Source organism: Phacochoerus africanus, chromosome 6 (genome assembly GCF_016906955.1).
Source record: "Phacochoerus africanus isolate WHEZ1 chromosome 6, ROS_Pafr_v1, whole genome shotgun sequence".
Classification (NCBI taxonomy): Eukaryota; Metazoa; Chordata; class Mammalia; order Artiodactyla; family Suidae; genus Phacochoerus; species Phacochoerus africanus.
The window spans coordinates 8399626-8539669 of NC_062549.1; the positions used below are offsets into that span (position 1 = coordinate 8399626).

Genomic DNA, 140044 nt, shown 5'->3' on the forward strand with positions numbered 1-140044 from the left:
TAAAAGAATCGAAACAAAAAACTTTATACACGGGCTAAACAATAAAATGGAAGGAACAGAGGAAAAAATCCACTAACTCAAAGATGGAACAACAAAAATAACCCAACCTGAACAGCTGGACAAAAAATCATGAAGGACAGAGAAGAACCCAGCAACACCATCACCCAGAGGATCAAATCAACATTCATAGAACTCTCCACCCAGTAAGAGCAGAATATACATTCTGCTCAACACCCATGGCATGTAGAGACTAATAGAGACCATTTCCTGGGCCATAAAACTAATCCTGACAGATTTAAAAGATTTGAAATCCTACTCTGACGACAATGGAAATGAACTAGAAATTAATACCAGAAAGACAAAAAAGGAAAATTTCCAAACAACTAAACAGACTTGTAAATAGTCCATGGGTTAAAGCAGAGGACTCAAGGTAAATTTAAAAATACATTGAAGTGAATTAAAATGTAAACATTTTGCCAAGAGGGAGGGGAAGGGAGTGGGAGGGACTGAGAGTTCGAGCTTAATATTGCATTTGGAATGGATAAGCAGTGAGATTCTGCTGTCTAGCCCAGGGAACTATATCTGACCACTTGTGATAGAACATGATGGAAGATAATGTGAATAAAAGAATATATATTATGTATAACTGGGTCACTTTGCTGTACAGCAGAAATTGACAGAACATTTCAAGAATAGTAAATCAACTATTAAAACATTAAAAAAAATAAAATACAAGCAAATTTACAAATATGCTAATAGACTTCAAAAAAAGTAAAATGTAAATATATCGAAATTTGTAGGACACAGATAAAGCTGTACTGAGAGGGAAAGTTATAGCACAATGTTTATGTTAGAAAAGAAGAAAAGTTACCTGCCAGTCAGGTAACTATCAACATCCATCGAATGGAAGGGATGGAACAAGAGGCCAAGAGCATTTAGGGAAAATCCCTTCTCATGGACTGAAAACCAGGAAGGAGGCAGGGCGTTTCCCTTCAAACAGTTCTCTGCCATACTCCTCCACCCATAAAGCCAATGGCCTTGACCATGAAAAGCAGAATGGCTAAGTTTCTGGAGGGGCGAAGATCTTCCATCAAAGTAGTCCTATCCTACCTTAATGGGATCCTTCTAGGGGTACCAAAGATGTGGCCTCAGACAAGCTACTTAATCTCTCCGTGACTCAATTTTCTCATCTGTAAAGCTGTAATGTTAGGAGTGCCCAAGCTCACAGGATGAATCGATGACTTAAATAGATAAAGATATATAGTACAGCACCTGGCTTACAGTGAGCACTCACTGTTATTTGTCCTGTGAAAATAAAACATTTCCAATGGTGGCAGGTCCAGGCATCAGTCTCCTTTAAAGACTTTCTATTCCTTCAACATATTTAAAGCCCTCTTAATTAGTACTTCCTCTTTGAGCTATATGTGCCACACCAAAGGTGGGTATATCTGGCAGTTTCCTTGTCCACTGGCTGGGGTGGACAGCCACTCACAGTCCTGTGCCACAGCGACTGCTTTCCTGACTCAGTCTGCCACCTCCTTAAACCTTAGCCTTTGAAATGTTTTCCTCGTCACCATTTTTTTTTTCCAGCTGAAGAATCACCCTCACTCGCTCATGGCCGTTCCCCTTTTCCTTCCTGGAAGGCTCAGCCAATTTTCTAATACTTTTAGTAGTTTCTTAGGTCACTCACCTTTTCCCTCTGATTCACTTTGGACTGGTATTGTTTGCTAGATTTCTCTCTCTCCCCCAGCTTTTCCTTATGGAAAATACATATACTAAGCACATAGGTTTCTATGTTTTTTTCCTTTGGGATCACTCAGACTGGAAGAGATAAAACCACAAATCTCTGGAATTGCCAGAGCATCAGTTGTTCAGACCAATCTTGTCAGCTGCTCTTTCCTCTACGGTCGCAGTCAAGGCGTTCTGCCATCCAGTCAAGAAACCAGACTTGAATGTTGCCATGTTCTGCCTGGCTTCCCTTCAATGGGTTTCTTATCTATGTGCCTTACTTTAGAGTTATCATTTGATAAATTTCTCAGGCATGGTCCTCAGGGCATAAGTAATATCTGTACCTCCTCTTCTGCATGAAGCTGACTGCCTCATCTTGAAACTTAGTGAAATTACTCGGAGTATATGCTGTGCGGATCTTCCTGGTCCACTCTTCTCCTATGTGTCTAGATTCTCTGTGAGCATCCCCTAGAGTGGCCCATTTAAGGTGTCGGAGAGCAGAAATGTTCCTCTACTTTCTAGGTTCTTCTGGCTAATCTAAGAAGTAAGCAGACATGAGACAAATCACCAGGGGAAAATCAAACAGAAGTTTAATAACGTGTATATGGGAGAGACTCGGGAGAGCTGAGTAACGGGTCAACTTTAAAAGCCATCTTCAGCTAAAGACAAAAACAGATACTGGGAGTAGTGATCTGAGATGTCGAAGGGGAGGAGAGCAGCTGGCATGAGGGTGGAAAGGCAATGCTTGGCAAATGCCCGCTTGTTGGGCCCTGCAGAGACAGTGGGACCCAGAGTGGGCTGTGGTCTCTCTGCCCCCACCACACCTCAGCCAGATTCTTTGCAGACATCACCAGCGATCGCTGTATTCTGGAACAAGCCCTGCATCTAAATTCTTTTAGACAGTTTTGGGGAAGTTCAGTGTTTCTTCCTAAGTCTTTCATGCCTTGATTTTTTTTCCAGCTTAAATAACCCACATTTCCTAAGAGACATTGGGCGATGGTGAGTTTTGTTCCCTTATGGAGCAACGGTTCCCCTCACTCTTACTACACGCCCTCCATTTGTGGCTTTAAGAGGGCGCATCTCAATAGTCCCCTGAGCCTAGGCAAAAATTCAACAAAAGAGAGCCAGGACCTGAGAGGGCAGCCTGGGCCAGCCCTCTCAGGTCTGTCGGATTTGCTAACAATTAACAAATGTCTGCTTTCTCTAGTGGCTCTTTTCAAAACAACTGCTACTCCACCACCCGCTCCTGTCAGCCCGCCGCCGTGGCTTTCCAAGTCCCATTTTCTACTTGAAACCTGGTCAGTCTGCCTTTAAGACCTCACAGTCTTTCTCCCAAACAACATTCTCTTATTCTCCTGTCTTTTTAAAGTTTGCCTTCAATCTTCTGATGCTCCCCTGCTGACTGTAAGAAGGCAGAAAACTTTTCTAATAGATGCATTTCCTATCTGATTTTCTGGGCAAGACTGACTTCTAGAGACAGTGTTTCAAGGTTGGAGCTTTAAATTGTCTGCAGGTTTGTAAGAATTTTACAGAATTCTTTTCTTTCTCAAATTAAAAATATAATATATTGGAGTTCCCATCCTGGCTCGGTGGAAACGAATCTGACTAGCAAGATTGATCCCTGGCTTTGCTCAGTGGGTTAAGGATCCGGCGTTGCCATGAGCTGTGGTGTAGATCGCAGATGCGACTCGGATTTGGCGTTGCTGTGGCTGTCGTGTAGGCCAGTGGCTACAGCTCTGATTCAACCCTTAACTTAGCCTGGGAACCTCCATATGCCACGGGTGAGCCCTAAAAAGACAAAATTATATATATGTATATATACATACACATATATCTATTTCACATTCCTTTTTAACTTTTTTAATTAACATACTTTACAGTTTTAGAATGACAGAAAAATTCAGCACACAGTACAGAAGTTTCCCTTATACCCTCCTTCTGCACAGAGTTCCTGCTATCACTAACATCTTGTATTAATGTGGCAGATGTGTTACAATTAACGAACCAGTATTTATACATTATTTTTAACTACAATCAATAGTTCACATCGTTTCACTGTTTCTTCTTTTACTTTTTGCAGTAATTTTTCAACTTATCCCGAAGTTGAAGTAGCCGTACAGAGTTCCCATGTATTCTTTAATCAATTTCACCCAATGTTAACATTTCAGATAACCATCGTGCAATGATAAAAACTAAGAAACTATCAATACAATACTTTTAACTATAAATGTTAATAGACCTTTACCAGTTTTTCCACCAATGTCTTTTTTTTTTTTTTCCCCTGTTCCAGGATCCAATTCAGGATCTTACATTTCATTTACCTATAAGGTTTCCTTAGTTTCCTCCCTAGAAAATATTTGGAAAAAATGCAAAAATTCTAGGATTAATAAGTGAGCTTAACAATGGCATAGGATACAAGATATTAAAATATCAATTTTATTTATATTCTAGTAATTCAACATCTGCAAACAAAATTGAGAAAGTTCCATTTACAATATTATCAAGAAGAATCAAACACTTAAAAAATAAAGTTAACAAAATAAGTGCAAAATCTGAAAATGGAAAACTACAAAACATTGCTGGGGAAAAAAAAAACCAAACAAACAAATTTAAACAAACGTGAAACACACCATGCTCTTGAATCAAGACCCAAGAGTGTTGAGATGGTAATTGATCTATAGATTCAGTGCAATTCCAGTCAAAACCCCAGCAGGTGTTTTAAAAGATGCTAACAATTTAAAACTTTTATAGAAATGAAAAATAGCTAGAATGGGCAGAAACAGGTAGAAAGGAGAACATAATTAAAGGACTGATTTTAAACCTTACTCTTAGCCTATAGTGATCAAGACAGCAAGTATTTGCATAAGGATAGAGATAGATCAATAAGCAGAGACATATATAATGACGGCCAATTGATTTTCAACAAAGGGACCTAGGTCACTGAAAGGGAAAATGGCATTTTCAACAAATGGCTCTGTGGCATCTAGGTATCTCCATGCAAACTAAAATGAGATATCACTGTGCATCTATTAAAATAGCTAAAATCCGGAGGTCCCATCATGGCTCAGTGGAAACGAATCTGATCAGCATCCATGAGGACATAGGTTCTATCCCTGGCCTCGCTCAGTGGGTTAAGGATCCAGCGTTGCCATGAGCTGTGGCTGTGGTGTAGGCCGGCAGCTATAGCTCTGACTCGTCCTCTAGCCTGGGAACTTCCATATGCCACGGGTATGGCCCTAAAAAAACAAAAAAGAAAAGAATAAAAAAATGGCCCAAAGCCAAAACACTGGCAAACACCAAACGCTGGCAGGACCTCTCCTTCATTCAACTGACCCCAAGTGTTACATCTATTTCTAGATTCCCCACTTTGTACTGTCAGCCTTCCTCTCTGTCCTTATGCTACTTCCACACTGTCTTGGCTGCTACAGCTTTTGTATCAGAATCGGAGATGTTACGTCCCTCAACCTTCGCTGTTTCTCAGACTCGCTCTGGGTATTCTGAGGTCCTTCGCGTTTCCATTTAAAATTCCGAGTCAGTTTGCTAATTTGTCTCCAAACATCCGCTGGGATTTTACTTGGGATTGCCTTGTATCAGTCGGTTTTGGGAGAAGTGATGTTTTTAACAGTGTTGTGTTTTACAAACTGTCCTCTATCTTTTGATTCATTTATCTCCTCTGCATTCTGAGCATTGTTTTGTAGTCTTCCGTGTACAGGTTCTGCGTATGTCTTCAGATGTACCATTAAGTAGTCTCTTTTTGATGCTATCGAAAATGGCATTTTAAAATTTCTAATTTCCAATAGCTCCCTGCTGATGTATGGAAATATTGGTTCTAGTAGCATTTTGGTAGCTCCCTCAGGCTTTTCCAGGCACACATGCCACACATGGCACACAGTTTTTTCCTTCCAAGTGCTCTGCCTTTTATCATCGTACTCTCTTTATTACCCTGCGCCCTATTGCACAAGCTGGGCCTCCAGATTCACGTTGGACAATAATGGTGATAGTGGATATTCTGGATTTGTTCCTTATTTTAGGGAGAAAAAAAGTATTCATTTACCATTATGAGGTTTAAGTTTCTTGATAGATGCCTTTTATACTTAGGCAAATTCCTGTCTACCTCTTTTCTGGTAGCTTTTAATCATGAATGGATGCTAAAATATCTAGAAAGCTTTATTTTATTAACAATTTCATCATTTTATTGATATTAAACCAATTTTGTATTCTTGTGGAATACATAACTTGGTCTTGACATTATCCTGATGATATTATCATTGGATTTGCATTGGTAATATTTTGTTGAGGAATGTGTCTGTGTTCAAGAAGGGTATGTATTGGTCTGTAATTTTATCTCCTTGTGGCATTTCTTTTTTTTTTTCTGTTTCTGGTGTGAGGTTAAAGTTGGTCTCAAAAAATGTGTTCCTTTTTCTACTGTCAGTGTTTCTGTAAAATCAAGATGATTTCCTTAAATGTTGGATAGAATTCACACTTAGGCCTGGTGTTTTGAGGGAATGTTTTTGTTTTTGCTTTTTAGGGCCACACTTGTGGCCTATGGAGGTTCCCAGGCTAGGGGTTGAATCGGAGCTGTAGCCGCAGGTCTACGCCGCAGTCACAGCAATGCCAGATCCGAGCTGCGTCTGTGACCTACACCACGGCAATGCCGGATCCTTAATCCACTGAGCGAGGCCAGGGATCGAACCCACAACCTCATGGTTCCTAGTTGGATTTGTTTCTGCTGCGTCACAACAGGAACTCCTTGAGGGAATATTTTTAATTACAAATTCAATTTACTAAACCTCTTGAGTCAGTTTTGCTAACTTATCTTTTGAGCAATTTTTCTGTTTCATGTAAGCTGTTAAATTTACCGGCATATGGTTTTTCGTTATATCCTTTTAAAATGCTTGTGTTGTATATGTTGTAATGTTCCCTTCCATTCTCATTTTTGATCTGTCTACTTAGGAGTTAACCAATTTTATCGTTCCGTTCAAAGAATCCGCTTTTTCCTTCCTATCGATGTTTCCTTCATCATTTAGGTACTTTGTTTGCCTCATCTACCTCTCAAAACCAGGTTCTAAGCTAGTTAGTATTCCCATCTTATAGATAAGAACACCAAAGCTCAGAGAGATCACTGCTAGTAAATTGCCAGAGTGAAAAAATCAGAGTAGAGAATTGCAAAGCTCACGCCTGTTCCACCGTAGAAGATACCGTATTCACTGGTGTGGTTCCGCCATAGCTTGGTGCAATGCAGGATGCTCTAAAAGGCCTTCCATAATGTGCTGCTTCTTTTAGGAAGAGAAATGGAAGCGTGAAGGATTGTCTGGGTTTGTGGAAACACAACCAACAAAAGAGAATTTTCCAGAAGAGGAAAATGACACAAAGGCAAGAGATGGAAACAAACACTGTCTATCTGAACAGTCCGGCTGTGTTTAAATGAACTTGAGAACTGATCAGGTAAAGGATAAAAGATACAGATTACAAAGACTTGACTTGGTTTGAAATGGGGAGTCACTAATGATTTCAGAAAACAGAAATGACAAGAGCAGGTGAAACAGCTCTGCTAGGAAAAGGACACGAACTTGAATAGCATAGGGTTTGCATCTCGAACCTGCCACTTGATCCATGAGCAGTTTCTAAATGTCTCTAAACCTCAGCTTCCTCATCCTGAAAATGCTCCTGTTTTCTCTCTCCACAAAAGAACTGGTAAAATGTACAATATCTGGCACAGAGAATGCAGTGTTAGCCCCTAGCTTGACAGTGACCACTTCGATGACTCAGAATGAAGACAAAATTAAAATTTCAGAAGTCCATAGCAATACTTCCATGACGTCATTTTATTTTAAAACAACAAAAAATGCTGTACTACTAATGGGAAACCATCCATTTTAAGGAGCCAGCACATCTAGTGATGAAATGGAGAAGGGGGACAACTGCGTATTTCAAGCTGGGGCTCTTGGGAAGCTATTAGGACAGAGGGAGGGAAGCTGGCAGGAGACCCAGCTGACCGGAAGGGAAATGGGCCCTTCATTTTTTTTTTTTGGTCTTTTTTCCATTTCTTGGGCCACTCTCACGGCATATGGAGGTTCCCAGGCTAGGGGTCGAATCGGAGCTGTAGCCGCCAGCCTATGCCAGAGCCACAGCAACTCGGGATCTGAGCCACGTCTGCAGCCTACACCACAGCTCACGGCAACGCCGGATCCTTAACCCACTGAGCAAGGGCAGGGACCGAACCCGCAACCTCATGGTTCCCAGTCGGATTCGTTAACCACTGCGCCATGACGGGATCTCCGGGGCCCTTCATTTTGATCACGAGGACCTAAGTCAGCGGGAATCAGATGAGTGCTGGGAAAAAGGATTTGACTCGAAATTATGAGAATCATCAATTTCCTCGAAGGAAAGCGTATATTACTTTTGAGTTTGAAAATAACAAGACGGTAGAACCACACACGAGCATGACGAAGTGCGAAAACACTTAGCGGGGGCACCGAGGAAGGACTCCTGCTCGCCTGGCTCATTCCATTCCACCTGGGGAGCGATGCATCATCTTCCCAAGAAACACCCTCTCTACTTGACTGCTCACATTTACACGCATATGCTCGTATTTTTAAAGTAAGACTACGTGGAAAGAAAATCAACTCATCTGAAACCTCTCACAATGGACTTGCTTCTCAAAAACGAATTCACTCTCCTGAATAAGGAATGACTCAGCCTCCTAGTTCCTAAAAGGCTTCAACCAACTGTTGACACACCATATTAAATGGGTGTGTGCACACAAGCAATTTGATACAGATTTACTTTAAAATATATATAAATCATAACATTCAGGCTTCCAATTCATATACTTCATAAAAGCAGAGCAAAAATTCAATATTCTAATTATTAATGGAACTTTTGGCTTGCTGGCTGCTAACAAACAAAGTGACCTAATTTTAAGATACTGCAAGAACAAATGCACACGGATTTAACTGTGGTCATCAGAGATTGAGAATATGAGTGTTACCGGGTACAAAAGGCCCTCTGTGTGTGTGACAAGAATCTAGGCAACAACTGCTCTTCAGAGCCTGTTAAGGATGCTAGCTGCTCCACTCTAGGAAAAAAGAGACAATTGCAATGTCCAGAATGTAACCATAATAGAGAAAAGATTAGAGCCATTATATGAAACACAAATGAAAGATAAAGTATCAATCCTGAAATACAGACATTAGTAAGTTGACTCCACGAATGAAATATAGGCACTATTTTTTTACTTTAATATGCAAATTTAATGACTACCTCATATCACCTCTATTAAAGCTTTTCATTTCCCAGTATGATCTTTGACAAAGTTCATATATCATCGGTAAATACACAGGGCTGTATTTTATGTCTGTGATCTTTGGCACATTTGTCAGGAGAATCTCAAAAGGCAATAAAAATTTCTAATAACTGTTTCGCACATTCTTTTAATCATCTTTACATCAAAATATAAGGCCGCAAAAAGGCAAGCTGAAATTTTAGGATATGTGGAATAGTTTTAATAAAGAGTTTTACATACAGTACCTTACATATAGAACAGTGTGTTTGCAAATTTAAATAATATCTGAATGTACAGTGGCATGTATTCTTATCAAAGATAAATTCAAGTTTACTGTCTATCAGTTCTAAAATGCATTTATACAGATTGCTAGAACTGATAAACAGAATGAGGCATAAAATATTCAAGTGTTATATGACATCAAAGAGCCTCCTCTTAACAGTCTTTTTTTCCCCCTTTTAAAAAAGTTTCAAAACCTGTACATACATTTTTAATTTTTAAAAACTGTCTGTAAAAGGTAACATTTCATGTTAACCACCAATTCTTAGAGTCTATAGTAATAAAACTAGATATGTGTAGATATAAATATGTGTAGGTTATGTACATATGTACGGTGCGTGTCTGTTTCAAACAAGCATACACACTCTCGCATACCTGCGCGTGGAGCACTGGGGCGGCGCACAACCACAAGAGCACTGGCGGCCGGGGGGACCTGGGCTTGAGATCCAGCAAGAGCTAACACAGCAACTTAGTTGCCTTTGGTTTCAGAAATCTGTCCATTTGTGATCAAAGCTACAAGGTTTGAGTGCATATGTATTTTTTAAAAATAAAATTCATCTTCAGAAATGAAGCTTTTCCAGTATTCCACTACCAGCAGTTAAAAAAAATCCACAGCCACAAATTATTTTAATATTTTTGTCACTCCTCATCCCAGCTGAGGTTATTTACATTTTCTTTTTTTTTCTTTTCTGAAGGCAAATACCAAGCATATCCAGGATCGAACTGTATGTTGGAACCTGAATATGGAAATTCGACCCTATATATCCTATATCTAGTGTATGTGACATAAATGCATTTCTGATGCACGGATGGGCTTGTGTAAGACTCCGGTGAGAGAATTCCCACGGCGCTTAAAATTCTCTTTCCAGCAGTATCATCAGCATTTGGCACAGTGACCCTTCTGAGAGCCATTCTGTTTTTACAATGACCTTATAATGTCAGCAATAAATTCCAATCCATTCGTTGTTTGTTTTTAAAGATATTCATAATGAAGCAAGAATTCCACAACTGTTTTCCTCAGAAACGAGACGTCTGCTGTCAGTTTTCTGATAAGGACATTTATCACCTAAGAAACAGCTCATGATCCTATAAAAGTTTTAATACTCTAAACCTCAGTGCAGCTGGATCAACTGCAGAGAAGCCAGTTCTCACAGAAATCTCAGAGAACTCTCCAGAATTTAAGTTTCCCCTACAATTTTGTTTTTGGCCAAATGCTGGTTTATAAACATAGATCTTTTTACTAAAAACTATATAAATACACCATATTTCTTTCTACAGGTATCTCGAGTTTTATGCGAGCAACTACTCAAAAATCCTGCCAATTTGACTCCCTTAGTATAGATTATATTCTACCTCCACTGATCCTTGGCATGTGACATATTAGCATCTGGATCCTGCTCATAAATTTCCTATCAACTTCCTTGATAAAGATGTTCATTTTCCGTTCCAAGGTGCCATCCTATTGATGCCACAAGTCAGGAAATGACCAAAGACCACTAAGCTTCTTATCTATCCACTTAGCAGCCATGTGGGAATAAAGATCAGCTGACTGAACAGAGCCACGCTCTCTGTGTCAGGTGTTCGCTGCTGTCATACAGAGCAGAGAGGTGCTATCTGTTGTACTTTGCCCATGTCAATTAGGAGCTGTTTGATGTGGCGTTTCAGTTGGGGCAGCCTTGCGAGAGGATCCGGTGGCTCCAGCTCCCCTGTGAAATCAAGCCAGCTTTCCAGAACTGAAAGAGAGAAGAGAACAAACATTCACATGGCAACGGCACAAATGGTCAGAAAACGGTATAATCAGAAGGCTGAAAAAGTGATGGAGAAAGAATCCACTTCCCTTTCTCTAGGAAGCCACTGTGCGCAAGTCACTTCTGAGCGGCTGAGCATCCTCCACACCTCACCCCACGGGAGTTCCGGCCCCTCTCGGCAACCTCTATCTGTCACTCCGTCCGTCGGTATTTTAGGTAACTGTCCCCTTTACAGGCATCAACTTCGTTTTGAGTCTCCTTTTACTCTCTTCTCGAAAGGAAACAACGGCTCCCTGTGCCTGCTCGAGCTTACTATTAATCTAAGCGTAATTTGTCTCCATTTTAAATGAAACTGAGGTACTCAAACCATTTTTTTAAAGATCCATTAGTTCTTTTTAACAAAGGAGGTTGCAATTTCCTAGTGTCCTTTCAGCCCCACTTTTATCATTACTTTTAAAAAAAGGAAGGTGTAAGCACAAGTCCAGGCATAAAGCAATTAATTATATTCTACACTTTCTATTAATAATAATAGGGGACAGCATCAAGTTGCTTTTGTTTCTTTTTCAAAAATCTACTTAAAACTAACTAAACTAACTACACAGCTAGCTTATACCCAGATGGATGATGCTTCAGAAATGGGTTTCCATTTCCACTTTTCACAGGGAAAAATACTCGAACTTGGTGCTGGGTGAACGTAGCACATGCTACATTCAATTAAAAAAAGGAGGGGGAGATAATCTATGAGGTTAAAAAGATGTAGTCAAAAAGCATAAAAAACCCACTAGGAATTGTTTCATCTAAATTACTCTATTTTCCTCAGTTATAAAATGGGGATATTTTCCCTGGTCACTTACTCAGGGTCCTGTGTGACAAAATTAAAAATATAAAAAGAAAAACATCTGAAATTGTGTATGCAAACTTAAGGTTTACCTACTTAACTTTGTAGAAGTTTTTTGTCATTGTTGTTAATTTCACTTACCAAATACTGACCAAAGTGAAAACAAAATGTTTTCCCCCATATCTTGAATATGCTTAAAGTCCTTATGCTGATTTCCAAAGAAACACAGTTCAATGCAACTAATGAATACTTCTCATGTGGTGCATCCTGAGCCTGGCAGATGGGCAGTATTTAATAATATCCATCTTAAACAAACAAACAAACCCTAAATAATACCTACTCGTAGGGCTTCAAGAGCAGAAGACCCTAAATGCCAGATGTGTTAGATACAAAGTAAAGGGAGCAGCGGAGCTGCAGTGGCATGAATAGCATCTGTACTTTTCATCCCCCAAAAGCTTTAAATAACCCCTTGGTGAGCGCAAGAAACACACTTTACAGATGATAGAGACTGTACTTCAGTTCTCTCTTAAATTACCATCAACTTCTTTCTCTATCAGGTCCATTCTGCTGGTGACTTCATTCTGCACATTCTCTATGTGTGTAAGGAGGTTGAGCTGCCACTGAAGATGTGAGTCTCCTGGGTCTTCAGAACCCTTTTTATCATTATAAACAAATACCGCACTCCTTTCAGCTGGATTCTTCTCCCAAGAAGCAATGGAGAAAAACAAAAACAAAACCAAAGACTTGGATGAAATGTAACATCATAAAGGGAAAGATACATTAAAATTTTCATCATTTACAACGATTGGTAAAATCCACTCTGACCCCTAGAATATTTTTAAAGGAAGTGCTAGCACATAATTAAATTCCATCTGATGGTTCTTAAAACCAGACCTGACCGTTGTGTCTCTTGACAATGCCTGGCATAGTGCTACACATGGTAGAAGGCCTTCAGTAAAACCAGCTGAAGAAGTGAAGTGGCTGGAATTCCCTCCAAGGTGCAGTGGTTAAGACCTCAACTGCAGCAGCTCGGGTCACTGCGGCGGTGGTGTGGGTCTGATCCCTGGCCCAGCTCAGTGGGTTAAAGGATTTGGCATTGCCACGCCTGTGACTCAACCCTTGTCCCGGGAACTTCCAAGTGCTGCACGTATGGCCTTATTAAAAAAGAAATGAAGTAGCTGATTAATTCTGTAACTAGAAAGTCTAATTTAAACTGACACTTTCCTCAATTAATCTAAACTGTGTCACAAGAGCATAAAATTTCATGTCATATAAGCTTTTCCAGCTCAGTTAATTACTTATTTATAGAACTTAGTTGATAAAAGATGCCAGAAAAATAATTAATTTTAAAGCAGTATTGCTAACTGAAAAATCAATACAAAAAATAAAATAAAATAAAGGGCATGACATCTCTAAGTCAATCCTGGTGAACAGGAAATAAGTCTGTAGATGTTTAACGTAAACAGAGCTGTAAGAATTCAGCTTACTGCATAATGGGATTGAAATGTATATACAAATATGCTAAAATGTTAAAAACAACTGGAGTGCCACTTTTTATCCAAAACACATACGAAAGGAACACAAATTATATTAATATAGACACAGGCCTTTGCACTTTCATGTTTTTACACAGGTATTTTCATTTGCCTTTTTTTTTTCTTTTTTTTTTGCCATTTCTTGGGCTGCTCCCGCAGCATATGGAGGTTCCCAGGCTAGGGGTCAAATCGGAGCTGTAGCCACCCGCCTACACGAGAGCCACAGCAACACAGGATCCGAGCCACATCTGCCACCCACACCACAGCTCATGACAACACCGGATCTTTAACCCACTGAGCAAGGCCAGGGATTGAATCCACAACCTCATGGTTCCTAGTCAGATTCGTTAACCACTGCGCCACAATGGGAACTCCACACATAGGTATCTTCATTTGGAAAAAAAAATGTAGGTCATGGTTTTTAGAGGTATTTAAGAATATATATATTTTTTTAATTTTTTTCTTCTTTTTATGGCCACACCTGTGGCATATGGAAGTTTCTGGGCTAGGGGTCGAATGAGAGCTATAGCTGCTGGCCTCCACCTCAGCAAAGCCAGATCCAAGCCACATCTGCAACATACACAAAGCCTGCGGCAACGCCAGATCCTTAACCCGCTGAGCAAGGCCAGGGATCCAACCTGCAACCTCACAGATATCATGTCGGGTTCTGAACCCACTGAGCCACGATAGGAACTCCTAAGAGTACTTTTTAAATTGAAACTTTTGTTAGGGCAACAAATTACTGTACTTCTGAGTTAGGGGATGATTAAACATTCACATGGCCAGCGTTTTCTTGTAGAGCGAGCGAAAGTGTCTTTACCCTAACAAGTTATAGGTGAACTTGGAAATCTAAGTAAAATCTAGAAATTCAGTATGTTTTATTTCATGCTATTTCCTTTGTTCTCTGAGATTTCGACGCAAAGACAAATAAACTAGTTATACCTTTCCGGGGATCCCGTCTTCTTTTACTGAGCAGTGCAAACGGGTTTTCTCTCTCACGGGGAAGTCTTGTTCTTCTTCAAAACTACTGACATCATCCTCGTCTGAGCTCCCAGGGTCTGCGACAGATCTGCAGTCTTGACCAAAACTCTGCGGCTTCTGGTAGCTGTGCTCGCTCGTTATGTACGCCCCTTCCGTCTTTAGGGGCACGCGAGGGGGTTCTCTGTGGTTCTGCACATGACCCTTCCTGTCTTCCACATCAACGGTGTCTTGCACCATGATTTTTTTTTCTAACCCAGCAATTACGTGATCGTGCTCTTTCCGCTTCCCAGAACAAGCCCAGAGGTGAAGGTCAGGATGATGTTTATTCCTTAAAATAAAGTTGGAGAAATGGCAGTTTGGGGGGAAAAAAAAAAAATCCCATGCTAAGTTTAATGCCTTACTAAGTTTCAGAGTGTACGGTCCTGCAGTTGAGCCTCGGGTGTCCTGCCTTTTGAACGTGAGTGATCCCGCCGAAGGCCGAGCGCGCCGCCCAGGGAGCTGGGGTAGGAGGAGGTCAGAGGGTGCGGGCCCTCTCGAAGCGCACCTGCCCCAGAACTGCATCCTGAATTCAAGCTCTGTCTTACGGAAATGAAACTCAGGTAGGAAAGCAATAATGAATGTAATTCTGTGACAGTTCACATCTCCATCTGATATGTGCACTCCTCCGATTTTTCACTGAATGTTTATAAACTGTACAACATGGGGAGTTCCCATTGTGGCTCGGTGGTAACGAATCTGACCAGTATCCAGAGGGCTCAACCTCTGGCCTCGCTCAGTGGGGTAAGGATCCGGCGTTGCTGTGAGCTGTGGTGTAGGTTGCAGATGTGGCTCGAATCCTAGTTGTTGTGGCTGTGGTGTAGGCAGACAGCTGTAGCTGCAATTTGTCCCCTAGCCTGGGAACCTCCATATGCCACGGGTGTGGCCCAAAGAAACTACAACATGCAAAACTTTTATGTGAGCACACTTTAAAATCGTGAGTCAATCAAAAAGTGATACCAGATCATGACAATAGACTTGGACTATAAACGTATACAAAGTAGAGCCCTCCCTGCCCATACAACCGTACATAACGCAAGTATAATTTCCCACACTGTCTTTACGGATACAATTGTTTTTTAAATGGGTAAGTACACATGTTGTCTTTTCACACAAACAGAGCCTCACACACCTTCCTGTCTTCCTGTGTCACACACATGGGCACCCGGCCTTGTCATTCCATCCCCCTTCCTTCCCCGTCACTCTCGTGGCTGAACAGCACTGGTGTGCCACCATCCAGGCTTGCCAGCCAGTTCCCCACTGACAGACGTGTGTGTGCGTGGGGGGGGGTACCTCTGCACACAAGTGGGAATGTATCAGATACATGTCTAGATATGAAATTGCTAGATAATGTGCGCCTATTTTAATTCTGACAGGAACAGCCCGAGTGGCCTCCAAAGAGCGGCCTCATGACAGGCTCACTGACAACCTAGGATCATAGCCCTTTACGGCCCCCGCCCCGCCCCTACCTCACTAAACCTGTGAGCATGACATGGCAGTAAATGCTGCAGTAAGTAAAATTCTGCACTAAGTAAAAGATGAATCCATTCATCAGAACTGATGTAAAAGGAGGATATTCTGGAGGCATACACCTTTCAGAAGGCTCAGTAATGTTTGTGAATTGATCATTTCCAAGTTAGCAGGAGTCACACTGGTTTTCTTTTCATCATACCCACGCTTTGTTTTTCAAACTATAAATTTTAACTTCTGGATGCCTAATAACTTAATATGCAGAAAATACTACAATTCCTCAACGGTAAAAGGCATAGCAGAAGGAAAGCTGGCTTTGAAGTTTCACCGTCCAGTGGGCTGAATCCCGTTGTGCCGTGGAGGAGGGGCTTGGACAAGTTATAAAAGCTCTGTCTGTGACCACCCATCTGTCAAACAAAGTCAGATCCCTCTTGTAGGGATTAAATGAAATAACACATGATAGCACCAATTTCAGGCATGCAGTAGACTTTCAAGAGCTAATGATAATAATTACTATTATTAGAAATATTGACATAAAGAGAGCCTACAGGCACGAGGCAAAATTTGTCCGGTTGAAATCCTTAGCGAAACGATGAATGTGGAGAAAGAGAGATCGATACCAAGGACAACTAGGCTGAAAAAGCGCTTAGCCTAATCAACTGGTTCCTCCTTCGAGTTCTAGCCTTTGCACGACTTTTTTATGAAGAAATCCACATTCGGGTTTGTTTATGACGTACAACAGAAGCACATTTTATGCAACAGATAGTTACTAGGTACTTAGCCTACACTAAGCTCTAGGAATAAAACGATGACTAAGACACAAGCCCCATCCTCAAGGAACCCACGGCTTAGAAGGGGAGACGGACATCAACCAGGTGCCCCACAGGGCCCGATGCGGGTACGTGCCAAGGATGAGCTCAGCTCTAGCTGGACAGGTTATCATGGAAAGGCACCTGCTAGAAAGACCAGTGGGAGAAGGTTATCCTGGCTGTGAGTAAAGGCCTGGAGCAAGGGGCAGGCAGGCTTCCTGCAGTGATTAGGGTGTGGTACAGCTAGAGCGTTTCAGGGAAGAGATGAGACGGGGAGACAAGGTAACAGAGAGAGAGAGAGTGTGCACATCGTGGAAGGTGCTCGAGGGCCTGGACTTTGTTTGCTGGGCACCAGGAAGACATGACGGTGTGTGAAGCTGAGAAGAGACAAGCTCATCGTTACATTTTACCAGATCACATGGGCAACAGCACGAAGGCACAAGACTGGAGCCACCGGGAAACAGCACGATGTGGCGACGGCTCACATGAAAGGAACAGCGTGAGACGGTCTCGGTGAGGAGCTCGAGGGCAGGGTGAGGGACCACAGGGACAGGACGACAGGGCGCAAGGACCCTGGGCTCAGGCTGTGGTGGGAGGGCAGCGGAGGGGGGGGGGGGGGTTGGGGAAGGGGGGATGGGACACACTTCGGGCCCAGGCAAGTGAGTCAAAATGAAGACAGTCTTGTGAAGAACCAGCGAATCCCCCTGCTCCCCGTTTTAAATAAAATACATACTTTTTAAAAAAGGAACGCTGGGCAGGTTATTAGGAAAAACTAAAAGCAAGGAATTAAGAACATTCTGACATGTTACTTAGGGAGGCACCACTGGGGGGAAACTGGGATGACTACAGCACATCTGGAGCACAGCTGGCAGGTGGATTGCAAGACCCGTCAACTCCCTTCAAAGCCAATTTCAAAATAACCTCTGACTCTACCTTATCTTGCCAGCATTCCTGGAGGAGGACCCTCCCCATGGGGTTCGGCAACTGTACTTCTGGGCCCGGGTGAGCACACGGAGCTGTGGGACAGGGACTGACATTTGCTGAAATAGGAGCCGCCGTATCTACCTTCGCCCACGCTTAGCCATCCTGGGACAATAAGCATGAAGCTACTACTCATCCAAAAAGCCACCAGCCCTTCCCTTTTTAAGTTAAAATGTATTCCGCTGTCTATTCAGTGCGCCGCACTGCTCATCTGAGGCTGCAGAAAGCCACGCGAGCTCGTCTGAGTTGAAACGGACACTGACGCGCGCGCCCTCCCAGCCCCTCTCACTCACTTCAGGATTCCGATCTTCAGCTGAAGCCCGTGCAGAACTTCCGTCACACCGTAGACATCGGCAAGCAGGTGGTGCGTGGAAACTATCTTTTTGGCATTGAGATGAGAGTAGTTCTCTTTCAAAAACGACAGCCCGCACATTCTCCCGTTATTCAACCAGTCCTTATCGTAGCGGTATTTGGCACTCCATCTCTGACCTGCACATGAAGTTGACATGAAAGTGACAAAGATGTCCCGTCACCTGCCACCCGATTAACATCACTCAGTCAGCAAGGCGAGCCCAGGACGGAGAAGGAATTCCAATGACAAGCAAGACAGTGTTTTGAGGGGCTGGCCCTGCAAGAGTGCCCCCCACCTTCAGACTCCCGGCCCAGTGAGGATGACACACTCCACGAAGGATGCGGTCAGTGGCAGGTCGCGCCTGCGGAGGAACCCTGAGTGCACTGCTTTCCATTCCGTGTGAATCTGTCATCTGTTCTCTAAAAAGGCCAAAAGGGCTAGACAGAAACCAGATGGGGTACCTGTCTCTCTCCCTAACATCTTAGTTTGAACTGGATGAAAAAAGGGTTCGAGTTAAGTGACTAGGGCCAAGTCCAAGAGCTCGCAGAACTCTGCATCCCACTACAATCGGCTGCTCCTCTGTCTGTGTCCCCAGCGCGCTGCGAGAGAGTGGAGGGTGGCTAGAAACAGGCGTCTTCCCTCCACCAGGCTGGCAGACGGAAGGCGTTCTGTAAAACCTGCTGGGGGAACGACTGAACGAATGCTCCATTCATGTCGGTCTGACCAATTCTCCTGCTTCTTAATGTTAGTATTCTTATTTTTCAATAAACACGAGAACAAGGCGGTAGCCTTTTATTTGAGAATGTCTAGCTGAGTTCCCGCTCAGAGCTGGACGTGCGACGATACCAGAGCGGTGCTGCTCTGAGGGCCTCCAGCGTGGATGATGGCACCAAGGGGACGGGGAGCCCAAAGGCACAGGGTTTCCTCTCAGTGCTGCCCGCCCAGTACCGTCCTGGTGCACGAGACATGCAAGGCTCTGGGCCCCAGCTGCCTCATCAGTAAAATAAAGGGGCGGGACGTGACCATTCAGCATTAGGTGGCTACGCAGCACGGCCAGACATCTGCCCGAAACGCGCCTCAGGAGGAGCCCACGTTCAGACTACAATTCAGTGCAAACAGCCACACAGAAACCTATTTTAGCAATCAATGCACAGGAGTACATCAGGGATCTAGTTCCTCTCCAGGAAAAAAGCCACAGCCCTGTCGTTCCAGTAAGAAAATAAATATGCTGGTGGATTTATGCCAATGCTTTTCCCTAAGTAATTAATACAGAAAATAAAACTGTTAACTGTGAAAAACGCTTTGAAATTTTAACACAGACGCAGTCTGAGAGACGCAGGAGTCACGGCGGTTCAGGCAGCTCCGCACCCTGCAGGAGACACTCAGACAGCAGGCGACAAGGGGGACCCAGGCTTACCGGGAGGGTCTCGGCAGACGTAGCAGATGTACTGCTCGGGGATGCTCTCCTCCAGCAGCCCCATGCACACGCCGTGCTGCCAGCACAGGCACTCTTCACACTGCCAGGGAACAACCACTGCGTTACTGCTAGGCACACACAGAGGCCTTCTCCGCAACCAGACAGCTCAGTCCTGCGGCTGCCACCAGTTCAACTGGTAATCCACATAATGCAAGCAAGCGATGACTTAAAATGAACTTTATTTTTGAAGGAGTCAATGATTTCAAGAACTTCCTCTTGTTGCACCCATTAAAATGTGCTTTCTTAAACAGGTTTAATCATAAAAAAGTTTGCTATTTCCCATATCTTTAAAACTCTTAAAAATAGGTTATTAAAGTGCGATTTTTTTTTTTTAAAAGGCAAGTTTGAAGGAGTGCCTGTGGCCACAACCTCTTAAGAGGACCACCTGCGTGGTGAACCTATAAATTTGTTGTTCCATTGTTTGAGGAAACCCTGAACAAGGGGGGAAAGATTACTCTCCTTTTTCTTTCTATAAGTAACGCCTCCGAATCTTCCGCATGTCCCTATAGGATGTGGGTTGTGCCTTCCTTTTCCCTGAAAGATCCTTTTTCTACAGGAGATGTTCTCTGTAATGGCAAGCCTTAAAACAAAGTTTTCCTTTAAGCTTTGATACTGCGGACATTTTTCTGTTTCAGCATCTGCCCTCTGAAGGAAGACTGTATGACATACAGGATCAAGGAACCGGACACAGACTCGCAGGTGAAGGGTGGCTAGGAACGACCCTCCCATGTGGACGCGGAGCCACCTCAATGGCTCCTGAAAAGAACGTCAGCGCCAAGGCCTCAAGATAAACACCCTGGAGAGTGAGCCTCCGATGAGAAAGCCGCCACTGCAGCTGAAGGAGAGAACTGCCGACAGCTACGACTGGGGTCTCAACACCACCGGCTAGAGCCTCCATCTTCAAAAGGACCGTTAGGAAAAAGAGAACCGACGCCCCCACAAACGTGCTGGGCACCTGGAACCACGCATTCAGGCTGAAGGCAGGCAGGTCACCTGAATCATGAAGCCGTTCTCCTCGTCCATCTCACAGACGCAGCGCACAATTTCATTAAGAGCATCCTCTTCATCCTGAGACTCCTCGAAATTGGTTGAGTCAAAGTCCTGATTGTACTCATCCCCACTGAGGAGCAAACTCTCCGTCGAAGAATCGTCTAGGAACTCCATATCTGACAAGTCTACAACATACGTAAAAGCACACTCAGCATTTTATTTTCATTTTTACGTCATTTTCTAGAAAGAAAGGAGCTATGGGAAGTGATTATAAGCTCTTACATATTCAGACTGGGAGAGCAGACAAATGGGAATAGAGTATCTGTCTCTGGACAAAGAAACAAATGATGTTTGGAGCTCGGGCAGCTATTACTGTCTAACATCTAATGTCAGCACCACGACACGTGTCCCCTAGTCTAACAGAGGTTCGAGCTAAGGCGGGAAGGAATAATGTAAATTTGCAGTTTTCCACTGCTTTCACCAACACTGTCCCTTTGGATCCTCACGAGAACCCTGGGTTGTAAGGAGAACAGGTTTTCATCATTTGCACCACACAGATACACAGCACTTCAGGGGCGAAGGCGCTTGCCTAACAGCAATACTGCGATTCTTAACAGTATCATCACTGCCCACTGCACTTAACATACCCCCGGTGCCGTACTAAGCACTTCAAACATGAGATCTGTAACTTGCTCGTGATGCAGCCAGTTTGTGGTAAAACCAACTGCACACCAGGACTGCCCGACTCTAAAACCTACGCTCGTGATAATTTCACCGGTATTTCTTAAACTGGGATTATGAGTTCCCGAAGGAATTTTAAATGTTTTAAATTTCATTTTGATAAAAAAAATCTTTTAAAAACAAATAAGTACATTCTAGAAGTTAAATTATATAGATGACCCTACATACAACTCTATTTGAATGCCAGGTTTTAAGGGTGTACTTATAACGACATTTTGTCAAAGACTATCAGTTAGCTCAGGCTACTGAGAAAAAAAAAAAAAATCAAGGCAAAAATAGGGAAATGTTACGACAAAGGGAAAGAAATCACGACCGGACACTAATGGTTTGCTGGGGTGTGCGTGGAGAAACACTGGGAAAATGGAGTCAACAGATGACACGAGACCTGAACGCTGCTCAGAGGCTCCTAAGACGGAGACTGAGCCAGGGAGCACTCCCCGCACGGAGCAGAGGGGCCCCTCCCTCCCTCTCCAGCCTAACCCCTGGGCACATTCTCAGTTACTCCTTCACCTGCTGATTATTCATCTCCCTTTTCTAGAATGTCATGGGTCCATGAGAGCAAGGGCATTTGCATTCTGAATGCTCCACAGCCAGGGCCTAGAAGGAAGCCTGGTATGTATGACAGTCACTTCAGAATGTTTCCGGAAAAGGGGCGGAAGGAGTCAATAGAGAGAGAAAATTTTCTTTTCCAGATATCATCAGACCAGTTGGAAGTCGCCTAAATTCAAACTAAATAATTCATGCTATTTATATTTTAAATACTTCACATGAATTAGGGTTTCCCATCAGCTTACTTTTCCCCTGACTCAATGTGCTTGAATGTTTTGTTTCTGATTTGTAAGAAGTTAATGTTTTACAGAAAAAGAACTATTTTCTTCTCTTTAGACTCTTAGGACATCTTAGAGGGAATAAGCTGAGCAGAATGAGACAATGGTAGAGAGATGCAAGAAAACATTCAAGGAGCAAGAAGTAAATCACTGAAACACTAGAAACTCTTCCTAATATTAACAATATGAGAAGTTTTGAGAACCTGGAGAAATTTTACTTCCTCATAGTCTTGCTAACTTATATCCAAAATCTGTATTTTCTTTGGGGCTCTCCTGAATACAACTTCATGTTTCAAAATGGCAGATCAGAACACAGATGAACAGTTTTACATATGCTGCGGCAGCATAAACATGTGGCAATAAATGGGCTGGCAACCGTAACAGAGTTGGCAATGAGTTTAGTGTAAAAACTATTAGCACTGAAAAGAATTAGTGTATATCTCACATAGGTTTGTACGGCCAAAATAACCGGGTGTTACGGCATTAGAATGCAAGTTTAACAGACTGGCCTGAAAATCCAGTTTGACTAACTCGCAAGCATCAAAGCAGTGCTCGGCTGAATTCTGAGGGCTAAGTAAATGGGTCACTGGGTTGAAAGCTAAATACGAAAAGCAAGCACAGGTTCCCTCTCACTCGGAGACAGCCACCTGGACAACAGCTCCCACCGAGTGGCCACAGAACACTGTTCTCTTCCAACTGCCGCCCCTGAACCACCCACTTGGATGGTACTCGCAAAGTGGGGCTCCAGATCAGCATCCCTGGGAACTTGTGAGAAATCAGATGCTAGGGGCAAGGCCCGGAAATGTGTCGTAAGCAGCTCTCCAGGCAGTTGCGATGAATGCTCACATCTGAGAACCTCTCCATTTTCCCACATGCGTGACAATGCAGGGAAGGACAGCGGAACTGAGGGCGCCCACCCAGGACACTCTTGCCAGCCCCTTGCAGGGGTTCTGCTTCCAGCAACACTGCTCGGCCAGAGGCGACCGCCCACTGTCCATCCCTCTGTATAAACAGACCCTTTGCAGACCTTGCTGGCGCACGGGATGGGTGTTCCTACATGAGTTTCAACCCTGGCTCCCTGGGCTGTCCTGCCAGGATCCGCCCTCCCAGAAACCTCAGCCTGGTGCTCTGCTATCGTACATTTCAGCATCACAGCAGTGAGCGTGATGCAGGCCTGGGTCAAGATCCACCGGCCCAAAAGGAAAAAGGGGACCTGTGCGTGTTAGAAAAGGGGGAACTTTGTCCTGATCCTCCCTCCCAACTTTTGTTTTATATTTGGGATTGAAAAATCTCAAAAGTGCTATGTGCTCATTTTAGGGTAAAGGGAAGAACATAAGTTCCTCTGTAGTGAGCTGGGAAAGAGTCAGGCCTGGAGGAGAGCAGGCGGTAACAGTGACAAAGCAAACACACTCCGGCACCTACGGTGGGGGGCAGTGAGAGAGGAGGAAAGACGGGAGGGGAGTGCCCCCTAAACACCCTTGGGATTTTAGAGGACAGGCCCACCCCTGTCCCTCCCGCCTCATCTCTGGTTCCCGCAGGGCTGGAGCACTGATCCCGAGAGTCTTGCCTCCTGCTGCTTAGAGCTCGGGAAGGAAAGAGGGCTCAGCACCTTCCCCGGTTACGGTCAGGGCCAGACTTGCAGGAAAACCAACTTCAATTCCAAGGCTCGTGTCACTACCTGACGGGGCTGTCTAGCTACGTGCCTGATGCCTGAAGGTGGTCAAATCATTGATCTGACCGAATGTCTAGACTTTTGGTTACAGATATATCTCTGATCAGAAATTCAAAGTACATTTTTAAGACCAGGATCCATATCTGGTAGAAAAAAGCATTACCTGAGGAGCTGAGACAGACCTTGGTTTGAGTTTTAATTCTGACGCTAATTAGCTGCCAGAGTTATTTAACTTGGAAGCCTCTGCCTGGGACCTACATCGTGTGGATGACAATATCCAGGGAAGAACATGAAAATCCACATAAACACACCTGCACGAGACCAGGACACAGCAGACACTAATCGTTTCCCTGCCACCTGTCCTATAATTAAGCGTAAAACCAATCTTTATACAAATTAAAAAGTAGCTCCGATGCCTAGTGCTGCGATCTGCATATTAGTTCATGGAATAACTTTTTCAATCGTGTGCCCTGCTCAGATAAGCCTCAGTAAAGTGTGCTTTATTCTCAGTTCCACACTTAAGAATCTTAAGACTTGTTTGAAGCATTACATGATTACACATACTTTCACCACTAAGATCAACTGACAAAATTGCCCTTGGATACTGATATGTTGTATTTTTCTCCGTAAACATGCTTCGCAGAGCCAGAGAACTCCCAGAAGATCGAGTTAGTGGAGAAGAGCACCTTTCCAAAAATTCTAGGGAACTGTCTTCATAGTCTGAATAGTCTGCAACATAAGACACATAAAGAAGTATTAATGAAATGCCGAGGAATCAAGAAGAGTCACCATAAAAACAACAAGAAAGTCATGTTTTATGACACATAAAATAATCACGCCACCACTTTGACTTCTCATCCATGAACAGCTAGATCATCACGCATCTGAGGAATTGGGTTTGGCAAGAATACCTGGGACATACTCCCCAGGCAGTCTTTGCAAGGCAGGGAGCACCACCTTCCAAATGGGACCCATAAACTCTTGTTAAGTAGCCTGGAAGGGAAGAGGGAAGGACTGCTACATTTTCTCTTCATCAGAAATGTCCACAGTAAGATGTGCAAGATAGAAATTGACTTTTTTTTTTTTTGCAATTTGTAAAGAGGTTCTCATGAGGTTTAGCATGTCAATTACTTTATTATAGTGATAAAATGTGATCGATAAATTCTTCAGCAGAAAACCTCTGAGCTAAACTAAATGGTTCTGAAAGAAATTAGTCCAAGTTCTGTCTTCCTCAGCTTGGAATGAGTCAGGCAGAGGAAGGAGCAGGAGAAGCCACGTGCAGCTCACCGGAGGGTGGGCGGTGGTCGAGGACGCCCAAGGGCGAGAGTGAGTCTGGGCCTGTGGGAAGGCTATGGAGAGGATACCTGGCACATGTGACAACTACAAGGCTGTGGCTGGAGGACGTGAGGGAGGGGGATAAGAAATGAGACTAGAGTGACAGAAGCCAGATCAGGTTGCAGGTTTTTTAAGTTTAAGTTTTATCCTAAAGGCGCAAAAAGCCGAATTCTGTATGGGGGAGCGGAATGTGACTCACGCCTGGTTCCACCGTTCAAAGACCTCTCCAGCGTGCGAGGGAGGAAGGAGTGAGAGGAGCATGAGTGGAGGCGGGGACACAGTTCAGAGGCTGAGGCAGGGTCCAGGCGAGAAATGCTGGTGGCCAGGGACTGGGGGAGGCAGCTGAGGGGGAGCCTGAGAGGCAGGTGCAGTGGTCTGCGGACTGGAGGGGGTGGCGGGCTGAGATGAGAGGGCATCACCAAGGGTGGTTTCTAGGTTTCTGCTTGAACAAGAAGGTGCTGAAATCGGCATTCAGAGATGGAGCATAAGTGGGAGGTAGAGAAATCAGAAAAGAAATGTGGGTTCAGAGGAGGGCTTTTCAAAGACACATTGTCCATATAAATCTAAAAATGCGGGGGGCAGTGAGAAACGCCAGGATTCTAAGAACTGAAAGATGAACATGCCCCCGTGCGAGTGGAGGCAGACAAGACTGATCTGCCAGTGAGTGTGTGGATGTGGTGGGTAAGAGACGAGCAAGCGCCCGTCTGATGGCTCCCCGTTCCTCAACTGAGTGTGAAGCAAAGGATGCAAACTGAGGCAGATGAGGGAACCGAGAAGAGGCAGAGAAGGGTACAGAGTGGAAAAGCAAGGTTAGAAGAGCAGAGCGGCCCGTGCTGGTGTGTAGTGAGCAGCCACTTGATGGTGGCTGTGGGAGGCAGAATGACGGCCACATCCAAATCCCCAGAACCTGTGAAAATGCCAGGTTACATGGCAAAGGGGAAGTAGGGCTGCTGGTGGAATGAGGCTGGTGATCAGCTGACCTTATCCCAAATTATCTGGATTGGCCCAGTGTAAGCACGAGGGTCCCTAAACGTACCAGGGGGAGGGGGAGGAGTCAGGGTCAGAGTGGTGGCAGGTAAGAAAGACCCAGGCACATGCTGGCTTTGAGGATGGGAGGGGCCTCGAGCCAGGCCAGGGTGCACGCAGCCTCTGGAAAGTGGGAAAGGCAGGAAAATGGACTCTCCCAGAGGCTCCAGAGAGGAGTGCGGTCCTGACACCTTGACTTCAGCCCACTGAGACCCATTTTGGACTTCTGACCTCCAGAACCTTAAGATAACAAATTTGTGTGATTTTAAGTCACCGTTAGAAAGGAGTTTGTGACAACAGTGATGGGAAACTAAGACAGTGGTCGCCACAAATACCACGGCGTGGCCCACATTGACTGAGGGCTTTCTAGGTGCCGAACGTGATTCTCAGTGCTTTACGTAGATAATCAACACGTTTAATTCGCACAGCCACCCTATGAGGGAGCTCCAAGTGCTGGTGCTGTTTCATTTGTAAAAGGAAAAAATGGAGGCAGCAGAGGTTAAATTGCCCAAGAATACACAGCTATCAATGGCAAAGCCAACATTCAAACCCAGACAGCCTGACTCCAGAAGCCTTACTCTTAACAAAAAGCATTACCGTGCATGGACGTTCACACACTGGAAAGCTTGTTAAAACTGCTTCCTGGGCCTCCCCGTCCCACCCCACTGAGTCATTCAGCCGTGGGGACACTGGCACATGAGGCTGCGGCCACCAGACTACAGGGCAATCACCCCAGTCCTCCGGTGACTGCAGGGCTGCCCAACACCATGTGTTCAAGCCCAAGCACGGGCGCGTGAAGGGCGCTTGTTAGATGCTGGCCAGGCACCGTGTTAATGAGTACTTGACGACGACCACCACCGGCATCCTAACAGTAAATAAATCTACATAGTAGGAACCATCATAACCATTCTACAAGTGAGGAGGCTGCAGCTTACAGAACTGAAATAATTTGCCAAAGGTCACCCAGGCGCTAAGGGTTGCAATCAGGATTTGAACTCACACGCTCTGCTCTTAAGCGGCCCTTTTATTGACTACAGTTAGAATGCCCTCTCAGCAGAAGTGACAGGAGACGGACTGGCTAAGAGTAAAAATAATGGCAGACATGGCAATTTGGTGTAACAGTGGAACGTGGCTGACACTGAACCCCTCCACGTTTTATGAGCAACCGAGCAGGATCTGTCAGCCCTCCACACCCCACCTGCTTGCCCGCTCCAGGGCCCTCTGGCTGGTATGAGGAGAAGTCTCCTGCTACCTTTAGGGTTTGAGCAAACGTAATCCTCTCTGTAAAGAAGGAGACCAATCACCCCAGCTTCTCTGAACAGAATTAATTTTGTTTCGCTTTTACCACGCACATAACAAGACCCTTCCGGGGAGACCGCCTGCAGGCGTCTTATTAGCACTCTTGCCACACACTCGTGTGTTCTCTTGCAAGGGCCCAGAGGGGAATCTCTGTTTCCACTACACAACACTTCGGATTCTCTCTGCATTTCTCCTTCTAGTTCTTTTCCGTCCCTGTTCATGCTTGGTTTTCTCATATTTGCAGACACATGAAAGTAGGAGATGAAGCAACTTGCTCAAAATAACAAAGCTAGAGATGGGCAGAGATGTCACTCAAAATCTCAACAAGGCAACTTCTCTCACCCACAGACTGAACACAATGTTAGTTTCACACCGTGTAAACTAATTCCGGTGATCAAAACAGATGTCTACCCACCACGGCATAATTACAAAGAACCACTGAACTAAATTACTACTTTTCATAACTTGGCTTAAACTCACAGATAACTAAGGACTTACTATGCCAACGAAGACAAGGAGGGCAGAATACACAGTCTAGTAAACGATCTTTAAGGTATAGGAAGGGAAGATGAACAACAAAGCATAATGGTTCAAATGAAGATGCTGAAGCTAGACAGCCTGGGTTTCAATCAGCTTTTCTCCACTTATTAGCTGTGTAAGCTTAGACTCCTCTCTTTACCTCTTTGTTTTAATTAACTTTGTAAAATGGGGGTAAGAGGCCCAGTTGTAAAAGCTTAATGTGGGATTTATATGTAAAATGCTTAGTGTTCAGTACATACTAAGCACAGCAGGATATGTGAAATAACAAGATGGGGAAAAAAAAGAATTTTTTTGAATTCGGATAGAAATTTAGTAACTTACGCAGACTAAAATACATATTCTATTGGGAACCTCATGTAGAAATAATGTGTATTCTTTAAAATTAAGATGTCTTTTAAAATTTCAAAGTTATTTAAAACCGTCCATTTCCATTTTATAGAACACTCTTTCAATTTAACCATGCGGGGGAAAGTGTCACTTCCAAGATGAATGTAAATAGCTCAGAATAAATTCTCCTCAAATGTAATAATTACAAAGATGTTGGTGATTACTCGATCCAACACCTGCTGTGTACAGACAGCAATGTTTTTGTGCATCTTGACTGTTTCCTAGAACTTCATTTTCAAAGTTAAGATTGACACTGACAGGTCTGATTTTAAAATGTAAACAAAGAGATAAGGTTCTTTTCTTTTTCATTAAAACATAAAAATATATAACATTTCTAAAGGTTTATCTTTTTAACAGCTCTTCATACATAGGGTTACCATAGGTAATGGTGGATTACAACTTTGAGGTGCAAATTTTCTCCATTTTTTCTCTAAAATTTATTCATTATAATCACTCTCCTTTCTTTCAAGTTATCACTTCCTTCATTCTCCTAACTATCCCTCACTTTGCTACCCCATACGGCCCACTTCTTATTTTGTTCTTTATCAGCTCCCCTCCCCACCGGCCCATTACTTTTTCTCCACTTTCATGGGTGTTTTAGTTTATGAGATTCTGCATCCGCTACTAAGTATTGGCAGAGACCTATTTGCCAGTGGGGTGTAAGATGACTTAAGAAGCTTGGCCCTTCCTGCCCTGCCACTCGGGGTCTGCACTGCAAAGTCCAAGGCAGCCAAATCCCCTGAGCGTCAGGCCAGCAGGGAGCGGAGCTGGCAGTCGCCGCTGCATTCCAATACATAATGACGTGTGTGTGGGGGGGTCACGACACAAAGGACTCCAAGGTTCATGGTTTCTGTCTACAGAACTCTGAAGTTTCCTAACTTTGGGTTCTCTCTAGTTTGGATTCCTGTGAAGGGCTGTCTGTGAAGGGCTGGGGCAGAAAGAAGAGCTGAGGAGCAGTGCAGACACAGGAGTGTCTGGGAGGTGGTTTCAGGCTTTTCAATCTCATTTTGATCATAATGACTTTAGCAGCTTTAGAGTTAAAAGAATGTAGCGATTTCATATCCTGTGGAAAGATGAGATGTTATTTTGGCCTACAGAGAGTTAAAATCTGAAGAATTTGCCAATAAAGATTACCAACTGTGAAATTACCTACTTGATTTATAGTTAATTTTTTTTTAATTATTTGATGAATATGAGGGAAAAAAATGGGTAGGACATAAAGCACATCAGTACCACAAAACCCCGAGGTCCCCGTCAGGCACTTTAAGGGAGTACCCCTGTCACCTCTGAAGGGTCCTTTGCGTCACTTCTCAATTTGAACAGACACATTTCCTTCCCCACCTCAGAGGGAACCACTATCCTGAATTTCTATTCATCATTCTCTTGCTTTTCCTTATGCTTTCGCTACACATATTTAAATCTCTAAAAATATATGTCTTAGTTTTACGACTTTTTGATCTTTACGTAAATGAAACCATAAAACTATACGTGTTTTCTTCAATGACTTGCTTTTTAGCTTATCCACTTTGTTCATGAGAGTCCAGAGGGTCAATTCACTTATTTACACAGGGATATGGATTCCACTGAATGGACACGTGGACACCTGGGCCCATGCCAGTGCTGCTGTGAATGTTCTCGTAGATGCCTCCTGATGCATCGTGAGAATTTAGTTACGGATGTGAGGTCACGTGGTATCCACAACGTCACCTCCACTCTCTGATGCCCTCCGGCTTTCCACAGCAGCTGTACAGTTATTTCCACTTCCTCAGCAACAGCTGATATCATCCGCCTTGTCATTTTTGTCCATAAAGATAGGAAATAGATTTCCCTAGGTTTCAAAAACCACATTATGCAGCTTCTCCTAAGATGGAGCTCTGTATTATATATTCATTTATCATTTTCAGGTTTCCACTTCTGTGAAACGCCTGTTAAGAAGCATTTCATGCTGGGTTTTTCTGATTTGTAAGGGTTTGAAATAGATTCTGGATACTAATGCTCTGTCAGGTACATGCGCTGCAAGCATCTTCTTATGGTTTGTGTTATCTTTTCACTCCCATTGCAACGTCTTTGATGAACCAAAGTTCATGTCACTGTAATCTCATTTTGAACCTTTTCCTTTAGGGTTGGCATTTTTTGTTTAGGAATCCCTGCCCAAAGATCATAAGGATGTTTCCCCATACTGTCCTTCGAAGTTCTGTAGTTTCATTTTCCACTAAGTCTTTAATCAACCTGGAACTGATTTTTGTGTGTGGTGTGAGGTAGGAGTCCAGGTGCATTTTTCTTCACCACATGGATTATAAACTGTCCTAACACTATTTACCATTTACCAGCATGAAATAAACCAAGTTTTGAAATATGTTTGCATCTGCTTTGAATTATCCTATTCTTTCAAAATACCTCACTGCTTTAGTAACTATAAATGAATGGTAATTCTTCTCCTTACTCTTCTTCAAGAGTGGCTATTATTTTTGACTCTTTGCTCTTTCACATTAGAATGAGCAATGAATTTACAGATTTATCTGAGGTGCCATCTTTTCAATACTGAATCTACTAACCCATGAAGATGAATTATCTCCCATTTATTTAGTCCTTCTTTATGTTTCATAAAGTTTTATAATCTGCTATGCATAGTTTTTTTTTTTAAGATGAGTACACATGGAATGGGTGTATTAAATGGTTCTGCATTTATAAAAACTGTAGCCTCACTGCGCCCAACTTTATTGCTTTTCTAATGTTAAACCAACTTTGCGTACTAATCCTATGTCATCATACTTTTAAATATCCTGCTCTATTTAATCCCCAACATTTATTTATGCGTGGGCATCTCTGTCAATAAGTTAGAACAGCCTGTGACTGTTCTTCCCCATATTGTTCTCTTCTGATTTTGACAGCAAAGTTATTTACATCGTCTCAGGTGAATTTGGAGTTGTATTATTTTCCTAGCACATTACCATAAATTGGGTGGATTTTGGACGTTGGCCCTCAGTCCTGGGGCCAATGTCCAAAATCAGGTGTCGGCAGGGCCATCTCCCTCTGAAGGTTCCAGGGGCAAATCCTTCTTTGCCTCTTCAGCTTCCGTTTGCTCGGGTTCGTTGGCTTGGGGTCGCAGCCCTCCAGTCACCTCCTGTGTCTTCACACAGCCACCTCCCTCGTGTGTCTCGAGGGAGGTGCCCTCTCCCCTCTTATAAGACAGCAGCCACCAACTTTAAGGTCCCCCCCAAATCCCAGGTGCTCCCCTTTTCAATCGCATCAGCAGAGGTCCTGTTACCAAATGCAGTCACATTCACAGGCATGAGGTCAGGAGCTGGCCACCTATTCCGGGGGGACACTAGTCACCCCACTGGGGCAGTGCTCCTCTTTTCATAAATTCTAAAATGATTTCTATCAATCTGGAATAATCTGCTCCTTTAACATTTGGCAGAACTTAAGAGCAAAACTTTTGGGGCCAGGACTTTTTCTCTGAGGAAGATTTAAAAATACTGATTAAATTTCTTTTAAGGTTTGAAGACTATTTAGGTTTTTTCCTTTTTGAGTGAGTTTGGTTTCTGGCAACTGTCCATACCTTCAAATAACCTCCCAAGTACACTGGCATAAAGTTGTTCCCACCATCTTACGTTTATGTCTGGAGCACGTGTAGTTACATTCTCCTTATTCTTGATACTGTTTATTGGCACATTTTTTTTTTTAAATCTTCCCAGAGGTTTGTTTATTTTATTCATTTTTTACCGAAAACTTAGTTTTGGCATTTTTCATTTCTTCCTAGCATTTTTTTTAGGTCATTAATTTCTGCTCATATGTAACTTTTCTTGGACTTGCTCTTTTCCAACTTCTTAATTTGGAGGCTTGGCTGACTCTCCTTTCTAACATGAGCATGCACAGCGATTCTAAGTCCATTTTAACTACAGCCTCAAGTTTTGTTATGAAAATAATATCTTCATCACCTGTCAGGTTCTTAACATCTTATTACTTTCCATTTCATACTGTTCTTTTACCCGTAAGTTAGTTTAAAATAGTTTGCTTGATTTCTAAACAGATGGGGCTTTTTACCTTTTCAATACCGATTTTAGTTGACCACAATATCTTTAAAATGTGCTGAGGTTTTTAAAGCTGCATCCAGTGGTCAATTTTAATAAACACTTATGTCTATCTGAAACAAATGTCTACTCTGCAGCTGCTGAGTTCAGTGTCCTGGATAGCCGTTAGACCAACAGTGCAGCTGCCATCTCTCTCATTATCCTTACAGATACTTGTGAGTTTTATTAATTTATTAATTACTAAGAAATATGATGATATTATTCAGTGATAAAATTTAGAAACTGTATCCCTAGGAAGATATAAAGTGAACTGTTACCTCCCATCTCTAGGAATGATTTTTGCCTTAATGATTACTTATAAAGGATATCCTTTAGAGACAGGCTATTGATAGAAAAACCATGTGGTTTTGTTCAAGTTTTTGTAAAAATACTTCCCCTCATTTTTGACAGCTTATTGAAGGAACTATAAAATTCTAGGCTGAGAATAATCCCTTCTGTACCCCAAAGAGTGCTTGGTCAAGGTCTAGTCCACCATCTCACTGGGAATGAAACTCTCGTCAGGTGCAATGAATTCACAGACCACTTAACTTACAGACTTAGTGAGACAGAGTTCCATATTTTCAAAATTAACAAGGCAAAGAAAAGCTACTACAGGAACTTCTCAGCTCTCAAGAACATGGGGATCTTGTCCTAACTCCGTTTTGGTAAAAAAGGAAAGTTGAAAGCATCTTAGAATTTTACAACATGGGAACCACCATTTTAGCCTACAGTCAAGCCCCCTGCATTCACAGGTTCTGCCACTGCGGATTTAACCAAGGGCAGATCAGTTTTCAATGTCCACAGATATGGCACCCGGGGAATGCAGGGCTGACAGCACACAGACGCGCTCTGCCACCTGGGAGAGGAAACCCAGGCACCCGCGGCCTCTGCTGTCTGCAGAGACACCGAGGGAGGATGTCCTTACCATGCTGCTTAGATTTCTTTTTCTTCTTCTTCTTCTTCTTCTGCTTTGGTTTGTAGTGATCTTTGTCTCGCTTTTCTTTTCTTTCTTTATCCTTTTCTTTTCTCTTACCTAAAGGGCAAAAGCGAGCAAGTCAGTAATGGTGCCTGATCTCGCGTTGTTCCTCGGTGGCTAATCTAAAAGCAGCATGTATGTTTGAACCAGCTCTTCCAGTCACCTGCCCAGAGTGATGGATTCAGTTATACTGTTCCTGACATGAGTCTGGAACCCCTGCTTGGTCACTGGACTGCCAGAGGGGATCTTCATCAGCAGTGCTGAGAAACCCCAACTCCCGACACCTTCACGTTAACACAGGCAGTTGTTCAAATCTTTAAATGAGTAACAGAACTCAGCTTCCTGAAGCGGCAAGAAATACACTCTGTAACTTAAGAAAGACCTGACCGAGGAGACATAGCATTTCCATACAAAATTTAACAAAGAAATATATTAGAAGATTAAAAAAAAAAAAAAAACTTGAACTTTTTTCCTTAGAAAAATAAGAAAACTAAATCAACTTCATGAATAATTCCTTCTGTCTTTCAATACTTTCCCAGTGTGTACAAGAATGAAGACGAAAAACACAGGGAAAAAGACTTATTTTATCAAATTAAATTTTGTTCCAAAATTTAAAATTTTCTTTTTCCCAATCATAGGTACTTTAAGGAAAAGGAACAGATGTTAAAGCAGTATCCTATTTAAAATTAACTCATCCCATATATTGAACCATTGCTCTAACTCAAGACGGTTTAGCCCTTAACGTTTCAACCATACTGAACCAACTTTCAGTAGCCCAAGCTCCAGTTTGTTTATCTGTGGAATGTTGAAGACTATTACCCAGTATTTCCAAACTTTTAGTCATTACAGCACAGAAGACAGAAAAGATAGCAGAAAACTTCGTAAATTTTTACAAAGTGAAAGAAAAAAGTCTGGAAAAAAGCTAATTTAATTTACCATCCATTCTCTAAACTGCAACAGTGTTAAATGGCAGCTTATTTTTTTTTAATTTTTTCATGTTTTAAAAGTTTTATTGAAGCAGAGCTGATTTATCGTGTGGTGACCACTTCTGCTGTACAATAAAGTGAGTCCGTTACACACAAACACACATCCGCTCTTTTTCAGATTCTTTTCCCGTACGGGATGATCACGGAATAGCAGCTAGAGTTCCCTGTAGCTTATTCTTAAATAGCCAGAACTGTAAAGATTTTCAAAAACGTGACGTTCTCAGCGAAAGTCTTAGGCTCATTTGACAAGAAGCACACACACTACCACACGACATCTAATTAAGAAAGGACATGTTTGGAGCTGCAAGATACTAATAAGCACTAGAACAGATGAGCACTTACACCTAAAGGAGCACTAACAGGTAAAAGTAAGGGACAGACTACGTCCTCCCACTGCCAAGCCATCTACAGTCTTTTGCTTAAAGATTACTTTCTGTTCATACCAAATGCTGTTGAGCTTTTTTCTTCCAATTTCACTTTTTTTTCTGTTTTCGACATTCCTGTAGGTTTAGGGGAAAAATATGTAAGTTTAGTCAGAAAGAGTTAAAAGGATGGGACAATGTTTTAAATTACAATTGCTCACAAAACTTTCCCTAGGACCTTCTTCCCCTAAAGGTCCACATTATTTTACTGCCTGAAGGAGTAACAAAGAGGTGGGATTTCTTCCTTTAAAAAAAAAAACAAAAGCTAAATTAAGGACGATTTTTGTTCCTCCAGACTACACGATTAGATGCCCAGTTCCACCATTTATTAGCGTCCCAGCCTAGTGTAATCTCCCTGTCTTTCAGTTTCCTTATCTGCCAAATAGGGATAAGAGTATCCACTCCCTGTTCTTATAAGTATTATATGAGTCAATGCTTAGAACAGTGTCTGATAAATAATAAGTGCTTCTTTTCACTTTCTCCTTTAGGGTGGGATAATAATTTGTTCTATATCATTTCTAGAAATAGCAGAATGGGGCTAAACATAAAAAGTATTAGGATAAATGCACTAGGCAATCAGAAGATTGGCTCTGGCATCACAGCCTTTGGCAAATCCAGAAGACACTGCCATGCACTCGAGCGGTAGGTCCAGGAACACTTCTGCTTCTATGACAGTTAGGACAAAATGCCATTCCAGTCATCCAAACAAAATAGTAAAGTTCCTATCAAATTATACTAGTTTTCAACAATCTGCATAAAATTTCAAAATTTTTAGAAGTTTTTAAATATTAAAATATTTAACCTCTGTTGCCTACAGCAAACTTGTACCTTTGAACTTCGTCATGGATGTGGTATTAGGTAATGCTATAAGCCAAAATAGGATTATTCTATAAATCATTTCTGGTCTTTATACAAAATATATGCAAAATATACAAAATATAAAGGCTTATTAACATATGGAAATACTCAACCTTAATAGCATTTAGCTAATATTATCTAATAGTACAAAAATACATTTTTAAACAAGCAGTGAACTTCGATAACTGTGTGGCTGACACAGACACACTTAACCAAGCTTCTCAACTCATTTTCAGCCATTTCCAATGCTATTATCTTACATATGTCTAGGATTAATCTAGAAAAATACTGTAGAGCATTTATTATACATTTACGAGGTCTCTGATTTTTAAGTCACTCTAATACAGTATCCAAAAGCTAACATTTTATTCATCTTACTACAAATAATTTACGTAACTTAAATATAACACAATAAAAATAAAAAATAGCACTCATCTTGAATCAAATATTAATAAGGCTCTAATAACTAAGTTTCGGGAACTAATATTAATAAGGCTCTAATAACTAAGTTTCGGGAGTTCCCATTGTGTCTCAGCAGTTAACGAATCTAACATCCATGAGGTTATGGGTTCGATCCCTGGCTTTGCTCAGTGGGTTAAGGATCCAGCATTGCCATGAGCTGTGGTGTAGGTCACAGACTCGGCTCGGATCCTGTGTTGCTGAAGCTGTGGTGCAGGCTGGCAGCCTCAGCTCCAATTCAACCCCTAGCCTGGGAACCTCCATATACCGTGGATGCGGCCCTAAAAAGCAAGAAAAAAAAATTAAGTTTCAATTAAGTAAAAATACTGATAATCTCCAAGAAAAAAATCTCTTATGACAAAAATATGAAAGGGACATCAGAACAAAGAGAATACAATTAAATTTCCTTATTATCAAGATTATTGAACAAATGCCTCACTTCCTTTCAGTAATTACAGTTTACTAATAGTTACTGCACCATGAAAATGCCACAAATTTGATGCAATTTTCTTAAAAATGACAGGGCACTTACAATGGGAACAAAGAGAGACGCCTTCTAAACCCTCAGTGATAGTGCAGATCCAGGAGGAGTGACTGGATCAGGGTTTCTGCCTTGTGGTTCCCTAATCCCCAGAAGCATGAATCTCCAGAGTAAAACAGAGCCCTGGCTGCTGGAATACCCTGGGGCAACGGAAGGGAAGGAACAGCCTTTCTGGGCTGCCTTGACCAACAGGAATGTGTGGGATCCCTCGGGTACTTGGAAGACAAAGAAAAGGGTCCTGCACGGCTGCCGGGCAATGCGGGTCAGTGTAGCAGCCCAGACAGAGTCATTACCAGTGTGCTTTCAGGAGGACCAGTTCTGGATTGTTTTCACATGTTCTGGTGGGCCCCAAACCTGTATGTCTTAATTGATGAAACTTCAGAAGCAAAATCGGGGAACTGAAAAAGGGCTGTCAACATTTTGCACAAGTAAGGATATTACAATAGATATTCGTATGTGCAATAATGGCAGAGCTTTTAAAAACACTCATGCCCAAATAGAAAAAACAGCTCTATTCAAGAATTCAACAAAAGAATAAATTTCACTTCATAAGACCATGCACTAGGATTTGGGAACCAAGGTTTCCAAAGAGGAGATCAGTTTACAGAATAGAGATTTTTAAACTATCAAGAAAACATGTGCATCAAAAAAAAAAAAAAAAAACATAGCCAGTACATAATACAACCCCCCCCCATGAAAAACACGATTTAAAAAATGGAGCTATTTAGATTAAAGCAAGAGAGGCAGATCTCTGAGCCATGCCTGCTTTCACATCACGTAAAGCCCAGGAATTCGTAGCAAACCCCTACCGGTATGCTAAAAACCCGATTCTTCTGGCTAAAATAGAGGCTATCCCTGAGACTCTCCATAGCAACCCCAGGCTCTGTAGAAGCCATGAACATTTGGTGTGGGGGTGAAGGTAGATTAGAGTCTCTGGTTGTAGTTTTGCTTTGTTTTGTACAATTCTAGAGAAAAAAAAAATGAGAAACACTTTAAAACAAAAAGGCGTTTAAAAAGTAAATGTACAGTTGGTGTAAGAAGCTGGACTAACGATCATCTGTTCACAGTGCCAGCACGACGTCCGGCACAGACAGCTCAGCCACCAGAGTGCCACCATGCACTGGGAAACTAGTTACACTTCCGGTTACTAACAGAATAGTAACAGAACCAAAACTCTATCCTTCCCTGAAACTGGTTGGCTCTGTCAGATAAGGCATTCTGATAATTAAACGAAAACAAAGGCATCAGTTTTTACAAGGGCCCCCCTGACTGGTTTTGGAGACGACAGCATCGACCGCATCCCTCACCCTGCTTAGTCACACTGTGTAACGCTTCCCGGAGGAAGAATGGAGAAGGATGAGGGCAAGTTCATTATCTCTACGGGAAAAAGAATTCAAACCAAGTTTTAAGCGATTAAGAAGAGGCATATATATATAATAATTGGATAATTCACATCTCAGCAATTCTTTATCAGGACTGTAAAACTCAGCAGTGTCACATGGAAAAGTAAAACTCTAAGCCTGTTTAACTCTTTCACAGTTAATGACTTGCATCCTCATCATTCTAAATACCCTAAGAGTTTCCATTAAAAAAAAAAAGCCCAGAAAATGTCTTTGATACAAGTTCTGGTAAATAATGCTTTCTACATCAGTTTTTAAAATTCAAAAGCAACAAAATTTACTTTTATAAGTTAGATGGAAACGAACCAAGCAGATTAAGGAAGGAAGGGAGGAAGGAAGGAAGGAAAAAAACTAAACAAAACACCTGGCACTTTGACTCCAGACGGAAGATAACTTGGGGAGCAGAAAGAAGTCCAAAAATGCCACAAGACAGTGTCAGGAGGGTGCCTAGCAAAACTGTTAGGAGAGAAAAGCACATGGGCACTGAGGATTTCGACACAAGTCAGACGGGTTCACAACGTTTTAATCAAAAGGTGTACAATTAAAATGTGACCTGAATTGTCACTTCCCTCAAAAACAAAAAACAAAAAAAGTAAAGGGGTAATGAATAGAAACAAATTAGAATCCCTCCAACCCCGCATTCAAATGCTGTGACCGTGTTTAACACTCTAAGAAGCGGACTTTCAGTAGTTAGTGTTTAAAACCATGCGCTTCCTTGATTTAAGCAATTAAAGTTGCTGCCATCACCATACTTAGGGTGCTCTTCACTCTTCAACTTACAAATTCATCACATTACAAATCCAAACTGCGCTCACCTTTCATTTCCCCAGAAAACCACATACTGCTTTGGCTTTCTCAAATAACTATTTCTAATACTTAAGAAGGAAAAAAAATATTGTGCCTTTCCCTCTACCCCAGTACATTTTAACCAGCATGAGAAACAAGAACCACACCCCAAAGAGAATTCGCTGTATCTCCACAAGTATGATAGAAATTCTGGAGGAAAAAAAAAAAAACCCTAGGCTAATACTCTGATTAGATGCAAAATCACTGGAATCAAGGATTTCCATGCACAATCACTAGTCAGATACAACATCTGGCTAACATAACTTAGTTATCGCGTAGTTATTTACACTGGACTATCCTTCAATCTTTTTACTATTGTTAAAAAAAAATGCACATGTAAAAATAATTTCTCTAATGAATATATATTACTATAACTTAAACAAAATTTTCATACATTCAACAAATTCCAGACTGCTAAAGAACTTCAAAAGACCTTCACCAGGGAAAGTATGTCAAAGGTAATTCAGAAATATTATGAAAACAAGAGAAAGAAAAATTAATTATCCCACAGCTAGAAGGGGCTTAGAAAATGTCCAAAGACAATGGATCGGATTTGAGAAATGACAAGAAATGTTTCAAAGCCTACAAATCTTTTTTTTTTTTCCTGTCTTTTTGCTTTTTAGGGCCGCACCTGCAGCATATAGAGGTTCCCAGGCGAGGGGTCAAATCAGGAGCTGTAGCCACTGGCCTGTGCCACAGCCATAGCAACGCCAGATCCGAGCCTCATCTGCAACCTACATGACAGCTCACCTCAATGCCAGATCCTTAACCCACTGAGCAAGACCAGGGATCAAACTCACAACATCATGGTTCCTAGTCGGATTCCTTTCCGCTGTGTCATGATGGGAACTCCCTCGAAGCCTACAAATCTTGAAATTTGCACACTGATACTTTTGAAACGAGATATGGAAATACTATCATGTACAAAATAACGCTTATCTTTATTATTATTATTATCATTATTATTCTGTTTAGGGCTGCACCTGCGGCATATGGAAGTTCCTGGACTAGGGCTCGAATCAGAGATGTAGCTGCCAGCCTACGCCCCAGCAATACCAGATTTGAGCTGCACCTGCAACCTAAACCGCAGCTTGTGGCAATGCAGGATCGGATTCTCTGAGGGGGGCTAGGGGTCAAACCCACATCCTTATGCATATTAGTCGGGTTTGTAACCTACTAAACAACAACAGGAACTTCAACGTCCATTTTTATTGATCGCTATCTTAGAACATTATATTTTTAATACCAGTTACATATTCAATTTGAAAGAAGAAACAAGAAGGTAAAGACAGTAATCTAAAAAGTATGTTTAAGTTACTTCAGTAAGTTTATTTTAATATGTACCGCCACCAGAAAAGAGCGAGCCCTAGTTTATACGTCATCCAAGTATCTGATGAGTGATTTGAGGAAGGATGCTAATGAAAACAATTTTCCCCAATGCTCTTTGGCTGCAAATCCAAAAACCGTTTATGTTTTTCCCCATTTCAGAACTGACTCAAGTCAGACCTCCTTCGTCCATCCAATCCCAAATTAGTAATTTACTGCAAAAGCATTTGAAATTAGTATTTGCCTTTTTAAAAAAAAATCATCATTATATATACTCTTTAGTTGAGGTTAAAATTCTACAAAACTTCCAAATAAGACAATGTAACCAATCAAAGGAAATCCGAATTAATATCCTGTTAGATTAAAAATATCTACTTGATTAAATACCCCCAAAAGGTTTTAGATTACAATAAATATCATTAAATCATCAAAAAATGACTTATTGAGTATGACTGACTTTACACATTAGACTCCCAAAATAACATAACAACAAATTACATTTAAATTTGGGAGATTCTTATATTTAAGATACAGGTGTACGGTTAATTTTAGCTAAGTGTTTCTTACATGTCAGATTCTATTAAAACCCTTAAATGTAAATATTGAGCCCAGTAAGTATTTTCTGACTTCAAAACTCAGAACTTCTGTAATTATATTGAGCTCTAATAATTCCTATTTAGTGGAAACAAGATATAAGAAAGAAGTAGGAAATAAAGTGACAAAAGTAAGATGTCCAGGGAATGTGAACAGTAAATGGTAGCACGAAAGGACTTTCAACAGAATGAGAAACCCTGTCTTCCAAAGATGTTACATTAAAGTATTGGTGAAGAGGAACTACATCTCAAAATAATGTAATTATACATCATACTGTTTTTACCCTGTAAGTGCAAACCCAGCCATCCTGTAAAATGAGTTTTACCTGATGCTGCTGGAGCTCCTCTTCCATCAGTTACTGCTTTGGAAGAAAGATGTGTAAGCATCTGAGTATCTTCCTTTTCTGCCCGGGGACATTCATTACGGTAACAGGGATCTGGGGCTAGCGGTGCTGTGACTTCCGAACCATGACTTAGGTCGAGAGGGAGATAGGGTCCCAGCTTCTCGAGGGACAAATGTGCAACATCAGGCACTACACAGAATAAAAAAACGTAGTATGTTAACACAGATACACTGTCTCGGTTAATATCGACGTGGATTAAAACGTTCTTTGTTAAACAGTGCCTGGCGATAAAGAAGGCACTAAGTGAATTCTTGTAGAATCAAATGAAGTGTTTTAAGTCCAAAAGATCTTAAGAAGGAAAACGCAGAAATTTCTTAATACTTTAGTAATCTTTATCTCTTAGTGTTTTCTTTGTCTTCTTTTATATGTGGTTCTATAGGAAATCAATATACATTACCCTCTGGTACTGAAGACTCTTGCTGATTTTGAGAACTGAGGGAGAATACTTTCCCATCAGCGGCTGGAGAGGGAGGAGAAGGCTTTTCTACAGAATCATCAGGCATGGGCAAGGTGGCTAAACGCTGAGACCGTCTTCTCCGCTCACTATGCTTGAAAGGTCTAGGGGGGTTCACAGGCTGTGGAGGACCTAGAAAAAGATCTTCAATGTTCACGAAGCATATGCATGCCGGGAGCATCTTATAATATTTAAGGAGAAAAATGGGAAAAATGATTCAATTCCTGCCCTCTGATGTTGTAAAGTATCCACAAGGAACGGCACGTTCCAAAAGTAATCAAGAGGCAAGAACTGCCCTCATTCACAAGGGTTAAGCAAAACTTTTAAAATCTAAAGCCTACTAGAACCAAAAGAAAATAACATGGAACACTAATTTCAGGTAGCTTCCCAAGTGACAGACTACAGTTAATTCTCTAACCGCAGATTGATGTTAGCTGGCATTTTTCCTTTGGAAAAATAATCTCTGTATAGCCAAAGATTTTTTTAAATACATATATTCCTTTTGCTACATTACAAATCTAGAAACTTCAAGGGAAAAAAAAAAAAAAAGCCAGGGGCATAGGTGGCAAAAATCTGACATGCATTGTAGAGTTAGTGCTTTACTTTACTTGACAAAGTAAAACTAATGTAAATAATTTTCTCTCACCCTCATTCCCCCAAATGGATTTTTATAAACATATGTTTGGGCCTGATTCATTAAAAAAAAAATGAACACAAACAACTTTAAGTACTTATTATAGGTAAAAGGAGAAAAGAGAGGCTTTTTAAAGACTATGACACTGTTCTTGCACTCATGGGTTTTGTTTTGAATAACCAACTTGGTGACTCATTTAAGCATCTCTCAGCAATATGTGACACAAAAGTTTGGAAGTTTCTTTTTTCATTTAAGCTTTCATTTTCTTCTACATGGTATGTAAACATGTTTAATTATGTTTAAAAGGTAGGACTACATAAGCCAAAATACTCATGTTAATTTAGAAGGAGGAAGTAAGAGTGGTCAAAAAAGATCAATGCTTTGGGTATCTAAAAGTAATTTTACAAAACTCAACATGAAAAAGACATGGTGATAACTGAAAAAGAAAAAATTCAACTGCTGTAACATCGTGGTTATAATACCAAAACACAAAACAACTTCAAAATAAAATATATATCAATGTCATGTGACATTGTGATATTATTTCATGATAAATGCCATAACAAAAACACAGCTTATGGAGAAACACTGAGTTCTTCCATTCCCATCCTTTACACCCATTCATTAAAAAGAACGGAAACAAAACCAAAAAAGCACCCAAACCTAATCAAAAAAATGAAAAATACGGTTCGGGGGGAAAAAAAAAGTAGTAACTAAATGGAAGAGGAGGTCAATATATTTGATCAATAGATGTCTTCTCAATGCCACCATTTTTAATTGTTGTACAAGATATGATATAGAGAGGTTTTTAAGGAAATGTGTCATATTCATTTAATAATCAGGTTACCAATTCATTCACAGTATAAAGAGCAAAAGTATGTTTTTACCCAGTGACTTTTCAGGTAATTATTTCTCATGCCTAACTCAGAATACTAAAATATGAGAAACACAGAGGCACCACGAATCTTGTCTTACATATCCAAACCCACGCTGAAAAGCTATTTTAAAAAAGACTGACATAACTCTTGAAAGATCAGTGGTATTGAAACAGCAAAATCTTTAAAAATTAAGATCAAGAATGCAGTCTTCTTCTTTCATTAGTAAGATTTCACTGAAGTCTGCACTTGAAATCCTACAATAAGAATTGAATAAAATATATTTCCATGGGGGTACAGACAACTGTGGACAATAGCTGAGTCTATCTATAAGGACAGTCAGGAGTTCAGGAAAACATCCACTATGAGTCTTTTTGTAACTCGTTAGAGCTTTTTTGTCTTTTTTGTCTTTTTTTTGTAATGAATCAGGCCTCTCATTGTGTTTGGATTCTTAGTTGAGGAAGTCAAACTATAGTGGAATTTGCATTCTTAAATGGTAAGGTTTCTCAACCAGCAGTACAGTCACTGTACCTCTGTACAAGAAATCAGTTAGAAATGTATATGTATTTTACCCCTGAAATAATTTCAAGCCTTCCCTATCACATCCACTTAAATTTGAATTTTTAAAAAGCAACTTCATAAAAATACAATATAACTACAACCAAACTGTTTTTAATGTATCTTATAGGATAAGTAACTATTTTTTAAAAATCTGTGCTCACTAGTTTTATTAATCACTGAAGAAGAAAGCTGAGATACAAGCGTCAAATCCTCGACTTGTATTAATTCTGGGGAAAGTGGTGATTTAGGGGGTTTTATACACCCAGAAGAATCTCCAGATTCATGTTTGCATTTCTTGCTGCGAGCCTTCCCTGAAGACAAAGTTGAGGATAACAGTGCAGGTTTCTGAGTGTTGGCAGAACTGCTAATGTCAGCTTCATTTTTTTTCTGACTTTGAGGTTTAGGTGAAATCGCCTGAATAAATAATAAAAAATTGATATTTTTATTTTGGTTTCTTCATTTTTGTTCTTGTATTCTATTTTGATTGTTAAGCAACTTTAGTATCCAAAAACATTGTTAAGCAACATATAACATTTCTATTACAAATGAAAAACCAAAAAGAACCCCACAAATTATTAACTAAAAGTTGAATAGGCTGTCTTTAAAGGGATGCTGTCAACTTGAAGTCTAAATTTAGTTTTTAAAAAATGTTATTTAAAAAGTGTTATTTATAATATTTCAGACTGTAAGTGTTATCTTACTGGAAAAATATTTTTGGTATTCAATTGAAATACACCTCTTTTAAAACCCTAATTAGCAACGGCATTAATAAGAAGAAGAAAAACAGCATTTTCATGTTTTAGACACATGTTTAAAGCATTAGAGGAATACACTTGAGCTTCTTTCAGATGTTTTCTTATAAAATAATTTCCTTTATCAAGTTCAATGCAGAGGTGTAAGTAGACAATTTCCCTTTAAAGAAAGATCTCAACAAGAAAACAATGACCAAATTAACGAAACATTATCTTTAACTCATTTTAGTGCTGAAAGCTAGAGTTTCATAAGCATAATGCATCATGAAATCAAAGCCACCAGCAATACAGAGTTAAAAGACTAAAAAACAATACAAAACAAGCAACAACAACAAAAAAAAAAACCAAGGAGTAAAACCAAGTGTAAGTTAAAAACATTGGATTTAAAAACAAAATACGTCGCATTCTTAGATGAGAGTTTTTACCTTCTTCCTGCCAACTGATACTTTCAAAAAAAAATTAGAACTTTGTCAGTTCTTTCATAAAATTCCTTCATAAAGAATATCTTTATTCATTTGGCAGTAAAATGTCCTACATACACGAAACTATATGTGCATGTGTCCGAAGACAACAAAGAACAGCCACACTGGATGGATTTGTAGTTTACGGTGTTGGGATGCCTACACTGACTCTCTGTTTGATATCCTATCTGAGCGTACGGTATGAGATATACTTTAAAAAGAAAACTATACTAAGATAGGCCTCTATAAAGAATCAAATTGTTAGCTCTATGAACAACATGCTTGTCCCCCAGAAACCTTTTTACTTCTGTATCTTTTGTGAGGAATGACCATCAGGTCTGCAGCCTGCAGTTCCCTCGAATATGAAAGATCACTGTCTGGGGACCAAAGGGCTTTCTGTCCCCACTACAATACAAGCACTCCGATTTGGGCAGACAAAAGTGAGCGTCTGCTATTAAGTACGGCGCTACTGATGGCATGTTGGACACACTACATAAAAGGGCTGGTGTCAAGCGTCTCATTCATTCAGCTGTCATCATTTTTATTCTTGAATTTACTCATGACACACGTGTATAAGTGCAGATTACTCATTTGAAAAAGGACTCCATAAACGGAAAGGATTCCTAAGCTTATCATAAAAGGTGTTGCCAGAAAAGTAATTAGAGCCATTACTTGTAAATAAACAATTTTATTGTTCATCTTCACATATGTGAGAGACATTACTACAGCATCCATTACTCTTGAGTTACAAAGTTATAAAACAAGGTTTTAAAACTTAAATTAATATCTTGATAAGGTGCTTAACTTCTAAACAAGGACAAATTAACATTTTTAAAAAACTTACTGAATTATGCATCTAAGGTAGGTTTTATCCAAAAGTAAATATAACATGACAATTCCCTAATACAATTAAATAATCTATAATTAATCATCTGAGAACTGGGGTTCAAGACTACAGAGTTTGAATTTCGTTAATGTAAATAAATAAATCCCTTAGCACAGTAAGTTTTGGCCTCAGGCCTGTTATAAATCTATGCCATGAGTGGCATTACTTTACTCACTAGGGCGACAGAGGTTAGTGACAGTCAATACCTCTCCTTCACGTCTACTGCTGATACCAACTGAGATGTAATTAAGGATTTTATAACTCGGCTTTTTAACTCTGAAGCAGGGCAAACACTTAACATAAAAATTAAGGGTTTGGTTACAAAACATTCCACATTGAAATCAATCTAAATGACCAAAAAAAAAAAAAAAAAAGAGGGACCAGCATTATGTTCCTTAAAAATCTAAAATAACTCACAAAGTTTTCGTTAAGGATTATTGGTCTCTTTGTTACAAAACTGGCAAGAACTCTCAAAATTTCCTTTAAATTATGTCCATGAAAACAGCCGAGTTACTCAATTTTTCTTTGTTTTAAAGCTGTTTCAAAATGTTATTTCCTGTACTTCTCTCTGAAATGGGCACTGCCCTCTACACTAACTTTCACATGTAATAAATAATTTTCACAATCATATTCATCTCAGCAGGATTGTGCATAATGAAAGATTGACATTGTAATGAATTTTCCAGAAACACTTTATTACCCAAGTCCCTGATTTATTGCATTCTGAGAATACCATAAACAGTGGTGAAAATACAAAATACTGTCATATCTGGGTCGTTGAAATATAGTAATAATACACAGTAAAAAAGTCACTTAAAATTTGGTTGATATACTAACAATAATGGCAAAGACTTAACCATTTGATGACCACAGAAAATTAGAAAGTATGATTCGCTGACAGGTTAATTAATTTAAAAGACCATTGATTTAATACAACATTAATGGAGGTACCAAAACAACGAACTGTTATCAAATCAGGCCTAAAATAACCCTGAAAAACTCAATACAATATCAATTAAATTTGGACTATTTTTTAAAACGCATATAGAGAAGAGCAAAAGATACCCATTTTAAAGTCTTCTTTATTAGGCTACTAATAAAGAAAATTAAAATAATACAAAAAGGATATATTAAAACTACATTAAGGCTCAGATTTTAAAACAGGAGAACCAAGGAAATCCAGTTATGGCTATTACTGTGTTCTTACAGTCTTACAGTGCCCAAGAAGTTAAGCCCTTAAGAGAACGGAAGAGCATGCACGGTCCATATGTACAGACAGTGTGGGAATCTGAAGGTAGCCAAGGCGAAATCTGGCAACTGCAACCTTCACTTTTAAATTCCTCTATTAGGTGGTTTAAAGACAGACCCTTAATAGTTTTTTTAAAATTCTTTTTTTGTAGTTATTAAAATATACATCCTAGCAAAAATGTATGGCTCATTGATCAATTCATAAAACACATAGTCAGTCTAACAACACCAATTGTTACAATATAAAAGAAACTTCTTACAAAAGAAGCTTTATTAGATGTCAAAAACCCTGTTTTAACTCACAAATGAAAAGTATTTGTGTAAGGGTCTTTTTGTAAGCTAGTTAAAGGTGATCCAGCTGAAAGCCTATATACCCTGGGATGCCTGTCTCCAGGCTTTCAAACGTTGGAGACAAAGGCTTTAATTCCAGTCTATTGAAAACAAACACTAATGAAGTCTGTAGTTTATCTGTATACCTGGGAGAAGGCAGAGTTAAAAATATATCATCAATTCATTAGCTTCCTATTCCCATATCTGAGCAAAAGGGCAATTTCAATTATGTGGATACTATTAGCTCCGTGATCATTCCAGTTGGGAACCTTGAAAAATATCAAATGCTACCATTTCATACCTGCTCCAGCATTGGAGCCGTTTCATTGTAGTCTTCCTTTTTTTCAGCACCATCCACCCCAACAGCTTTGGATGCCAACAAACCTTGGGAAAAATTGTACAGAAATAGCTTATTAGAAAATATATTGATTTTCACACTAATTTAATTTTCAAAAATCTTAGCAGTTGAAATCCCCTATACTTTTCTATACAAAGTAAATACTTGAAGAAGTTTACTAGTCAAAAATACAATCACCCTTAATAATGGCTCAAGGGGATGAATCAGAATTTGAGAGTTGCTGATACAATTAGTTTTTAAAGCTAAAAAAATGAGCTAAAACAATCATTTTAAGAAATCACACACACACATCTATTCTGTACAAATTTAAATTTCTATGGCTTAATGTCCAAAAACCTAAGATTGCTTAGACTGTAAACACTTATAATACAGGCTTTGTCCATAGAACTGAAATAAAATATAGAATATTAAGATACAAAAAATCCTTCCAGACATCTAGAATATAAAAAAACATCTAGAACATAACATTTTTGTTGTTGTTTTTGTATTGGCTAAAAAGTACTCCCAATTTTTTATTTCTCTTGGATCTTTTAATCTAAAGATTCACAGGCTCATCTCTGTACCCAGTTGTAGCTTCTTATAAAAGTGGTGAAAACACAGATGAATCCATTTCATGTGAATGGGGAAGTGTCTAGCTCCTTCCTACAACATTTGAATATAATATTATAGACTCATTCTGCAACTGAAATAAACTGGGATTTCCAGTTTTCTCCAATGTATACCATTAATTCTCAATTTTAGAAGATAATATTTTCTCTGGAATACATACAGTTAACTTCACAAGACATTAAAACTCTGCTTTAATTTAGAAATTGAAGGCATTTACTTGGTCAAGATTCTCTGCTAAGCACCGCAAGGGTACCCTCAATGGAGCCAAATTTACAACCTTGTACACAGTTGATGCTGTCTATGGCCACAGCACACATAAACGGTCACCAAAAATCATTTCTGTGTCATTTCAAAATGGGCCGCACAAAACCCTGGCTTCAAAGCAAGCACATTTAACAATCAACAACGTAAGAGTAAACTTACTTCAGCAATTATACCACCTATATTACAGAAGCTGTCTATAGCATATTTAATAGGAGGAAAAAGTTACCCCCAAATGCCACGTAACTGTGGAGTGACTCTGTGGCAACATTTCTTGACTTTTTCAGGTAATAGTCTCATAGGCATTAAGCAATCTAAGCAGAAATTCAAATACTAAAACTGCATTCCTATAAAGTAGGAGTAGACAGCCAAGTGTTATATCACACAAAAAGTACCTCTCCTTTATTAGATAATAAAGTGGAATATCTACCACTCAAAATTGTAATTTAAAAAAGAAAAGGCTGAGTACAAAACAATGGCTTTGAGACACCAATGACTGGTTTAAAAACTGTCTGGGGCAGTAGGAAACAGCCCATATTGTTCAAGTCCCCCGCAGTATTAAGTGTAGGCTTAAATGGGAGGAAAAAGACCCAATGTAGAAGTGATTTTAGAAAAAGTCTATAAATCATAAATTCAACTCGAACTATTATTAATGTAATTTTCAACACCTTTTTAGCTGACTAAAAAAGATATAGCATGGAATATTTAACATTTAAAACTGCATGTACTAGTTTTTCTTCTCTAGCTAATATTTTTGAGAATCAACACTACTGAAAAGAAAAAGAATTAGGAAACTGGGTTCCTTTGCAAAGAGCTAATTAAAGGATCTACTTCTAAGGGGTATTCAAACAGGACAAATATTTGCTACTCAATCTACTAAATATACACTTTCTTGGTTCCCTTTCATATAAGTGGTGGAAATATGTTTAGAACAGATCACAAACTATAAAATTAAAAATAAGGTACTAAGAGTTTTAAAAGAAACAAAAATACTTAGCCATACTATGTGATTTTAAATTAGGATACTATGGACCAAATTAATTAAAAGCAATTCCCACTTAATGGTTTGTAAAAGAAAAATAAAGCTTTGTGATCTCCTTATAAAAGTAATGGGGCATTTTAATAACTACTTAAAATTTGATTAGAAAATACAATACTTGGTAGCTAGTGAATTCAAAACCCTCAAATATGATCAATACAAAGCTTTTCATACTTCATATGCATCCCATCTTACAGAAAAATTACTACATATAAACAAAAAAGGGAGAAAAAAATTTTAAATGCCTTTGAGGAGAGGACTCTGACTACTGCTGCCTTAACAAACAGTCCAAAATCTGCTGACCAGCTAACATCTGGAAAAATGCAGTATCCTTTGAAAAGGAGAAGAATTAACTGGAAAGAAATACAAATTTATTTACATATATGTATTAATTATCAATATATTGCTAAAAAGTCCTCCTCCAAAGAATATATCTATAAAGTAAAAATCTTAACAGAATGCATTACAGAGTTTCAAGAAATTATTTAACTATCAGGTAGAAGCAGAATATGAGTCTTCATGAGTCCCATCCACAAAGCGATAATTTCTCACTATTCTACTTCAGCTATAAAATATACAGTTGGTCTCTTGCTGTCAATAGGAATAAACAGAGTAGAAGCAGGAGCATCTTGGATGGAGTGGCAATGGGGAGCAAATTAGTTAAATTCATGGTCTACATTTCATCCAGGGGTTCCAAAATATAGTAATCTCACTGCAATTAAGAACCAAATATTCTTGATATTATTACCAATAACATATTACTGGGCAATTCATGTAACTGGTGAATTTTTTAAATTATTTTTAAAATTCCTTAAGCTGGGAGTTCCTACTGTGGTACAGTGGGTTCAGGATCTGAATGCGGTGGCTCAGATCACTGAGGAGGCATGGGTTCGATCCCTGGCCTGGTGCAGTGGGTTAAGGGTCTGGCATTGCCCCTGCTGTGGAGTAAGTCACAGCTGCGACTCAGGTTCAATCCCTGGCCTTGGAATTTCCACATGCCACAGATGCATCAAAAAAAAAAAAAAAAAAATCCTTAAGCGGTACAAACATATCTGAACTGGCTCAACTTCTAGGAACTCCTAGAATTATTACGAACAGACAGTGCACCAACTGCTGATGTTTCTTCTTTTACACTCTGACAACCTGAATTTTAAAATCTACTCAAATTTGCCTGCAGTTTGCTTGCAACTTTGTCCCAAAGGGTGAACTCCTGATTCTCTTTGTAAAATTGTTCTAAATCAATATGAATAAAGTATACAACTATCAGTAACGTACATGACATAATAAAAAATAAGATTCTGGAAGTATATATATATATATATATATATATATATATATATATATATACACACACACACACACACACATATATACACACACACAATATATACATATATATATACTATACAGCAATAATTTATTTTTTGAAAAAAGCCATCCTATACTATTTGTTATGTAGAAATCCGATCTAGAATCTCTGTAGGGTATGTACATAGGGAAAGAACCAGAAAAGAGTAAATACATGAATTAAATTTCCCTAGCATCTGGTCCACTTATTTCCTCTTAGAACTATTTAAAAAATAAATGAAATGGTATGGAGAGGAATACATCAGAGCAGGCTGAGATGCTGCCATGTTACTGGTCTATTTCCCTCAGTAGTAAAAGGGACAAAAAGACACATATAAGTGAGACATATAAACTGATAAATTTAAAATATAATTCTAGGAGTTCCTGTCATGGCGCAGTGGTTAACGAATCCGACTGGGAACCATGAGGTTGCGGGTTCGATCCCTGCCCTTGCTCAGAGGGTTAAGGATCCGGCACTGACTTGAGCTGTGGTGTAGGTCGCAGGCGCTGCTCCGATCCCATGTTGCTGTGGCTCTGGCGTAGGCCAGCGGCTATGGCTCTGATTCGACCCCTAGCCTGGGAACCTCCATATGCCATGGGAGCAGCCCAAGAAATGGCAAAAAGACCAAAAAAAAAAAAAAAAAATATATATATATATATATATATATATATAAAATTCTATATAACAAAGCTGCTATTTTATATTAGTTCCTATCTCTTTTTATGGTCTACAAATGAAATTTACTGCACAGAGGCAAGCCTGAGTTTCAACCATCAAGGACAATCTTGAAATATCTACTTTTGCCTGATATAGTTATAACATGAAATCAGAGGTAGATGCAGAGAAGAACGACTGAAAAATTAACATACACTGAAATCGTCTGACCAAATAAAGGCAAAAGATTACAGTGGTTTCACATTCACAAAATCTTATGCTTTTCTACTGCGGCCAAAACTATTCCTTGTTGATCTGAGATTCCTGAAGGAAGTGAAGACGAAGTCCCTCTACAGAAAGCACAGGGCGTTACTAAGGCAACTTCCTTGAGGCACCTGGTAAAATACTTTTCCCCCACTACTGTCTTTCCAAGGCCATGCAGAGGTATTGCATCCCTGTGGACTGAGTTGTTTTCTTATTTTACGTCTTTAAATGGTGAGCTTGAACTTCTCAGTAAGACACGTGTAAGCATATACTGATTGAAATCAGATTATCCCGACTGTAGGAAAAAGCATGATGCTGGTAAGCTGGCAGGTGTAGCTTCAGTGTCACTTCCGTCTTCCTTGCTCTCGGCTCCCCCAGGAAGGCTGTTCAGTCCTGGTACCACAGGTGTTAGAAGTACTATTCCACAGTATGGAGCACTGAATTCTATTATTCTAAGGCAAAACTGAAGTCTCAAGGTGCCATCCTAATAATCAGTAGGATAACATTTTGGCTTTCTCCAAAGCTAAGAGTTTCTAAAGAAAAGGTGGAATGGGAATGGGTTAGGTTGATTAGATACATTTCCTATTCTGGGGCCAAATACATCCTTTATCAGAGAAAGACACAAAATAATATTAACAAAGGGAAAGACTAAATATCCTCACCTGTTGAGTCCAATTATCACTTAGATGAATACTATAATAAGACAGTAGTTCTAAAGAACGATCAGCTTCAGTCACCTTTCAGTGGGCTTACACTCTTTAGAAAATGGTCAAAATATTTAATTTACATTTATTCTTGGATCTGACAATGAAACCAGGCCTTCTCAAATTATTTAAAAGAATGTCAGCAAAGGTTTACATAGCTTTATTAGGCCAAATGCACTAAAAATCATTTGTCCTTAAAATAAGAGCATACAAATGAATATTAAAGTCTTTTAGCTCCCCTTTTAACACATACTCAGAAAAATTAAATATGTTCACAATTTCTTTTAACGACAAGAATCATCTGGCTGAACAGGCAATGGAAGTGACGGGGTCTAGCATAACTAGACCCTTCTTCTCTAAACATTAACCAGGCCAGAATTCCCAGTGTTGTTCATCATTCTAGAACTCTACTTCCTAAATTACAACAAGGCACAGAGAAACAAGCCCAGATTCTAGAGACCAACCTGAAGATAAGGTTAGAAATTTTTAAAACTTAAAGAAGTACTTTTACATTGGGAATTAAGATTCAGGAGCTGAAGTTAACTCAGTATTCATCTTCCCAACCATATACGGTACATGCTTAGTGAGACCAGTCAAGAATAAGCATGTTTGGGAGTTCCCATCGTGGCTCAGTGGTTAACAAATCTGACTAGAAACCATGAGGTTGCGGGTCTGATTCCTGGCCTCGCTCAGTGGGTTAAGGATCCAGCATTGCCGTGAGCTGTGGTGTAGGCTACAGACTCAGCTCTGATCCTGCGTTGCTGTGGCTGTGGTATAGGCCGGCAGCTACAGCTCCGATTAGACCTCTGGCCTGGGAACCTCCATATGCTGCAGGAGCGGCCCTAGAAAAGACAAAATAAATAAATAAATAAATAAATAAGCATGCTTCTGTAATATTTAGAACCTCAGACACTATGTCACCACGAGCTGACAACAGCAGATAATTCAATTCTTAGAGAAACTACTCTAAGAATTAGAGAAACTACTCCACGGTGATTTTTTAAAACTACAGAAATGTGTAACATTTGATCCTATGGATCCTCACAACACCCCTGTGAGGTAGGTAGAAGATGTGTGATACTTTTCACACTTCACAACAGAAAAAGCTGATGGTACTGAAAGATGACGACCTTGATGAGACATAAAACAACTCTCTTTCTTATTAACCAGTTAGCTACACTAAACCAAAAGACATTTTCCTTTATTAAAAACTACTCTAAAATCAAACCCTCCACACCCGCCCCCCAAAAAGAATCATTGTAGTTTTACCAGTAATCTTGTTAAGTCGAGCTCTCTTTGCCTGAAATGAGTTGCCTTGATTATTTTTCCTCTTGTTTGATAATGTGCTCTCTGGCTGTGGAAAGACCATCTTTGGAACGTTCTCTACATGAAGTCCTACTTTTAACAGAATATACACATATGAGAGTTTATCTAGAATTCAAAGTTAAAGCACATGAAATTTTTTTAAATAGCCAAATAAATAAAAATGCTTTGCACTGAACTTTTTAAATCAAGTGCTTGACATAGAACTTTAAAAAACAGAATCTCTCCAGACCAATATATGAATTAAAAAATTACTCAGCAATTATGCTTTAGGAAAGGAATGACATTGCTTTTTCCCTAATACACACTGAAATACATGCAGAAACATTTAAAAGTTTAAACAAAACAAAACCACACACATAAAAATTCTCAAAACCTACTGCCATGGAGTTACAAATCAAAAATCTCAACTCATTTCTATTCAAAAACATTAAGGGCATCCGTTATCAAGTACCCATATTAGACCACTAATCTTCAGATCTGTAAGATGCTAGGGGAAAAAAGCCTAGCAAGTTAACTGTATGTTCGAATTACAGGTAGCCAAAGGATCTGACTTACTCACTATGTGAGTTTACCACTGCTATAAGGAATGAACATAAGAACATATTTTGTACCAAAAGTTTCGCTAGATGTGGGCAGATCTTCCTTCTTCTCAACTTCTGGTGTGGCTATAGAAGTTGAAGTTTCTTCCTTTTTTGAAGGTACTTTAAACCATTTTCTCTCATCTTTCTCTTTATCTTTATTGCTGTTAGCGCTGGTTCGAGGTTTGTTCCCTGTTTTATTCTTGGCTGCAGCTGCAGCAGCTGCTTTGACTAACGCTATCCAATCCTCCAAAGGAAAAACACAAAACATGTGAAGCATTAAAAATTAATTAAAATTTAATTACACTAATGAATAAAAACATGTATCACATTTTCAAAGCTACATTCACTCTCACGCACAAAGACATAAAAATCAAATTAACTACATTTACAAGGCAGATCATCAACATGGTAGATTCATCAAATGTAATAATCTAATCAGTTGGACGACCTTCTATAAAATAGGAAAATATTCCATGTTCCTTTGACGGGATAAAATCTAAAATATGAGAAAACCTATGATAAATGTGGATTATTATATGACATTCTACCTTAGTACTTAGGGTTTAAATGCTGGATTATGTTTCTTTTCTGCAATATAATGGATCATAAAAATAATTAGAAAAAAAAGTTTATGTTGCAATTCTGCAAAAATTAAAAAAAAGGTACAGTCAGCCCTCCCTACCCTCAGGTTCTGCATCCACGGATGCAACCAACTATGGGTGAAAAATATTTGGGGGAAAAAAAAAATTCCAGAAAGTTCCAAAAAGCAAAACTCAAATTTGCCATGCTCTGGCAACTATTTACATAGCATTTACACTGTATTTACAACTATTTCCATAGCATTTACATTGTATTAGGTACTGCAAGTAATCCAGAGATAATCTGGGAGGATGTGCATAGGTTACATGCAATACTGCGCCATTTTGTATAAGTGGACTCGAACATCTACAGACCTGGGTGTCCATGAGGGTCCTGGGACCAACTGCCTGCAGATAATAAGGGACAACTGTATTCCCAATAAGCGAATTACTATAATTTATTAGTAAAGCCAATTTCATAGAAATCAAGATATGATTTTGTTATTTTTTAAAGTTTGGACACCAATTTATCACAACTTAATATTACTAGTAAATGAAAAAAAATCAGGGGTTCCCGTCGTGGCGCAGTGGTTAACGAATCCGACTAGGAACCATAAGGTTGCGGGTTCGGTCCCTGCTCTTGCTCAGTGGGTTAACGATCCGGGGTTGCTGTGAGCTGTGGTTTAGGTTGCAGACGCGGCTCGGATCCTGTGTTGCTGTGGCTCTGGCGTAGGCTGGCGGCTACAGCTCCGATTCGACCCTTAGCCTGGGAATCTCCATATGCCTCGGGAGCGGCCCATAGAAATAGCAAAAAGACAAAAAAAAAAAAAAAAAAAACTATCTGCGAAAAAAAAAAAATCAATTTGACCAAGGTAAAGTATCCAGTGTCAGGCTCCAGTTTAATTTCCCTTCATCTCCAACTTCCTGGGTCTATTAGTTACTATTCTTCTGAGATGCAAATATTAGTATTTCCTGTGTTAATTTTTTCAGTTTGTGGCTAAATAATTTTTACTTTTTTTTAAGTAAAAATGCTTCTTGTAAAAATCATGGAAAGATGTAAAGAAGTAGTACTTAAATTTAAATTTTCACAATCAAAAAAGATTGTTTTAAAGCAAATATGTACAAATATCTTTATTGAGACAATCTTCCACTGAGGCCTGTAGGATGTCAAATAGAAGAGCGATTTAAATTCCAACCAAAGTGCATAATACGTTAAATTCTTAGTCCAAGCAACTAAAAACAATTTTGGAACATAAAATAATACATTTAATTCATGGACTACATTAACAAACGTTAAGTCATTAAGCAATACAAGTCGATGGCTGCTCCACATGGTAAAGACAAGAAACCCTTAAAAGCAAGCAAATAATACTGATGTCTCTCTCCCCCACAAGTGTAATCAACTGAAAACGTCATGTGATTGCACCGAACACACTCATTCGCCAATTTTCTATTGCGTGCCCCATGACATATGCCAGGATACATGCTAAGCTGAAAAAAGATGCTAGCTTGTGAATAAGACATGTACTGGGGACATAATTTAAGCTACTGGGAAATGTAGATGCTGGGAGTCTTTCAGGCAAAAGTTGTGAAGCTTTACGTCTAGTCTGTAAAAATAAACAAAAAGAGAACACTAGATACACCAGTACTGCCCATCCCAAGTCTTACTTAGAGACATCCCTTTTTTCAGTCCCGCCCATAAGGAATCGACAGGCAAATAAAATTAAGTGTAAGACAACGTGACAGGAGAGACAGTAGAGAATAAACAATATATTGTGGGAGAACAACACAATTTTGACTGAAGAGAAAGACGAGTGGAAGGCTTCAGGGAAAATGACAGATGAATTGAACCCTGAAACAGGAATTTGCTAGGGAAAAGGGCAAAGGAAAAGAGACAGGAACTCCAAGCAAAAGGAAAACCACTGCACAAGGGCATGGCAGGTAAAGCCTACACCAGTGGCAAAGAGGGGTTTATGGTCGAGGAGTAATGTGGATGGCTTAAGAATTATTCCGCCTTGAGACCAACGTTTAAGTAGAAGGAAGAAAGAAACACTATTGAAAAGGATTTACGGAGCACCATCAACAAAGCGGAAAGAAAGACAAGAGAAGTACAACCAGACAAGCAGAAGAAAGTGCTGAATTCAGCAGAGGTCATATGTTTGCAGTCTTATTAAGAGAAAAGCACTTAATTCTGGGTTCTACATTGGGAGGAAAATTTTAAGTTGTTAAGCTCAAAGATGCTAGGGGTCAATTCCATGCCCAGTTGTCTTCTTTCTCCAATGAGGAGAAAACTAGAAGAGGAATGTTTTACTCTTTAAGAGTGAAATTAGATAAAACAGTCCCTTATTACATGACTTATCATGGAAATCACTGACACTGCATAATTAAAGAATTCTCCCATTATTGTGCTCTTCCATTTTTTAATGGAAAGAGTCACTATCAAAAATAACTGATGGGATCCTTCTATGAGTGAGAACTAAAGATGTGTTCCAAAGTTCCCCGTAGACAACAAGAGCACTGCAGTACAATGAGCACTGTTCAACATCAGATCAGAGTTGAGTCACCTTTCAACTCTTCACGCTACGGCTGAGTGATAGTTTAGCCAAGTCACCCATAGCTCTAAGTTTTGAGTTTCTCAACTGTGAATGAGAAATGTCAGCCAGACCTATGTCAAAGGATTTGCTATGAGACTGCAATAAAACAATGTATACAAAAAATGTTCTAAAAACAGGAAAGGATTTTATGAGCCAGTCTCTAACACTAGTGAGTTAGTGTGAATTTTCTATCAGCACACTCTCAAGAAGGAAAAGAACAGGGGAATAAAAACTATGGAAAGTTTAGAGAAAAATATTGCCATAGTACATTTATTTTGATTCCTTATCCTTTGCTGGTTTAGTTAAAGAAATTTTAATGTATACATTTTTTTTTAAATTCTCAAAGCACTCAAAATTTAAAAGATAACACACAAAGCTGGACTGTCCTAGCACTGCCCAAACAACACCTGACTTAGTGTATGGCCTAAATGAAAACTAGTCAGAAACTTATTGGGAAAAAGACATTCATGAAATGAGAGGACTTTCTAAAAAAACAATTCTCAAATGTTTTGTATGTGCCCGTAATTAAAAATTATGTAGACAACGTAAAATGAAAGGAAATAAATTGCTATCCATTATTATCTTGCTGTAGTTTGTATTGTGATATTGATTTTAATGTTAGCATACATCATAATAGGACTAGAATACTTGCTAAAAATAAATATCCAGGGAGTTCCTGTTGTGGCTCAGTGGGTTACGAACGGAACCCATGAGAATGCAAGTTCAACCCCTGGCCTCGCTCAGTGGGTTAAGGATCGGCATTGCCATGAGCTGCGATGTAGGTTGCAGAAGGCGTCTTGGATCCTGTGTTGTTGTGGCTGTGGTGTAGGCCCGCAGCTACAGCTCCGATTCGACCCCTAGCTGGAACTTCCATATGCCACAGGTCCAGCCCTGAAAAAAACAGCAAAAATAAATAAAACTTAAAAAGATAAAAATAAACATCCAATGTGTCCACAAAATTAATTTTTACAATTTGTTATTTTACCACAAACCAAACTGGCTGTCACTTTGGAAAAAATTAAATTTTAAGATTAGTGCCACCTCATCAACATTTGAATAAGCAGAATAACAAAATAATAATTTTAAAGCCAAAACATTGAGAATTTTAATTAAACAGGTTTATATTAAACTAAGTTCCTAATCTTTAAATCAATCTTTCTATGCAATAACCAAGAAATCACACCATCGAATGTTTAAGAGAACATTTTATTTAGATATACAAGTAGGAAGACACAAAGCAATTTCCTGACCTAAAGCATTTTCATTTTAAATTGCATTTCCATATTAATTGGAGTAAAAAAACTCTGCTGGTTAATCATTTCAAAACTAAATTTTTGAAAACCGGGTAATTTAGAACAACTGCACTTCTCAGAAAACATTAAAAATAATTTTTGTAACGGCGGTAGTGTATACTCTAGATTACTAAACTTAACACACTTGACCGAAACTGACCACGTGATTTCAACACAGTTCAGGATATTTTTCACTGAACTCTATGCAACAAACACGTAGCACATTTCCATATTAGACATTTGTATAGATCACTTTCAATTTCTTAAAATTAATTGTAGGTCCAGGTGCTGAAAATCCCAAATAACAGCAGAACATACACGAAAATATTTTAAATTTTCTACTGGCACCTTTTCTTTCCAGTATTTCAGGAAACTTATTCAACCAATAGAATCATGGTTTTAACTTCATCCCAGATTCTCCTTCATGTGCTTACCGTTCATTCTTGCTTTGAGCAGTGACAAAGCATGTCTTTGTCACTCTTACATCATGTAACTCAGAAAGCCCTACCTGCAACAGCCTACAGAGTGTCAGGTAAGCGCCTTTTGAAAGAAGATTAATGACTATGATTTACAAAGGAAAAGAAGATAAGAAATTCAATATAAAATTTTATATTAAAAATTAACTTTCTAAATGATACTATATACCAGGAAAAACAGAACAAAATTAAAAAAAGGCACTTACCTCACTTCCCATAGACTGGTTACACGATCCAGCTGGGTCGATAGGACAACACCAGCTTAGGGGGTGCTGGGATTTCACCTGGAACAGAAACTAGTGACCTATAACTTTAGCAGGTCTAAAACCAAAGAAGCAAAAATCAAGTGTATAAATTTATTTTACATTCTAAACTTTTTTTCTTGCTGCTATTTGGGGCTATCAGCACATAATCCTACAATTAGTTTACTTTAAAATATATATATATTTATATATATATATATATTTTGATCAGTCACCATTCAAGAAGACATCCCTTTGGGAGCTAGGAAGGCTGAACACTCTTACCTGCCCCTTAGCATCCTCAGGCATGGCTTTAATGTGCATTCTCTTTAAACAACGAATTACTCCATCATAAAACTGAACTGTGAACGTTCCTGAAACAGGAGCGAGTCGGCATCATTAGAAAACATAATTCAATCTTAGAGCAACACTCGATATCAAACAAGTAATGCCCTGACAGAAATAAACACCCTTTGACATCAGCAACTGCAACAGCAGTAACACACACCATCAAGTTTGCTGAGTTTGTCTCTTTCCTGTAAAAACAACTCTGATTTCCCTTAAAAAAAAATACACAAAATTAACTTGATAAGTGAATGTAATTCTGATTTGTACTAGAGGATTTTAAAATTTATCATATAACAAATATATGTTTAAATAATACAGGTATGTAACAAAAATAAAACCATTATTTACAAAATATATAATATTTTTAAGAATTATCATTGGGTCTCTTTCTTTTTTTCTTTTAAGGCCGCACCCATGACATATGAAAGTTCTCAGGCTAGGGGCTGAATCGGAGCTACTGCTGCGGGCCTGCGCCACAGCCACACCAGATCCAAGCCACATCTGCAACCTACACCACAGCTCACGGCAACACCAGATCCTTAACCCATTGAGTGAGGACAGGGATCAAACCCACATCCTCAGTGGATACTAGTCCGGTTACCACTGAACCACAACAGGAACTCCTCATTTGGTCTCTTTGAAGTTTCTTTCTGAATGATGGAGAGAAAGATCCACTATAGGGGGAAAAAATCACTTTCTTAGGAAAGGATTATTCCTGTGCAATACTAATTAACTGGCTAATAAGAATTGTAGATTCACAGGCTTTTAAGATAGAACATATTTTACATATCATCTGCATAAAAGCCTTCCTACACGAGTAAGAGCTCTGAACTCCAGGGAGTGCTAAAGGCTGCATCCAATGACAGCTAAGCTGAAACAAGCTTTAAACATGGAAGAAAGGTCCCAAACATTTAAAGAGATCGCTCTTAAAACAGAGAGCACTGCTTAATTTCGCTTTGCTTTGCTTCATTTTGGGCGGATCCCACTACCCAATGAAACTGTTTCATTACTTCTTTTACTTCCAAAAGTTGTTACTGACTGCCTACTCTGTGCTAGGCTCTGGGCTAGACACCTGCAAAGCCAAAGTAAGACAGGGGAATACAAGCTTCGTAACACAGCTCTCCAGAAGTTTAAGCACACAGTGATTTAAAGACCCCACTGCAACAGGAGACATAACCTGCAAATTTAACAACTGAGATGTCTCTCAGGTACCTAGTAATAAAATCATGGCCATATTTGTTACTTCAATTAATTAAACCCATAAATTGAACTAAGGCTTTTGTTCAATTTAGCTAGACAACTATGACTTACTTTTTTTTAACCCCTAAAATTCTTTAATATATGTCTTTTTAAATGTTTTCCTCTTCTATATTCGCTTACCTCTCAATTTTTCTCAAGTTTAAATCCTCAGCTTAAATCCCTTCCATGGTTCCCCATCACCTCCAAGTAAAATTTAAATTTTCCAGAGTGTCTCATAAAATTTAATTTACAAGACACTTCATACCCATTCTTGTTTCTCTCTCCCACCTCTTCTGCTGTTCTACAACCTTTAACGGAATCCTTCACTCCAGGCACATCAAAAGACTTGCAGTTTCTTGAAAAAAGAACACCTCTCTTCTACTCTTTTGCATACACCATTTCTTCTGCCGAAAAACCTTTTCACCCCCCCCTTTCCTAGCTAACCTGACTGTCTTTCAAGATTCAGTTTAAAGCAAGTGTCCTCTTACTTAGGTTAAATACCCTTCTTGCAAAAAGGCTGTCACTCAATGTGCTTCTCTAGTAAAAAGAATGAATGAGTGGTCGAGTCTAAAAAATAACCGCAATAGAACAGTAAAGTATTTACCACCTTGGAAAATATACTCACAAGAATTTCACAACTGTTTTAAATGAGATTTTAAATAAGAAATTTAACAAATATTAAAGTACATTTCCAATAACAATTTAAGTATTAGTTCTAATGCCTTTCTAAAATGATCAGTCTATAATTTTTAAAATCCATTACCTCTTCAACAGATTGTCTTGTTTTATGTCACACTCACATATCGGACTTCTATGTTATTTTCAAAATTTCTGTTAAGTTCAGTAACTTTTGCTCAGTATTCAGTACCACAACAGGCTATTAGGAAAACTAATTCTTAATTTTATCTACAAAAATTAAGGGAAAAGGGGCAGGGGAAAGACGCAATAAAGGAAATCCTCATATTGATAAATTTCCAGACCCTTTCCTCAGAAAATATTGCGTTGTATTTCACTTCCAAGTTAAATTGTTTTGAATTTTCCTGCATCTTCAGCACTAAAGTTGAGATGTTCATAAAAATAACTTAGCCAATGAACTGGAAACAGAGAAATGGAAGTAAAATGCATAACAGACTGTGAACTGAAAGCTGAAAAATTTTAACCAACTATTTACCTCTACTAATTTACTATTTTCTTTTCCTTTTTTCTTTTTTGGTTTTTAGGGCTGCACTGTGGCATATAATGTTCTCAGGCTAGGATCAAACCAGAGCTGTAGATGCCAGCCACAGCCATAGCCACAGCAACGCCAGATCCAAGCTGCACCTGCAAGCTACAGCACAGCTCAAGGCAACGTTGGATCCTTAACCCATTGAGGGAGGCCTGGGTTCAAATCTGAGTCCTCATGGATACTAGTCAGGTTCACATCCCACTGAACCACAACGGGAACTCCCTACCTCTACTAATTTAAACAGCCTATTTATGCAGTGTATTATGTATCACCTTATCCTATACAATATATAATAAATTAAATGCTCTTGAAAAAGAATATTAGAAAAATCATTAAGTATAAAACAAAGAGAACAGCTATGTGTAACAATCACATACATTAATTAAAGTCAGAAATAAAGTTAAATATTACTATAAATCTCATTCTAATTCTCAGATCATTTCAAACACATACCTTCTTTGTTAATCGCCTCAATCTTGGCAGGGTAATAGCGACAGTCTGTCCAACGAGCCAGAACTTCTTCTCCGGCTTTAAAATCCTATTTTAAACAACTTTTAAGATCAATACCATGTATAATAAATAAGCATTTCCTTAATAAAAAAAAAAACAAAAAACCAAGCTTTTGTAAAATTTAAAAGAACTCTCTTTAAAATATATTACATATCTGGCAAACGGAAAGGGCTTGCTACTTACAAAGAAATCTTCCTCATCCTTCAGCCCTTCTTTTCGCAAGGCAGGTCTCTCAAGGGGTCGCAACCTATTGCTGTCCCAGTAAATCCACTCATCATAACGATGACTCCAGCGCTCAAAATGGACCAACATCTTGCCCTCCTCATAGTCAATTTTTTCAATTCGTGATGGATACCTCAAAAATAAAAAGAGCCTTCATATCAAGAGAAAATTCTTACATTTGTTTACACAAAGCATTAACTGAAATACTGCTTACTATTACAACCAAAAACAAAATATGGATTCATATTTTTAAACTACTGAACCAACAAAGTTTGCTTTTTCCTTTGTCTTTTGTTTTTAATGATTTTTCTCAAGACCTAATGAAATAAAAAGTATGATGCATTCCTAGCGGAAATATAGATTATATGATTTATAATATAAATTGTGCTATCTTGGGAAATAATTTGCTAACATGCATCAAGATCCTTAAACAGAGCCCTACTTTTTTGACACAGTAATTCCAATTCAGGAACTACAGCTACAAAACATTTTTAGTGCCAAAAAAGTAGAAACCATAAGGTTAGAAAAACTGAAGACTGTCTATACAAATAATGTCTATCCATTGAATGGAGCATTATACAGACTTTGAATGTAATGTTTACAAGGAATTTATAATGTAGGAAAATGCAGTATGAAGTAGTACCATGTTTGCAGAATCGTAAGTATATAAAATAAATTTGTCCAGCAAAAAAAAAAAAAATCAACATATACATTTGTCTCTATATGGTATAGAGCATTTCCTCTTTCCTATTGTTCTATACTTTCCAATATTTTATAATGAGTATCAATGATGGTAAGAAAAACTCAGTTAAACCTTAAATTTAAAAATACAAAAATAACATCACATTGTTCAGTTTTCATATGTGCCGATTCTCCTATGATTAATTCCCAAATAAAAATTAACTCGAAACTTTTAGCCAAAATAAAAAGCATCACCTTTCCTGATGTACTACATTAAATGTTCACAGTGATGTATGGTTTTGTTTTTTTTTTTTTGTCAGAGTCCACAGCATATGAGCGTTTCCAGGCTAGGGATCAAACTTGCACCTCAGATGTAACCAGAGCCAGAGCAGTGCCAATGCCAGATCCTTAACCCACTGAGCCACAAGGGAACTCCGAAAGGTTTTTTTTAAGTAACATTAAATAACATTAATAATTCAACAACCCCACATGATAGATTTATCAGAGATATAGTTTTATCTCATTTTTTGCTAACTTTTTGATAAATCTTAATTTTTTATTTTCCCTGTGGAATAAATATGAATATATGTATATTAAATATTAATATAAATTTAAAGCACAAGAGCCACCTCACAGAAGTTTAAAATTTAGGAACTGATTACTATTTGCCTCACAGATCACTCACACTATTCAAGGCTTTTTATACTTTTCAAGAGCCCTGAGTGGTTCTCTCTCTGGTGTAGTTTCTGTCCTCTTTGGTCTAATGATACTGAACTATTTGAATTTCCTCAAACACACTACACTCTGTCAAATGTCTCTGCTTTTGTACATTCTGTTCTTTCTTCCTAGACCTAAGCTGCCCTTCATCATGCAGTGAAAACTAGAGCACTCATTGAAGGTCTGTGGGAGACATTATCTGTATTAATCTTGGGGGGGGGGACTTCAAGGATTTAGACTTAATGAACATGGTACAATAAAACATAAACACAGCTCCTAATTCATTTATTCAATCAAAGTTCACTTACTTAAGACCATCATGTGACTCAGACTCATGTCAGCCAGACAACGAGAATTCAGAGACAAGTAGAATGTGGTTTCTGTCCTATGGGACCTCATGATCAGAGACTGGAGAGGTGCTTCAAAGAAGCAGTTCCCTTTGGCTAGACTGATGCACATAAGCAGTAAGGTGAGTTAAAGGAGACTAGTGGGACCTCAGACTGGACTGGTTAGGCCAGGTCCCAACTAAAGAGCTTTGAAATAGGGAACTAATAAAATGACCCTTCATTCATTACCATCAACAGGGAATTCTGTCAAGTCTGTACTTAGTCTGCTTATCACTTACTGCTTAGAAAAAAATCCTAACATCAAGATCCTTGCTATACATGTAAAATGCACAAAATGGCAATTTAACATATAATTCTATACAGAGAAATAATTTCCCTATCCCAGATGGCCCACAGTAATAATGCCTTGATATACATAGTGAATAAAAAACTACTTCTGCACAAATACAGTCACAAACACCTATCCTGAACTACAGCAATGTTATTTTGATGCATTATTTATGTTTTATTATAACTGAGTGTGAATGGAATATAAGATTTCTCTTACTGAATTTGGAAGACGTAGTGATAGTATTTTTGTTGTTGTTGTGTGTGTGTGTGGTTTTTTTTTTTAAGATGAATCATGCAAAGCTGTTAAGAGTAAAGAACAGTGATTGGTCTGAGTTCCAGTCAATTATAAATGATTTGGGAAAAAATGTGAAAAGTGGGAGACCAGGGTTTCAGAGTTAAAACGATTGGGGATAAGAAGAAGAAATCACCAAAGTTGGCACCTCCCCAGAATTCAAAAGAAAGAGCTGGAGAGAAGGCAACCTCACTAGGGCTATGATTCCTCAATGCCAATTCTGCATAGAGCTCTATCATCATCTGTTACCGCAAAATACCCTAAAATTTCCACTGTCTGTCTTCCCTATTATACTCCCACTCTGAAATGCTTGCACTATTTAAAGGATATTTATTTGTACAGAAATTAAGGGAATGGGAATTCCCGTCATGGCTCAGTGGTTAACGAATCCGACTAGGAACCATGAGGTTGCGGGTTCTATCCCTGGCCTCACTCAGTGGGTTAAGGATCATGCATTGCTATGAGCTGTGGTGTAGGTCGCAGATGCGGCTCAGATCCCGAGTTGCTGTGGCTCTGGCATAGGCCGGTGGCCACAGCTCTGATTCAACCCCTAGCCTGAGAACCTCCAGATGCTATGGGAGCAGCCCCAGAAAAGGCAAAAACAAACAAACAAAAAAAAAAATTAAAGGAATGCCTCCACTGCTCTGGGCCTACCTTGCCCTCATATGTTTTTACACTTGAATCTTGGAGAACAGAGTTTACTTCCAGCAAACTCAGCAAAAAAAAAGAGTCCACCCTAAATTGGTTATTAGGCTTAATGGAAATAAACAGCATTCAGAAATATTGAAAAGACATCTCAATGATCCTTGCTGAATTTAACAGAATGCATATACATGCAATTCAACTACTGTAATCTCTCAATTGATTTCTGAGGACTTTCTGAATCAGTGTGATCAAAATCCTCTCATGGTCAGGTTCAACTTCGGCTTTAACAATAGAATAGAGCAAGGCCATTACCCAAACCAAAAACTAGATTCACCGTCTCTGACCTCTTACAACACTACTGCCTTACTTGATCATATCAGCATTTTAACACTGTCACTGCTGCCTCCTACTTACACAAATCGTTCAGAGTAGCAAGATTTATGGCGTCTGAACCAACCTGTGATCTAAAAAGAACCAGATACTGACCAAAGAAGTTAGCTACACAGTGAATACATTTCCTTGGTTCCCTACAATATGAGCTCTAAGTGTTGTCAAAACACAAAGAGAAACTGAGAAACCTAAAGTGGGAATTACCATTACAGATGAATCACTATATGGCCTACACTGTCCTTAACTGTTTTACATATGGCAGGGCAGGTTCTGACTGCCGGCTAGATCATGATTCCCTGAGGCTGTGGGAAAAAAACCACTGTGTATGGTGTAGATGTGTATGAGTATTCTCTTGAGGGGGTCCCCCTCCCCAACTTTGATCAGATGTCAAAGGGGTCCATGATCCTTAAACATGATCTAAATTGAGGGAACTATCATCTGGTTTGATACATCCAGATTTTTACCTATATTGATAAAGAACGTCAGTCAAGGATAAAGGAAATTCCTTCATACACTGACGGCCTAGACTCTCCTGCACTTAAAAGCCAAAGGACACTGGCTGCTCATCGACAGGTTACAATCCATGGAGCAAGGACAAACAACATTACCAAATGCCCTAAAGACCATCAGAATTCACTCTGAGATTTAACCATTTGAGTAAGTGCCAGATTAATCAAAAAGGCAACTGACCCAATAAATTATTCAAATTATGTATTTTAAATAGTCTTTTTCTTATTTATATTGATAAGACAACAGAGTTTCTAATTTACGTAAATTTAAAAACTGACAGTTCCCCACCTATTTCTTTTAACTCAACACTGAGTCTCTAATTCACTATATGTCAGGCACTGAAGTAGGAATAAAGCTACAAACACAAATATCAACAAACTCAAATTCAGCAGAGGGGAGAGAAAAGAGAATCAAATAAGCTAACACAATTCCAATATAAGGCAATAGCTATACAATAGCACATAGAGTACCCAAATTAAATGCTCTCTTGGATAAGCAATTCTTTAATTTTTTTTTTCTTTTTATCCAGGCCCCCAGCATGAAGAAGTTCCCAGGTCAGAGAGGGAACCCAAGCCACAGCAGTGACAGAGATAATTCCTTAACTGCTAGGCAAGCAGGAAACTCTCAATTTTAAAAGACGAAGTATACTTGAAATATTACTTAAACATAACCTAAATGTTAGCAGAATCTTCAGGAGTTGGAATTAATAATTCAGAACAATTTTTTGAATAAGAAGTTCATAAGCAAGAAACTCTAACATGGTGTCATAAAAAAATAACTAAACATAAGAAGAAATAAAAATAGAGAACTTCCTTACATGTGATTATCAGGAGGCGGACCATTTGCCAAATAATAAAAATTAATACACAACATAGGGGAGTTCCCGTCGTGGTGCAGTGGTTAACGAAAATCCGACTAGGAACCATGAGGTTGGGGTTTGGTCCCTGCCCTTGCTCAGTGGGTTAAGGATCCGGCGTTGCCGTGAGCTGTGGTGTAGGCTGCAGACGCGGCTCGGATCCCGAGTTGCTGGGGCTCTGGCGAAGGCCGGTGGCTGCAGCTCCGATTCAACCCCTAGCCTGGGAACCTCCATATGCCGAGGGAGTGGCCCAAGAAACAGCAAAAAGACAAAAAAAAAATACAGAACGTAGCCCAAAGCAAACACAATATACTTATAACCTACTAACCTTTAAAAACTTTTAGCATCCTAGAAATACTTTAAATTTACATGATGCTTTGCAATTTTCAAGTGTCACCTCACTCATTCACTCACTGATTATAACTACAACATCACCTAATATCATTACCGCATTTTTAGATGACATGCTTGTAGATTCTGCATATTAATTTGTTTCACACTTGAAGAATACTGAAAACAAAACACTTTTACTTCGAAATTGATATTCCAAAATTACTAAAAATCTAAAAAATCTAGAATTTCAAGAACATTCGGAGGATGGCTATATATGTCAAACTCACATCTTCTCCAACACTAAGGACGGCGCTCGGCCACATTATCCCTCAGGTCCTGTTTTCAGACACATTCGTCCCCAGAAGAGAGGTCCAAGACAAGCTGCCAGAGCACCCTGTTTCCTACCTACCCACAACCTTCACAGCAAAAATGGGGAAGAGCAGAGCGAGCTATGCATTTTCCTTTAGAAACGTGAGGCAGCCACCTTTCAAACTAAGGTTAGATTTCAGATCATTGGATTTAAACTCCTGTTCCGTTTCCTTGGTACCGGAATCTCTTGCCATGCCTACATTCATTCACCATCAGTTCTCACCAAATCCAAATGCCTACACCACAGCCTTTATACTCATTACCATCTCCCATCCTAAGAATCAACTAGACTATCAAAAATTCCTTTTCCACTCCACCAAAATGCCACCAGTAGTCTACTCAAAGTTTATATAATTCATAAGATTTGTCCAGGCTAATGTGACCAAACTCTGTTATTTAATTTTCTCACAAAATTCCAAACTCTAGCAGGTTGCAGTCTAGTCTATTTCTATTTCTTAACATTTCAATGCTTAAAAAATCATTTTAATACTAAATAGTCATATATGCTTATAAGCCTACTGATTAAAGTTTTAAGAATTTACAATGACTCCTCTCTCATTAGAGTCTACTTTCTTATAATAACTAATTTCCATGTTATTATCCTTAAAGCGAACATTTATTAAGTGCCTAGCATACGGCCGGCAATGAACCCCACACCACAGCAGTGAGCCGGGGCACTGCAGTGACACCACCACACTCTTAACCTGCTGCACCACAAGGGAACTCCCCATGACACGTTCCTGATGTGCGCTGTCTCACTTAGTCCTCCAAGAACTCTGAGTTCGGCATTACCGCTATTCTCAGTTACGAAAGGGAGGTCCCAGCGGCTCTGAAAGTCAAGTAACTTGCTCAAGTCAAAGCAGGTAATAAGTGGTGGATCCCTGAACGGTCTACCTTAAAGAATGGTCTTTTTGCCCATCGTTCCACACCTTACAACTGACCATTTCAGCTCCTGTCAAACTTACTGCAGTATTTCAAATACAGGGAACTCTTTACCGAGAGGTACTGAAAACAAATAAAAACAACATGAAACCAAGTTATCTGTTTATTTTTTCCTGCAAATTTAATGTTAATCTCCTGCTTCTGCTACAAATAAAATGCTTAAAGTTTTTTGTTAGCCCGGAAAGTGTGGAAAACAGCTTTTATTATATTGTATAAAATAATCACCCCCCGCTCTTATTATAAAAGGACTAGGCAAAGCAAACGAGCGCTTTTATTATTAAAATTTCTCAAAATAAAAGGTACATTGCCTCTAAACTATGTCTAAGTATGAAACATCACATTACTAAAATGAAAGAGCCTTAGGAAAGAAAGTAGCTTAACTTATATGTTTGATATTGTGATAATATAAATTTGAAATTAAGTAATTTAACCTGTGATGTGATTTGTTAGGGAACACGGACGTTAAAATTAAATTTAATTTGTTAATCTAGTTTCACAAATACCATTCTCTGCTTAGTTTGCAACCAGTAAGTCACAGTTCACTGGTGCTGGTGTTCTGCAACAGTAACTGGATTTCAGGATATCCCCGAAACTTTCGGGTTCAGGCTTTATCAATCCACTAAAAGTCAATGAACTTTGCTGGGCACCATTTAGGAGTAAAAGGGGCCAGGCCTTGCCTATAATTCACGTCGCCTTATTCTTCAGTACCATACCTACCCATGATGTACTAGAAATGTATTCAATTTTAACTGAAGATGGTTGGTTTTTTTGCAATGAGAAAACAGACTTTCAAAACACACTGAATATTAAATATACACATTTTTTCTTCAATTTACTGCAACAGTTCTCTCCAAGTTGAGTTAACTGTACTTACTGAAACAATACACAGCAATTTCTAACTTAATAAAAAGAAAATATTTTTATGCTGACTAATGACCTAATGATCTGTAGTAGGTGGTAACAGGAATGGGTCAGTAGTTCTTCAAAATACAAAATCACAGAAAAATATGAAAACACTGAGACCCTTACGAAGATTAGCAAAACTAAGCTGCCTTTTCAATAATATGTTAATTTTTTTAAAAAAATTATACTGCCGATGCTTAAAATTTAAAACGAGTATTTTCTCCATCAGCTAAAAAATCATTTAAATATACAGTTAAAAATCTTGAAGCATCTGCTGATACCAGTTCTGTTTATTCAGCAAAACTAGAACTGCAAAACATTCTTTTTAGTATAACTGATTACCATCACAGATAAACTATTTCCAAATCAGTGGCTTTAATCAATTCCTCACCATAAAATAAAGCATTACTTAATGTGATGTGACAAAGTAAAATCTCACCTATGTGATGATAATATTCAGAGGAATGATGTAATGACTAGGGAGCTGGATGTGTGTGACAGGTGATGACTGAACTGCAACCAAATATCAGATAAGCAAATAAAACTGTCTTCTCTCTTGGTCCAACCCTTGCCATTACATGAATGTACACAAAGCACAGAACACTAAATCAATCCATGATTAACCGTAACCACAGGTAGCTTTTTTTTTCTTTTTTTTGTTTTCAGATAAAGCAGCAAGACCCTAAACCCTAACAATTATCCAGCCAGGTAGCACCGAAGACTATGCGGAAAGGAGGAGCAGGAAAACTAAGACACATCAAAGTGCATGCAGGTCAATGTATTCTACTCTAATGAAAAGAACAACAAAGGATTTCTGGATCATGCATCACTCTGCAATGTCCATACTCACATTTTATCCCCTCCAACTAACATAACCAATTAAAGCAGACTATAAATTCAAAAAACAATCCTAGATATTTCCATTGCTGTCTTCCTCAAAACCCTGACCTTCAGGTTAGTAATTCTGTATAGTCTAGACCAGTGGTTCTCATATGTGGTCCCAGACCAGCAGCAGCAGCAGCATCACCTGGAAACTTGTTACAATGCACATTACCGGCCCCACCTTGGACCCACTGAATCAGAAGCTGGAGGGGCTGGGCCCACCCATCTCTATTTCACAAACCCGTCAGGTGATTGTGATGCAGGTTCAAGTTTGAGAGCCACTCTTCCGCACCTCACCTCAATCACTTTCAAAACTGTGGTATCGATGAACTTTGTAAGGGAACCAATGTGCTCGTGAATGAATACTATGCAGGAAGTTCGTGAGTTAAAGTATCCCACTGGATAAATACACTGTTTAAAGCCAATACTTTTAATTCCAAGTAATTTCAAAAGTAAACAGTTAATGAAAAAGCATTTAAGTGAGTGGGAGAGCAGGATGGAGAAAGTGGAACTACCTGGCCAGTACCTCTCTACTACAGATACTTCAAATCTCTGTATTTTTGCCCACAATTTTATTCACCTGTCTCCACCTTTTTCAACTCATTTTCCCTTCTTCTAGAGACCAGCAGTTTTAAGCAAACTCCATGGGACTTCTGGTCCTTGCCTACCTTACTGCTGCCTCAAGTTGTTACTTATCTATCTCAAAGTGAGATTAAAAAACCTGTCATCCCTGAATAGGTGAAAAATAGAGAATTTGAGGTTTCTAGTTCAAGAGACCTGAAAGATCATCTAATACATCACACCTTCAGTGTAAGGACATAACTCTCCAAAGTCACATAGTTCGTGGCAGAACAACATCCACAATTTTTTTTTTTTTTATCTTTTGTCTTTTTAGAGCTGCACCCACGGCATACGGAGGTTCCAGGCTAGGGGTCCAATTGGAGCTGTAGCCGCCCACCTATACCACAGCCACAGCAATGCTGGGTCCTAGCCACGTCTGCGACCTACACCACAGCTCATGGCAATGCCAGATCCTCAACCCATTGAGCAAGGACAGGGATCGAACCCACAACCTTGTGGTTCCTAGTCAGATTCGTTAACCACTGAGCCACGACGGGAACTCCACCCACATTTTCTGACTTCTGGTTAAATTCACTTTTTTTCAATATTCCTTTTCTCTTGCTTTTCAATAAAACTAGGATAACAAAAAACTTGAGCAGATAAGAAAAAGCTCTAGAAAAAAGTGAATCAACATAAAGAAAGGGCGAATATTAGAGAAAGAACAAGAAAAACAAAGCAGGTGTGTTTTAAAATAAATATGTCCCCTCTATTATTTCTAATACTGGTTTCCACATTTCTAATTTGAAATGTTAAACTAATGCCTAACATCGACCTATTTTCTAATTTTGGTTTCAACATTTTTTTTGGTGGGGGGAGGGGAGGAACAGGGAGAACTTTAAAAATTCATGGGGCTTTCTTCTGTGGGAATTTTTTAAACTAAAGAACTAAAAATGTTTGTACACTGCTGCAGACCTGTTTGATGATTATTAAATGAGGGTTCACTTAGATCTTAGGATTCAAAACTTGTGACTTTCTTTTTTTTTTTTTTTTTTGGTCTTTTTCCTAGGGCCACACTCATGGCATATGGAGGTTCCCAGGTTAGGTGTCTAATCAGAGCTGTAGTCGCCAGCCTACGCCACATCTATCTACAGCAACACGGGATCCAAGCCACGTCTGTGACACAGCTCAAGGCAATGCCGGATCCTTAACCCACTGAGCAAGGCCAGGGATCAAACCCACAACCTCATGGTTCCTAGTCGGATTCGTTAACCATTGAGCCACAATGGGAACTCCAACTTGTGACTTTCTGAATGAAAAGAATGGCAGAATTTAAAAACAAGTCTTAGGGATTCCCATTTGAAATTCTCTATAGGTGGGAAAGGTCCTTAACCTGGGGCCCAAGGGTAAATTTTCTACAACCATTCATAATATAGCTCTCATTTATTTTGTCACATTATAAATGTGACTGCACATTTTTCTGAGTCTATAGGTGAAATTAGCTGTTCAAAGGTAATTAGTGACTCAAAATAAGAATCCACACTTTCCAAGTACACACAGATTTAGGAAAGCAACACACAAAAGACAAAATTTAACTTATAATAGCAAAAGAATATTTTAAAAGTATTCACCAATGGTTTTTACAAATTCCGAACTCACCTAATGTAATTTAAATGTTTTCAGTTTTTAAATGTGATCTACATACTATTTTCCAGGAGCACTCCTCTACTCCTAACATAGATCACACAACTTATCTCTGCGAACGTTTCCCTTTGAACAGCACATCCAATGAGAAAAAGACCATCTTCTTTAATTTGGGGAATACATAATTCCGTCTAAATTAGAAAGTATTTGTACTTGCTACGATCTTAATGTCTTCGGCTTTCCCACTCTACTAAAATTCTGTTCGTGAACATTTTAAAAACTCACATTTGCAAATGTTCCATACAGTTCAAAAAACTCCAAATGTGTGGAGACAGCATTTGCCAATTCAAATTTATACTGTCCTATCAAACTCTGACACTTGGAGACATCTCCTCACTTTTCAAATCTTTCGTTTTCCTTTCCTTTAGATCTAGAAGAGAATTACATAGAAATAGTCCAAAAAAGGTCAGAGGAGCATAACTCATCTGAACGTTTTAAACTGACTTTATAACTTCAAGTTGAAGAATAATACCCAGAGCATAACTCTTGATTTGCTTTGCTTTCATAACTAAATCAATGGCTACAGAGTAACTATTCTAATTTCGATCAAAGTTACCTAAGTAGTCAAAACCGGTTTGATTTCATCACTTTTCTTACTGACCAATATTCAGAATGATTAGATGCTTTAAGATTTTCAAGGGTGCTTTGTAAACTACAAAACCCTGCAGAAACAAAGCATTCATATCACTTCGAAAAGATAGCTTACAGCATGCTGCAATGACATGGTATTTCTTCTACGTTCCAGGCCATTCTCATGTCAACACTATGGCTACACTTAAAAACTTAGGACATGTGTGTCTTCAGATCCCCTAAGATCTGTTTTTCAACTCTCCCTCTTTCCCTGCATGTGCGTCAGTGTTTATAATGAGGTGTCATTTTGTATAAGGAGAAAGCTGAAATACATTATTTTATTTGATCCTTAAAATAATTCTGTAAGTAAAAGCCAGTAACAGTGCTTTCGTTTCACTGCTAAGCCAACCAAGTGCAAGGACTTAGCTACAGTAAACAGGATCAGAAAGTCAGTCTGAATTTGAACCTGCCCCTTGTGTCTTTGAATCCACTCACACTGTCTCAAATAAAATTTCACCTCTGAACTTTCTCTTTCCCCAAACACATTCCTGTATCAACAACCTGTATCTAATTTCATTCTTGTGGCATTAACTGCATTCAAGAGATTATAAGCTAAGGTGCTCAGGTTTGGGTTACAGAGGCTGTGGTGGAAAATATAACGGAGAGAAGATAGAAAACGGTCTTCTAAGAGGCGTGTAAATTAAAAGACTGTTGCAGAACAAATTGAACGAAATGTTTTATGGAAAACTATACTTTTTGTTACAAATTACAGCAACCCACACCTCTCAGTAGGAGTTAGGTTTAGTCGGTATAGCAGAGGTCCGCATACTAAAAACCACACTGAAGATGTGCTGCCTCTTCCTGGCTTCTCGGGGCCTGCATTCATTAGTACTGATAAATAATCAAACCACTGGTGTTTTCTGATGTAGCTGTAAAAGTAATCTGAAAGCAAAAGTAATAAATCGCTACTTAAAAATGTGGAGTATATTTTCAAGAATGAAATCTCTTTCTGAACTTTAAAGAACATGTGATATGGTTTGCTCAAGGAATAATAATGTGCTTTTCCAAAGAAAAATAGGTTGAGTCTTCCGAGTAAATCAAATACCCCAAACCTAAATGTGGGAGCTTAACTTCAGTTTATTTCTGACCACTAAGTTTAGAGTTTATCCTTTTATTTCAAAGGCATGCACTAAAAATTATTATCCCTTTTTTATATAGGAGAAACCTTCTACATATAAGACAAACTGGCACTCAGGTGATCCACTATCTTAACTTTCTACTTATACTTCTCCTTATGGAATCATTTTTTGTTTTGTTTTGTTTTGTTTGATTTTTTAGGGCTGCACACTTGGCATTTGGAAGTTCCCAGGCCAGAGATTGAATAGAAGATACAGCTGCTAGAATAAGCCACAGAAACAGCAATGAAGGATCTGAGCCGTGTCTGTGACCTACACCACAGCTCACGGCAACACTGGATCCTTAACCTACTGAACAAGGATGGGGACTGAACCCTCATCCTCATGGATGCTAGTTGGGTTCATTACCGCTGAGCCACAACAGGAACCCCCCTTCACTTCTCTTTAAAAGCTAATGTAGGAGTTCCCGTCGTGGCGCAGTGGTTAACGAATCCGACTAAGAACCATGAGGTTGTGGGTTCGGTCCCTGGCCTTGCTCAGTGGGTTAAAGGATCTGGCGTTGCCGTGAGCTGTGGTGCAGACGCGGCTCGGATCCCACGTTGCTGTGGCTCTGGCGTAGGCTGGTGGCTACAGCTCCAATTGGACCCCTAGCCTGGGAACCTCCATATGCCGCAGGAGCGGCCCAAGAAATGGCAAAAAAACAAACAAACAAAAAAATAAAATAAATAAAAAAAGTAAAATAAAATAAAATAAAAGCTAATGTAGCAACATGTGATAAAAATTATTTTCTTAATAACCCATATACTGCTTATCAAATGTCTTGCGTGCAGAGAATAAGTAACATTTGCATTCCTGCTTGTCCCTCCCTGCCCAATGCCTATAATACTTTTCCAACTGAATAACTGTGGAAGACTGAGTATTCACTATAGATGCAACTTGAAGAGAAAATGAAAGAAAGTAGGGAGGGAGAGATGAAAGAGAGAAGAGAATTAGTTTAGAACATTCTCAGTGATTAACTATTTTGCCCTCATATCAAAGTTTCAACACTTAAATAATCCTTCTACATTTTTACCTGATATTAAAGAAAAAATCTGTGGGATTTATACGGAATACAGAAAGGCCCTTAACAAATAAAATGATATAGAGAATAAAGCTTATCTCATTTAGAAATAAAATCTGTTAAGAGCACTATGTCTCACAGAACTTTTGTGACCCACACAGAATTCAATAAATCTTAGTAATTAATTACTCGTCCCTATGTAAAGTACTTTTAACTCCTAAATTAAAAGGTCAGCCAAGCCTACAGTTCTTGAGACTAACATTAATAAAGTCACAACAAGAAAACTATTTCTTTCAATTGCCTAGAATATGTATATACAATACTCTTATTTTTTTAAGTTAAAATCCACTGTAGTAGAATGCTAAAATCTTCATAGAAATAAGCACAAAAAAATCAAACTGACGGCATGTTTCGGTGATTATCATATGTGATTATTTTGGCTAATGTTTACTCACTTTAAAGAGACCGTTATTACTGGAGTCATTAAAATTAAATCTAAACGTCATAAATGAGTACATCTGCATGTTATCACTCTTTCTAAGCCCTTAGGAATTTTTTTGATGAGAAGCATAAGACAACAAAAAAATTAAGTTGCAACTTTCATGTGTTCACTGAATTTCCAAATACTCTAAAAGCAAATTCAGACTAGATTTTTTAAATAGTTCTTTTTTATCCTCTTTCTCTTTTAATTACTGGATCATTGATTTAACAGCTATTGAATTAAGAAACACTTCACCACTAAAAGTGAATTTCTTACTAACACCAAAGTTTTTTGGATTGTTTTTGTTTTGTTTTGTTTTTAATGGCCACACCCACAACATAAAGAAGTTCCAGGGCCAGGAATGGAATCCTCACCACGGCAGTGACAAAGTGACAGCAGTGACAAAGCCAGATCCTTAACACACTGAGCTACCAGGGAACTCCTAACACCAAAGTTAATATGTCAATATCCCTGAAGGTCATTGGGAGAACTAATAAATAATAAACTACATGCTTCTCTAACACTGGAAGTTAGTTCAATTGCAACTTTGTCAGTTTGGAAGATTAAGAAAAGAATATGGCTTAACAAGTAATTCAAAGAGCTGGTAACTTTAAAAAAAAAAAAAGAAAAAATATGTATATATAAGATTAAGATCACAGAAGGAAGAAGTAGCATTTCTCATGTTCTTGCATCATGAAGAGATTCAATAGTAGGTGCCTTCAGAGTAAAAGACAAACCAGAACCAGGGAGAGCCAAATTACAAGCCAACCCAGCATCTTTTGTTGTAAGGTCTAATGCAGTGGTTCTCAATTAGGACTGCATCTGCTCCCCCGCCCCCATGAACATTTGGCAACATCTGCAGACACTTTACCTTCATAACAAGGAGGGATGCTACTGCCTGGTTCCCAGGTGCTTCCCAAGCGCCTCCTGAGAACACTGAGTGTGCACTCCACCTGATGAGAGCAACAATTACGTCCCCCAAAAAGAAGTGCTCACTGAGATGCAGCTTGGAGGCATGAGGTCAAATCACTGTGCCTTCCTAGCTCAAAGTGCAATTTCAAACTGTCCCAAGCAGAGCCCATTAGGCTGGGGGTGTGGGTGACAGAATGTGCAGTTCTAACACTGGAGGCTGAGAGACAAAAACCCCAGGCTGGTCTAAAGTTAAATACCATGACTATACAAGATTTCTCTGTACGCCATTGCCAACTCAGGTAGGTGACGTAACACAAAATCAAAGACAAATCTACAAAGTGCCCATTACTTTTTTGTTTGTTTTTGGGTGTTTTTTTTTTTTTTTTTTGGCTACACCAGTGGCATGAGTAAGTTCCCAGGCCAGGGATTGAACCTGTACCACAGCAGTGACCTGAGCCACTGCAATGACAGCACCAGATCCTTAACCTCCTGAGCACCAGGGAACTCCTGCCCATTGTATTTTTAAGGGAGTTGCAGTAAAGGGAAAATGTCAGAAACTCTCTGGTAGAGCTGCCAGGCCGTTAGACACCCCCCCCCCCCATCCAAATAAACAGGCTTCAAGAGGAGCTGGGGCCAAAACCCTCCCAGGGAAGGAGCCTCTCCATGCCCTCTCAGAGCAGGGGGCTGAGAATGGTATACAGAGACATCCACCCAGAAAGTAGAACTGCAAGCCAGCTACGCAGAACAAGGAAGGCAGGCCCTAGGATAGAGAGGGAATCCTCCTTATTCCTACACAGCCCAGGGACCTCTGTCTGTTATTTCCCCCTCTCTCCTTTCCAGATCGCCAATTTCTCTTCCACTGCGGTATGGAGGGGTATGCTGGGGGTGTCTGAATTCACCGCTTAGCGAAGATGGCCCGTATAGGAGAAGAAATAAAAGAAGGCCTGAAAGGATTACTCACTTAAAGCTGGAAGTAGTAACAACCTGTCTTTAGGATGGTGCTCCGGGGAAGGAGACGATAAATGGGGTTTTGGTTTTAGATGCTAACCGTCAACACACGCTATGGTTTGAAAGACCACCTCTGACACAGGCCAAGAAAAGGGGTTTATATCGAACTTTATCCACAACTTGGGAACGTGGTTATCTGGATTAATCCTCTCCCTCCCACTACCAAAAGAGAGTTCATATTAAGTACACACAAGTACTGATACCTGTGAAAATCTGTTGAAGAGCAGGAAAGCTAAAATACAATGTATATGTTTATTCGAAATCTGAACACTTTTAATGTTTCCGCCACTGTCAGGAGAAGAGCAATTAGCCAACCCACTGAGACAGCAGACACTGTGCGTTAAGGCAAGAGCTCCTTATCTTCCATACCATTTTTGTAAGTAGTCCAGTGCCTCCAAACGAGCACCAATCTCAAAAGTGATTCCAGGACGATTTGGGGGCTTTTTACTCATCTTGAGATCCTATTCTTCAGGATTCTCTTTTCACTACCTCAAGAGAAAAAAAAAAAAAAGTTAGACTCTGATGCATAAAAGGCATAAGGAATTAAACAGAATTAAAAAAAATTACATGAGAGGTTAAAATAACTGCGCAGTTTTTTGGAAATTTGAATGATGATTATAACTATCTCTAGGTAAAGTATGGAACAACTTACAATCTTAATACTGAATTAAGAAAAAGCATATTAGAAAGATAACTATTTTAAAAGAATGAATAGATGGGGTTAAAATTAGCTAATGGCTAAAACGCTTTAAATTTTAACTTGAAAACGCCCAAGAAAATTCTCCATGATAATGGGTGAAAATGTTGTTTCCATCTTTGAAAAGTCATGACAACTGAGTGTTCTGGAATATGACTACTGAAATTCTTAGAAAAAGTTAACCAAGTTTTTCAACAAATATTTATTTAAGGGCTTGTAATACAAAACACTTAATAAGACACTAAAGAGTACAAAGATGGAAGAAGCAGTAGACCCTCCTCCTCTAGTGATGATTTTAATAATTCCTCTTGTGATTAGGGTTTATCATTACCTGTGATCTCCCATATTGGTAGCATATGATTCAACGATTTTAATTTAACATATAAAGTTGCAAAGGAAATTCCCTTCTAATTCTTCACATTCAATAACCAACAAGGATACGGATTTTTTTAGCTCTGAGAATTTATTTCCACTATATTTCAATATAAACAATGCTCACGCTGTCAGTAAAAGGGCTGTACGTTTAAACAAACAAGAAACTACAAAGGAATACTTATTCCTTCCTAGACCACGGACATGTGGAATATCCACTATCCTTTTGGCCAGTGGCTGCCCAGCATATCTGAGGGAGCCTCTTTTTCACTAACCAGCACCTGAAACATATGAATGCGTTATAAGCTAGCCATCAAAATATAACACCCAGTCAGGAAAGCAAACCTACTGTTACTGGGGGAGAGGAAAAATCCCTAAAACCTTTTTGATATTTAGAATTACTAAGACTATGCTCCCTCTCAGTTTTAAAAAGAAAACACACAACTGCGTCGTGTTTTTTCAGGGGTTTAAAAGCGACAAACACCAACAGCAAATATAAAAACCAAAACTGCCTTTTCCTCTTTCAAAGAATCTGACAGACGAAGGAAAATAAGTGCAAAATACATGCCAAATACAATCCCAATACATGCCATAAAAACATGTTAAGATCAAACTTAAACACTCATGGGGAGGTGGGGAGGAGGGCGGGGGAAGCTATGCTCCTGCCTGCCTTGGCAGCAGCAAAAACCAGTGCATTAAAGTTAACAGTAAGCTCAGCCAGAGGGCATCTGGTGTAAAAGAAACAATAGTATGAATATTTTTATTAGCGGTCTGACCAGTGTGCAACATACAAGGCAGTTACTTAAATGTTTGTGTAGAAATCTAATCCATTTTTTCTGTTGTTCTTCACAGAAAGAACTTAGTAAGGGGTAATCTACCAGTTACACGAACATTTTCTAGGATCAAATATAGAACCCATAGAAGTGACAAGAGTTAAGGCATATAACCGCCGCAGTGATACTTTGGGATGAGGCACCAGAACAGGCAAGATTTCCTTTTTCTTGGCTGGAGAGGGGAGGATGGGGAGGGATTTGAATTAAGAAAAAGTAAGATAAAGTAAGAGAGTCTGTTGGGGACAGCCTTGAAGCAAAAACAGAAAAGGGGACATAGGAAAGGGGAGAGAAATAAAATCGGGAAGGAAAGCGAACCAGAAAGCAAAAATATGTCAGGGTGGTGAAACTTGCGGACATGACAAACGAGAGGAAAGAGAAAATTAGCAGGAAGATACAACGCTGGGAAAGTAAAACGTTGGTCAAAGAACAGCCGCGAGGCCAAATAAAGGGGGGGAGGTGATCGGGGTGGGAGGGGGTTGGCCAGAAATAGACCAGAAAGGCTCAGACCCGGCCCGCAAGCGGGGAGCAGGAGAAGCCTCCAGGTTTGACAGCCCTCCGGCCCTCCGAAGAGGGGAAGGAAGGGAGGGGTAGAGGGAGCGGCAGAGCCCAGACAATAGGGGCGGCGAGTTAAGGGGAGGGATGAGGGAGGGGAGCGGGCCCAAGAAAGACACCAGCGCGGAGGTGTCCCTGGCGGCCGGGAGGGAGCCAAGCGGCAGCCAGGCCCTGCCGCCGCCGCCGCCGCCTCTTACCGACTCGGCCTCCTCTTTGCACAGTTGCCGGGCCGTCCGGGGCCGAGCCGGGGCGCAAACAGGACGGCCAGCCCGGGCCTCCGCCTCCGCCCGGGCAGCGGTCGGGGAGCGAGCAGGAGCGGGGCGCGCTGGGACCGCAGCGCTGGGTCGGGCCCGAGGTCGCGCGGGAGGGAGCAGGTCCGAGCCCTTCAAGCCCACTCGGTATCCACTGCCATCGCCTCCTCCGCCGCCGCCGCCGGCCAGCCCTGACGCGACGCCGGGCCCCGGCGACGTCAGCCGCCCGCGACGCGCCGGAAGCGGGCCTGGCCGGGTCACGTGACGCGCGAGGGTTGGGCCGGGGCGGGGCGGCCGATTGGAGGGCCGCCCTGGGAGGCGGGGCTATGCGGCAGTTGGCTGGTCGCTAGCGGGAGGAGCCCTGGTTCGCGACGGAAGGAACGCGGGCTCCGGGACCCCATTGGCAGTTGTGAAATCTTTTGACATTTGAGTGATGAGGTCGAAGCCCATTGAATGCTACTGTTGTTGATTTGTGAGGAACAAGGTTGTCAAAATGCCTCAATCCCAGCATTCTGGGCAAACTTTTGTAAATGCGTATTTTCTCAGCTATCCACCCCATTCCACGTTAAGAATAAAGCAAGTGGTTACTGTTACGAAATAAGGAAACTTCTACTGAATGAATACTTTGTGACAGGCACTGCGCTGTAAGCACATCACATGACAACCACAATCGCACAATTGTATTGCTCTGTAGTCTAGGAGATCCTTAGAACACAAAAGGCAAATATTCCTAAGACATTCTGTGTGGGGGTGCGTGCGTGTACACATGCAGCTGAAGATCTTCGGTTAAATTGATGTGACTTTCCCAAAGACACAACTACTCTTCTTGAACACCTGTCATATCCCAAGCTCTGTACTAGGCACACTGTAGAGGAAACCAACAAGTGAACACATTTAAAACAATATTGAAATGCAGCATCTTTAATCACTCTCTTTCCATGGTGCTACTCTAGTTCTCAAGCTTTCTAAATACAACATTGCATAAAAATAACACATTTATCATGCTTTACAGAGTGGAGTTAAAATAGCATAGTATCACTCTTTAAGCTTCAATTACAGTGAGATTCAGTAATTTAAACAACCACACTCATATCCTTTTATTCAACACATTTAATCAGCACTTACTGTGTTACTAATAGCTACTGAATTAGACTTGAGCATGGCAGTATAGAAAACATAAATAAAGACAGTGTCTAGTGGACTTACGTCTTCTTAGTTTTTGGTTGCCTGGCATTTGAAATAATCAATTCCCCATGTTTGGGAAATTTCCCATCATAGTTGCAATTAATGGCAGTACTCCATATCTTTCCAGAATCTTCTGTACACACGGCAGGATAATACTTTACACCCTCCTTAGAATTATGTATGACCATCTGATTTGCTTTGGCTAATAAAATGAAATTGGAAGCAAATTTTTTATGGCCAGTTGCTAATATAAAAAGCCAGTTCTGGGAGTTCCCGTCCTGGCGCAGCGGTTAACGAATCCGACGAGGAACCATGAGGTTGCGGGTTGGGTCCCTGCCCCTGCTCAGTGGGTTAACGATCCGGCGTTGCGGTGAGCTGTGGTGTAGGTTGCAGACGCGGCTCGGATCCCGCGTTGCTGTGGCTCTGGCGTAGGCCAGCGGCTACACCTCCGATTAGACCCCTAGCCTGGGAACCTCCATATGCCACTGAAGTGGCCCAAAAAAATAGCAAAAAGACAAAAAAAAATAAAAATAAAAATAAAAAGCCAGTTCTCCCAGCTTTCTTTCTCTGGCAAAGCAAAAGGCAATTTTTGACATGGTGGCTGCTCTAACAACCCATGTTCTAAATGGATTATGATGATGCTGATGCTAAGCCACAAGTGATGTGTAGTATAAGGAAAAAAGTCAATATTTGTTGGTTTGAGATAATGAAATTGTTTGTTGCACAGAATAACCTAATGCAAACTGACATATACTTCCACCTTATGAGTCTTGGGGCAAAGTGAACCTCACACTAAATAGGGTGAAAATGTAGAAAACAAAAATCATGATCCCAGTTTCCCTTGCAGATAAAGTTCTGTTCTCAGATACACCAGTTGGACCCTTTCACTGAGAACTGTGTCTTAGAAGCTGCTAGTGATATTCAGAATAAGGAACATTTTCTCCAGCAACAGTGGAACTACCAGTAATCAAATTTCTTCCTTTCAGCCCAGAGCTAACTCACTGAACCCTGGCAAAACCCCTGCTGACGCACAGCCAGTAATACCACACTGAAAATTTGAGGTTGTTTGTAATATAAATAAAATACATATGCTATGGGTAGCACAGATTCCATCCTCTCTCTGCAGTTTGATGACAGTCCACCAATCTACCCCGAACGGATGATTCTTGCATCTTAAATGGGATTTAACAAGGGACCCCTCTGATAATGTAACTTAAAAGAAAATAAATGGAAATCAGGTCTAATGTAAATGATTCCTGGTTTGAGTGGATTGTGGAGGTGAGTGTACTCAATGGAGCTTATACCATCCCGAAGAGAGCATTTTGGGAATGGGGGAGGTGTATTTTTAGCTGTCACTTGATTGGGAGAAGGCACTGGGGAGGGACCAGGGCTGTTAGACATCTTGAAATGCAAAATGCAATCCCATACCTTGAAGAATTGCCCCAGGTCATACATCTCTTTTGAATGTCCCTCCAAACATTCATGTAGGTTAAAACCTGTTTGTAATTTTATGAGCCTAGAACTCAGTATAAAGCACAAAGTATTTTTTCAAGGTTTCAACATACACTCAATTTTTGAGGAATGGAGCCACTATATAATGTGAGGGAATATTATCCTCTTTGTTAAATATTAGCAAGGGTTTATCACATTTTAAAAAAATCATATCACCAGTGACAAAGCTACTTATAGTATTTGAGGCATCTATGTCTCTCAGCATTTTATAGTTGTTACATTCAGAATAAAACTGAATTTCCATTCAAGCACTTAACTACTTCACTGTGGCTCTTTATGAGTCATGGCTGAACACTTACAAACTCATATCTAGATTTTTTTTTAACCTCTTTTTTGGGAGGGGCACATGTGCGGCATATGAAAGTTCCCAGGCTAGGGATTGAGTCGGTGCTAGGATCTGAGCCGGAGCTAGGATCTGAGCTGTGTCTGTGACCTACACCACAGCTCATGGCAATGCCGGATCCTTAACCCACTGAACAAGGCCAGGGATCAAACCTGCATCCTCCTGGTTACTTGTCGGGTTTGTTACTGCTGAGCCAGAATAGGAACACCTAGATTGTTTTCATTATGAATTATTTTCATAAACTTATTCTTATCATTATGAAATTGGATTGATTTTTTTAAAGAAAATATGTGAAGCTTGATTGTCCCATCTATGGATTTAATTTCGGGAAATACTAAGGTTGTTCCATAGTACCAACTCTAAAGGAGACACTAACTCTGAACTAGCGCTGCTTTGGACCCTATGAAGTTAGAATCAGGGCAGAGACACAAGATATAGAAAAGGAAGCCTAGAGATGACTTCCCAGCCATACAGTGAAGCTATGCATCCCTATGTCCCCTCCTCCTCCCCACCCCACACAACCATTATCCAGATGGTTAATGTTAGCCATCAGTCACTTCATCTCCAAATTTAGGAAGAAAGAACTCACAGCTGTGTTTTCGTGGAACCAAACAAGCAGTGGGCAAATTATCTTGAAACAAGGGTCCTTAGGCAGAAATCACTGAACTAAATTCCTCCGACATTAAAAATATGAATATGGAAACATAATATCTCCTGGAATATTTAACAACTGTATATACCTATTTTAAGGGAAGACGAAGTCACTACTAAATACTATGTATTCCTTTTTTAAAAATTGTGTTGGAATATAGTTGACATATGATATGGTGTTAGTTTCAGGTATATAGCAAAGTGAATCAATTATACACATATCCAGTCCTTTTCAGATTCTTTTCCCATGTAGGTTATTACACAGTATTAAGTAGATTTCCCTGTGCTATACAGTAGCTCCTGTGACTTATCTATTTTATATATAATAGTGTGTATATATTAATTCCAACCTAATTTATTCTCCCCCTCTACAACTTTTCCCCTTTGGTAACCATAAGTTTGGTTTTGAAATCCTCAAGTCTGTTTCCGTTTTGTAAATAAGTTCTTTTGTATCATTTTTATTAGATTCCACATAATAGTCATTGCATATAAAACCCAAGAAAGCTATCTTGTGTGTGCGTTGCTTCAGTATATAAAATTAGTGTCAGTGAAGAAAATCAAAGCAATTCAAGAAATTTCCTTGTTAAGTCGACTAGTTTCGTAGAAACCTAATTACTGAAATTTACACCCTTGGCATATCTATTCCGGGTGCTTAAAAATCTTTGAAAATGGCGCAACGTCAAGTCCTTCATCTGCCAAAGAAATTAGTTCTCTGGTCTCTCTGTCACCATATCCTTTTATCAACTGACCAGAAGAGATAGTTGTCCCAGATAGTTGTTCTCTGGCAGTTGGGCCCCTAGGCCAGGTACGAACCCGACAGGAAGATACCATTTCTCCCATATGCCCACCCACAGCATTCCGCTCACATTCCTAATGCATGTACCCTTGCGATTTCTGGGTTCACAGGCTGCATTCATAGAATGCGTCAATTCTAAGGAGGAGGATGTTCTAGAAAACTTTATTTTTTACTGAAAGTTCATATGCCATTTAGACGCTAACTGGGTTTTTGAGATTTTTAAGAATGTTAGACATGGCAGTAATGATTTCCATCTGCTAGTAAAGGTCATAAAAGAGAAATTGTGGGTGTGTGTGGCTGTGTGTGGGTGTCTCAGCAAAATCTTGGAAATGCAGTAAGAGGCATGAGTGACAACTCCTTTTTGTGTAGATTGCCCTGAAGCAATGGAGTGGCCATAAAATTGGTCATCCAAACCTGAATGCCTTTGGGGTGTGTGGGTGAAGGCTTTCGTGTGGCCTGTGAAAGTCCTGGCCCAGGGATCAAACCCATGCCACAGTAGTGACAACGCTGAACCCTCAACCATCGGGCCACCAGGGAACTCCTGAACCTGGACACTTTTAAGAGTGGAAAGAAGTGCTATTAATAATTACACCCATACAATAGGCAAATCCCTGGGCAGTCCTGGACAAACCGAGGTGTATGATCATGCTACCGAGGCAGGGAAAAAAATAATAAAGAGAAATAAGGTAAAGATTTTCTAAATGCAAAACCATTGAGTGTAAAATCAACTCCCGATTCCTCAGTAGATTTTCTCAGTGACACCAGAAGGAAGGGTAGGCTCTTTACTTTCAGCTACGATGTTGATGCTTTGAAACTCCCCCGATGCTGGTTATTGTTGTTTACTGTTATTAATTATATCGAACAATATTAGCGTTTCTCAAGCATCAGTCCATCAGTCATCTACATTAGACCCACCCATGCTATTTGTTAAAATGCAAGTTCCTGGGCCCTAACCTGTATCTTGGGCTTGGAGACTAGAAATCTGCATTTTTAAAAGCCCTCCTAAATGATCTTATGCACCCAGAAGTTTCAGACCTGCAGTGTTACAAGTCTTGTGTTTGCGTGGGACGGAAATTCAGTGCAAACAGGCTTAAGTATAAATAGAACTTATGTATGTGGAATTAAAAAGGGATAAAGGGAGTTCCCTTTGTGGCTCCGTGGGTTAAGAACCTGACTAGTATCCATGACGATGCAGGTTCCATCCCTGGCCTCGATCAGTGAGTTAAAGATCTGGTGTTGCCACAAGCTGTGGTGTAGGTCACAGATATGGCTTGTATCTGGTGTGGCTGTGGTGTAGGTCACAGATATGGCTTGGATCTGGTGTGGCTGTGGTGTAGGCTGGCAGCTGCAGCTCGATAAGACCCCTAGCCTGGGAACTTCCATATGCCATGGGTGAGGCCATAAAAAGCAAAAGGAGGGGGGGTGAGGGATAAGGGATATTTTGCCTCCTGGGGCAGTTTGATTCTGGGATTAGATGATAACATCTTTCACTCCCCTTCCTATGAGGTGGCTTGATTTTGGGGTTTCACATCCAGGCCCAAGCTTCAGACTTGTCATTGCGACATCTTACGGACATAAAAACGGGTCCTAGGAGTCATTCTCTTGTTAGCCTAAATGAAGTCAGCCGCCCGAGTCTGACCAATAAGAAATAGCATTCTACTACCAATTCTTTCCCACGAGCATTTATTGAACATTTGACATGTGGCAAATTCTGTGCTAGGCCCAAAGAACAAAGGATGAATAAGCCGAATTCCTGATCATAAGGTGCTGAACAGTGCAGCGGGGGAGAGGTACACACTCACAGCTGATCCTCCTCCAGGGCAAGTGTCCACCAGCAGGAATACGCAAGGTCAGAACATGTGCTTTAAACTGGTCACTTGCAATCTGCGTGTCTGTCCTCTTGGTCGGGACCAGAGAACATTACCGTCCTCTCCAAGGTAACTGCCTGACATCAGATGAAAGAGTTCTACGGCGGGGGGGGGGGGGGGGGGGGGGGGGGGCCTGGGCAGAGAAGAGAACTTGTCTGCACAGGCTCCAGCGCGTTGCCGTTGCCGCAGTAAGGAAACCCTGAAGCAACCCAGCCTTGTGGTCAGGTGTTGGATTACCTCCTCTTTTGTATTTTGCCAAACATTCCACGGAGCCAGTTCCCCAGGATGAGGGTAAACATCCTTTGATTTTCTGTATCTTCTTTCCTTTTTATTTTTTATAAGGACTCTGGGTATTATCAAGACCATTGGAGACTATAAATTTGAAGGAAATCAATCCATTCCCCCGCCTCCCCCTTTTTTTTTCTTTTTACCAACACAACAGCATATGGAAGTTCCAAGGCCAGGGGATTGAACTTGCATCCTCACAGAGACAATGTCAGGTCCTTAACCCCCTGAGCCACCACAGGAGCGCCTCCATTCACTTACTTCATGCTCAGTGGAAATGAACCCAACTAGTACCATGAGGATGCGAGTTCGATCCCTGGCCTTACTCAATGGGTTAAGGATCTGGCATTGCCATGCACTGTGGTGTAGGTCGCAGATGTGGCTCAGATCTTGTGTTGCTGTGGCTGTGGCATAGGAAAGCAGCTCCTGCTGCAGCTGCAGCTATGATTTGACCCCTGGCCTGGAAACTTCTGTATGCTGCAGGTGTGGCCCTAAAAAAGAAAAAAATAAGTGAAATATAATAAGAAAGCACATTAGAGGCAAGGATTTGGAATAAGACCAGGCATCTCTGTTGGACCCAACACCGCTACCAGAGCGGCTGGGACTAGACACGTACGTATGTGATTTTCCTTTCCTTACACGTGAATGGGAACCTTAACTCTGCTTCAGAGAGTTGTAATGCAGATTACGTTAGAAAGAACCAGCCTTATGTGTTTTGCAAAAGATAATTGATGTACAAATGACAGGCGTTTCTGAATGTTCCTTTCTCACCTTTCATGGGGACCCATGTATCCAACCGCTTTCGCCTCCGGGGGTACTCCCATTTTCACTCTCTGTGATTCCATGAAAACACACCGTTTCTGAGGATTTACTGTGCTTCAAGTCCTGTGTTTGCTGCTGGGGATTAGAGAACTGAATAAGACAATGTTGTGTTGCCAAGAATACAAGCTTTTATTAAGACTTTATTACAAATTTTCACTAACTAATCAGTCTCGCTCAATCCTCCTCCTCTGCAACCTCCCCCCCATTTCCATTTCCTTTTTTTTTTTTGATGATTTTCATTTTTCCATTAGAGTTGATTTACAGTGTTCTGTCAATTTCTACTGCACAGCAAAGCGATCCAGTTATACATAGACATACATTCTTTTTCTCACATTACCCTCCATCATGTTCCATCACAAGTGACTGGATATAGTTCTCTGTGCTTATCCACTCCAAACGCAATTGTTTGCATCTATTAACTCGCCCGCCCCCCCATTTCCTACTCTATCTCTTGTCTCCATCTCCTTCTACCTCCCTCCCTCTCTCTCTCTCTAAAAAAATTAAAAATTAAAAATTTTTTAAAAGCCTCCCACTGCAGTTAGAATGTGAACACTGAGCACCCAATAAGGACATATCAAGAGCATTAGTAAGAGACTAATTGCAAAAAGTATTGCACAAGTTCCAAAAAGATGCATTAGCAACAAAGGAAATTTGAGACCATCGATTATAAGCAAATCTAATGTAAAGGCAAATAATAAAAGTGCTGTGATGCATCAAACTCTTATTGAATTGTAGCTTCTGAAAATCAGAAGAAATCACGAGAGATTTTATTCTTCGATCATCAACTGAGCATGTGATACTCTAGTATATTATTACAAGGGTACTAAGATGAACCAGTTTAAATAAATCTGAATCTATCTTGGCTTGGCATTTTTCTGATTTCTTTGCCTTCTCTTAGTGTATCATTCTCAGCTGAATCATCATGCTCTCCAAATATCTATACGTAAATCCCCACCCCTACCCCTGCAGTACCTACAGGCAAAATAACCATCCTCCTACTGGCATTCTGATTTTACAATCTGATCACAACTCGTATGCTGATATCGTCTATTACCAAACAATGTGCAAGTTCTTCCAAGACAGTGTCCATAAATTATGTGTATGACTTCTGACAAATACTCAATAATGGGTAGTCTGACAAGTTCAAGGCGCCAGCAATTAAAAAGAGAGATGGATATGTCTCAAAAGAATTATAGGTAGGGATACTGGCTCAGTGGGTCAATTGGGGTCAAATAGATTTTTTTTTAATGTTGATTATGTTTTTCATAGAACGTACAGCCAAAGAGGTGCTACCTTGGTATCAAAGAGACAAAGACAAATTCACTGCTTCGAAGGACCTCTTCCACTTTTCAACCTCTGGGAAGAGAAAGTAGGTTGATTAAGTTTCATAGCTCCCAAGGAAGGCATATTCTCTAATCTTCAGAGGTGGCCAAGGACAGTAAGGAAAAAGAATGATTTTTACTTTCCTGAGGGTGAAGCCAAGAGTCACAAGCAATTGTCCGGGTTGCCTCATCTGGGGAGCAGAATCAGAGCCTTAACTGCCTTATCAGGAGCACTTCCCATCCACAAGGTCTAGAGCTCTCGCAATGTCTGACCATTCAGCTTTAGAATTTCCATGGAACAGCCATTGCTGTGTGTCTCTCCTTCCCCACTGCCCCTTGCCAAAGGGGAAAGTTTGGGTGTAAATTATTCTGTCCCTCTTCCAGTACAGAGTGGTCAGCAGAGGCAGCAAGATGGTTCAGGAGGCTCTATATCAAGAGGAATCAATATAGAAATAGTTGAAGAATGTAGACTTGAAATCTGTTGCCATGATTGACTGGAATTTGAGTGTCCTTTGTGAAGATACTCCTCAGCATTTTTGAAATCAGGAGGGGGAGGTAAATAGTTGTGATCAAGATGGAGAACCATAAATTACGTAATTATTTCCACGATTCCCTTTCATCCCTACCCATGTCCACTGCAGGTCCCCACTCACAGCCCTGTGATTTGCAGCAATTCTTGCCCATGGGGAGGTGTGTTTACCCCACTGGCACTGAGCTTGGTCAAACAATCTGCCTTGACCAATAAAATAAGAGTGGAAATTTTAGATGCCATCTGTGAAAAGAAGTTTGAAAAGGCGTTACATATTTCTGCCAGCTCTCATGTTCTCCCTCTATGTGGAGCAGGGCGTGTCCTCCATAGGAGCTGATCCTCCAGCCTGGCTCCTGGAATAAAGACATGAGGGGTAGAGTTACAGGCATCTTGCTGCCAACATAGGGCAAGTTGTGTTGGTCAGACTCAAGCAAAGAGGGAGAAGCACCAGGAATGATATAGAATATGCAGGGTTTTTTAAGTAAAAATTGAGTTAGGGAAAGAATATGAACTTATATACAAAACAGAAATAGACCCACAGACACAGAAGACAAACTAATGGTTACCTAAGGGGAAAGGGGAGGGATATAAGAAGTTTGGGATTAACCCATGCACACTACTAAATATAAAATAGATAATCAACAAGGACCTACTGCATAGCACAGGGAACTTTACATAATATTTTGTAATAACCCATAAGGGGAAAGATTCTGAAAAATAGATGTTTATGTCTGTATAACTGAATCATTTTGTGGTACACCCGAAACTAACACAACATTGTAAATCACGCTTCAATAAAAATTAATGATTGCAAAAACAGAAGTAAGAAGTTCCCATCATGGCTCAGCAGTAACAAACCCAACTAGTATCCATGAGGATGTGAGTTCGATCCCTGCCCTTGCTCAGTGGGGTAAGGATCTGGCGTTGCCGTGAGCTCTGGTGTAGGTCACAGACACGGCTGGGATCCCCTGTTGCTGTGGCTGTGGTGTAGGCCAGCAGTTGCAGCTCCAGTTCTGCCCCTAGCCTGGGAACTTCCATTGCCATGGGTATGGCCCTAAAAAGACCAAAAAAAAACCAAAAAACAAACAAACAAAAAAACCCTGAAGTAAGAAAGTGAACAAATACACATGAATAGGAGTTTAAAGGAAATTAAAATGTGAGAAATGTTGGTCAAAGGAAGAAAAAAATACAAGTCTTGGCAGAGGGATAAACTGAGCATAGGTGGTTCTTCAGAGCATGCCTACGGGACTTAGCAATGTGTACCTACCACAAAGCCAATTTAGAGTGCACTCTGCAATTGTTCTGGTTACTGTGCAAAGCAATGTGCCCTTGTGATGCTTAAATACAGACAGAATAGATGCCTTGTTAATGCAATATTTTGCGTGGATGTGACCACTTCTAATAAAATGATAGTTCCCAAAAGAATGAAAAAGAAAAACGGAAAAATTGAATCTTAGACTATTTTATTTTTTGCAGATACAATTACTACTGCTATTTAAGAGAAGTGCTCCCAGAAGGGAAAGAAACTTCTTTTGGTGACAATGCAAAGTCTGTGAAAATGCAGTGCTATTCAAGAGGCATTGAAAAAAAACCATTGCCGTTGTTTACCATTGGCTACTAGGAAGATGTGAGTCCCTGAAATGAACAGTTTAAACATATGAAATTGATCATCCTCACAATAGGAAGGAAAATCAAGCTATTTACTCTTCGCTTATAAAGATGCTCCAGGCAACAAAGGGTTAATGCGGGAGGTCACGAAGAGGACATGACCAAAGGGTGACCCTCCAGCTGGATCCCGCCAATGGGAGGCTCCTCACCTCCTCCCTCGTCCTTGGAATCCACCTTCTGCCCTCTGCTGCGGAGGTGGGAACCATTTTCAGGGGTGCAGGCTTGAGAGAGTAAGGTGTCCTTGAAACCATCTGGACAGAATACGTGATTGAACCCCGTTAGGCCCTCTGTATAAACTTTTGGGATCCTGGTGACAGGTGCAGAGATCTACCCGCCTTGCAGTGCCCAAGACAAGCCTCTCAGGTAAGTTCCCTTGTTTAGTCAACCTGCCACGTACCCATCTGGGATGCTCTGCCTCTTTCTTTGGTTTTTCCTTGTCCTCTGTGTATGGGGACCTAGTTGTGAACCAACAGTGGTCCAGACCCTCTGAGATTATATATATGTTATATATGTTATATAGATTATATGTTGTAACATATAGATTATATGTTAGCTATGCATATTCCTCTTTTTTCCTTTTTGCTTTCTAGGGCCGCACTTGCAGCATATGAAGTTCCCAGGCTAGAGGTGGAATTGGAGCTGTAGTTGCCAAACTACCCCACAGCCACAGCAACACCAGCTCCGAGCCGCATCTGCAAACCTACACCACATCTCATGGCCACACCAGATCCTTAACCCACTGATTGGGGCCAGGGGTCTAAACCCCATCCTCATGGATTCTAGCCCAGTTTGTTACTACTGAGCCACAATGGGAACTCCTACGTACTCTGTTTTTATAGTTTCTTCGCACTAGGTTTTTAAGAGAGAGGGGAATCTTAGAAAAATTTTAGACACTGGAAAGAGAGTTTCCATTTACTTGCCTGTTCCAGGGATGCTGAACCTGAAGTTTTAGGACAGTTGATCAGGATCGAAACATGTCCATGAAGTGGGTGAGTGGAATCCTGGAATCCTCGAAGAACCACCTGGATGCATGACTCTGTCTATCACCAAAACCCACACTGGCCTCTTCCCCTCTCTAAGCCTTCAGCTTCATTGCCACGGATGCTCTGCCGTGGAGCATCACTCACTTCTGGACCAGGATTCGGGAGGCTCAAGGCAGCAATGCTGTAGGGACTAAAGCTCTGGACTTGGTGCATGCAGTAAGCCAGCAGATCTGTGAAAATCTGCATGAGCTGCAGCAAAATCTGAGCCACATGGGCTTTTCAAGGGCCTTCCAAGGACCACCATGGCTCCAGCTGCATTCTCACCTTCCAGTCCTTGCACTAATTGTACTTGTGACCCATCCCAACCAGGGACATACAGAAAAAGGAATTTGGGGACATATGGTCGGCTTATGTCAGTGTCACCACACTGACACATAAAGCCACCATCTGGGCCAATATGTGATTCTTGCTACGAGCCACTAAGATTTAGGCGTTGGCTTTTACTATGGCATAATGGTGATACAATGGCTGGCCTCTATCTGCTTCCAGATCATCAGCTCTTCCAGGCTTTGGCGCATATATCTCCTTCTGGCTCCCATAAAGTTCTGTGCTATGCGGCAAAGAGCCCAGCCAGACTTAGATGGTATCAAATCCTATTCATCTTTTATTAAGTGCCTACTGTGCACCACACTAGATGTCTATTATAGAAACCATAATAGCAAACTAGAAAAACATGGTTTCTATTCTCCCAAAGTTTACAGGATAGCAGCAGAGATAAATATCAATAAAAACCTGGACCATTAACTGCAATTGTGATACATGCTCCAGGGAAAAGTACAGCCAGCTATGAGACTTACACTCTGATCTGGGAGGGTCAGAGAGGCTGCTCCGAGAAAGAATTACTTGTACCTGAAAGATGGGTAGGAGAGACAGGGGCTGGGGGAGGAGATGGCCAGGGGCAAAAGAGCATGAGATGGGACCAAACTAGAGAATCGGGGAGGGAGAGGGGGTGCTATAGTTGAATTCTAGAAAGATGGCTGGTGGTAAGGGAAGGATGAAAATGGAAAATAGGCAAGACCCAAACCCACAGGACCTTGTAGATCTTGGAGGGGACTTTGAACTTTGAGAGAAGAGAAAAGACGAGCCACTGAAGGATTTAATTAGAAGAGCGATGTAATCAGATATGTATATTGCAGACATGATTCTGGCAGTGGCTTGGGGAATGTGTCGGAGAGATGCCTCTCTCCCTCTACGCATTTCTATCTTGTGATAAGTGCACTTTAGATCTACCCTTTTAGCAATATTAAAAGTATACAATACAATATTGTTATTTGTAGGTATTATGCTACTCAGATCTCTAGGACTTATTCATCGTTCATAACTGAAACTTGTACCCTTTGACCAGCGTTCTCGTTTCCCCCTCCTCCCAGCCCTTGGCAACCACCATCCTACTCTGTGCTTTCATGAATTTGGTGATTTCAGATTCTTAGTGTAAATGGGATCGGGTGATATTTGTTCTTCCGTATCTGGGTTATTTCACTTAGCATAATGTCCTCCAGACTCATCCATCTCTTCTTCATTGGCAGAACTTCCTTCTTTTTAAAGGCTGAGTTAGGAGTTCCCGTCGTGGTGCAGTGGTTAACGAATCCGACTAGGAACCATGAGGTTGCGGGTTCGGTCCCTGCCCTTGCTCAGTGGGTTAATGATCTGGCGTTGCCGTGAGCTGTGGTGTAGGTTGCAGACCCGGCTCGGATCCCGCGTTGCTGTGGCTCTGGCGTAGGCCGGTGGCTACAGCTCCGATTCAACCCCTAGCCTGGGAACCCCCATGTGCCGCAGGAGCGGCCCAAAGAAATAGCAAAGAAAGAGACAAAAATAAATAAATAAATAAATAAATAAATAAATAAATAAATAAATAAATAAAGGCTGAGTTACATTCCAGTGCATGTAAATACCGCACTTTCTTTACGCTGTCATTCATTCTTCAGTGAACATCTAGCTTGCTTCTGTGTTCGGGCCATTGTTAATAATGATGCAGTGAATATGGGCGTGCAGACACTTCTTCGAGATCCTGATTTCTGTTCCTTTGAATAGATATCCAGAAGCAGAACTTCCTGCATCTTATTTATGGTGGTTCTATTTTAAATTTTTTGAAGACTCTCCATACCGTTTTCCAAAGTGGCTACATCAATTTACATTCCCACCAACAGAGAAAAAAGCCTTCCCTTTTCTCCACATCCTTACCCCCGCTTGTTATCTTTTGATGACAGCCACTCTAATAGATGTGAAGCGGTGTCTCCTTGTGGTTTTCATTTGCATTTCCCCGATTATTAGCGATGCTGAGTGTTTTTCCATGTATCTGTTGGCCATTTGTCAGTCTCTTTGGAGAAATGTCTATTTGGGTCCTTTGCCCCTTTCATTTGGGTTGTTTTTTGGCTGTTGAGTTACGAGAGTTTCTTACGTATTTTAGATATTAACCCTTTATCAGCTACATGGTTTGCAAATATTTCCTCCCATGCAGTAAGTCGTCTTTTCTTTTTGTAAATTGTTTCCTTTGTTGTGCAGGAGTTTTTAATAGTCCTGATATGGTCCCATTTAGCCATGTTTGCTTTCATTGCCTGTGCTATTGATTACACATTCAAGAAATCATTGCCACAGCCAATGTCAAGGAGATTTTTACCCTGTATTTTCTTGCAGGAGTTTTACAGAGTTACGTCTTACATTTAGGTCGTTAAGCCATCTGTACTTGATTTTTGTGTGTGACCTAAGTCAAGTGTGCAATTTCATTATTTTGCCCATGGAGAGCCAATTTTCCCAACACCATTTTTTTTTTCCAGGGACTATTCTTTACACCAGGGCCACAGAAATGAAAAAACGTGACAAGATTCTCTGGCTTCATAAAGCTTATGTTCTTGCTGATGAATGTGTTTATCACAGCAAGAAATAAATCGCATGGTACGTTGCACAGTGAGAAGTGCCAAGAAGAAGAACAAAGCAGGGGGAGTTCCCTTCCTGGCTCAGAGGTTAACAAACCCAACTAGGATCCATAAGGATGCAGATTCGATCCCCGGCTTCGCTCAGTGGGTTAAGGATCTGGCGTTGCCGTGAGCTGTGATGTAGGTCGCAGATGTGGCTCGGATCCCATGTTGCTGTGGCTGTGGCGTAGGCTGGCAGCTACAGCTCCGATTTGACCCCTAGCCTGGGATCCTCCATATGCCACAGGTGTGGCCCTAAAAAATAAAAAAATAAATAAAAATGAAAAAGAACAAGAGAGAATAGGAGGTGGGTTTGGAGGATGATTTAGTTTATGACTAATGACCCTGGGGCCTGGCAGTTGAAAAAAGAGCTGAGGGAGGGGAGGAAGAAAGGCCTGTGACTATCCAGGGAGTGTTCTGGGTGGAGAGAAGAGCCAGACAGCCATTCTGAGGCAGGCAGGAGTCTGCTGTTCAAGGATCAGCAAAGAGATGCGGGGTCTGAAGAGAGGAGGGGAACTGGGGCCGCTGCCGGTTGGAGGCCGGCCCCGCGACTCGGTGGTCTTGAGAGACTCCTGCAACCTCGAACCTTCCGTCCTGCATGTGGGTAATAATCATACGTATTTTCTAGAGCTGTGAGTGCTTTAAATAAGGACTTGTGGACACAGCGTTTGCTGCAGTGCCGGTTCATAGGAACCATGCAGACAGGTTTGATGGGATCAAGGCTGCTTACAGGTTAAGGAATTCCTGCCATGGCGAAGTGGGTTAAGCATCCCCCTACAGGAGTTCCCATTGTGGCTCAGCAGGAATGAATCTGACTGGCATCCATGAGGATGCAGGTTTGATCCCTGGCTTCGCTCAGTGGGATAAGGATCCCGTGCTGCCATGAGCTGTGGTGTATGTTGTGGATGCGGCTCAGATCCGGAGTTGCGGTGGCTATGGCATAGGCCAGCAGCTGTAGCTCTGATTTAACCCCTAGCCTGGGAACCTCCAAATGCAACAGGGACGGCCCTAAAAAGACAAAAAGCAAACAAACAAAAAATCAAGAAGCATATGACTACAATGGTTTGGGTTGCAGCTGTAGCTTGGATTCAGTCCACGGCCAGGGAAGTTCCATATGCCATGTGGGCAGCCATAAAAAAAAGAGAGAGAGAGAGAGAGAGAAAGAAAGACCACTTATAAATTAAGAACACAGGCTCAGAAGCCGTCTTTCCAGCCAGGTCTCCACTTGCTGGCTGTGTGGCTTTGGGCAAGGTGTTTACCTGTTTAACTCTCTGTGCCTCCGTGTTCTCATCCGTAAAATGTCCATAGTAACAGAGGCTCCCTCTTGGTTTGGTACGAGGATTAAATGTACTAACGTCAGAACTGTGCCTGGCACACAGTAAGGGCTCCATAAATTTAGTGATTGTTGTGATCACGAATGAGGTCCTAAAACGTGCCAAATTGGGGAAGAAAGAAACCAAACTCTTTCCGACGTTCACCCTTTGGGAAAGTGGATTCATGGGCAGAGGCCGAGTGAAAGATCTAGAAGGACTAAGAAGGATTATCTTCCTCCTCTAGGAGATGTTAGCAGAGGCTGGAAGGAGGAGCATGAGAAATAGGAATGATGGGTAGAAGAGGAAGAGGATGAGAAAGAGGAGAGCTATGAAGTACAGGAAAGAGGGTACCAGACTCCTAGAACAGGGATATAGCAGAATGGCTCTCTGGTAAACCCAGGCAGATGTGACCAGATGCAATCCTCAGTAGATGTGCCTGTCTTCTAAGGATGGCACTAAAGTAGCAGAGAGACGCGGACCAGGCAGCCTGGAAGAAAGGACGGTTCAGAAGGTGACACTTGTTCAGACAATGAATTAGTTATCTATTGTTGTGTAAAAGAATTACCCCAAGACCTGCTGCCTTAAACTATCATTTATTATTGCATCGTTCCTGTGGGTTGGGAATCTGGGTATAGGGCTAAGCTGGCTTTTCTGCTCTGTGGTCTTTCACAGGCTGGAATCAAGGTGCCAGCTGGGGCGGCAGTCATTCCAAGGCTCACCTGGAGAAGGATCTCCTTTCAAGCTCACTCCTGTGGTTGTTGGCTGCATTCTTGGCTTAGGGACTCAGGGCCACCATTCCTCACGGGCTTTTGAGACAACTCCAGATCCTCACCACATGTGCTTCTCCGGCATGGAAGCTTCCTCCCTCCAAGTGTGTAAATCAAGAAGGTAATAGAGTGCCCACTAAGACAGACACCAGCATCTTTTGCAGCCTGATTGGGTAGTGGCAGTGCATCCTTTTGCCTTATTCTGTTTAGGAGAAGCAAATTAGTAGCTTCAGCCTCCACTGGGGATTTCACAAGGATCCTTGAAGGTCACCTTCAAAAGCTGCCTACCACAGACCAGATGGGCTCTGGTCCTAACAGCATCCCCTGCCTAGGGTGTTTTCCAGAAGACCCTTCCTGTGGCATGACCTCAGGGGGAAAGGTGACCCCAAGAAAGAATGAGATTAGGAGTTCCTGTCGTGGCTCAGTGGTTAACGAATCCGACTAGGAACCATGAGGTTGCGGGTTCGATCCCTGGCCTTGCTCAGTGGGTTAAGGACCTGGCATTGCCATGAGTTGTTGTGTAGGTCACAGACGTGGCTCGGATCCCGCGTTGCTGTGGCTCTGGTGTAGGCCGGTGGCTATGGCTCCGATTAGCCTAGGAACCCCCATATGCCGTGGGAGCAGCCCTAGAAAAGGAAAAAAGACAAAAAAAAAAAAAAAGAATGAGGTTAACTTTTCTGCCACCTGGCCCCTGGTGCCTCAGAAGGGAAGTTGATTTACAGAAAATAAACAAGGAATCCACCTTGCACGTCTGAGCTGAGAACTCACTTAATTCTCGTTTATCTCTTTTCTGGGCCAAGCCATCCTGTGAAATATATATTATTACATTTTTAATTGAGAGAGTTACAATGCAAAGAGGTGAAGTCAGCAATCTGAGGCTACACAGCTAGTACGGCAGACAGGGCTTGAATCTCACTGTGAGTGGCTCTAAAACCTACACCCTTTCCATTCCCAGGGCACCTCAGTGTTGCTGGAAATGTCTCTCTCTCTCTCTCTCTCTTTTTTTTTTCCCATGCCCAGAGCAAGCAGAAGTTCCTGGGCCAGGGACTGAACAAGTGCCATGGCAATAAAAACACCGGATCCTTAACCTGCTGAGCCACCAGGGAACTCCTAGAGTGTCTGTTTCTTTTATCACTTACAATAGCAGAGATTTATAGGGACTCAATGGTAGCATCTAGTTCTTTAGCTTTACAAACATACAAATAGAAAAATTTTAAATGCCACTCACAAAGTTTCTTGGAAAGCCCAGCCTATGGTAGATCCACATATCAGCAACACAGACATTTTCAGAAGATCAAGCTTTGATATTTAATAGGATCTTGGATTTAATAGCATCTGTGCATGTTCACCAGTAACAGTTGGGACGAAGCACTACTGTCACTACTCATATGGAACCTGGCCAGAAGATGACACGTAAGAAGTGCTGCTTCTCTGAAAGTTTTTCTTATGTTCTCGCAGCTGGGGTGATGCCTTAGCCTAGGAACGTCTCCCTCCAGGGATGACGATGTATCCTGCTGGTCTGATTCGCTGCTGCTCCAGGAGGCATCTTTAATCTTCACCAAATTCCTCTGTGTGATTGCCACTGATGTGAGCCCCACAGGAAGTGTGACCTCATTCTGCCTCGCAGCCTCTGGTTACGCAGGCAGGCTGTTTTTGAAAGAAAACAAGAGCAGTTGTAGGCTGACTCTCCCAGGAACTACAGGCTCTTCTATTCTAGGAAACAGCCAAAAGAACAAGAGGCTGCTAAAGACAAAACCTCTCTGCAGGAGCCTGCACTTGCCGACGTGTGCCGCCAGTGGTTAGTCTCTTTTCTAAGAGACTTCTGCACCTGTTGCTATTCTGACATGACTTTCAGCAGAAGAACTTGTAAGTCCTGGATTTCTCCGCTGGCCCTCAACCCCAGGAAGCCTCATATTTCAGTCATTATTTTGCTATTTATCAATTGGAAGAAGAGACTGGGAATTTCCTTTGGAAGCAATGTGTATGGGTAACTTATTTTTCAGGACAGATGCATTGCTTTTCTGGAACTGGTCGCTAGGATCTGTTTCTCGAAAAGCTTAGAGCTGCAACTGAAGGCTTTTTCAGTGTAACAGTACTCCATTAACTATTCGTTAACTGTAGCCTATTACAAGTCTTTGTAAGATGTAGCAGTCTCTTGCTTTCTGCTGTAGAACTTGTTGGCTTAAAATTCAACTTAATGTTTGGGGAAAATTAATATAGGGTAATTTGAGCTGGACATATTCCTCTTGTATTGATCAAAAGTCAATAGGACAAGTGACATAATATTGTATACTGCAAATCAATTCCTCTGTGAATGGTGTGTGCTTTGATTTAGAAGTCTTCCAAGGAATGCCAGAAAGTTCTCCTGACTTCTGTTTGTTTGTTTGTTTGTTTTTAGGGTCGTACCTGCGGCCTGCGGAGGTTCCCAGGCTAGGGGTCTAATCAGAGCTGCAGCTGCCAGCCTACACCACAGCCACAGCAACGCCAGATCCAAGCCGTGTCTTCGACCTACACCAAAGCTCACGGCAATGCTGGATCCTTAACCCACTGATCGAGGTCAGGGATCAAACCCGCAACCTCATGGTTCCTAGTCGGATTCATTTCCACTGCGCCACACGAGAACTCCCTCCTGACTTCTTTTAAGGTCTCTATAAGCCAGGGTCTATACTGTCTAACAGGTTTTATTATATAGTTTATTAAAAGAATCAATTTTAAGCTACAGAATTATTTGGGTTTGTTTTAATGTGTGACAGCTCCAAAAACAATCCATTACTAGTTATCACATTTTTAAAATGTGGATAGAAGTGAGGAATCAGAAAAGAATTTAGTCTTACCTTACTGCTACTAGATAGTGATATATATACAAAGTTTAATAGTCAAAGGAAAGTAGATCTATGGGATCAAAGCTTACATACTTTACCCACTTGGATATATGTTTAATTTGCAATTGAGAAAGTCAATTATATGTTCATGAGAGCTGAGTTTTGAAATCTGCCCAGTGATATACTATTTTCAGTGCCATACGCCGCCTGTGCTGCTTAGAAATGTCCAGGCTGATAAGAACAGCAAAGGACCACCAGCCTCTCTACAACCACCTGTCAGTGGTTTGAGGTGTTGGACAAAAGACAGTCGCCAACTCCCTAGCATGGGTGGAACTTGATAGTGAGGTTGATGTGTGTTGGGTGATGAAAATACCCATATGTCTACTTCGAAGGTTCTGGAACCCATCTTCTTTCTGATTTCTTAACCCAAAAGTAAATTTGTATGATTCTGATTACAAGTCCACCTTAGCAAGCCTAGTTTTCCCAAATACAATGTTGTTCTTATTAATAGAAAAAGACTGTTGAGAGGCAGTGAGAGAGACAGTGGAGAGCCTGACATAAGATCACAGAGCAGATACAGCCTCAATGCTCCTTCCATCCAGTCTCCTGCCGTCAACCCCACTTATCTCTGTATTCTTTCAGTAAACCAATCTGACGCATGCCATTAGTAGATGCCATCTGTTTTGGCATCCTCTTTCTATTTTTAAGACATAATCCACCTTTTTTTTTTCAATGTCTTCTGCAGGAAATCTGTGAAGTTTGAACAAGCAGCTTTTCCCAAGATGTATCGAATATCTCAACTGATGTCAACACCAGTAGCAAGTAAATGTGGAAGAACGGCTCTATGCAATTATCTTTTGAACGATTAGCCTTCTTTTAGCAATTTCCTTGCTTTGATTTTGCTGAGACTCATACCATTAACCATCTGTCAGTAGCTTGTGCTTCTTAAATGCCAGTGTTCACTTTGGCAATAATTTTGACTTCATTTCTTTCCTTGAGAGAAATGTGGTATTTTTCCTTTTAGTAGGAGGAAAAAAAAAAAAAACACCGTTTTTTTTTAAGATGCCTGTGCATAAATATGAAAGGAGATTGTTTATCAGCTACTATTAAGATGCAAAACTGTCTGTCTATAAAAAAATACTGAATGATTTTGATAGCCACTTGCAGAAAATATGGGCGTTGTTACAACGGTAGTGGTTTCAAGTTTCTTCCTTCCTCTTGTCATTTTCTCCCCAAACCCTACTTCTAACCCTCCCTCACACACCTACAATGTTCTCCTTTAAAGCAACCAACCCAGTCTGAATGTCTAAACTCCTTTCTTTGTCTTAGATATTAATTGTCAGTAATGGAACCAAGTTTTACTGAGCCTATCTATTGCAAGTACTCACGCCATTACTATAGAGTATAAAATGCTGCTTTAGAGCTTAGAATATTAATCAATTGCAACTGTCCCCAGGTGAGATCTATTGACATGACTTTGGTTAAACTGGAATGAATGAATGTATGATCTTTTATATATATATATATTTTGGCTTTTTAGGGCCTCCCCTGAGGCATACGGAGGTTCCCAGTCTAGGGGTCGAATCAGAGCTGCAGCTACCAGCCTATGCCACAGCCATAGGAACGCAGGATCTGAGCCATGTTTTTGACCTACACCACAGCTCACAGCAACGCCGGATCCTTAACCCACTGAGCAAGGCCAGGGATCGAACTGGCAACTTCATGGTTACTAGTTGGATTCGTTTCTGCTATGCCACAACGAGAACTCCTGTATGATCTTTTTTAAATTAAGAATACTCGGGAATTCCTGCCATGGTACAGTGGGTTAAAGATTTGACATTGCTGAGGCTGTGGAGTAGGTTGCAGCTCTGGCTTGGATTCAGTTCCTGGCCATGGGAACTTCCATATGCCATGCTATAAGGGTGATAGAAAAAGAAGAAGGAAAAAAAAAGTATATTCAGAGTTCCCTGGTGGCTTAGTGGGTTAAGGATCTGGTGTTATCACAGCTGTGGCTCAGGTTGCTGCTGTGATGTGGGTTTAATCCCTGGCCCAGGAACTTCCGCATGCCACGAGCATGGCCAAAATAAAAGGATTTACAAAAAAAAAAAAAAATACTCTCAGGCTTCATACATTGCAAAATCATTTATAAAAACAAAATTTTATTTTTTTCCCTCCACAAATGTCTTCTGCTCGTTATTTTACAATAGAAGTTCTTTAAAAGGCACTAATGAGAAAGAGTTTAGGCAGATAATTGAATTCTTCAAATTACTGAGTAAGCTAGAATAACCAGCAAGTTGGGTAATTGACTTGGGTTTTCTACAGCTTCACACAAGATGTCTCTTCCTCCTTTTCATGAGTCAGTGTGATGCTAATGGTTTATTATTTCCTCACCCAGCACTAAAGAATCTCTCAAGGAGCGCTAAGAGAGAGAATAAACAGAAGCTAAAAGCCCCTAGATTCTCTCTGTCTTCCCCGTGGAGGCCTGGTGACAAGTTGTATTTGTCCTGATTCATTGGATGGGGCCCCCAGTTGGCGTGGGCATCCCTGCAGAGGCTGGGACTACAGCTCGTCACACCCTCCACCCACCTTTGGCCATCACGCATGCTGATGAAGTGTGATCAGTTTGTGCTTCTCTTTCATTTGCTGATACAGATTCTTCTGGGTCTGAGAAAGAAGACACTGGGGAACTGTCTCCCACGTGCCTTTTCCCGAGGTATTCCAGGGGGGGTTTGGACAAGAAAGATCGATCAGATTTTTTCTGGATGCATTCCTTTGTTGTCTTCTTGGCTTACAAATATTAATTTTGGCTTTCATCCAATGTGGATATGGGGATATATCTTCAGCCCACACACATACAAACTGGCAACTTGCCCAATCTAAGAATGCTATTTGGGAGGGAGGGGATGAGTACGTGGGCAAATGAGAATTGTTTATTTGGTGAGTGGAGAACCTACCGAGTACTGATGCATGCTTACCTCTTTGCAAATTGATGCTCTCTTAAATAGGCTGTTTTTTCAGCCTTTTAAGGGCTACACCCGAGGTATATGGAGGTTCCCAGCCTAGGGGTCGAATCGGAGCTGTAGCTGATGGCCTACGCCACAGCCACATCAGATCTGAGCCACGTCTGCGACCTACACCACAGCTCATGCCAAGGCCGGATCCTTAACCCACTAAGGAACCAAACCTGCATCCTCATGGGTACTAGTCTGATTCGTTTCCACTGAGCCATAAGGGGAACTCACTTAAATAAGCTTTTACTCTCTCACTTTATAAGATTCTACACCAGTGCACAAACTGGCCAAATGGCATGCTCCACTAAAACACGCAGAAGCTCCTATTTTGTTCAAGTTCTGCAGTGAAGTCTCTTTTCTTTTCCTTCCTTCTTTTTTTTTTTTTTTTTCTGTCTGTCTTGTCTTCCTCACACAGGCATCATTTGATGTTTCTTCTAGCATCTTGTAAAACTTGCCAGTGGTACCAAGGAATCATGCATTGATGCTAGAACCTGACTGTTTTTGTAAATTCTAGGCTTCCTGTATCATCAAATGAATTGGCCAAAGACAGACAAGCAGGTCATGTGGAAAGAACACATGTTTGAGAGTCAGATAAACCAGGGTTCTAAGTCTTCACTCTGCCTCTTACTAGCCACGTAAAATACCTAATTTATTTTCCCTTCTACATCTCATTTTTTTTCTTTTTGTTGTACTATGAAGATGATAATACCTAGCTTTGGGGGAGGCTTGTAAAAAGCAGATAAAGTGTGAAGTATGAGCCAGGCTCATAGTTAGTTTTCCATAAATAGTGTCCATGTAACTAGTATTTTCCTAACTTTAGTAGATGTATTCATTGTGAATAGGTTTTGAACTTCAACAAATTATCAGAAATTCAGCAAAGCAGGAAGCTTAATGCTGCCTTTCAATCATACAGACAGGTGATTGTTTTTCAAAACTAAGACATTTACAGATTTATCCAACTACGTAGAAGACTTCCCCGGATACCAAATCAGGGCTGGTAATTGTACGATCATTTGCGTAGCTGACTTGAGGGAAACTGGCAAAAGCCAGAAAGATCTCTTTGCTTACCTGTTCTCCCTATAACTCCACTTATGTGTCTGGTGGTTATGTAGTGATGCTCTATCTACTGCAGTGACAAGCGGAAGGACATGGCAATTGGAGAGCTATTCAAAGGAAGGCTGGGGGAGGTGGTGGAGGACACTCTGAGATTCCAGCATCCTAGAGAGGCTGTTTTGCAATTCCTCCCTTGCAGGAAAATGCGCTAATGTCAGGGTTTAGGTCCATGATATGGTGGAGAAACAGATGAGCCCTAAATTTTCATCAAAGTGTTTAAAAAAGAAAAAAAGCACTAAATGTTCTGTCATTCAATATTCTCACAAGTAAACAGATGAGCTCAGGAGTTCCCCCTGTGGTCCAGTAGGCATAATGGTGCGGCTTGTCTCCTTGGAGGTGCTCTTTCCATCCCTAGCCCGGCACAGTGGGTTAAGGATCTGGTATTGCCACAGGTGTGGTGTAGGTCACAGCTCTGGCTTGGATTTGATCCCTGGCCTGGGAACTTCCATAGGCTGCGGGTGTAGCAAAAAAAAAAAAAAAAAAAAAAAAAAGAGAGAGAGAGAGATGAAGCTCGGAAGATTACAAGTGACATTCTCAGGGCTGCAGGAATTATTGGATGCAAAGAGGTCATTTGCCTTCACAGTAACTAGCAAGGTTTAGTTACTGCTAAGGAAACTAAGGTACCTAAGTACTGAGGTTTCTGTGTGACCGGATGAACTGGAGAGAGATGTGAAGGTCTTATCTCATTCCCCCTCTAGTTTTGTCTGTGATTCCCAGTGCGGTGACAGTTCCTTGGAGTGCAGCTCCATAGATCACCTGGCAGGCTCCCACTTCACCTGCCGCCGAAGCCCCAGACTCCTCACCAATGGCTACTATATTTGGACAGAAGACAGTTTTCTTTGCGACAAAGATGGCAACATAACTCTGAGCCCATCCCAGACCAGAGTTCTGTACAAGGAGAACTTAGTCAGGTAAGTCAAGGATGCTGCGGAAAGGGTCTGAGGTCCAACTCATCCACTGAGCCTTCATTCATTCATTTGTTCATTCAACATGGCTTACAAGGAGCCCGTCACTGCCCCAGACTCTGAAAACACACAGGCCTATCAGCGCAGAGTCAGCCAGCGTGAAAACACAGAAAAGTCACGTGATACAGGTGCTGCGTCAGGCGGCTGGGCGGAGGAGCGTGGAAGGGAGAAGAGAGAAAGATCCGCTTTACTTGGAAGGACGGTTTACAAGCTGCTTAGAGATGATGATGCCTGATTTGCCTTGAGAAATGTAGGATGTGAGTTAAATGGATGAAGGAAAGAGGATTCCAGAGAGGGAACGGGCGTGGGGTTGCAAGAGACGTGGATGTGCTCTGAGGAATGGCAAGTCGTTCAGGGGGGATACAGCTCAGGGTGGAAAGGCTTGCTTGCCAAGAGAGGAGACTAAGCTCAGAAGCAGGGCTGGCTGGAGGGGTTACAGTCCAGCCGAGGGACGTTGGGCTTTATTCTGCAGCTAGAGAGGAGCTATTGATAAGTTATCCCGGAGTTCCCACTGTGACTCAGTGGTAGCAAATCCAACGAGCATCTGCGAGGATGCAGGTTCAATCGCTGGCCTTCCTCAGTGGGTTAAAGATCCGGTGTTGCCCTGAACTGAGGTGTAGGTCGCAGACACCTGCGTTGCTGTGTCCTATCCAATGCAGCTCCGATTGGACCCCTAGCCTGGGAACTTCCACATGCTGCAGGTGCAACCCTAAAAACCAAGACAAATTGTGCAATCCATCCTGAGCGAAAGACCACTGATTCCAAGGTAGAAGGTGGATTGCTGGGAGTGTAGATGCAAAAGGAATCAAATTATTTTGGAAATGCAGTTCCCCGATCCCATCGCCACCACGCCCTTCGCCTTGACAAGCTTCAGTGGTCTCCCTGTGCAGTTACGTTAAATGCCTCCTCCTTCCGGTAACGGTCAAGGGTATTGATTCTCTGTCTTTTTTTTTTTTTTGTAGCCTTCCCTGCCTCCTTTCCTAGCAGGACTCGGTATGGGACTGCTGGTTCATATATTTCAGACAGCCTCCATTGTCTCCCTATGAGCAATGTCCTTCCTGGAGCTCTTAAAGCAGCCTCTTGATGCTGTCAGAACACAAAGCCACTTGGCACAGTATCCAAAACCGAGGCGATGGAGTCAGACAGCCTGGGTTTGCGTCCTAGTCACATCACTGACCAGCTGTATGACCTCAGACAAGTTATCTCACCTTTTTGTGTCTCAGTTTCCTGATCTGAGAAATGGGATAACAATAGTACCTACCTCCCAGGGCTGTTCCCAGAACAATATGAATTTCTACACATAAATCACTAAGAAAGATGCTGGGAAACTAAGACACTAAGAAAGACACTGTATCTGCATTATTTTTGTCTTTCTCCCATACTAGGTTTGAACTTTTTTTCTTTTCTTTCTTTTTTTTTTCATTTTAGGGCCGCATCTGTGGCATAAGGAAGTTCTTAGGCTAGCTCAAATCAGAGCTACAGCTGCCAGCCTACACCACAGCCGCAGCAACTCGGGATCCAAGCCGAGTCTGCAACCTATACCACGGCTCTCAGCAACACCAGCAAGGCCAGGGATCGAACCCACATTCTTCCGGACACGATGTCAGGTCCTTAATCCACTGAGCCACAACTCGAACTCCAGATTTGAACTTTTTGACCCAAGGTTTTGCCTCTTATCTCAATATCCTTGACATTGATCTAAGCCCCTGGCCCACCGAGAAATGTAAGAAACGTCTATGGAGTTAATGGAGGAAACAAATGAAATGAGCTTGGTTGTGGAGACGTGCTCCATGCAGCCAACCACTTCGCTGAACTCTCTGCTTTGCCCCTCAGGTGACTGCTACTCATTACTCACCAGGCTGCTTTCCTTTTGCTCCAGAATATTCAGAAAGAAGAAGAGAGTCCGCCATCCTTTCTCTTCTCTCTTCAGCCTCAGTGCCTCTGAATCCTGGCTGCACGGCAGTATCTTTCAGAATGTTGGTTCTCCCCACAGTGAGGACATCTGGTTGGAGGGGGTCCGGAGGCTGGACACCAGCCTGTGCAATGAAAATGGTGAGTCTGAATCTCTTTTTCTGTGGTGAAAGATCATTTCCAAAGGGCCAGCAGCAGCCATGTGGTTCTGGACCAATCCAGGGACAAGAGTCGTTTTGATACAGAGGGCGAGCCGCATTTTAAATATTCACCTAAAGTCCTCTCCACACTACTTTAATGATCCAAATACATATGTCTCCCAGCCATGCAAAATAGACTAATTTAAATTTATATTTTATGAAGTTGATAAAAGTTATATTTTATGAAGTTGATGATACCTGGAATGTATTTGCACATCTCCAGACAATCCTTTCTGTACAGGATATGGATGGAGAAAGGTACTGGAATCAGGGTTCAAGTCCTCTTTGGGGTACATTGTGATAGTTACTTAACAAGATATGTATATATAGTATAATAATATAACACATACATGTTGCTATTGAAATAATGTTATGGAGTTCCCATCATGGCTCAGGGGGTTAAGGACCCAATGTAGCCTCCGTGAGGATGTGGGTTCAATCACTGGCCTCACTCAGTGGGTTAAGGAACCGGCATCACGGCAAACCACGACCTAATTCACAGATGCAGCTCAGATCCAGCATTGCTGTGACTGTGGCATAGACTCCAGCTGCAGCTCTGATTCCACCCCTAGCTCAGGAACTTTCATATGTTTCAGGTATGGCCCCCAAAAGAAAACATATATATATATGTCATTATAATAATGAGATACATTGTATCTACCTATTATGTAATATGCATTATATAAAATTAATGTATAATATGTTGTACCTATATATTATATATGCACATATGTACTCTAATAATAATAAATAATGTATAATGCATACTAAAGTATGTATAGATACATACATACACATATGTATAAACACGGTGGTGGGAACTTTAAGCCTATCTTAAAGATTAAATGGGACAAGAATGCCAGGCACAATTCAATGCCTGGTACTCAGTAATTTGTGGTTATAATTATTTTTAAGATTAGAATGGACACAAAGCATATTTATTGGGTGCCTATCATCTGCCAGAGACTGTTCTAGGGTTGGGGATTAAAAGGTCAGTACAAACATAACCTTAGTTATGTTTGCTGAGGCAGGAGGGGGTGTTCAGCCCTTTGTGAAATAACTGCACACACGAAGAATGGTAATTATGGTGAGAGCCATGACAAAAAGCCATATGATGTAATGAGAGATTTGACCCACTCAGAAACTCAGGGAAGGCAAGCCTATGGAACGGACATTTGAGCTGAGTTCTAGATCAGGAGATGGGCATTTCTGGGCAAAGGGGAAAAGGGGGAGCCTTCTGGGTTCAAGAGACAAAAAAGGCTAGGGTCTGAGGAGTCTACTGAGTAGGTCTGCTGGTTGAGGAAAGGTTTGGAGCATGCTGAGTTCAAGTTCCTTTGCGATGTCCAAGGGGCAAGTTCGTCTTAGTTAGCAGGGCAGTCTGAGTTGGACTATACATCCATGAGCCATCTCAGTCTAGCTGGTCACTGAAGCCATGGAGTGATGAGATGGGTCCGAAGAGCATAGCATCGGCAAAGAGAGAGCCTCGAACGAACTTGAAGATGTCAAATGTTGAATACGCAGGATTAGCCTGCAAAAGAGCTGGAGAGGAGGCATCCAGAAAGGTGGGAGGAAAACCAGGCGAGTGGCGTGTGATGAAAAACAAGGGAAACGGTGGAACAAGAGAGAGGAAGCATCAGCAGTGGTGAGTCGCTCCCCAGAGTTAAATAGGATGCGACTGGCATCACTGATCTGGAGGTAATGGAGGCTGGCGTGACGGAGGCAGAAGAGAACTGGGAATAGGGAGAGGAGAGTGTGGGACGTAATGAGATGGAGGGAGAGGGTACCGAGGACTCCTCGAGATGCCTTCCAGAAAGGGAAGGAAAGAGACCAGGTCCCTTACATACAGACCCTCGGCTCTCATCACACCGCTCTGCTCTATTTCTCAGTGCACCATGCTCTTTCTCACTTTGGCCCCGTAGCTTGTGTTGCTCATGTGCTGGGCTTCATTCATTCATTCATTCATTCATTCACTTGAAAGGTTTTATTGAGGGCCAACTATGCACAAGGTACAATTCTTCACACTGGGACATACCGAGGAACAAAACAGCTGACACCATTTGTTCTCATGGAACTGGCATTCCTATTGAGAAAGGCAATAAGGACAATTGCATTGCATGTTAAAAAATGGTAAGGGGGATTCCCAGTGGCTTATTGGTTAAGACTTTGGCGTTGTCACTGCTGTGGCTTGGGTTTGATCCCTGCCCCAGGAACTTCCGCATGCCTTGGACATGGCCAAAAAAAGAGTGGGAGCAAAGCATCTGGGGAGAAACAATCCCGGCAAAGGAAATGCAAGTGCAAAAGGTCTGGAGTTCCTGCTGTGGCACAGGGAGATGAGAACCCACTGCAGTGGCTGGGTCCGTGGGTGGATGCACGTGGGGAGGGGACGGGGACCGCTATGAGGCCATTTCCATGGCTTTGCTTTCTACTCCAAGTATTCTGGGCAGAGGAATAACATGATTCGCTGTTCATTTTGACGGGGTACCTCTGGCTGCTGTGTTCCGATTAGATGTAAGATAGGCATGGACGGCAGAAACAAGGAAGCCAGTTAAGAGGCCATAAGAGTGATTCAGGTGGGAGAGAATGGCACCTTGAAAGAATATGACAGCTGAGTGGAGGTGAGAAGGGGGAGGTTTTTGGACATGTTTCAAAGGTGAAGCCCATAGGATTCGCTGACTTGGGCTAAGAGAAAGAGAGCAGTCTAGACTGCTTATTATATCTAAGCACTTAACCTTCTGTCTTGTTTAAATAGATTACTTTGTTTGCATATATTCCCTTGTTTAAATATTCCAAAGCCCCCTAGGAAGTAGATCATATTATCACACTTAGTATAATCACGATGAAATTGAAGTTCAGGGTTAAGTGGCTTGCCCAGGTTCATTTAGTTTATAAATAGCAGAGTTCAAATTCAGCCCAGGTCTGTCTAGGTTGAAACTCCAGCCTTTGCTCTATTGCCAGTAAGTTTTACCCTCCTTTCCAACATCTACCTCACACCCCAGGCCCAAAGGGCAAGCAAGAGCTGGAGTATAATACAATACTCAATCATATGATCATTTAAAGACATGGTACTTACATGCCTACTATTTGTCTCAACCTGCTTCCTGGGCAGAAAACTCAAATATTTTATGATTGTTGTTAAAACTTTTTCATTTGCGGTCATGATAGATACACGGTACAGAGAGGGCCTTCTCCCAGCTTCGCCCATGGGTAAAACTTACTCAATAGTACATTCTCAAAACCAGGAAGTTAACGTGGACACGACACTACTAAGATCGCACCAGTTTTTTAACAAGCACTTGAACGTGAGCGTGTGTATGTGATACCAGATTTGTTTAAAAATAGGATAGGGGCTTGTTAAATGAAGAAACAATTCCTTATATAAACAAACTATTCATTGAATGTATTCTAGTTTCCCACAATAGCAAAGATGTGTAAAGAGGACAAAGACAAGAACAAGTGGCAGGGACGTGGCAGGTAAGCCTGACATCGCAGATGGAAGCTATTGGAAGAAACTTCTGCGCCCTGTTGAGGAGTCTAGATTTTATCTAATCCATCAAGGATATTTCAGAAGGCTCTCAAAGAGGGCAGTGGCACAATTAGATATGGATATTCGAAGACGGCTTTTCCCGCAACATGAAATGAAGACTGGATGGAGGTTCGTAGTGGGAGCTCAGAGGCAATCAAAAGCACGCCAAGGACCCCGAGGACAGTGGCTCCGGAAACAGAGGGAAGAGATTGAAGGACTGTTTCTCAAGGTAGAATTGACAGGCTGGTGACAGATTGAATGTCACCTGATGAGAAAGTGGGAGGAACTGAAGCAAATGGATGTGTTGACTTCAGGGCACTGTGTGAAAAGTTAAAAGTTCTGCAAGTCACGCAGTTCTGGAAGACGGTCTGGCCACGTGATGAGGCAGAGGCGCTTATGAGCTGAACGGCTCTAAATTTAGGTCCTTGAGCCCCCTTCTCCAACCGGCCCATTCTTGGGGAAGTTCGTTAACAATTCTGGCCTCCGTCTCTCCGCATATGAAATAAGAAAAAGAGCAATGCACGGAAATGTTGTGGGGCCGAAATGCAATCATTCATGAAAACTCCCTATCAGCTCATGTTCTGCTCAATACAAATTAGGTCTAAAAAGGCAAAAAGGAACATGGCTTGGGCTAGGAAAAGAGACGCTGACTTCTATGTCCTGTGGGTGAAATTTGAGGAACCTGTGGGAAGTAGAAAGAGAGCCAGTAGGGACTTGGACTTTTGCGAATAGACTTCGGGGGCAAGGAAGGCTCTGGATGTGGGTTTTGAAGCCCATGTGAGACGTGGTCGAGGTCTTTGGATGAAAGGAGACCAACACGTGGATGCGCAGAAGGAGAGTTAAAGGGATTCAGGAAATTGAACAGAAGCTTCAGTAAAAATTATCCCTAATAGTAATGAGTGCTGTGGACCAGCGCCATTCCAACCAATCCGCCCCTTATTGATCGCTTCTCTCCAAAGTTTATGAGGGAGTGTGTGTGTGTGTGTGTGTGTGTGTGTGTTAAGAACACTTAAGGTAAGATTTACCCTCTTAGCAAAGTTCTAAGTGTAAAGACAGAGCTGTTAACTACAGCCACTGTGCCGTACCGATCTCCAGGGCTCGCCCATCGTGTACAACTGAAAAGTGGACGACTGAAGCCACTCCGCATTTCTCCTTTGAGTCTGGCTTCTTTCACACAGTGTTCTGTCCTTCAGGGGCATCCATGCTGGTGAAGAGGTAGAGAGAGAGGGAGCACTTGTGTGTTGGTGATGGGAATGTAAATTAGTACAGTCACGTCGGAAAACAGTGTAGAGATGGCTCAGAAACTTAAAAAGAGAGTTACCATGTGATCCAGCAATCCTGCTTCTGGATGTATATTCAAAGGAACTGAAATCACGATCTCAAAGAGGTATCGGGACTCCATACTCACTGCAGCATCACTCTCGACAGCAAAGGTAAGGAAACAACCTGAATGGCCACCAACAGATACATGGGCCAAATGGGGTCTATCCATCCAGGGGAGGGTTAGTCAGCCTTATCAAAGAAGGAAATCTGGGAGTTCCTGTCATGGCTCAGTGGTTAACAAATCTGACTAGGAGCCATGAGGCTGCAAGTTTGATCCCTGGCCTCACTCAGGGGGTTAAGGATCCGGCATTGCCGTGAGCTGTGGTGTAGGTTGCAGATGTGGCTCGGATCCGGCGTGGCTGCGGCTGTGGTGTAGGCCAGCGTCTACAGCTCTGATTAGACCCCTAGCCTGGGAACCTCCATATGCCACGGGTGCGGCCCTAGAAAATACAAAAAAGAAGGAAACCTGTCACTTGCAACAACATGGAGAGAGCATTGTTCTTAGCCCCACTTTGCAGAGGGGGAAACTGAGGGCAGATGAGATACTTTTCATGGGGCCTCATAGCTAGTAAGCAGCATAGTCTGGACTCCAATGTAAGAATCTTGAGCAGGACAGGCACTTGGGGGGGGAATTTCTCAGAAAGAGAGGCAGAAGGGCACTCCGCCGTGAAAGAAGCGCATATAAAGAAATCATTATGTGTGTGCAGCTTGACAAAGAGGTCAAGTGTCCTGTAGCCTTAAAGCAGTCCCTGATAAATAGGTCACCTAGGGCATTTTCTATCAGAAACCAACTAGAGGTGAGCCTGCAAACTCCCAGCATTCCTGACAGCCTGGGGACAAACACCCACTGGGAGGTGCCCTTGTTACTTTTTAATTGAGATATAATTCCTATGATAAAATGTACCGTTTCAACATGTACGATTCAGTGATTATTTCAGTCTGTTCACAAGCTAGGTTGTGAAACTGTGACCGCTTTCAAACTCTGGAACATTCTCACGGGCCTCAAGGAGAAACATCATACTCATTATTGGTCACGCCCCATTTCCTGTCCCCTCCTTCCACCATGAGTCGACTTCCTTTCTATTCTGATCTGCCTATTTTGGACTCTCATGACTATTTTTTTGGGGGGATGAAACCTTATTTATTTTTTTGAACCAGACCACTAGGAAAATATATCACAGCCTTGAAACAGCAAACAGGCTATGCTATCACTTCAAGTAATTATGTTGGAACAAGGTCCTTATCAAAACCTTGTCAAAAGCGGGAGTTTCTGCAGTGGTACAGCAGATTAAGGATCCAGCATCGTTGCAGCTCGGATTTGATCCCTGGCGTGGGGACTTCATATACAGCAAGTGCAGCCTTAAAAAAAAAAAAATCCACAGGCGTTCCCATCGTGGCACAGCGGAAACGAATCTGACTAGGAACCATGTAGTTACAGGTTCAATCCCTGGCCTCACTCAGTGGGTTAAGGATCTGGCATTGCTGTGGCTGTGGTGGAGGCCAGCGGCTACAGCTCTCACTGGACCCCTAGCCTGGGAGCCTCCATATGCCATGGGTGTGGCCCTAAAAAGACAAACAAAAAACCCACAAAAACACCCCATGAGGTGACAGAGCCAGAGCAAGAACACCGCTTGTTGCAACAGTCCTGGTTGAAAGTGGTATTTGGTAAGAGGGAGGTGCCCCTCTTTTGCTCTAGAAGAATCACAGCTCTCTCCTGAATTGCTTACTTTTTCTCTCTTGACTCTCATATTAGGAAGAAATTATCTCAACAGAATTTTGTTATTTCAGGGAGCAAAGTAAGCAATACTGGTTTAGGCTTGCATTCCATTCTGTTTTATGGGGAAAAAAAAACAACAGGTTTTTTCAAATCCAGTATTTCATAATGCTCTTAATTAAGTAGCCCACGGGTTACTGTTCATTTTTGGATACGAGGATACACACAATCAAAACCCACTTTCCTTTCGAGGGCGGGCTGCCTCTCCCTCTCACTGGTAACTCTGCTGCAGAAATGGCTTTGCTTCAGCTGACCTGTCTTGCCTTTCGAAGGCTTCCATCCCTTGGTTCTAGGCTTTCTGGAACACACAGGGGCAGGTCTCTTCTCTGTTCTGAAGCAATGTTTTCCTCAAGTGTGGGTGGGACAGCAGACACCTCTAGGACACAGCAGGACTGAACATTAAATCTCACAGTCAGAGAGAAGCCTTGACTCCTCTTCCAACCTTTACAATCTTTCTGATAAAACCAAGGAGAAGGGCTCAGTTTAGAGTCTTGGCAGCTTTTAGACTCTTGAACTCTGGCTACTCTCTCTCTTTTTTTTTATTTTTTGGCTGCCCCTCGACGTGTGCCGTTCCTGGGCTAAGGATCAGATCTGAACCACAATTGCGACCAATTGCAGCTGCAGCAGCAATAGATCCTTTAACCCACCATGCTGGACTGGATCGAACCTGCATCCTGGCACTGCAGAAACTCTCATTGTGCCATATTGAGGACTTCTTAATGAATTCTTTTAACTAAAGAACAGGCTCCGGGCTTTCTGCTCCGAAAGTACTTAGTGCACATTAAATAAGGTCTCCTTTTCATGGTACCTGTTTTGACATTTACTTTTGCTTTAGACCATTGAAATGACTAATAGTTTCCTTGTAAGAGACTAAAATGAAACAATTTGAAGAAAATAGATGGCTAGGAGTTAAGAAAGAAGGTTCTGGGATATTGGCAAAATCAGGAAAAGGATGCTTGAATGCCCCAAATTTGGGAACCATGGTTCTGAAGGCAGAGTTTCCTATATGTGGAAATTAACCACTAGTTTTCCCACAGTTGCCTCTTCGAAATATGTCCAAACGATCTGAAAGCAATTGGACCACAGCAGTGCTGCACGTGCATGAGGTATCTTGTTAAGAGTCTCGTGGTTTCCAGATATCCTCTAAATATAACGAATCAAACCACCTTCCCCCCAAATCACTAATTAGTCATCCTGCATGTGCACAGGACTTTGAAAACTCTCATCTCTGCTGTCAATTGTAATCAAATCTGCCCCAGACTTCTTGTTTACCGGATTTACCCAAAGCCCCGAGACTTTTATCAACCATTCATTTTTCTCTGGAAACGTCGCCTGGTTAGAAGACCCAAGAAGAATGCCAAGTTTAGCTGTTTTCTCTCTGGGCACTGGATGCAATCAAAACTTACTTCCTTTGGTTTTCTTTTGCTTCCTTCTTCAGGCTAAAAACGGGTTTCTTTGTTTGTTGTTATTGCTGCCTATTTTGTTTATCCTTAGCTCACCCCATCCACAGCTGTGTCGAGACACCTTTCCTCATTAGTTGCAATTCATTCGGTAGCCATGGTGATGGGTGACTCCCCAGACCCAGTACTGCAATCTGGGATGCATCCTCAGAGCCCCGTGAGTCATATTGAGAGAGGATACAGGAGTCACACAAGGAGGACCAATGGGGACTTCCCACTCTGTTTCTGCCAGTCCCAAGAAAGAAAGATGATATGACCTCAGACAAGCCTCCCCAGCCTGAGGTCTGTGGTTTTCTCTAGATCTAGAGTTTCTCCCATAAATATCCTTGATGGCAACATCCCTATGTGGCTTTGCGTTTCCCTCTATAGCAAACGATCGTGCCCACTTTACATGCAAGGATATGGAAATGTGCTTGGAAGACATGGCTTCATCCTTTTCAAACAGACATCAATTGCACTGAATTTAAATAAGCCAGGAGAAACAGAACAAAGTTAATATATTCAAATATAGTATCAAAGAACAATTTACGGCAATGTTTTCTGCATTGTTAGCCTTTCCTTTGCTATTAAGGTTAGAGAAAAAAAAAAAGTTTGTTGGGGAAAAGTGTGAATTGGGGCAAACTTTTCAGAAATGGCAATTCCCTGATTATTATTATTATTATTGCTGTGCCTGTGGCAGGTAGAAGTTCTTGGGTCAGGGATCGAATCTGAACTACAAAGCCACTCAAGGCCCAGCAGTGATAACGCTGGATCCTTAACCTGCTGCGCCACCAGGGAACTCCTCCTTGATCATTTATTAATGCTTTTTATGGTTTCTCTTTGTAATTTCCTCGCTTCTTTGAATTAGAAAACTCTGTGTAATGTTTCCAGTATTCAACAAGAGGGACATTTTAGATATTATTTAAATATCAGTGGCAGAGTGTACGTTCAACAGAGCAGCCTTGGGCAACAGCACAGGACTGTTTTTACTCTTGTCCCAGCCTCATTCCCGTCTCCCCAGATCTTAGCTAAGTGCCATTCGTGAAGACATAATCAGCCACACAAGCTCCCCCCAGTTTCTCCTCACATCCACGTTAACCTGACCACATAGCTTCCTCTTTTTTCTTGATTTCTTTACTTTTTTTTTGTCTTTTTTTTTGTCTTTTTAGGGCCGTGGCATATGGAAGTTCCCAGGCTAGGGCTCGAATTAGAGCTGCAGCTGCTGGCCTGCAGCTGCCGGCCTACACCACAGGCACAGCCACAGCCACAGCAACGTAGGATCCAAGCCTTGTCTGTGACCTACACCGCAGTTCAAAGCAATGCTGGATCCTTAACCCACTGAACGAGGCCAGGGATCGAACTTGCATCCTCATGGATCCTAGTTGGGTTCATTACTGCTGAGCCACAACGGGAACACCTCCTCTCTTTTATTTAAACAGTTTTATTGGGGGATGATGGATAGAAGCAGATGTACTTGTTTAATGAGTACAATTTGACAAGTTTAGAAACATGCACCCCTCCCTCCATGAAGCCATCACCACAGTCAAGGCAGCAAACACCTAACACTTCCCAGTGTTTCCTTGTGTCCTTCGTGGGGTTTACTGGGGTTTTGTAGGGGAGGGAAGGGGAGTAGGTGAGTTTTTGGTAGTAAGAACAAAAAGTGAGACCTACCTTCTCATCACATTTTGAAGTGCTAAAATCCTGCATCAATAACTGCAGCCTCTAAGATGGGCAGACCTCTGGAACTTATTCATCCAGTATCACTAAAATCTTGTGCCCCTTGAACAACCCCCCATGTCCCCCTCCCCACCAAGCCCCTGGCAACTGCCATTTTATTCTCTGCTTCTCTAATCTTGACTATCGTAGGTGCCTCATGTCCAAGTGGAATCATGCGAGGTTTGGGGTTTCTCTTTTTTGGTTGCCCTGCGGCATATGGGGCTCCTGGGCCAGGGATCCACTCCCGGGCCAGGGATCAGATCCAAACCACAGTTGCAACCTATGCTACAGCTTCAGCAACTTGGGTTCCTTAACCCACTGTGCTGGGCTGGGGATCGAACCTCTGTCCCAGAGCTCCAAAGGTGTCGCCAATCCCACTGCGCCATAGCAGGAACTCTAGTATTTGTCTTTCTTTGACTGGCTTATTTCACTTAGCATAATGTCCACCCAGTTCATCCATGGTGTTGCCAATGGCGAGGTTTTCTTGATTCATTCACCTGTTGCTGAATACTTGGGTGGTTTCTGTATCTTGGCCACTGTGAACAGTGCTGCAATGAACAAGGTCCAGGACCTGCGCTGCACCACGGTCATTTCCTGGATATTCTGCATGTTTGTACAGGTTCCCTTTTCTATGGCAACCAGCAGGGACGCTTCTGCAGACTGCTTTGTCAAGAGGCTGCGAGGCGTGGGTGGGTTAGTGGGAGGGCGTCTGCAGGGTTGGCAGGAATTCCCGGGTCTAAAAGCACCAGCATCTTGGCTCAGTATCCAGGACTGTCCTGTGCCTCATAGGATGTTTAACATCCCTGGGCTCGATTCACTTAGGAGCTAGCAGCACCCCTTCCCTTCTCCCCTGCTCAGGTTGTGATGACCAAAAAACATCTTCAGACATTGTTAAATATGCCCTGGGGAGAGAAATTACCTCCAGTTAAGAAGCACTGTTGGAATACCCTGGTAGCCTAGTGGTTAAGGATGTGGCGCTGTCACTGCTGTGGCATGGGTTCGATCCCTGGTTTGGGACTTTTGCATGCCAAGGGCATGGCTAAAAAAAAAAAAAAAAAAGCGCTGTTCCAGGATGACCCCAAGTGTCTCTTGGAGTTCCACGGTCACTCCCAGCTCCTGGAACAGGGCCAGACATGTCTCCCATCTCTCAGGGCAGAGTGAGCCTTTCAACACACAGAGCGTCTCACGTTACGCCGGTGCTCCAATATGCCCACAGGATGAACCTCAGCTCCTGAGTGAGTGCTGAGTTGGACCATGAGGTGCTCCATGGTTTGACCCCCGCTGAGGGGTCCCGCCAGAACCAGCCTCCAGGACCCCCCGGCTCACAGGCTCCTGCCTGGCCGCATAGGAGAACACGCACTTCTGGGAACTCTTCACGCACTCTCCCGGGCTGATGTCTTTCCTCCTCCTCCTGCTCCCCCCTCCCCCCATTTCCCCTCCCCCTCCTCTGTCCCCCTCCCCCTCCCCCTCCCCCTCCTGTCTGTCTCTGCCTGGCCTCGTCCTGCTGTCTCTCTGGAAGGACGCCTCCTCCGTGTTTCCGCTTAAGCACTCAGACATTCCCTTCCAGGCTCCATCTGGATACCTTCTGCTAGGCTTCCACGGAGCGATGACCTTGTTGCTTCCTAACTGTGGGCTTGTGGGCCTGCACCCCTCCAACCATGAGCAGGACTCAGCAGCATCTACCTTGACTTCCTCCTCCCAGCCCCTGGAGCCCTGCACCACGGGCAGTTATACAGTGACTCCGCTTTGAACGCATCAGTGGGTGCACCTGCCCCACGGCAGTGAGGGCTTCTGCCTCCTCCTCAACCCTGGCTCCCCTTCCTGATGGCCTCTGGCTTGGCATCTTCTCCAGGGCTGTCACCTGTGGCTGGCTGCCTCAGTCTCTCCTTTCCGCCCTTATCTTCCCCTAGTCATTTCATGCTCCAGATAGCCCAGGAAACTATAGGTTGGGAAAAATCTTTCTGCTAGTCCTCGTCCAGTTCCAATTCCTTGTCCTTCTTAAAACTATCGCTGTGATCATTAGAGTCATCGAACACACATGCACGCGTGCCCGCAGGCTCATAAACGCATGCACACTGACCCCTTCTGCTTTTCCAGGAGGTGACTTTGACAGTTCTCTGACTGATGACTGGGAGTCAGAGAAGCCAAATGCAGAGTCTGTGACAACTTCTTCCAGCCACCGCACAGCTCAGACTCCCAAGGAAAACCTCCACCATCCGTCTCCTCCGTCCCAGCTGACGGCTTCCGAACATTTCCAGGAAAACGTTTGGGATCGTTCAAGTGAGTTTTTTGTTTCTGTTTTAATCTTTGCCATACCCCAATAATTCTTCCTTTCCGGGCTTAAGAGTGACTTAGGGATGACTGAGGTGCCCCTATAGGGGTGGGTATCAGTCTGCGCTGGTGTGACACATGCGCAGAGGGGGTGTCTGATTGGAAGGCACCAGAAAGGCTACGTTTGCAGTTTTACTTATTTTTTAAAAACCTTGAAGACATTTGGCAAAATGTCAAGCTTGACTAAAGCTGAGTGGTGCATACACAAGCGTCTGTTATTATCTTCGTCATATTTAGCTGTGCATTTGACATATTCTATACGAAGATAGAAGAACATCCTTTAATGCGATGCTGCAGGCAAGGAAAGTCAAAGGATAGAAAGGTATCAGTATCTCCCATCAATAGTAAATCTGAGAGACATCCAGCAAGCATCCCCTTTCATCTCTAGCTGGCTAACATTAGATTAATCCTGTTTGCACACAGTGTTGCAACAAGGCTCTGTTGTCAGCGGGCCAAGTTTCAAAGCCCAGCTCCCGCTTGTTACCTGGAACCAGAAGCAGTTTACCCAACTCGCCAAAACTTCACATTTTCTTCTGTCAATGGAGCTAATCCTCCTTCCTCCCTTGTCCATGACTAAAGTAATCCATGCGAAGCACTTAGCAACATGTGTCCCGTATATGAGCACTCCAAAAACGTGATGTGATGATTACATAAGATCGGGGTTAAATGGAAAAATGATACCTTCTCTTTATTTTTCTTCTCCAAATCTTGAATATTTATGTCTCTGACCACTTCTACTCCCAAAGACTGCTTTGTGTTGTTCCCAGTACAGCTATTAGATTAAATCTTAAAGCTTTTTGTGGTTGTTGTTCCCTCTCCAGACGGTGGGATGCCAGAGCAAGCGGTGTTTATTGTTTTAGACAGTTTATAGGGGATCAGCGCCAACTAAAGCTCCATAGCCACCTCCTCCAGGGAGTCCACTCTGTTTTCTGAGGCAAAGGTGTTAAGTGACCCCTTTTCGTGTTCCTCCCGCTCTCTGGACTCTCCTCTCTCAGGCCCATTTCCTACACTGCCCCTGCAGATTTACTTTTATATCTCACCTATCAGGCATGAGCTCCTCCAGGATGGGTGCCATGTCTTAGGCATCCCTAGATTCCAAATTTCTCGTGTAGAAAGTGCCCCTGGCCCAGAGCAGGGGCTCCATGACTCCAATGGCTCCATTTTGTAGATAAGAATACTCATGCTTGGGAGCTCCTGCTATGACCCAGTGGCACTGGCAGCCTCTTGGGAGTGCTGGGACTTGGGTTGGGTCCACGGCCCAGCACAGTGGGTTAAAGATCCAGTGTTGCTGCAACTTTGGCTTAGGTGGAGACTGCAGCTTGGATTTGATCCCTGGCCCAGGAGTTCTCTATGCCATGGGGCAGAAAAAAAATAATACTCAAGTCTGGACAGGTCAAGGAAGCTTTTGTACATATTTTTTGCTCTATCTGGAAAGTCTCCCACCAGCTCTACCTGGAAGACCCCCTGATCTTTCTTCAAGGTCTGGTTCAGGCCAGACCACGTCTGTGGGGCCTTCTCTGTCCCCTGCTGGATGGTGGAGGTAGCAGTTGGCTTCCCCAAGACACCCCAGCCCCCAGCACCACCGTGTCCCTCTCTATTGGCGCCATCTTCCTTTGCTTCAGTTGGCTGTGAAGCCCTGAGTGGACAAGGTCTCTGCTTGATTCTGTTTTATCTCCTTCACACATAGATGTTGCGTGGACAGACTGTTGCAGGTGATGGTCCCCATGCTTAGGATGTAGGCTGCACAGCCTCATCTTTATCCCTCAGGGCTTTTTGAGTTCCAGTGGAAGGAAACCCAACTCAAAACGGATTAATCAGTCATTGAACGTGTTGGTTCATATTCATAAAAATTCCAGGCAAAGATCTCCGGTTTCTATCAGTCTCTACAAGTCTCTTCTCTTCTGTGTCATCTTTAAGCTTTAAAAGTCTGTTACTCTGTGGTAGTTCCTTTTGGCTCTGTGCCTATAGCTTCCCCTGTTCAAGTCCAACAGAGAGAGATTATAGGCTTCTCGAGGTGTGACAAGGAGGCCAGTTTCCTTGGTTCTGGAAGGGTCCCATTTACATGACAAAACCAATCCCTTTGTCAATAAGTATGTGAAGTTCTAAATGGATAGGAGTGGATCAAAGGCTGGGAGGGAAATCGGTCTGTCCGTGGGGACCATGTACTAGGATAACAGGAGAGGGGACTTCCTAAGGAAAATATGTCAGCAAAGAATACCAAATAGATACTGGCTATTTGAAATAGTGGGGAAATATAGAGAAATACAACAGCAATTTTAAGTCAGTGTGGAAAGATTCTTGGTGGAGATATGCAGTAGGTAAATTGGGAGTAAAAAGAGGGAGCAGCCAAGGTCAAGGGGACATTGAGGGCATCAAGGAAGGCTTCCTGAAGGAGGTTCCACGAGAGCTAAGCCAACATAAATGCTAGACATTCCCTTGGGGTGTAACAAGTTAAAGATCTGATATTGTCGCTGCAGCACTCAGGTTGCTGCTGTGGCACAGGTTTAACCCCTAACCTGGGAACTTCCACATGTCGGGCGGGTGTGGCAAAAAATAAAAAATAAAAAAAATAAAATTAAATGCTAAGTGAACAGCTACTGAGGGAATGAACCAATAAGCACCGTGTCCATAATCATACAGTGCATATCTTCGTAGAACTTGAATTTACACCCAGTCGTTCTTCAGGATTCAAGTCTAGTGATCTTTGCAGTTTGTCAAGCTAGACTTGTTTCTGGGAGAAAATGTGTTCCAAACTCCAGATGCAATCAGAGGAGGCTAAGAATAGAAACACACTTTAGCAGGATGGTTGAGTGTTCGATTGAACCCACAATACCTTATTGAAATCACAGGATACATGAGCTACTGTACATTTGCTGTGACATCATTTACAACTGCTATATTTTGCATTGCCAATCTCCAGTGTTCCGCCCCCATTATTGTCTAAGTAGGTTTTTGCTGGCTGACTCAATCTCCATTCATAGCAAAAATAGCAAAAATAAATATATTCACAGCACAAAGTCATTCCAAGTTTTAAACAACTGTTGCAAAACCAAGCTTTTGAAGCATTTGGCAAAAATTAAGCTAAGGTCTGTTCTATTTTCCTTTAGATCTTTATGTGGTAATCCTTAAACCAGTTCTGATTTCTTGTAGGTGATTAGAATAATACTCAGCGTCACAATTGGTTTAATTCCGCTGTGTTGGTAACTGCTGGAGGATTTGCCACCATTTCCACCGTGGCTTGAGAGCAATTATTTTGCAATAGAAATATGTTATGACAGCAAAGAGTTTTGCAAGATCAAATAGTTCAGAATATTTATTTTCTTTTTTTGCCCTTTAGGGATTCCCAGTATGCCAAGTTGCAGTTCTCTTTCCTGGCCCCAGGCAAAACATGATATTCTGGCTAGGCTCGATGTGGTTTCTAAATCTTAGCTCTGGCACCTCATAGCTGGGTGACCTTGGACAAATTTTGTCATTTGAAATTTGGTCTTCTCATTTGCAGAACTGTAATAATGGTTCCTGTCTCACAGTTTTGTTGTTTTGATTAAACGAACTGATGTATGAAAGTTCTTTATAAATTACCAGGCACTGTACAAATTTTAGACATTAGAATTATTATCACCCTCAACACAGATTTCTGACATTAGCATAAATTCTGGAAAGCCTTTCTCCAGCATTAAAGGGCAATCCCCAAACTATGTAGCATCAGTGTTTATTTTTTAGTGATTAAAAAATGACCATTTTATAATTTTCTAATGAATGGTCTTGAATAACATTTGTTCATTTTATCTTGTTACGTATGACAAATTGCTTGAGCTGGCATATATTTGAAAACCATTTTTTTTTTTTTTGGTGTATCAAAAAAAAAAAAAAGGTTTTAGTGTGATTTTGTTGTTCCAAGATGATTTAATCAGCAATGATTTCTAATTCGTTTATTTTCGTTTTTCCTATTAGAAGCCAGTTTGTTACCAGAAATCTCGTTTCAAGTGATTCTGCTCATTGCATGCTTCATCATTTCTGCCTGCGCAAGGTAATTCGGATTTTATGTTCATGCAGTGTGTTTCATAATTAACAAAGCTGTAATTGATTGATGGTTTCCTTGCCTTATTCCACAAAGCACTTTAGTAGCCCTGTGGTTAAGATTTGTTCATTCGTCCATTGGCCCCTTATCTATCACTTCCCTCTTCCTGTTATCTCACAAAACATCCAAAGGCAGTGGATCTTGTTAGAAATTAGATTTTACTATGTATCAACCTTTGTTTAAATCCTCAGTGGATAGAGTTCCCATTGTGGCTCAGCAGTAAATGAACCTGAGTAGTATCCATGAGGACATGGGTTCCATCCCTGGCCCTGCTCAGTGGGTTAAGGATCCGGTGTTGCCATGAGCTGCGGGGTGAGTCGCAGACACAGCTTGGATCCTGTGTTGCTGTGGCTGCGGTGTAGGCCAGCAGCTGTAGCTTCGATTTGACCCCTAGATGGGACTCCATCTTCTCAAGCTTACGGGGTTCTGGAAATATTCTCTTTCTGGATTTGGGGTGATTACAGGGGTTTACATAAAAAACAAACAAAACCCTAAGATGTATGCTCTGTATGCTTTAGCGTGCATTTGAGAGAACTCAGTTTAGAAAGTTTTTTAAATGTCTATAAGGAGATGTCTGAAAGGATATTTGTTAGCTTTTAATAATGGCTGCTTCAGGGTGGTGAAATTTTTTATGACATTTTTCTTTTGCGTTTATATTTGTTGCTAATCTCCTTTGATGATACGTATTTTGAGTACAAAAACAATACAGATACTATTTTTTAAAAAGAAGGAAAAAAATCATCCATCAGATTGACAACAGCCCCAAAGTTTAACACACTCTTGTTAAGGTTGTGCAGCACTAAGCAGCCAAATCCTCTCTTTTTTTTCCTTCCTAGAAGTTTTATACTATTGTTTACGTTTCCGTCTGTGACTCATTTTGAGTTATATGTTAAGATGCGATGTCTCTGAGGAGGTTCCTTTTTCTGCATGTGTCTACATAATTGTTTCGACACCATTTGTTGAAAGACTCTGCTGTTAAAAATCACCTAACTTGGAGTTCCCATCGTGGCTCAGGGGTTAATGAACCTGACTGGCATCCATGAGGACGCGGGTTTGATCCCTGGCTTCACTCAGTGGGTTAAGGATCCAGTGTTGCCACGAGCTGTGGTGTAGGTCGCAGATGCGGCTCGGATCCCTCATTGCTGTGGCTGTGGCGTAGGCCTGTGGCTACAGCTCCAGTTCAGCCACTAGGCTGGGAACCTCCATATGCTGCGTGTGCAAAAAGACAAAAAGACAAAAACAAAAACAAAAAACAAACCCATGTAACTTGTGTTTGCATGGGTCTATCTCTGGACTTTCTGTTCCCTTCCATTGATCTCTATTTCTAACCTTCTGCCAACACTACACTATCTCTATTACTGAGGTTCTATAGTAAATCCTAAAATCCTATGCTATAGACATAGTAAGTCAAAGAGCTCTAAAAGAGCATCTCGACTGTTGGAATTGCACAATGACTTTGCTAAACCTGAGCGATCCTGTTGTTTCAGATGGTTTCTGGGAGGAATAATAGCCAGCGTCTTCACGTGCTCTTTGGTGATAACTACCGCTTGTAAGTGACCGTTCCCCAAATTACTGCTCCGATTCCCGTATTTCATTCCTGTTTGGGGCACTTAAAAATGTTTTCTCTTTCTCCTCCAAGATGTGGTCAAGTCATCATTTCTCAGCCTCGCCCACTATTTCAAAGCTACTGCCTGGACTTGGTAAGTGTCGCCTGTGTTATCATCATTGGTACAAAGATGACCGCAGTCTGGTAGCTGAGAATACTTTCTGCTGAGTCACAGATGACAATGGCTACATACAGCACAGGTCCTGATGGTTTGTCCTGAAGAATATTTTCTGCTACCATGAAGAGCTAATAGTAGTATCCGTCTGTCTCCTGAATTCTTGCACCAAAATAGGTAGAATTAATTTTAAGGCAGCGAGACCTAGGAGATCATATGAATTTTAAATGCTTTACATCTTTTTCAGGGGCTTTTATGGATTCATAGCACTGTACTTTGTAAATACCTCCGCTTAAGAGGCCTTTATCTTAAGAGTTTTCCAAAGAGCTGGCAAACTGCCTGTGAAATGATCTCAGTTATAAACTATGATTTCTCCACCATCTCTCATCCACTTAACAGTCTCTCCCATGCTAACTGCCATCGCTCAGTGTATTTCAAAGGGTGGCGGGGGCCTGGGTGCGATGCCCACAGAATCTCAAACAGCCTGCCAAGCGCCATCCCTCTGCGAGATGGATTGTGTTAATTACCCACACTTCAGTGTGGCTGCCAGAGGCCACCCTCCCCAGCTCGGAGGCTGGGGTCTGTAATTCACATTAGCTTGCTGCCCTTCGCGCTCGACACTCTGTGGCCCTACTTATGAAATTTTTGTGTTAATTCAGAAATCACAACGGGGCTTTAGTGAAGATTTATTTTGTTTTGGACCCCGGCCAGTATTGATTTACTGACACGATGAGTGATGTTTCCCTTCATTTCCTGGCATTCCAGTTTCTAGGGGAGGGCATTGGGGCAGCGAAGTTTTATTTAACCCGAGAGTTAGGAACTTGGGTCCTGAGGTCACCTGAGAAATCTTTAGCCTTTAGCCCTTGTAAATGAATGACATTTGCTTAAAACGCTGCTAAGATGCTCACTTTTCTCCCTCCAGCTACAGGGCTGTGCACAGGCCAACCTCGCAGGAGGTTAACTACAAGTTTGCTTGTGTGCTCAGTTTTGGGGGCTGAAATGTTGCACTGGTCAGGACTGCACTAACCCATAGTGTCTGAACCAAAGAGTTTCCACCCGAGAGCTGTTTTCCTAACCCAGCTTTCACGAGTGTCAGATGGTGTGAACTGTATACGTCTATTTTCTTTGGGTTTTAAGAGGAACATGTACGATTCATCACAAAGCAAGTTATCATTTGGTGGGAAGCTCTGTGATGAGGGCAGTGTTTCCTCAAAGTCTGGCATGAGGGGATCTGCTCCAGAATCAACTGGGGAGCTTGTTGGAAAAGGAGCTGTATGGATCCCGATTCCAGAACTTCAGAATCCAAGTTTCCAAGGAAGTCTTTATTTTTAACAACCTCTCCAGGTCATCGTTTGCACATTACCTAGGAAAGCCTTGGAAAGATGGTTTGTAAAACCTTTATCTCTTGATTTCTAAAGTGGCATTGCTTAACTTACTAAATCCTTTTTTGCCCCCTGTGACCGCCCCAAGGCATATGGAGTTCCAGACCAGGGATCAGATCCAAGCCACAGTTGCAACCTACGATGCAGCTGTGGCAATTCCGGATCCTTAACCCACTGTGCTGGGCGGGAGAATCGAACTTGTGTCCCAGTGCTCCAGAGATGCCTGCACATCCTGTTGCAGTGCCATGGGAACTCCTACCCTTCTAAATCTTTTTTTTTTTTTTTTGGTCTTTTTAGGGCCACACTCGCAGCATATGGAAGTTCCTAGGCTAGGGGTGAAATCAGAGCTGCCACTGCCAGCCTATGCCAAAGCCACAGCAATGCCAGATCCAAGGCAGGTCTGCGACCTATACCATAGCTCACACAACACAGGATCTTTAACCCCACTCAGCAAGGGCAGTGATTGAATCCGAGTTCTCATGCATACTAGTTAGATCCATTACCACCGAGCCACAGCGAGAACTCCCCTAACCTCCTAGATCTTGATTGAGAATTTGTGATGTGTTCTGTGTTTGTCCAGTTCCCCTCTGCAGATGTTTATGGAATCCCTGCCAAGGGTCAGATGCTGTCATTAAGTGCCAGGGTGACAATGCCAAGGCCGAGAGATTTCAGAGTCTAGTTAGAGGGTCATAGAAAGTGCAAGGAGAAGTTGCACTTGAACATGGTCCTTGCAGGGGTAGAGTGAGCACAGAGGCTATGGGAACAGCAGGAGCGAGGTTTCCCCAGACTAGGAGGGGTGAGGAGGATGGCCTGGGAAGGCACGCTGCATAAGCCAGGCTCTGACCTGCAGGGGTTGTGTCCCCCGTTGCTTTAAGGGCACCTGCCGCCCTTCTGACCAGGATGTTTTCATCCTTAGCACTCTCATCTGCAGCCTCATTTGTGGGATAAGATTTCTTCCTTGATTACTTGTGTACATACTTAGACTTGTTTTCCTCTCGTTCCCTCTCCATGTTTTCCTGTTTCCTGCCCACCCAGCAGCATACACACACACACACACACACACACACTCTTGCATTCCAGACCTGTGAAAACAAGGACTGTTGACTTCAATTCTGTATCCAATGCCTCGAAGATAGTAGGTACTATAAATATTCATTGATTGAATTGAATGCATTTGCTGAATCGTTTCTTTAAGTACCTCCTTTAGAGCCAAGAGCTCTGCGCCTGCACAGTAAAGACTGTGCAGCCGTCTTCCTCACGTATATACATACCCAGACAGCAATAAGCCAAAGACACGGTTATTAACATCAAGAGTCAAGAATGACTCATAAGTCTCCTCCAACAATCAAGGATGAGAATCTAAGGAAGTGGAAGCCAAGCACTGAATTTAATTCAACAGATATTATGGAGCAGCGCCCCCCAACACCTGTTCTGCTCAGCATATACTTAGATAAGATGCCTGCTCTGTAGCACTTTATACTTCTCAAGTCACATCCCTTTTCATACCATAATGCACATCTTTTTTTTTTTTTTTTAATGGCTGCACCCATGGCATAAGGACCTGATATAGTGTCCATGAGAATGGCTTTGCTCAGTGGGTTAAAGATCCAGCATTATCACAAGCTGTGACTTAGGTCACAGATGTGGCTCAGATCTGGTGTTGCTGTGGCTGTGGCATAGGCTGGCAGCTGCAGCTCTGATTTGACCCCTAGCCTGGGAACTTCCATATGCCACAGGTGCAGCTATAAGAAGAAGAAGAAGAGGGAAAAAAAAGACCAATATAAAGTGATAGTTAACTAAGTACCAAGCTGGGAGTAGGGGCCAACACCTCTATAGCCTGTCAGAGGAAAGGGGGAGCAATGAGAACCAGGGGGAAGAAAAAAGTTGGGGGGGTCCACTTTCCTAGTTTTGATCATTCAAGCTAGTTGTGTTTGTGTGTGTATGTGTGAGTATGTGTTTGTGTGTGTATGTGGGCATATGCTCATGCAGTAATTCAAGTAGATACTGCATTCCCCATGTATGTGGATGAATTATGCATTTCTTTTTTCCTTTCTCTGGACCAGGTTTGCCAAATTTTAACAACCATTCAGGAGTGCCTCTGATGAATGTCTTCAATCTGAATGTCCAGAAATTGATACGTAGTCTGCTGGGAATCAATTGTTTTACTGGAAGGGAGTGAACAAGTGGGTAACTGAGAAAAAAAAATAATTTAGTTATGTGTTTTTTTTAACCTCACTTTTTCCTTCACACGAAAATAATAATAATTTGACTTTCCTTTGCAAAATGCTAGCCGTTGAAAAAGAAAGGCCTGGGAAATGTGACAGAGGTGAACCACCTAGATGAATGTCCCCTGATTATACCTTAAGGCAGTGGTTCTCAAATATTAATTTTCATTAGCAAATTCCATATGGAGTTTAAAATAATACAGATTCCTGGGCCCGCCTGCCTGTACTTACCCCTTGCTGAACTGCTGTAATGGAACAAACAAAGGGAATTTACACAATCAACACCAACTTGAAAGTAAATAAATGCGGTTTCTACATACAATATAATGTAAAAAAAGTTTGCTTTTCTTCCCCAGGCGTGGCTTATAGGAGGTGATGACAGTAGATGATGGTGATGGAAAATGGGCAGGAAAGATCCACTTTTTAGAAAGTACATTCTTCTTTTGAGCCTGGTTCTTCACCAAGCTTTCAGCCACTGTGGGACTTATGATTACCTTTCACTCAAGTTGCACTTCAAATAAAGGTATAACAGAGAAAAAAATTCCTTAAGGACAAAATAAAGGCAGAATACCATAGAGCTTTGGAATGCATAAAAATGGTACGGTTGCCCTGAGAAGTATAGAAGATGCTTCCTCTCTGTTTCTCTTGCTTGGTATATGTTCTCAAAGCAAATGTGGCCTGCAATTGAAATGTTTTCTCTGTGATATTCTCTGGCTAGGAGCTTGTGTAGAGAAAATTGTCTTTGCTTAAAACAGTAATGTCAAAATATCACCTTTCATATCAATTATATTCAGTGCATTTTTGGTTGAAAAAGTATTATACTAATAAATGAATGGAGTCATCAATGACTGGCTTTGGTCAAATACTAGTCTCCATGTTGCTGGGAAGATAATTTTTGGATGTGATTAATATCAAAATCAGGTGACTTTAAGTAAAGCAGATCACCCTTCGTAATGTGGGTGGGCCTCGTCCAAGCAGTTGAAGGTCTTAAGAGAAAAGAATACTGTTTCCGGAGTTCCAGTCGTGAGTCAGTGGTTACTGAATCTGACTCGCATCCAAAAGGACACAGGTTCAATCCCTGGCCTTGCTCAGTGGGTTAAGGATCTGGCGTTGCCATGAGATGTGGTATAGGTCACAGATGTGGCTCGGATCTGGCTATTGCTATTGCTGTTGCTGTGGCGTAGGCCAGTGGCTACAGCTCCGAATGGAACCCTAGCCTGGGAACTTCCATATGCCGCAGGTGCAGCCCTAAAGAAAAAAAAAAATACCAGAAGAGAAAGGTATTTGTTTGCAACAGACAAATTCTGCCTGAGTTTCCAGCCTGCAAACTCAAGACTGAAATATTAACTTTTACCTGAATCTCCAAGTTTGCTGGCTCGTCCTATAAATTTTGACTTGCCAGTACCCACAATTGCAAAAGACAATTCCTTAAAATCTCTCAAGATAGATAGAGACATAGATACATAGATTCATAGATAGGGATACTTATAAGTATATCTATAGACATTGTGTCACATACATATAACATATATCTCATAGTCTTCATATATCCTATTGGTTCTGTGTCTCTGGAGAACCTTGATGAAAACAGCACATATTTTAATCACTATTTGAGAGATAACCTTGGAGAAGTTCCCTAACTTTCCCAAGGACACAAAGGGTAAGTAGCAGGTCTAGGTTCCAAGGCCACATCCATGTGACCCCACAGCCCTTGCTCTTCTCACCATCAACTGCTGTTGAGAAGAGTTGGTATGAGAGAGGGCATGGTGTCTGGAAAAGCAAATATTGCCTGAGTCACTCTCTTTGGAAATACTAACCCAGGAAAAAGTTTTCGGGCAGCAAAAGTGTAAATGAAAGGAGTCATCTTTCAGGGACAGCTGTGATCTTTGCCTTTTATCTTTTTCTTTTTTTTTTTTTTTTTTTGTCTTTTTAGGGCCGCACCCGCAGCGTATGGAAGTTCCCAGGCTAGGAGGTCTAATCAGAGCTATAGCCCCTGGCCTACACCATAGCCACAGCAATGCCAGATCTGAGCCGTGTCTGCAACCTAAATACACCACAGCTCACAGAAACACCGGATCCTTAAGCCACTGAACGAGGCCAGGGATGGAATCCGCAACCTCATGGTTCCTAGTCGGATTCACTTCCAATTCGCCACAACAGGAACGCCTCGTTTTATTTTCGTCATTTGTCTTTTTAGGGCCGCACCTGTGGCATGTGGAGGTTCGCAGGCTAGGGGCCCAATCAGAGTTGAAGCTGCCAGCCCATGCCACATCCACGTGGGATCCGAACTGCATCTGCAACCTACACCACAGTCCACAGCAATGCAGGACCCCTAACCCACTGAGCAAGGCCAGGGATTGAACCTTCGTCCTCACTAACCGCTGAGCCATGACGGGAACTCTTCGTCTTTTTTTTTTTAAATTTTTCCTTTTATCTTATATCTCAAAGTTGTCAAATTGAGTGTCTCCAAGATTTGGCATGAAGGAGACACCATGTGAGAGAGGAGTCACTTAAGGCTGCCTGGTTGGCTTCAGGACCCTGCTTGAGCGGCCTCTGTAGCTCCTGATGGAGCATTTGCTAAGCACTGGATGTCTTTACCTTATCTAAAGTCCTCACCATAGCCCATACTTCTGCGTCAGCTGTCACTACAGGCAAACCCAGGTAATGCCGGATGGGAGCCAGGCAGCCCTCCTTCCTCTTGTAACCATGCCATTGGCCATATAAGGCCTCCAGGCTTGCCTGCTTAGCTGCCCCAGGCTGGAGAGTGACACATGCCTTCCCATATGTGCCAGGAGTGAGGGGAAGTCATGTGACCCCACCCTTTGGGCCAGGGGCGGGGAGGGGGGGTGATGGCTGGGAAATGTAGGGAAGCATATGAATCTTTGGTGAGCTCTAGTAGACGCTGCCGCACCCTCATATTCAAGAGGAAGAAGATGATTCTAAGAATGTGTGACTCAGGCGCTCCAGGTCTTTAAGGTTCCTGTACCATTTCCTGCAAGAAAAATCTACCGGAGTTACTTCCAAACAACTCGAGGTGATCTGCCTGTGCTTCAGTGGATGCCAGCCACCCGCCCCTCCCCGCCAAAAAGAATCCCACCATTGCTCATACAAGGAGCAGAGAGACACCTGCTAAGTTGGCATACTTTGCATCGATGCCACATTTCCCTACCAAGCCTTGATGAAGGTCTATTGTGTATTTAAAAAAAAAAAAACCACCTCTTTCCCACTGTGATGGCTGGATCCCCTCCATCTGTCCCATGCTGGGTGAAATCTGTTACAGCTGCAAGCAACACCTGCTAGAGAGCCAGGGTACCTTGGGGGTACTGGGCAATTTAGCAGGTGGATGCCGAAAGTTGGCACATTACCAAGATTTTCTTATCCTGTTGTAGCCATAAAGGAAAGAAAAACAAACAAATAAAATGCAGGGTGATGGACAAAGCTGGTGCCTCAGGATCTTTATTTTCAATGCAAATATTTCATTTCTTATTTGCGTTGTGCGGAGAGAGCATGACCCACCCTCCACCCTAACCCAAATGGAAACAGCATTCTTTTGTGTCCGGGAATCTTAGGCTCAGGCTACAAATGATCTGCTGTGGGGGAGGTGGTGGAAGCTCGGGGTCAGCAGCTCTATTTTTCTCCTTTTTTTTTTTTTTTTTTTTTTTAGTGAAAGGAAAAATCAAAGATGACATTCCAGAGCTTTCCACCATCCCCGTTTCCTTGTCTCTTCCCCTGCTACACCACATCCTTTGCACATGAGCATACTAGTTATAGTGTGACACTCCTGCTCGGGGAGTCATCCTGACCCTGGGGCTGAGTTCTGACCTGCCTCCTTACTAGCTATGTCACTTTGTTGTTGTTATTGTTCTTCTTTTTCTTTTTTTTTTTTTTTGTCTTTTTGTCTTTTCTAGGGCCTCACCTGCAGCACATGGAGGTTCCCAGGCTAGGGGTCTAATTAGAGCTGTAGAGCCACAGCAACGCGGGATCCGAGCCGGATCCGAGCCACGTCTGCAACCTACACCACAGCTCGTGGCAATGGCAGATCCTTAACCCACAGAGTGAGGCCGGGGATGGAACCTGCAACCTCAGGGTTCCTGGTCGGATTCATTTCTGCTGCTCCACGACAGGAACCCCTATTTTTCATTTTTAATGCTTTATCGAATTATAGTTAATTTACAAGGTCATGATCACGTCTGCTGTACAACAAAGTGATTCACTTGTACGTATATACACACCCCTGCTTTTTCAGATTCTTCTCCCGCATAGATGATCACAGAACACTGGGCAGAGTTCTCTGTGCTACCCAGCAGGTCCCTGTTGGCCAGTTACTCTGTAGACCTCGGTGTGCATATGCCAATCCCAAACCCCTAGTCCATCCCTCTCTCCTTCCTGTCCCCTTTGGTAACCATGAGTTTGTTTTCAATATCTATGAATCTCTTTCTGTTTTGCAAATAATTTCATTTGTATCATTTTTTTAAGATTCTGCATATAGGTGATATGGTGTTTGTCTTTTACTGTCTGACTTACTTCTCTTAGTGTGATAATCTCTAGGTCCATCCAGGTTGCTGCAAATTGCATAATTTCATCCTTTTTTATGACTAATATTCCATTATACATATGCACCACATCTTCTTTATTCACGCTTCTGCTGATGGACATTTGGGTTGCTTTCATGTCTTGCCCATTGTAAACAGTGCTGCAGTGAACACTGAAGTGCATGTATCTTTTTGAATTATGGTTTCCTCTGGAAAGATGCCCGGGAATGGGGTTGCTGGATCATACGGTATCTATGTTGCTTTGGACAGGGTGTTTCATCTTTCTGAGCCTCAATTTCCTTATGTATAAAATGAGATAAAATATTACCCAATTCATAGCATTTTGATACAAATTAAATCGTCCACGCAGGCCAAGTGCTTAAAGTGTAACACGGAGCTAGATACATACTCAGCTCTTCCAAGGTGGGACCTGTCATTATTCCCAACAGAAGTAGTCCCATCAGGGGTAGGGGTAGTAATTTCTCTCCTTCTGGGACCATGTGACTGTTTCAGTTACTAAGCGAGATGGTAGAAGGGGGGGCAGAGCAGAGCAGTGGGCGGAGGCTTTGCTGAGAGGGTGTCAATCTAGCTGAACAGATACTTCGTTCAACATTTAACACAAAGCAGCGTGGTGCAAAGACAACGTGGGTTTTGAATTCAGACAGGCACAGGTTGGACTTGACCGCGCTGTCATCTATAGCTTTGTGATATTGGATCATCACTCGGCTCTCTCTGAACTCCATCTGTAAAACTGATCAGTTCATGTTTTGTGGTTCTAAGGCTTGGCGGGGGGCAGGGGAGGGGGGGGGGTATCACTTTTCTGACATAGAGGAGACCAAAGAAGAAAGTGCGCTTACATCCTGGCATGAAAAAGAATTCACTTTAAAAATAACCAAGTAAAGTTTCTTCCTTTCGAAAGGGATTCATCCTCATTTCATTTCCATCAAAACGAGAAAATTCAAATAAGCTAAAGTGAAAAAAGCTACCCGTGATCCCTCAAGTCAAAGACCGTCATTGCCAACATCCTGGTGTCGAGCCAAGAAAACTGTCTTGGTTGCAAGGTTGACGAGAAATGGAAACGGGCCACCCAGAGAGAAGGACGTTGGACAAGGAAGCAGCCACCATCTGGGGTCAGTCATGCCATCATTGCCCTGTTGGAAGCAGAGGGCTTCAGCCATGACAGGCCCAGCTCCCTGCTGTGATTTATTGTAAGGGTGGTGCCATCATCTGTCAGCCTGTAAGAAAGCTATTTCACGGCCCGCCCACCCCCAACGTGGGGGCCAAGAGGGCCACACAATAAAAGTTAGCTTTAAAGATCCTTTATCGAAAGGGAAGCAAGACCGGGTTTCCTGGTGGCTTAGTAGGTTAAGGATCCAGTGGTGTCACTGCTGTGTCGTGGGTTCGATCCTTGGCCTGGGAACCTCTAGGTGCTGCAGGCATAGCCCCCCCCCCCCAAAAAAAAAGGAAGCAGGACAAACTAAAATCGAGGGTAAATCTAGTGCATCAAGTACATTATTGACTGTGTCTCACTCCCTCCCTCCTTCTCTTTTTTTCAACTCTTAGCCTCCCTGTTATTTCTGAGCTCCACACAGCTCAGGGCTCACCGTCTAATGAGCGAGGCAGACAAAGAGGCAGTGACCTCAGCGTGATGGGCAAGAAGGTGGAGGGGACTCAGGTAGCCACGGGGCCCTGAAGAGGGGGGGGACACTCCCCATCTGCGTGGATTACAGAGCCTCCTGGACATCCTTTGTACTCCCCTGGCTTAAGTGCAGTGTCTGTCTTTCCTCCTGAGGATAAGCTCTGGAGGGCAGGACCATTTCGCTTCCCAGCCAGTGCCCGCTGGGGTGAGGCTCCGTCAATTCCGACCAGACAGCTGCTATGGAAAGAATGCGTGAGCTGAAGGTGTTTGTAGCAGACCCAGCTGGCTTGTTCTGCCCAGAGGCCCTTCCTCCCCTCCTGGTTCTCATAGCATCTCTCTCCTTGACCCACCCTCAATCCATAGGTTTTAGTAGGACCATGATCCCAAAGCTTGGAGAACAAGGAGGCATAGGACACAGGTTGGCCAATCAGAGTCTCTTTCTTCCAGGGACAGAGGAAGGATGTGGTTGAGCCCAGAAAGAGGGCTGCTGGCTGTCCCTCAAGCCTGGTTCAGCCTGGTTGCTCAGCTCTTTCCTAGAGTCTCTGATGAACCCCAGCGTCTTTCCAATAGAGCCTTCCTTTTTTTGCCGGGTTGAGGGGCAGTGTGGCCTGTAGCAGTTTGATGTGGGATCTCAGTTCCCAGACCAGGGACTGAATCCAGGCCATAGCCATGAAGGGCCAATCCTAACCTCTAGACCACCAGGGAGCTCCCCAGGGAGCCTTCCTGTCTGTTTGTCTGTCATATAGAAGTTCCTGGGAAAGGGAACAAACCCATGCCACAGCAGTGACCCCAGCTATCAGTGACAATGCCGAATCCTGACCCCACTCTACCCGAGAGAACTCTGGAGGCTTCCTTTTAACTGAAGTTAGATTTATCTTGCTTATTCGAAAAAAAAATTGGATATACTTTTTTTTTCTTTAATGATTTTAACTGAGATAAAATTCACTAACATAAAAGGAAGCATGTTAAAGCATATGATTCAGGGGCATTTAATGCAGTCACAGTGTTGTGCAACCATGACCTCTATCAAGTTCCAAAGCATTTTCATCCCCCCAAACAAAATTCTGCACCCCATGAGCCGTCACTCCCCGTGCCCCTTCCCTCAGCCCCTGGAAACCACTGGTCTGCTTTCTGTCTGTGTGGATTTATTTATTCTGGATGTTTTGTAGAAATGGAATGGTAACATGTGTGACCTTTTGTGTCTGGCCACTTTCACTTAGCATGTTTTGGGGGGGGGGATTTTGTTGTGGTTTTGTGTGTTTTTGCTTTTGTTTTTGGCTGCAGCATGAAGTGGCTTGATGTGGGATGTCAACTCCCAGACTAGAGATTGAACCTGGGCCACTGTGAGGAAAGTGCCAAGTAAGTCCCAACTCCTAGACCACCAGGGAACTCCCTTAGCATAAGGGAGTTCATCCGTATGGTAGCATGCATCACTGCTTCACTCCTTTTGATGGCTGAATAATATTCCACTGACTATTATTGGGTAGACCACATTTATTTATCCATCATTCACTAAGGACCGTCTGGCTTGTTTCCCTCTTTTGGCCATTGTAAAGAGTTCTGAAACACTCTTGAAGATAGAGTATGAGTTTGGCAGGTGCAGACAATGCGAGAGAATATTTGAAGAAAAGGGAACAACTCATTCCAGAGCAGAGAAATCTTCCTACCCTGCCTCTCCTCTTTCTACCTTTTCTGGCTACAGCCCAGTCTCCACACGGCAGCTACAGCGGCGATCTTTCTAAAATGCTCATCAGATGGCTTCACTTTCCTGTTGAAAACACTCTGCCCGCATTACATTTCCCCTTGCTCATGATGCCATGGCCATAACATTGCTCTCTTGTCTGTTCCTACAACGCACAAGCTCATCTCCACCTCAGGGGCTTTGCACCTGCAGGACACAGGCAGAAACACTCTTCTTCCTGGTCTTCTCAAGGCCAGCTTCTCCTCATTATGCAAGCACTACCTCTGCAGCGAGGACTCCCCAGTGCCACTCCCCCCCCCCCAGGAATGTTCTCCCCCACTCACCTCCACCACCCCAGGTCACTCAACTGTCTCACTTTCAGAAACGACCATTTTTTTCATTTGTGTTGTGTGGCTTCACTTATTGAGTTTGGTTTTGGTTTTTCTTTAGTCTCTGCTGCTCTGCCCTCTTTTCTTCTCCAGAACAGAAGCTTCCAGAGTGCCAGGGATTCATTGAACCCCCAGTGTACAGGAGAGGGCCTGGCATATAGAAAGTACTCAATAAATAATTGTTGGGAGTTCCCCGGTGGTCTAGGGATCAGTATCTGGCATCTTGTCACTGCAGCCCAGGTTCAATTCCTTGTCTGGGAACTGAGATCCACATCAGACCACTGGACCCTGTGGCCAAAAAACATTGTTTAATGAGCAAATAGCTGGACATGACCCACTGGAGAACTTGGCAAGGAATATGGTGGGGCTGGTGCCGAGAAAGAGAGCAAGAGGTCCCTGTGTCATGGCTGAAAACATGACTGTCTAGCTTTTCCAAGATGCCTCTTTAGGCCAGGCTTATTCTAATTTAGCTTTAGAAATTCTCTGATTTGATTATTTCATAATACTGAGGAAACAATTCTTAGCCATTATTTTTGTCTCAGAGTCAGCATAAAAACCGTAAAAGTGAAATGATTCTGAGAGGTGGCTTTGAAAAGAGGAGGCAGCATGAAGAATGGGAGGGGGCAGAGCACGTATGTTCACTTGCCATGCTGTGTGGCTTTGGACAAATCACCTAACCTCTCTGAAATTCAGGTTTCTTATCAGCAAAAATGGAGCGCATAAGGGAATAAAAGCTTCCTTTGGGCTCCTTATAAAATGTGAGATGGGTTTCTAAATACTGACTGTTGTTTTGCCCTCAGAACGCCCCTGTGAGCTTGGGAGGGATCATCATTCTCTCTCCCTCTTTCTTTTTTTCCTAGGGCTGCACCCATGGCACATGGAAGCTCCCAGGCTAGGGGTCAAAGCGGAGATGCAGCTGCTGCCCTATGTCACAGCCACAGCAACACAGGATCCGAGCTGCGTCTTCGACCTACACCACAGCTCATGGCAACACCAGAGCCTTAAGCCACTGAGCGAGGCCAGGGATCGAACCTTCATCTTCATAGATACTAGTCGGATTCATTTCCACTGCACCACAACAGGAACTCCCATCCTTCTCATTTTATAGTTGAGGGTCCAGAAGGGTAAGGTGCTTGCCTGAGGTCAGTTTTAAACTGGACGAGCTAAGACGAGGGTCTGAGGTCCAGCTCCAAGTGTAGGATGTGTGCATGTCACCACCTCACTGGGCTGTTTTGATGGTCAGATATACGTCATGAGCACAAGCGTCTGGCTTTCTCTGCCCAGTCCTGGCAGTAGGGGAGATGTCCTTTCTTCCCTCTCCTGGCTACTTCTGGGTCATCGTCCCTCCATCCTTCTCTGAAATCTCTAGTTTGGGGTCCACCCCTCATTCCCTGAGGACGTTAGCACCACCCTCACGGTCACTCTCTCCAGCAAGGCTCTTCCTTCGGGATTTCAACATGCACAGAGATCCCCCCTCTAAGACTCTGGCCACTTGGTATCTTTTATTTTTCCTTTTTGATTTTTTTAAAAAGTAGATTTATTGAATTACAAATTACCTCTTATAAAATCCACCTGTTTCAAGTGTATCATTCAATGATTTTTAGTGGATTGACAGCATTGTGCAACCATCA

The 140044-nt window shown here is 41.7% G+C and overlaps 2 protein-coding genes across 6 annotated transcripts; one reads left to right on the plus strand and one right to left on the minus strand.

Annotated features, from left to right (window-relative positions):
- Positions 1-9218: 9218 nt before the first annotated feature.
- Positions 9219-81838, minus strand: PHF20L1 (PHD finger protein 20 like 1). 2 transcript variants are annotated; one of them, XM_047783222.1, is made up of 21 exons: positions 81569-81838; positions 79287-79406; positions 63253-63424; positions 63013-63097; positions 60033-60121; positions 59712-59789; positions 54596-54809; positions 53928-54053; positions 47723-47805; positions 43906-44158; positions 41618-41806; positions 41143-41349; positions 34815-34871; positions 33335-33442; positions 24314-24478; positions 20513-20694; positions 19460-19559; positions 17984-18179; positions 14356-14722; positions 12414-12576; positions 9219-11025 (listed from the first exon to the last, which is right to left on the minus strand). In XM_047783222.1, exons 2-21 carry the CDS (start codon positions 79367-79369, stop codon positions 10883-10885), a joined length of 3060 nt encoding a protein of 1019 aa, XP_047639178.1. In that variant the 5' UTR covers positions 79370-79406; positions 81569-81838; the 3' UTR covers positions 9219-10882. The 2 variants fall into 2 exon arrangements, with proteins under 2 accessions (XP_047639178.1, XP_047639177.1); XM_047783221.1 differs by lacking the exons at positions 9219-11025; positions 12414-12576; positions 14356-14722; ... (8 more) ...; positions 43906-44158; positions 59712-59789 and having other exon boundaries at positions 45630-47805; positions 79287-79402.
- A 16711-nt stretch (positions 81839-98549) lies between these two features.
- TMEM71 (transmembrane protein 71) lies at positions 98550-131017 on the plus strand. 4 transcript variants are annotated; one of them, XR_007135386.1, is made up of 11 exons: positions 98551-98759; positions 102206-102282; positions 104113-104173; positions 106283-106495; positions 108429-108601; positions 120533-120715; positions 124718-124793; positions 126332-126393; positions 126484-126544; positions 130011-130130; positions 130529-131017. XR_007135386.1 is itself a non-coding variant. In XM_047783224.1 (10 exons), the coding sequence occupies exons 1-10, from the start codon at positions 98707-98709 to the stop codon at positions 130024-130026; spliced, it is 924 nt and encodes a 307-aa protein (XP_047639180.1). In that variant the 5' UTR covers positions 98550-98706; the 3' UTR covers positions 130027-131017. The 4 variants fall into 4 exon arrangements, 3 of the variants coding, with proteins under 3 accessions (XP_047639180.1, XP_047639179.1, XP_047639181.1); XM_047783224.1 differs by having other exon boundaries at positions 98550-98759; positions 108480-108601; positions 130011-131017; XM_047783223.1 differs by having other exon boundaries at positions 130011-131017.
- Positions 131018-140044: the final 9027 nt, after the last annotated feature.

Excerpts from the sequence above, each read along its gene's own strand:
- TMEM71 (XM_047783223.1), top strand. The coding sequence starts at position 98,707 with ATGTGCTTCTCCGGCATGGAAGCTTCCTCCCTCCAAGTGTGTAAATCA. Across the intron at positions 124,794-126,331 it reads ATCATTTCTGCCTGCGCAAG|ATGGTTTCTGGGAGGAATAA; the intron begins GTAATTCGGATT and ends CTGTTGTTTCAG. Across the intron at positions 126,394-126,483 it reads TTTGGTGATAACTACCGCTT|ATGTGGTCAAGTCATCATTT; the intron begins GTAAGTGACCGT and ends TTCTCCTCCAAG.
- PHF20L1 (XM_047783222.1), bottom strand. The coding sequence starts at position 79,369 with ATGAGTAAAAAGCCCCCAAATCGTCCTGGAATCACTTTTGAGATTGGT. Across the intron at positions 59,790-60,032 it reads CTGAGGATGCTAAGGGGCAG|GTGAAATCCCAGCACCCCCT; the intron begins GTAAGAGTGTTC and ends TTTCTGTTCCAG. Across the intron at positions 19,560-20,512 it reads AGAACGGCTTCATGATTCAG|TGTGAAGAGTGCCTGTGCTG; the intron begins GTGACCTGCCTG and ends GTTCCCTGGCAG.